The following is a 144179-nucleotide window of genomic DNA, read 5'->3' on the forward strand; positions in this document are numbered from 1 at the left end:
CAATGAACATTAGACCGGTGGAAATCTGTCCTTTGGTCTGATGAGTCCAAATATGAGATTGATTCTAACCAAAAAGGTGGAGGGATGATCTCCTCATATGTGGTTCCCACCGTGAAGCATGGAGGAGGAAGTGTTGGGGTGCTTTGCTGGTGACACTGTCAGTGATTTATGTAGAATTCAAGGCACACTTCTTTTAACCTTTATTTAACCTGGTAGGCCTGTTGAGAACAAGTTCTCATTTACAACTGCGACCTGGCCAAGATAAAGCAAAGCAGTGCGACAAAAAACAACAATATATGCCATTTAGCAGACGCTTTTATCCAAAGTGACTTACAGTCATGTGTGCATACATTCTACGTATGGGTGGTCCCGGGGATCGAACCCACTACCCTGGCGTTACAAGCGCCATGCTCTACCAACTGAGCTACAGTTGGTAGAGGGTACACATGGCATAAACAAAAGTACAGTCAATAACACAATATAAACATCTATATACAGTGTGTGCAAATAGAGAAAGGGAATAAACAGGCCATAGTAGCAAAGTAATTACAATTTAGCAAATTAACACTGGAGTGATAGATGTGCAGATGATGATGTGCAAGTAGAAATACTGCTGTGCAAAAGAGCAAAAAAAGTAAATAAAAACAATATGGGGATGAGGTAGTTAGTTGGATGGGCTATTTCCTGATGGGCTTTGTACAGGTGCAGCGATCTTTGGCAGCAGAGAACTGTAAGGAAAGTCGGCCAAAGGAGGTGTTGGCTTTGGGGATGACCAGTGAGATATACCTGCTGGAGCGCGTGCTATGGGTGGGTGTTGTTATGGTGACCAGTGAGCTGAGACAACGCAGAGCTTTACCTAGCAAAGACTTATAGATGACCTGGAGCTAGTGGGTTTTGCGACGAATATGTAGCGAGGGCCAGCCGACAAGAGCATACAGGTTGCAGTGGTGGGTAATATATGGGGCTTTGGTGACAAAACAGATGGCACTGTGATAGCCAGTTTTCTGAGTAGAGTGTTGGAGGATATTTTGTAAATTACATCGCCAAAGTCGAGGACCAGTAGGATAGTCAGTTTTACGAGGGTATGTTTGGCAGCGTGAGTGAAGGGGGCTTTGATTAGAAAATAGGAAGCTGATTGGAGATTTAATTTTGGATTGGAGATGCTTAATATGAGTCTGGAAAGAGAGTTTACTGACTAGCCAGACACCTAGGTATTTGTAGTTGTCCACATATTCTAAGTCAGAACCATCCAGAGTAGTGATGCTAGTCGGGTGGGCGGGTGTGGGCAGCGATCGGTTGAAGAGCATGCATTTAGTTTTACTAGCGTTTAAGAGCAGTTGGAGGCCACGGAAGGAGAGTTGTATGGCATTGAAGCTCGTTTGGAGGTCAGTTAACACAATGTCCAAAGAAGGGCCAGATGTATACAGAAAGGTGTCATCTGCGTAGAGATGGATCAAGGAATTGTCCGCAGCAAGAGTGACATCATTGATATATACAGAGAGAAGAGTCGGCCTGAGAATGTAACCCTGTGGTACCCCCATAGAGACCAGGGGTCTGGACAACATGCCCTCCGATTTGACACACTGAACTCTATCTGAGAAGTAGTTGGTGAATCAGGCGGGGCATTAATTTGAGAAACCAAGGCTGTTGAGTCTGCCGATAAGAATGTGTTGATTGACAGAGTCGAAAATCTTGGCCAGGTCGATGAAGATGTCTGCACAGTACTGTCTTTTATCAATGACAGTTATGATATCGTTTAGTACCTTGAGCGTGACTCTGGTGCACCCATGACCAGCTCAGAAACCGCGGAGAAGGTACGGTGGGATTCAAAATGGTCAGTGATCTGTTTGTTAACTTGGCTTTCGAAGACTTTGGAAAGGCAGGGCAGGATGGATATAGGTCTGTAACAGTTTAGGTCTAGAGTGTCAACCTTTTTGAAGAGGGGGTTGACTCTGGCAACTTTCCAATCCTTGGGGATCTCAGATGATACGAAAGAGAGGTTGAACAGGCTAGTAATACATTTACATATACATTTAAGTCATTTAGTAGGGGTTGTACAATTTCGGCAGATCATTTTAGAAAGAGAGGGTCCAGATTGTCTAGCCCGGCTGATTTGTAAGGGTCCAGATTTTGCAGCTCTTTCAGAACATCAGCTATCTGGATTTGGGTGAAGGAGAAATGGGGAGGCTTGGGCAAGTTGCTGCAGGGGGTGCAGAGCTGTTTGCCGGGGTTGGGGTAGACAGGAGGAAAGCATGGCCAGCCGTAGAGAATTGCTTGTTGAAATTCTCGATTATCGTGGATTTATCGGTGGTGGCAGTGGGGGCTATACGAGGTTGTATCTGTGTGTGTACACGGGGATTACAGCACATGACAGCATGTGTGAGGGTACGGTCATATTTTCTGTTTGATTATCGTGGATTTATCGGTGGTGACAGCTGCAGTGGGCAGCTGGGAGGAGGAGTTCTTATTCTCCATGGACTTTACAGTGTCCCAGAACATTTTGGAGTTAGAGCTTCAGGATGCAAATTTCTGTTTGAAAAAGCTAGCCTTTGATTTCTTAACTGACTGTGTGTATTGGTTCCTGACTTCCCTGAAAAGTTGCATATCGCCGGGACTATTCCTAGTGCAGGCTAGTGCAGTACACTATAGGATATATAGGTGCTGGTCGAGGGCAGTCAGATCTGGAGTGAACCAAGGGCTATATCTGTTCTTAGTTCTACCTTTTTTGAAAGCTCCATGCTTATTTAAGATGGTGAGGAAAGCACTTTTGAAGAACAACCAGGCATCCTCTACTGATGGGTTGAGGTCAATATTCTTCCAGGGTCCCCGGGCCAGGTCAATTAGAAAGGCCTGCTCGCTGAAGTGTTTTAGGGAGCGTTTGACAGTGACAGCGGACAAATAATGGATGCAGGCAATGAGGCAGTAATCACTGAGATGCTGATTGAAAACAGCAGAGGTGCATTTGGAGGGCAAGTTGGTCAGGATTATATATATTAGAGTGCCCATGTTTAAGTATTTAGGGTTGTAACCTGGTGGGTTCCTTGATAATTTGTGTGATATTGAGGGCATCTAGCTTGAGAGAATGCCAAGAGTGTTCAAAGTATAAAAAATATCTATAAAATATATACGCTGTTTTGTAAAATACATGATTCCATATGTGTTATTTCATAGTTTTGATGTCTTCACTATTATTCTACAATGTAGTAAATGTTAAAAAATAAAGAAAAACCCTTCAATGAGTAGGTGTGTCCAAACTTTTGACTGGTACTGTAAGTCCAACAGCAATTTCTGATAATCAAAGCAACTTCATCACATGTTTTTGACTGACTGGTCAAATTGCACTCTGTGTAGGGTGCCTAGCTCCTCATAATTGTCACGGATTGTGTCAGGGGTTCAAATCTCTTAAGTTTTTTCCCCATTTTAAATGTATAATTGCATTTATTATTTTAGTGTGTAGAAGGGATGTAGCCTACAGCAAACAGGTTGAAAGTGAGGATTAAGAATTCATTTAACAAGGAGCTCTCTCTTTATTCAGCCTTGGAGACAAACACACTGCTATGGCCTCATAATCATGTTGCATAGGCTATATTACATGGAGGTGTACACCTAAATGTAAGCCTACAATGTTTCACATGCGTTTTTATGGTCATATATATACTATGTCACATATGCGTTATGGTTAATTGATTGGAGAACACGCATTACGAAGACTAATAGAATAGGATTACAGGTTGCACTCTCGTTATCGTCCTACCGATGGCAGTATTGCAGTTATTGTTAAGAAGTTTATCGCAGTCCAGACTCAAACCTACACTTAGCCTTCCAGGTACCACATCGACAGTCTTAACGGAGGAAGACACTTGGCTGTATCAGTATCAGATGATGAATTACTTATATTTAACAAAGTCTTCTAACTCTCTGATTAGCCCTTTTAGTAGGCTCCTTCCCACAGCCACCTCCACTGATTTCTTCACTGACCATGCTCTCTCTCTCTCTCTCTCTCTCTCTCTCTGTCTCTTTCTCTCTCTGTCTCTCTCTCCCTCTCACGCTCTCTGATCCCATGCAGTGTATGCCTAGGGAACAGTGCCCCCTGGTGGTTGACAGGGCCCTGACCTCCCTCTATCGTCCATCAGAACAGCTGCCAGTGACCAGACCAGGTCAGCATCATCTCCAGCTGGACCACTGGACCGGGTCAGGTCAGCCTCTACAGCTGGAACAGCAGGACCAGACCTGGTCAGCACAAACACTCAACACAAATATTAGTCTCTAAGCTTAGAGAGAACAACCCATATATACGCTCAAACAGAAACTCTGACCGTCCCCTCACACATACTGTCATGTGGTGTAATCCCTGTGTACACACGGATACGACCTCGTATAGCCCCCACGGTCTACACATAAACACAGGCCGACACAAAGCCCCCCAACACAAGCTGTAGAACACGCTCGGCATAGAGACAGGAATGTAACTAGCCCTTACAGTGAGGTCTGCTGTGGAGAAACAGGAAAAGTACTTGAGAAAAAGGCAACCATTCTCCCAGACCTCAATGTTTTTCTGACATCGTATTTAGTGCCTCCTCGGAGGCTCCTTGCTTATCTGCTGTACTGTGTTCTTTATAGCACCTCATCTGGGTTTCTCATGAAACCTGTTAAAGAGCACTTACTATACAATCATACACAGCAGCACTAACTAAGCAAACAGAACTTACACTGAGTTTGGATGAATCTCCACAGATCTATAAAACTAACAGGTCTATATGTATTCATTAGCACTGTAATGATGTATCAGATGCACTGACTGTATGTAGTATGTAGAAGTAAAAAGCACAGAGGGTTATACAATACAGTATGTGTGGTGTTTTGGGGTTTGTATATGTAGAACACGCAGAGCATCATGGGGGTTTGTATATGTTGTCGATGATCAGGTTCCAGATAAATGGCTGGACTGAATTCCTATCACCTGTCTCATCATTATTGAATTGTTATAAAGATGTGGTTATGAAACCCACGAGAAATAACAAAAGACTGGCGATGAGTAAGTCTGAACCTTCGGGAAATATTCTGTCTGGAAGAAGTCGGATTTCGAAGTTTAAAACTGTTATTTTCAATGGTAGCCTACAGTCTGGGAGTGGTCACCAACCTATTCTGAGTCAAGATCACTTTCTGAGTCCAGAAGCAAACCGAGATCTACAGTACCGCTCAGATCTACAGCACAGGAACGCCCCCCCCCCCCCTTGCAGGAACGACCCCCCTCGAGCACCCCATTGGTCCCTGCATGAACACCCCCCCTCCCCAAAGCACAACATTTTCCTCTTGTGTGACACTTTTGAATGTGGGTCAAAATAAATCTTCATGCTTGTGTGACACTTATGAATATGTGTCAAAAGGAAAATAACAGTATTCTCTGACTATTTCTGCCCCTGCCTACCAGAGTCCTCCTTGCTAGCTAGTGGGAGCAACACAGGTCAAGTTGATCTTGGACATGCCAGCTCCTCAGAATGTCAGCCAACTACGTTCTTTCCTGGGATTACTCAATTACAATGAAAGCTTCATTCCGAGCTCCGCAACGAAGCTGAAGCCGCTGCATCAGGTGCTTTAACAGGACAAAACATGAAAATGGACATAACAATGCAAAGAAGCATTCATGAAAACCAAGGAAACACTAAGTGAAAAAGTGATCTGTCATTGCCCATCCAACTAGCTTGTGATGCTAGTCCCTATGGTGTGGTCAAGCCGGAGTCACCCCAAGCTGACATCTTCTACTTCAGAACAAGTGGTAAACGCAACAGGCACTTCATCACAAGTGCGGAGAAACACCAGAAACGACCTGGTGTTATCTGAAGTGATGGAAATTAAAATAAAATCAAAATGAAATGAAATCAAAGTTTATTGGTACTGTACACAGTTTATCAGATGTTATAGCGGGTACAACGAAATGCTTATGTTACAGTAATCCGAATGCATCTATTATCTTTATACATCGGTTGAATTTACACAACATATACTAAGAATGACATGTAGTAAAAGCAGTTGATATATAAGAGTAAGCTATTTCAAGAATCCAATATATAAATAAATATGAGGTGTGTATTAACATTGTAACTAAAATGCAATGTCCAGTAGTAGAAATATTAGAATGAGCTATGTCGAGAATACAGTATTTAAATACACAATACAAAGTCCATGGCAAAATGGATAGAATTACAGGAAATTAGCTTCTGGACCAGAGTCCGGAATATAAATATATACACTGCTCAAAAAAATAAAGGGAACACTAAAATAACACATCCTAGATCTCAATGAATGAAATATTCTTATTAAATACTTTTTTCTTTACATAGTTGAATGTGCTGACAACAAAATCACACAAAGTATCAATGGAAATCAAATGTATCAACCCATGGAGGTCTGGATTTGGAGTCACACTCAAAATTAAAGTGGAAAACCACACTACAGGCTGATCCAACTTTGACGTAATGTCCTTAAAACAAGTCAAAATGAGGCTCAGTAGTGTGTGTGGCCTCCACGTGCCTGTATGACCTCCCTACAATGCCTGGGCATGCTCCTGATGAGGTGGCGGATGGTCTCCTGAGGGATCTCCTCCCAGACCTGCACTAAAGCATCCACCAACTCCTGGACAGTCTGTGGTGCAATATGGCGTTGGTGGATGGAGTGAGACATGATGTCCCAGATGTGCTCAATTGGATTCAGGTCTGGGGAACGGGCGGGCCAGTCCATAGCATCAATGCCTTCCTCTTGCAGGAACTGCTGACACACTCCAGCCACATGAGGTCTAGCATTGTCTTGCATTAGGAGGAACCCAGGGCCAACCGCACCAGCATAAGGTCTCACAAGGGGTCTGAGGACCTCATCTCGGTACCTAATGGCAGTCAGGCTACCTCTGGCGAGCACATGGAGGGCTGTGCAGCCCCCCAAAGAAATGCCACCCCACACCATGACTGACCCACCGCCAAACCGGTCATGCTGGAGGATGTTGCAGGCAGCAGAACGTTCTCCACGGCGTCTCCAGGCTCTGTCACGTCTGTCACGTGCTCAGTGTGAACCTGCTTTCATCTGTGAAGAGCACAGGGCGCCAGTGGCGAATTTGCCAATCTTGGTGTTCTCTGGCAAATGCCAAACGTCCCGCACGGTGTTGGGCTGTAAGCACAACCCGCACCTGTGGACGTCAGACCCTCATACCACCCTCATGGAGTCTGTTTCTGACCATTTGAGCAGACACATGCACATTTGTGGCCTGCTGGAGGTCACAGGTTTACAGGGCTCGGGCAGTGCTCCTCCTGCTCCTCCTTGCACAAAGGCGGGGTTAGCGGTCCTGCTGCTGGGTTGTTGCCCTCCTACGGCCTCCTCCACATCTCCTGATGTACTGGCCTGTCTCCTGGTAGCGCCTCCATGCTCTGGACAGACACAGCAAACCTTCTTGCCACAGCTCGCATTGATGTGCCATCCTGGATGAGCTACACTACCTGAGCCACTTGTGTGGGTTGTAGACTCCGTCTCATGCTACCACTAGAGTGAAAGCACCGCCAGCATTCAAAAGTGACCAAAACATCAGCCAGGAAGCATAGGAACTGAGAAGTGGTCTGTGGTCACAACTTGCAGTACCACTCCTTTATTGGGGGTGTCTTGCTAATTGCCTATAATTTCCACCTGTTGTCTATACCATTTGCATAACAGCATGTGACATTTATTGTCAATCAGTGTTGCTTCCTAAGTGGACAGTTTAATTTCACAGAAGTGTGATTGACATGGAGTTACATTGTGCTGTTTAAGTGTTCCCTTTATTTTTTTGAGCAGTGTATGTGAATGGTGTGCATAGACAGTATTCGACAGCATGTGAATAGAAAGGGTGTGTATAAGAGTACTTATATAGGATGAGCCATAACTAGAATACGCTATATACATATAAAGTGGGTAAAACAGTATGTAAACATTCTTAAAGTGGCCAGTGTTCAATTACTCTATGTACGTACATAGGGCAGCAGTCTCTAAGGTGCAGGGTAAAGTACCAGGTGGTAGCCAGCTAGTGACAGTGGCCGTGTCCAAATACGCATACTAGCGTACTACATACTTAAACTGCATACTATGTATTCATCATTGCATACTATTTAGCGCGTTTAGTAAAAGGTATGCAGTATGCCACGGCCGCAACACAGTAGTGTCTCCTGACTGGCTGAGTAGGTGGGGTGGAGCCGAGTGAGGATACATTTTTCAAAATTCAACAGACATGCATCCCATTAAACATCCTGATAATAGCTCATTTACAATTTGATTCATTTCTCTAAACTCTAAATAGAATAGGAATGGAGTTATGGACCTACTCAGGCTGGTTATAGGCAGACTATCACCTTCAACCCATACCATAGCACATCTAGCCTATTAAAAAAGGACTGAAGACAGAAACAGATCATTTGGTTCCATTTCAACATATTTATTATGTTGAAACCAAAGTGCTGTAACATACATCAATTTAATGAAATGGCCTAGTACACGCACCAAAACTTTTCAAATGTTCAAATCGAAAGGCTATTGCACAGAAAAACGTGGACAGTCAGGTGCATCGCAAATTTAGAACCGCTGGAGAGCAACATAATAAACTGAAGCACTGATCATTGCTAAGCCTGATTAACATCACATCAATAACACAGCCACATCCAGAGTCTCTGGTGCTGACACGTTCAGAAATCAAAAGATGGTTTAGTATTTAGTTTAAAAGCTCTGACAAAGGACGAGAGAACAAGAAACACTTTTCAATGAGAAAACAGAAATTCACTATGGGTAAAAAAAAAGACTGCTGTTTTCAAACATGTAGCCTATGATGCAATATCCTACCACCGCAGAAGCTTCGCTATTCGGCATCCTCCCAATTAAGTAGAATAGTTTTGTTGTTTGGCTACTTGAAGACAACAGCCCACCTCTTCCAATGCATTGTGGTAAAGTGTGCATTGAATTCTACTAGATTAAGAGTCGAAATGAGTATGACATTTTGGCATTTAAACCATACTTGATTTTCCATAATTCACATATTATAAAACTTTGTATTTTTGGATACTTAGATTGCGTCATGGGCGATTTAGTTTTCCCAGCTATTCAATGATTTCGGTAGTCATCCCCATATTTAATTGATCCGCTGTTGTCAAAGCCGAAATGAGTATGACATCCGGGCATTGAAAGTGTCAAACATTTTCGAAAGGTCTCATACTATTAAACAAAAAAATATTTGCATTATCAAGCGGCCTACTATTTAGGACTCAAGTATGGGTATTCGGACATGGCGAGTGTCTAAGGTTCAGGGCAGGGTACTGGGTGGAGGCCTGCTAGTGGTGGCTGTTTAACAGTCTGATGGCCTGGAGATAGAAGCTGTTTATCAGTCTCTCAGTCCCAGCTTTGATGCACCTGTACTCTCTGCCTTCTATATGGTAGCGGGGTGAACAGGTCATGGCTAGAGTGGTTAAGGTCCTTGATGATCTTCATTGTCATCAAAGGTAAAGCTACTGGAGATGCTCCAGAACTGAATATGTACCTTTTCAGGACAACTAAGCCGTCAGCACAGTCCGGTTCCCTGCTGTGTAGGAGGAGAGTTATCATTGCGCCTAGCTGAGGAAAATTCTGTGTTCCACAGGTCATGTGCAATGGTTTGCATGAAGGAAATCACACAAATCTACTTCTGGTGGCCTGGACTGGATGGAAGCATTGAGGAGAAAGCAAAAACATGTTCCTCATGTCAGAAGGTCCGCAATGTACCTCAACTTGCACTTCTTCATCCATGGGATTGGCCGGATGAGGCGTAGCAGGTCCATTCAAAGACACAATGTTTCTTGTGGTCGTGGATGCTCATATTAAGTGGCCTAGGTGGCAATCATGAGATCTACAAGTGCTTAGAAAATCGTCAAGAGAAGTGTTTAGTTGGTTCGCATCGCCACTCCAACTCATTAGCGACAACGGACCATAGCTAGTGTCCCAAGAAATGGCCATGTTCATAAAGGTGAATGGTTTACAGCATATCAGGTCTGCACCGTATCTGCCAACGGGCGAGGGGGAGGTTCATACAGACCATTAAATAGCTTCCTGTTATCCTACAGGAATATACCTCACGCAACCACCAAGGCTTCACCTGCAACGTGAACGATGACGAGAGAGCTACGCACAAGCTTCGACCAACTCAAACCTCCGATCGCAAAGGAGACAGTGCAACATCAACAGTAGAGTCAAGTCAAACGTTGTGAACTAAGAGAAAAGGACAGAACTTTCAATCCTGGAGAAACCGTCTTAGTTAGGAACTACTAGTATAGAACAAGAAGGCCCGCACACTGTTAAAGCTCCCAATTCACTGCTTTTTTGACAACGTTTCGACCCAAAATGGATCTTCGTCAGGTCGGATCGAAACATTGTCAATAACTTATGAAACCCACGAGAAATAACACTATGCATCATGAGGAAAAAGCTACACAGTGTACTTATGCAAAGTTCTCTGAGAATCTATGAGAAAAATACTGGACTGTTAATTTGAAGCACCCAGATTCTACTGGCTGTTTGAAGAAAAGTTAGTATCCCACCTGGCACATTTTTTGGGGTTCTTTGGAAGTAAATTTTTTTGTTTCACATTGGTTGAGGTAACAAAGCCATATGTTTCCTGACAGGTAAAACGTAAAGTTTTTTAAATGATATGAGAACAGAAATGAACATTTTGCCTGTTCTGGGAATGTTTATTTTTAAGTTGCAGGGAGGTTCTGAGAGCTTTTTTCTCTGGATGTTTGAACGTTTTCCTGGGAGGATTTATTAATGCTCTGAGAACGGAAATGATAGGTTATTTGGAGGTTTGTGAATAACGTCCTTAACACATTCACTGAATGTTTCAATAGTACTTTTGACATTGCTTGCTTATTTTGGGTTAACTTTCTTGAACTCCAAGCACAGATAGAGCACATGTAAATTAATTTTCTTAGGCTTTCCTTTCAGCACCATGGAGTGAATCCTTACCACTGCTACACCTGGCTCTCAGCGGAGCTTCGTCTGGCAGCGAAACTGTTCGTTCAGCCTCATTTACTGACTTTTTAAAACCATAGCTGATATGGCTGCCTTGCTTAAACAAATGTGGCTTGTACTGATTCCTTGTGGATTTGTGTAAGTCGATAAGAACTGCATTGTCCTTCTATAAAACGAACGCCAACATGAGTTTTGATTTCTGAACCATACACAAACATGTTTACATTTATGTTCAGTACGTTCATAATGTTTGTTCTTATATCATTAAGTATAAGCAAGTGCAAGCAAATGAGCTGTAACAAGGTATTCCTTCAGCACTTTCAAAATGGACATCAACAGAAATTCAGATAGATGTTAGTTCAGATAAATTCAGCAAGATGTTGAGGAGGGGTGGAAATAGTACTGTAAAATCCTACCCAAGTAGAAGTACTGCTACTTTAATGAAATTGTAATCAAGTAGAAGTAAAACTACTGGTGTAAAAAACGACTAAAGTAAAAGTAAAAAGTAGCACATTTAAAAAGTACTCAGAGTAAAAGTTACTAAGTTACTTCTAAAATAATCAGCTATTTCAATTTTGATGGTTATTTTTATTCTCCTTTTACAAGAATGGAAGTTCAAGCTTCACAAACAAATTAATATAATTTATCTATATACTACTGTATATGTAATATTGTTTTATGTAATGCTTGACAGGCTAAATGTTCCATAAAACACCAGACAATAACCAACAAGATAAGATTCAGCACAGCTGTTTTTAATATTATATCCTCAACTTCATATATACAAATGTTCAAAGAAATGTTCAAAAGGCATATTTTTTGTGAAACTACCTATCGAACACTTTACTCAGTAGGAGCTGATTTTCTAAGTTAATTGGGTCTATCCTGGCTCGCTTTGCAGTGAAGAGCAGTCCAGCACAGCTAAAAAGACGCTCACAGGCAGCAGATGCAGGCAGGCCTGTGTTGAGTTTGAGGGACAACTTCTTTATGTACGGAAACAAATGAAGTAAATCCATTTTGTCCGATGGACTAGCAAGATACCCATCCAGCTCCCCTGTACCTTCTGACCGTTTGGTTGTCAGTGATGAGAAGAAGTCCTCTTCATCAGATGAATTCTGCCTTAGATGCTCAGTCTCGTCCTGTGTGATCGTGTCAAGATGATTCTTCAGGTAGGCCAAACCTGTACATTGGAAACAACACAACATGCACATATTCAGTGTTTCAGCAAACTCTGTTGTATGTGGCTGGCAACACAATCATAGTATTGGCATTGCAACAGCTCTAACACAGACTTCCACACTTGTTATTCTCAGATATTGAGATACATTTGAGTTGTTCAAATACATTCAGATAACAAATTCTCTAATGAGGTGAGTCCATGTCTGGCTGTACCCAAACATAGTTATATGCAAAGGTGATTGTCCAACACCTGTAATGCAACTTAAAAAAGAAAAAAAAAGAAAAACATAACAACAAAAAAACAATTAAAGAAAAGACTTAAAGACCAAAATATATCATCATATGGACAATGAGGTTAAAAACTACTGGAGTAAAGAAATCATACCGGCTGTGATGACATCAGCTTTGTCAGTCCAAGACGTCTTGAACTTTGGCAGAAGGATTGCAGCAGCAATTAGCTGTGGCTCCTCCATCATTTCTCCAAAGCGCATTTGGAGACCGTTCTAAAACGGCTCTGATTAGTGGTAGGTACATTTGGCAGGATGCTTCCATCCTTTGAAGTTTTGTTTTTAGTAAGAAGATCACTGGCAGCAGCCACCCCATATGTGTGTTGGTCTCAGACTGTAGAATGAACCAAAGGCTTCATCACTTTGCAGTACTCATTCAAGAAGGACATTTCTGCTGGGCTCAGCCTGAAAGACAAGGTAAGGTAAATTTAATACCTCTTAGAATTCTAACATTTCATGGACAATAAATAGTACTGTAATAGGAAAGCATTACATTGATTCAAAGAATTGCTACTCACATTTTCACTTTTAATTCACACACATTTCTTATGGCATCCTCCCCCTTCTCTTGTATGATACGTGTGATCCTCTCCACAGCCAGGTATGTTGAGTTCCAACGTGTTTGATTTGGACGGATCAACTGCAGTTTGCACTCATTCTCTACAACTTCAGCAGCTAAGGTTGACCGCCCCGTTTTATCCCACATGGCTTTTGGCAAAAGACCACCTGGACAACCTTTTGTAGCTATCACTCAATCTGTTGTTGCAATGCGGTTCAGCAGGTGACAAGCACACCGTTGATGCTGATGGAGTTGATATTCTAGGCCACTGTCATTTTCCCGGATGGAATAGGTGTCTTGGTATTCAACCTGCTCTGCTGGCTCTTCAGCATCTAAGTCTCGGTCTGCTGACTCGACTGCCTGGCTCTGCTCACCAAAAACATTGAATGCTTTGATGAAGTTTGATCCACTGTCTGTTGTGGTTCTTACCACTTTCCCCGATCCTGTATGCACAATGGATGTCATCGAGGGCACCTGCAATCACATCAAATGTGTGGGAACCTCTCAATCTCTTGCAAGCAAGCGCAGCAGAACGTCTCACCAGAGTTTCTTCATCTATCCAGTGGCATGTGACCCTGATGTTACTCCTTTGAGGAGCTGTCCAACAATCAGTGGTGGTGGCAACATAATTTACCCTGCCAAGGTGTGCCATAACTGTCTTCTTCATGTGATTGGCAGCTTCATGTATACTTGAACGAACAGTAGGTCTGGAGATGACTTTGCATTGAGGATGCAGGGTGGTTACCAACTCTTTAAAAGCTGGTTGTTCGACCACAGAGAATGGCTGTTGGCCCTCACAGATCCAATTAATGACAAGCTTGTCGACGGTTACCTGTGAGACGCACCTGGTTCCTCACACTGCCATCATTTCAGACAAGTTGAAGAGGCGTTTTGATAGTTCCTTGGTTTGTTTGTTTGTGGTTGCAGAGGTGGGCATATTGTAGTTTGTCAACTTTAATGTGGACAAAATTATTGCGTCAATCTGGGCAAAATGTACATAGCCTGACCAGTTTGGTTTTATACAAAGTAACTTAAACTAGCACTTTAAAAAAATATACCTTTATTTCAACAAGGAACACAGACTGAGACCAAGGTCTCTTTTACAGCTGGGCCCTGCGTATACATCTTTACACATACAGTTTAGGTACAATTATTATGAAGTTACACAAGACAAACAAAACGATCACAGATAACACAACAAAATACAGCAGCAGATTGTTACATTTACACACAGGTTACTCCCCTAACAGCACAACAACTTGCATTACCCCAAACAGTTACAAGCAATACAAAATTACAAATCCTCCAATAAATATTTAAAATGGGCGACAGGGGGACAAGAGTCTCAAGTTTAAGTTAGTCTGCAGGCTATTCCATAGGCAAGGAGTGCAACAGGAAAAGGCAGCCATACCAACTCTGTGGAAATCGCATGGGCCTCAAGTGTAATCCATGTTTGAGACCTGGTTTTAGGAATTATAATTCTAATGTTGATGAGTGATGATAAATAAGAAGTTTATTCAGAAGTGCTTCATAGACAAACACTAGGGCATGTTTTTCTCAGCGAAGTTCAACCCACATATTGATATAAAACACAGTGGTGAGTTCTGTAGCTAGCACCCATAATAAACCTACGTATGCAATGATAAGCAGCATCCAGCGATTTAAGTGTGGATGCAGTAGCATGCATGTAGATAATATCCCCATAATCTAGAACAGACATAAAAGTAGCTTGCACAATTTGTCTTCTATTTGTAGAGGACAAACATGTCCTGTTTCTATAGAGGAAGCCAAGCTTGATTTTTTAACAAAGTTCGTCAACACGCATTTTTAAGGACAGGGATATGGTTGGGTGATAAACTATTTATATGCAGAGACCTGATTAAATCGAGAGCAATCTAAACTCGTAAATGCAAGTGTATTTTCAACCAACGTTTTTAATCTATTAAAAATCATAATGTGCAATCTGTAAGTATTTGGGCAAATGACAACATTTTTGTTTTGGCTCTGTAGTCCAGCACATTGGATTTTAAAATATACAATGACAACGGGGTTAAAGTGCAGACTGTCACCTATAAGAAGGTATTTTTATTCATATCAAATGAACCATTTAGAAATTACAACATGTTTTGAATAATGTCACTGTTCAAGTACACATGGATGTTGGGGAATATTGTTCCTTCTTTTCCCCAGTTACAAGAACTATAGTTTTACCAAACATAGTTTTGGTTATTATTCGAAACTCAGTTATCCAACCAGATATAGCCAGGTAATAAGCAAGCAAAAAAAAGATAATGCACATGTAACAGTACTCTTCTGGCGTTGTGTACAATCAGTCATCGACACGGAACTCCAATATGTAGCACCAGTCATGTAGCTTTATTCTGATAGGAAACGGCACAAAATTGTACGTCATGCAATGCACGTCTCACCATCAACTCTGCCCTCACGCACGCTGGTTTGGTGCTTGGTCACTGGGCTAGTTACCAAAATAATACAATTACAATATAATATCTTTAACAATGTACCTGTTAGGAAAGGCACAAAATTGCACGTCATGCAATGCACGTCTCACCATCAACTCTGCACTCACGCACTGTACAAAATATATGAAACCCCCTCGCCCCCCCCCAGACACAGTAAGCTGCTAGCTAGTACTGGCGGGAATTCTTTACAACAAAATGCACAACAAATATTTTCCAAAACCCGCTGCATCTTGTGTGTGAACATTTACAAACAATTTGATATAAATTGTACATTCAAATCATCACTTGAGAGTATAAAAATCACTTTTGATGGACAGTGCTTTGCAACCAACAACTTACTGCTGGTTTGGTGCTTGTTCACTGGGACGATTCTAACTGGAACATCCCCCCTCGTAAGCAAGCGGCGCAAACCAGCCAATACGATGCCATGTTGAGTAGGTGAAGGCAAGACAAACTCAAACCAAAAACCCATTGGCTCAACAATAAAGTGGCAAGGGGAATCACCAATATAACCCTGTTACACACATACCGAAAAATCCCATGTCTCAAAATTATTTATTTATTTTATCTTCACAAGTTCCTTAATTTGACTTTTAGCTATCCCCAACAACTTACATTATGGGGATGGCTAACAATGCGGTAGTAGCCCGCACTACAGTTTATAGTTCGTTGGTCAGGGTTAGCTTCTAACTGGCTAGCAACCGGATGCGCTCGCTAATGTTGGCATTGAATGCAACTGGCAGGTAGCAACACTTTGTTAGCTACATTACATAGCCTACACAACAAACGCCATTCATGGCACTAAAATATATTTATAACTTTACTTTTCATACCATTACATGTTTCCTCAAGTATGACACAGGAGTTTTTGTAGGCAGCCACCTCCACCATCTTTGCTAAGCAGAGCTTACATTTCATAATTACACTGTCACCTCTTCTCTGTTTGAAGCTGAAGTTTTATTTGAGATGCGGCCAGGGATTTCCTTCCTCATGGTCTTCAGAAGACCTGGCCACTGGCTCTGTCTCTGTGTGTGTCTGTATTGTCTTATTTTTCAAGTTGATTAGGAAACCTTTTTTTCATAGCATTTAGCTGCCTTTTTTTCACTGCTAGAAAATCCTGCTTACCAATCATCATTTGGTTTGCATACACAGCTGTGATTGGGCCGTTTTAGCGCGATGCGTGAAATTGAATTGAATTGGTCCATCTGGTCACGTTACTTGTCACTGACAAACAAGTGAACAGTTCTAGCTGCTACAAAAGGCGCAAACTTTATGTGCTTGCCATGATGATTGTGTATCCTTTTTCTAGATTGTACTCTGTCACGGATGGTTTTGAAAATGTACTTAAGTACTTTACTTCATTCAAAATGTACTTAAGTAAAAGTACAGCCTTTGAAAAATACTCAAAAAAGTACAGGTACACAGAAAAGCTACTCAATTACAGGAACATGAGTAGTTGTAATTCGCTACTTCCACCCCTGACTGAGGCCTTAACTTTACTCTTCATTAAGTCACCACACACACACACACACAGAGAGAGAGAGAGAGAGAGAGAGAGAGAGAGAGAGAGAGAGAGAGAGAGAGAGAGAGAGAGATGCCGTTAGCCTACCATTTGACATATCTTATTAGGCCTACATAGTCTAAAAAGGAAGGAAAACACAATCACCAGGATCCTCTTTTATAGACAATATAAAGATGCACAGACAACTCATTGCACAAACAAAACAACCCTCACAATATCAATTGGAATTACATGCGTCTATTACTGAGGTTTTTGTTGAAAACAAATATTTGAATGGCTGTCACTGGCAAACATGGTTACAGACCCTACAAAATGATATAGTATCCCCTCCTCGTGAATGAGAAGCACATGAGCTAATTTATGCAGTAGCATACAAAACATTTTTGCATTCACTGTTGTTGTGCTGTGCTCACTTGAACAGGAAGGTGGCGCGGTTGTCCTTCTTGTCTGCAAAATTTGTCACCAAAGGTGCTTTCAAAACAGCTGAAAAGTCTGAAAAAAAGGTTGAATCAGTCAGTGATCTTCAGGTCGGAGCTCTTGAAAGAGGCCCAAGTTCCTGGCTTGGGAGTCTGAGTTGGATGACTGTTCAAAACCTATTTTCCCAGTTGTCTTGAACTCACTGAAGTCTGAGATTTCCCAGTACAAGTTTCCAGTTGTTTTGAACACTGCAGAAGTCATGCTGGATTGGCAGCATGGCCAATCTATTCAACCTTTTCTGGCCCATGATGTTGCAAGTGAATGTTTTATCCTTTTACGCTTGGTAAATATACCATTTCAGTCAGATGTTTTATATCCTTAAACCCAGACTTGGACCACATATCCTCTCCACCGAATAGCAAGCAGGGGAAGCAAAATAGTGATTGCTTTTGCAACGCTTGCAGTTAGCCATTGATTCCTTTCAAACCACTCATTGTTGAATTTGCAATTTCGAAATTTTTGTGTAATGTTTATGTCATATGACAAGGATTGAAAAGGATTTGTCAGTATATTGTCGACATGATTCATAATGATGGCTCCTTGTCCAGCTTGCTAGCTAAGATTTTGAAAGTAAGATGATCAGTCCAAATCAAAGTGCCCATTGGGCACTTCTAATGTAAATCTATGGCAGCACCCAAGGGGGCTGGAACTGCCTAGCTCTCCCTGTAGATTCTGCGGTGACGTAGTGTCCCCATGAGTGACAGATCACTGAGCAAATCACAACGCAACTAGAGAAGATTACCAACGCCTACGCTCTGTATATTACGCTGGCTGCCCCGCCACCACAGAAAACACTGAGCTAGGCTGGAACACCTGCATTTCGGAGCTGCCTTACTCAAGAAAGAGACCATGTATGTATGCGGCTTTATTAACTCAATCTTTTTTTCTTACACTGTTTGAAAACTGATATGTGAAGAGAATTAGAATGTTACTAAAGTTTTCTTCTGGTTTTTAGTGAAAGTTGTCTGAACGTCCTCTGAACAATTTGAGAACATGACTTTAATATAACCATGAGGAAACCTGTAGGAAACATATACATACTAAAATTCCCACAGAAGAACATTCCCACTGGGCACACTCTAGTTGAATCAACATTGTTTCCAGGTCATTTCAATTAAAATATGTTGAACCAATGTGGAATAGACATTGAATTGACGTTTGTGCCCGGTGGGTTCTTTCTTAATTAACATTCCTAATGTCAAACAGGTTGGAGAATGTTCCTAGAAAGTTACCCAATTTGAAATGAAATGTAACCATGTTTGAACTTCAAGTAAATGTTCTGTTAAAGTAATGAAATTCAAAGAAAATAACGTTTTTTGGTCAAGTTCCTTAAATGTGTTCCAAGGCCAAGTAACAACTATCCAGAAAGATGTGGGAAGGTTGTATGCAAAATAACCATAGGACAACCACAGTCTCACCAAGCTCTAAGAAACATATGGTTCTCCGAACATGTGCTAGCTGGGATGTTACTATCATTAAGATATCTTAGATCCCAGGGAGATCAGTTTTTATTAGATTTGCCCTGTCATAGTCAGGGGAAATGTCAAACAAAAACATTGGATGTTCCAGATTTTTCAGGCAGAGGTTTTTCAGTCCTTCCCAAAGAGAGGCTGTACAGGAAAAGCCCCATAAAGCCCTCTCTGAGAGACATCCAGCATCAACATTAGTCTAGACAAGCATGCCAAAGAAGAGTTGGAAGAATATATGAATGGGTAGAAATGAACACACTTAGGCCTACTCAAACACAGACTGAAAAAGGTTCATGGAAAGTATAATTTAATCGCTGTCAGGACTACACTAAACGGAAGCATAGTAAATACATGAAAATGCTATTAAAATTACCTTTACCCTACAAACTGTATGAAGTTACATGCTGTGTTGTCTGTACATCACATCTTCCTATGACACAATCAAAGAGTTACTGTGTAAAAAAAATGCACTTCAAGATTCCAATGACTTCCAGGTGTCAGAAAGATGAGAAAACAACCAAATGTCATGAATGCAAAGACCTCCCTCTTCTGGCCAGAGTAGTAAAATGCACCCCCACACTAAACCCAAAATGCATGTTGGAGTGTAATTCCCACTAACAAACACAAGAGGGGAGTCAAATTATGTAATTATATATTATTACTTTGTTATGGGAATCAAATTCTGTTTGTTTTTTTCACCTTTATTTAACCAGGTAGACCAGTTGAGAACAAGTTCTCATTTACAACTGTGACCTGGCCAAGATAAAGCAAAGCAGTGCGACAAAAACAACAACAGAGTTACACATAAACAAACATACAGTCACGTAAAAATGTATGTACAGTGGGTGAAAATGTAGAAGAGTAGAGAGGTAAGGCAATAAATAGGCCATAGGGGCTAAATAATTACAATTTAACATTAACACTGGAGTGATAGATGTGCAGGTGATGATGTGCAAGTAGAGATACTGTGGTGCAAAAAAAAGCAACAGGATAAGTGACAATATGGGGATGAGGTAGATGGGTGTGCTATTCACAGATTGGCTATGTACAGGTACAGTGATCGGTAAGTTGCTCTGACAGCTGATGCTTAAAGTTAGAGAGGGAGATATAAGACTCCAGCTTCAGTGATTTTTGCAATTAGTTCCAGTCATTGGCAGCAGGGAACTGGAAGGAAAGGCGGCCAAAGGAAGTGTTGGCTTTGGGGATGACCAGTGAAATATACCTGCTGGAGCGAGTGCTACAGATGGGTGTTGCTATGGTGACCAGTGAGCTGAAATAAGGCGGGGCTTTACCTAGCAAAGGCTTATAGATGACCTGGAGCCAGTGGTTTTGGCAACGAATATGTAGCGAGGGCCAGTCGACGAGAGTATACAGGTCGCAGTGGTGGGTAATATATGGGGCTTTGGTGACAAAAACGGATGGCACTGTGATAGACTACATCCAGTTTGCTGAGTAGAGTTCTACCGAAGTCAAGGATCAGTAGGATCGTCAGTTTTACAAGGGTATGTTTGGCAGCATGAGTGAAGGAGGCTTTGTTACGAAATAGGAAGCCGATTCTAGATTTAATTTTGGATTGGAGATTTTTATTGTGAGTCTGGAAGGAGAGATTACAGACTAACCGGACACCTAGGTATTTGTCGTTGTCCACATATTCTAAGTCAGAGCCGTCCAGAGTAGTGATGCTAGTCAGGCGGGCGGGTGCGGGCAGCGATCGGTGGAAGAGCTTGGCTTTCGAAGACCTTAGAAAGGCAGGGTAGGATAGATATAGGTCTGTAGCAGTTTGGGTCTAGAGTGTCTCCCCCTTTGAAGAGGGGGATGACCACGGCAGCTTTCCAATCTATGGGAATCTCAGATGATACGAAAGAGAGGTTGAACAGGCTAGTAATAGGCGTTGCAACAATTTCGGCAGATCATTTTAGAAAGAGAGGGTTCAGATTGTCTAGCCCAGCGTATTTGTAGGGGTCCAGATTTTGCAGCTCTTTCTGAACATCAGCTATCTTGTTTTGGGTGAAGGAGAAATGGGGAGGCTTGGGCGAGTTGCTGTGGGGGGGTGAAGGGCTGTTGATCGGGGTAGGGGTAGCCAGGTGGAAAGCATGGCCAGCCGTAGAAAAATGCTTATTGAAATTCTCAATTACAGTGGATTTATCGGTGTTGACAGTGTTATTCTCAGTGCAGTAGGCAGCTTGGAAGAGGAGCTCTTATTTTCCATTGACTTTACAGTCTCCCAACATTTTGGAGTTTGTGCTACAGGATGCAAATTTCTCCTTGAAAAAGCTAGCCTTAGCTTTCCTAACTGACTGTGTGTATTTGTTCCTAACTTCTCTGAAAAGTTGCATATCATTGGGGCTATTTGATACTAACGCAGAACGCCACAGGATGTTTTTTGTGCTGGTCAAGGGCAGTCAGGTCTGGAGAGAACCAAGGGCTATATCTGTTCCTGGTTCAAATTTTTTTGAATGGGGCATGCTTATTTAAGATGGTGAGGTAGGCACTTTTAAAGAACAACCAGGCATCCTCTACTGATGGATTGAGGTCAATATCCTTCCAGGATACCCGGGCCAGATCGATTAGAAAGGCCTTCTCGCTGAAGTGTTTTAGAAAGCGTTTAACAGTGATGAGGGGTGGTCATTTGACAGCAGACCCATTACGGATGCAGGCAATGAGGCAGTGATCGCTGAGATCTTGGTTGAAAACAGCAGAGGTGTATTTGGAGGGCAAGTTGGTTAGGATGATATATATAAGGGTGCCCGTTCTTACGGATTTGGGGTTGTACCTGGTGGGTTCATTGATCATTTGTGTGAGATTGAGGGCATCTAGCTTAGACTGTAGGATGGCCGGGGTGTTAAGCACGTCACAGTTTAGGTAACCTAGCAGCATGAGCTCTGAAGATAGATGGGGGGCAATCAATTCACATATGGTGTCCAGGGCACAGCTGGGGGCAGAAGATGGTCTATAGCAGGCGGCAACGGTGAAAGACTTGTCTTTAGAGAGTTGGATTTTTCAAAGTATAAGTTCAAATTGTTTGGGTACAGACCTGGATAGTAGGACAAAACTCTGCAGGCTATCTCTGCAGTAGATTGCAACACCGCCCCCTTTGACAGTTCTATATTGTCAGAACATGTTATAGTTAGGGATGGACATTTCAGGGTTTTTGGTGGTCTTCCTAAACCAGGATTCTGACACGGTGGGAGTTGGGTCCAATTTCATAGTTTTTGTTGATGTGTTAAATACAGTCTGTGAACAAACTTAAAATGTATAAATTGATGATTTGGATTACAGGATGGCAAGGTCATATTTTTCCATGTTATGTTTCAGTTAAAATGTGGTTCAGATTCAATTAGATTGTGAGCCAAACTTTTTTAATGGTTAGCTCAGAATATGAACATTCCAAAAGTTGTTTATATATTATAAAGATTAGTCCTTTCAGGAGCAAAATGAGAAAACCTTATTTCTCTCTATACTCAGGGAGAGAAGAATCATATCTAAACCAATTTAGGATGGGGTGAAATGCTACTTCTTTCCCTCATTGTAAATATATATTTTATCCAGGATCGTTTACATTGCCATATAAATTGTGGTAAATGTGTTTTTTTTTCAATCATATTTTCTCTCTGCCCCATGGCAAAATGAGTAGAACTGCAGAAAACTTGCTTTAACCTTTTCACATGTGAGTTCCAAATATCTGTAATGGTCGCACCCTAGCATGAGTTGTTTTATGCCCGTGATGTCAGAATGCACGCGCTGTTCCAAAATGTAATTGTTATGCAACAGGATGGTTAACACGCTCTGCCTGCTAATTATCTATAGGCTATGCTTCGACTTGTCAATTTAAAATTATTTTCGAACAAGTTTATTTTCAAACAGTTTGAGTTTGAGTTCCGCATCTTCATTAATTCACTTATAATTAGCCGAAACTGTATGTTTGAGGGTTTACTGAGCCGGACAATCTCCTCTCTTCGAGGAGAGCCCAAGCACTTCATCAATGTTTCCGCAAATCAAGTATGCAGACATTTGCACAGTCTTGCACGAATTGGCACATTTTCTGGCTGGCGCTCGCATTGCCTTCCTTGTTATTTTCCTCACAAATAATGACTTTGGACATGAGTGCCTTCCTATCAAAGTAAGTGCCTTATTTTCTGTATATCATGTTGTCGTTTCTACTGTAGCATACTGTATGCATTTATGGAACATAATGTATTTACAGTTTTATTCACATGATTTCAAGTACTGGTGACAAATAATGCATTCCGATTATTGCAACCAAATCTCGCGTTGGGCCCCCAAAAGGCTGAGAGCCGGCTCTACTCCCAGTACATCAATAATAAATACATGGTCTCTCTCATATCTCATATTCACTGTATGCAGCTACTATGCAATATTATTGAAATGTTTATTAGTTGTCATGATAATGATCATCAATGATCTAAGACAGTCCTTTGGCATTAGCGTAATGTTGTGCAGCGTGTGTGTGTACGTGTTTGTGTGTGTGTGTATCCATAGCTGGAGCTTTGAATTACCCAATTAATTATTCAGTGAGAGCTCCAGCATCAAGTGTCTGCTGTATGTCGATGTAAGACAAAAACTTGCCCAAGTAACAATGTTGCATCCACCATGTACAATGTAATTAAAACATTTAAAAAACATATTTAACCTTTATTTAACCAGGTAAGCTACTTGAGAACAAGTTCTCATTTACAAATGCGACCTGGCCAAGATAAAGCAAAGCAGTGTGACAGAAAGAACAACACAGAGTTACACATGGAATAAACAAGTGTAAAGTCAATAACACAATAGAAAAAAAGTCTATATACAGTGTGTGCAAATGGCATGAGGAGGTAATGCAATAAATAGGCCATAGTAGCAAAATAATTACATTTTAGCAGATTAACACTGGAGTGATAGATGTGCAGATGATGGTGTGTAAGTAGTGTAGTTACTGGTTTGAAATCCATCTCTATTTGTAGGTTGAATATAAATGACAAAGGCCAAAGACTCTTTCCATTATCTTTCAGTGTTCTCCCTGCAGCACCTGCTCTTCCAGACCACACAGAGCATCTGGAGCGCAGGGAAACATGTCATCATCATTGACCTCCGACCCCCAGCTGGAGTGCTGCTCTGGAAAAACTGGGGATGGCCCTGCTGATAACAAACAAACACACACACGCGCACACAAACACACACTAATCAAATTTCATTGGCTATAATCTTGTAATGTAGAGGCTAATACAATAGTTTTGATAGATAGAATCAGAAAACATGGGTTGTGTGCGACAGTCTTTGTGTATCTGTGTTGTCTCTGTTTCTTGTATTAACAGTTTTACAGACACCCCCATGTGTGTCTGCTGCTTACAGGCCAGACCAATAGGTAGTATGTTTTTACCTACAGTGAATATCAACTGTATGGAAAATCGACGGCTAGTGGTGTGTGTGTGTGTTTGTGTTTGTGCAAACTCTGGCCTTACTGTCATGTGTGCTCCCTGTCCGGCCTCTAGATCACCAGGCTGCTCATTATGGCGCACACCTGTCACCATTGTTACGTGCACCTGCGCGTCATCAGACTCACCTGGACTCCATCACTTCCCTGATAACCTTCAAAATGTATCAACCCCGACAAAAATGTCACATTTCCTGTTGCTGCATGATTATTTTCCTGCTGTAGCAAACTGATTTAAATTAAGATCCTACGTCTGTACGTCAGCCAGTTGTGGGTGTCGTAGTGGTAGCCATGCTTGTGTTGGTCTCAAAATTCCCTCAGATTCTGATAGGTCGCATAATTGCTACGTTTACACAGGCACCTCAATTCTGATCTTTTACCCAAGTTGGTGAAAGTGCTGATCTGATTGGTCAAAAGACCAATTAGTGTAAAATAAAAGATTGTAATTGGGCTGCCTGTGTAAATGCAGTGTGTGTGTGTGTGTGTGTGTGTGTCTGTGCATGAGCGAGACCATTGTTAATACATGTGCAATGGAAAGCAGAAGGCTAGAGCGAGGTTGTTATCTGTCCATGTGGATGTTTGCTATTAAAACAGACCACTAGCTCCTGTGCAGCGGGGGGACATTCACTCTGTCATTAAGATAATGCTGTGTCTCACACACAGGAAGCTACTGAGTGCAGAGTAGTGATGGAGAAAATACTGCATGGCACCAACCTAGGAAATCATTGTGGTTAGAGATATTGATGGGAATATCAAGAATAGATTTATTGCAAATAGATATTCCTAGACAAACTTCCAGTAAAATGAGATATTGGTCTGGCATAATGAGGGTGATCACAATGATGCAGGAGAGGAAGAAGAGATTGAGCTGCAGATTTGTTCTCTCACAAAGAGGTTATTTTACCTCCTCTGATACCGAAGACCCCAGCCCTGGACCCTTAATAAGTGTAAACCCTGACAGATGTGACCGCCTGCCTAGCCCCACTCCTTCAGCCCGGGAGATGCCATAGATCCAATCAGTGCCACCATCCCACTGCAATGGGCCGTCAAATGCTAATGTGTTCCACGCTGATACCGACCTGCTGGTCTGCCAAGCTCTCTGAATAATTCCAATTACACAGAGATGCATCATATATTGTGTCTGGAAGACCATGGAGGTCTGGTGTGAAGGAGTGTGGCGTGTCTGTTTCAGACAGGATGCCTGCCCTGGCCTTGGAGAAGACACACATCAGGGTGTGTGTGTGTGTGTGTGTGTGTGTGTGTGTGTGTGTGTGTGTGTGTGTGTGTGTGTGTGTGTGTGTGTGTGTGTGTGTGTGTGTGTGTGTGTGTGTGTGTGTGTGTGTGTGTGTGTGTGTGTGTGTGTGTGTGTGTGTGTGTGTGTGTGTGTGTGTGTGTGTGTGTGTGTGTGATGACTGTTTGCAGATGCTTTATCAGCCAGTGGCAGAGAGACGCTATTCAGTGGTGGAAGACACAACAAAGAGCCAATTTAAGAAACAAAGGCTGCCACGACAGGCAGGCCATGCTGGTTACAAATCAGAACAAAACCCTCCGATAACCAAGCACAAACCCTGAGGAGATGTTTAACAAACCTTCAGAAAGGCTCCCAGAAACTACCAGATGACCTTACAACAGTCAGGTAACATAACATACTGCCCCTGAGCAACACACAGGAACACATAACCACATCACATTTGGGGCCATAATGATGAAATTGAGAAAGTCATATTTGGTACGGTGTGTACTGGGTGGGTTTTGGTGTACACCGACAAAAGGAAATGACCTGTTGCCATGACCACAGCAGATGAGCCGTGTCACAGTGTGAACACACACTCACTCAGATGAGGCCTAATTTGAGCTGGCTTTACACACACACCATGAAATCGGAGATAGGTCTGGATCAACGTAACACTGTGATGGCCATTATAACCAGCCATGTAACCATGTTAAAAGCCTACCTGTTTGGTTTCGTAACTCGCGTGTTCGCACGTGTGTGTTTGTGTGGATAGAAAGGGTTGATGGTGTATATGAGTATACCAACTGCTTTTTACTTTTCGATCTGTTTTGCTTTCATATATATATATAAAATTTGTTTTACAACCTCCCTAGTGCGAAACTGAATGTGTGTCAATGTGAGTTTGTGTGTCAGCCAGCCTAGGTTAGTTATTTGTGCCTATCTGTGTTGGAATGTGTAGGTCAGGAGTTGAGATTTAGGTGTCATATTCTGCATCTGCCAGCCCAGGGACAGGGCAGCTGGAGGCCTGAGCCTCAGAGAGAGAACACCCCTAACCACAAAGAGAAGAGAACACCCCCAACCAGCCACCCTAGCAGCAGCACCCTTCGCCCTCCAGGCTCCAGTCATGGTCCCCTCGCCCAGCTATGTATAAGCAGCGTGTGGAGGGGGGCTAGCACTAGCAGCTGGCAGCCTGCCTGCTCTTTCACAGCTCCCCCATCCCTTACCCCAAACTGGCTAATCACAGCCAATGATTGCTCAGCACCAGCCGTGGCCACCACACCTGCACCCATTCCTCTGGTGGGACTGTCCCATCTGGGACACATGGAGAGGGAGGGGGGAGTAAAGAGGGTGTCTGCTTACTAGCCAAACAGCTGAAAACGCAACAAGGATAGAAAAGAGCAACCTCCATGGCCTAATCAGATAAATAAGAACAATCACTGGAGATAAATTATTTCATTGCTTCGGAAACATCATACAGATGTAGGATCTTAATTTGATCACCCTATTGCAGGAGAACATTCCTGCAATGCAGGAAATGTAAACTTGAATTGTATTTGAGGTTTAAAAAGTTTTGTAATTTCCACTTTCAAATTTAAGACTTGATTCTCCCATCAAAAAATGTCCATTAATTATAATCCACATAATAATTCACATTTCCTGTTGCTGCAGGATTATTTTCCAGCTGTAGCAAATGACTCAAATTAAGATCCTACATCAATATGTCAGCCAGTTGTGGTCAGAGACCAATGTGTTGTAGAGGCAGCCATGCTTGGGTTGGTCTCAAGATTCCCCCAGATTCTGATAGGTCGCCTGTGGCTGCATTTACAAAGTCCAATTCCAATATTTTACCCAATTATTGGCAAACGAACTGATCTGATTGATCAAAAGAGGGGTCTCAAAGGGGCATAGGGGGTTTAAAGTATGTGTGTGCGTGCGTGCGTGCATGTGTGTGTCTGTGTCAAATCATTTCTGGGTAACAATGAAGTACCTTACTGTGATTGTTTTCAATTAAAATGGCAAAACAAAGCAAGCAAGAATTTTGATAGAACTGTCTGGGGAAACTGAAAATGAGTTATTATTGGCAGAGAGGTTTGGACCTTTCTTTCTTATTGGTATGTATTAACTAATTTATCACCTGGTGATGTCATCAGGCAGGCCACAAATCCATCCTACCAAAATAGGTTGAAATTTCAGGCGGTCTTTTCATACAGCTTTCACAGTATTATTCCAACATCATAGTGTGGAAATATATATAAAACAGGAAAAACACATTTTTGACTGCACTAGGCCTTTAAGCACTGCATCAATTGAATCGACGTGATTTGGAAAGGCACACACCTGTCTATATAAGGTCCCACAGTTGACAGTGCATGTCAGAGCAAAAACCAAGCCATGAGGTTGAAGGAATTTCCCATAGCGCTCCGAGACAGGATTGTGTCAAGCCACAGATCTTGGGAGGGGTACCATAAAATGTCTGCAGCATTGAAGGTCCCCAAGAACACAGTGGCCTCCATCATTGTTAAATGGAAGAAGTTTGGAATGACCAAGACTCTTCTTAGACCTGGCCGCTCGGCCAAACGGAACAATGGGCCTTGGTCAGGGCCTTGGTCAGGGAGGTGAGAGTTCCTCTGTGGAGATGGGAGAACCTTCCAAAATGACAACCATCTCTGCAGCACTCCACCAATCAGGCCTTTATGGTAGAGTGGCCAGACGGAAGCCACTCCTCAGTAAAAGGCACATGACAGCCCGCTTAGAGTTAGACCAAAAGACACCTGAAGAACTATCAGACTATGAGAAACAATATTCTCTCATCTGATGAAACCAAGATTTAACTCTTGCCAAGCCTCAAGTCTGGAGGAAACCTGGCACCATCCCTACGGTGAAGCATGGATGTGGCATCATCATATTGTGGGGATGTTTTTCAGCGGCAGGGACTAGGAGACTAGTCAGGATCAAGGGAAAGATGAACAGAGCAAAGTACAGAGAGATCCTTGATGAAAACTTGCTCCAGTGCACTCAGGAGCTCAGACTGGGGTGAAGGTTCACCTTCCAACAGGACAACAACCCTAAGCAAACAGAAAAGACAACACAGGAGTGGCTTTGGGACAAGTCTCTGAATGTACTTGAGTGTCCCAGCCAGAGCACAGACTTGAACCCGACTTGAACCCGATCTCTGGAGAGACATTTGCAAAAATGTGGAGTCCTGAATTATTGGATCCCTTGAGAAAGATGAGCAAAGAAAACTGGATCAAATAAATAATACAAATACTGAGCTATTATTGTATGCTAATACATTTTTAAAGATTATATTATTTTATACTAAAACAATTGCTCAGAGATTTTGTTGTTGTTTAACAAGTACAGTTGAAGTAGGAAGTTTAAATACACTTAGGTTGGAGTCATTAGAATTCGTTTTTCAACCACTCCACAAATTTCTTGTCAACAAACTATGGTAGTGGCATGTCGGTTCGGACAGCTACTTTGTGCATGACACAAGTCATTTTTCAACAATTGTTTACAGACAGATTATTTAACTTATAATTCACTGTATCACAATTCCAAAAGGTCAGAAGTTTACATACACTAAGTTGACTGTGCCTTTAAACAGCTTGGAAAATTCAAGAAATTATGTCATGGCTCCTGATTTTGAGACAATTGGATGTGTATCAAGGCCTACCTTCAAACTCAGTGCCTCTTTGCTTGACATCATGGGAAAAAGAAATCAGCCAAGACCTCATGAAAAAAATTGTAGACCTACACAAGTCTGGTTAATCCTTTGGAGCAATTTCCAAATGCCTGAAGGTACCATGTTCATCTGTACAAACAATAGTACACAAGTATAAAAACACCATGGGACCATGCAGCCGTCATACCGCTCAGGAAGAAGAAGTGTTGTGTCTCCTAGAGATGAACGTATTTTGGTGCAAAAAGTGCAAATCAATCCCAGAACAACAGCAAAGGACCTTGCAAAGATGCTGGAGGAAACAGGTACAAAAGCATCTATATCAACAGTAAAACGAGTCCTATAACGACATAACTTGAAAGGCCGCTCAGCAAGGAAGAAGCCACTGCTCCAAAACCTCCATATAAAAGCCAGACTGGGGTTTGCAACTGTACATGGGGACAAAGATCATACTTTTTGGAAAAATGTCCTCTGGTCTGATGGAACCAAAATATAACTGTTTTGGCCATAATGACCATTGTTATGTTTGGAGGAAAAAGGGGGAGGCTTGTAAGCTGAAGAACACCATCCCAACCGTGAAGCACGGGGGTGGCAGCATCATGTTGTGTGGGTACTTTGCTGCAGGAGGGACTGGTACACTTCACAAAATAGATGGCGTCATGAGGGAGGAACATTATGTGGATATACTGAAGCAACATCTCAAGACATCAGTCAGAAAGTTAAAGCAAGGTCGCAAATGGGTCTTCCAAATGGACAATGACCCCAAGCAAAGTTGTGGCAAAATGGCTTAAGGACAACAATGTCAAGGTATTGGAGAGGCCATCACGAAGCCCTGACCTCAATCATATAGAAAATTTGTGGGCAGGACTGAAAAAGCGTGTGCGAGCAAGGAGGCCTACAAACCTGACACAGTTACACCAGCTCTGTCAGGAGGAATGGGCCAAAATTCACCCAACTTATTGTGGGAAGCTTGTGGAAGGCTACCTGAATCGTTTGACCCAAGTTAAACAATTTAAAGGCAATGCTACCAAATAGTAATTGAGTGTATGTAAATGTAACCAATGTGAATTGGCTAGCTAATTAGCGGTGGTGCGCGCTAATAGCGTTTCAATCGGTGACGTCACTCGCTCTGAGGACCTTGAAGTAGTTGTTCCCCTTGCAATGCAAGGGCTGTGGCTTTTGTGGAGCGATGGGTTATGATGCTTCGTGGGAGGCAGTTGTTGATGTGTGCAGAGGGTCCCTGGTTCAAGCCCAGGTAGGGGCGAGGAGAGTGACGGAAGCTATAATGTTATATAAACTTCTGACCCACTGGGAATGTGATGAAAGAAATAAAAGCTGAAATAAATCATTCTCTCTACTATTATTCTGACATTTCAAATTCTTAAAATAAAGTGGTGATCCTAACTGACCTAAGACAGGGAATCTTTACTAGGATTAAATGTCAGGAATTGTGAAAAACTGAGTTTATATGTATTTGGCTAAGGTGTATGTAAACTTCCGACTTCAACTGGAATTATTTTAAAAATTCTAAAAGGATAAGGGTCCAAATGATTGGCTCCCCTGTTTTCAATACTCCATCACATTCCCTGTGTGAGGATAACAACACAGCCTTTTTATAAAATGTTTTACGAGATTGGAAAACACATTGGGAGGAATCTGAGACCATTCCTCCATACAGAACCAGATCCTTGATATCCTTTGTCTGTGCTTAAGGACTGTCAAACCAACCGCTGGTGCTCAAATGGTCACAAGTCAGAGGTCTTTGGCCACGCTCACCAGCGGTGGGTTTGGCCTTAGAAAGAAAAATGCATATGCAGAAGATACCTCTGTAAAATATGGTGGTGGATCTTTGATTGTTTTGGGGCTGTTTTGCTTCCACCGGTCCTGGGGCCCTTGTTAAGTTCAACAACATCATGAACTTCATCAAGTAGCAGGATGTTTTTTTTAACCTGGTTGCTTCTGCTAGGAGGCTGAAACTTGGCCGCAAGTGAATATTCCAGAAAGACAATAACCCCAAGCACACAACACAATCCACAAATAAATGGTTAATTGACCACAACATCAACATTTTGCAATGGCCAACTCAGTCTCCGAACTGGAACCCCACTGAAAAGCTGTGGTTTGAATTGAAGCGCAGATGAAGGATATCAAGGTTCTAGATCTGTGACTACTCCCACTTGTTTTCATATGTATACTTCCACGTACAAATGTGTGCTCTTTGTAAATATAGTGTTTTGTACTAGTCTAATGACAAGTCGTTTGTACCAAAATGTATCTTGACTTGTTACAGGATTACGTTTTCATCTGTTCATCAAGACCTTGAATAGTATAATCAGGTGTGGTAGATCTGGGCTTAAACAAAAAAAACTGAATAACCCTGTAGCTCATCAAGATAAATTGTAGCCATCCCTGTCATGCAGGTGAAAGAGGACCCAAAAGCGACTTGGCGAAAACAGAGTCTTTAATCCAGTAAAGTAAATACAAACAAAAAACACAACTTTCACTCGAAATGACGAGGACAAACTGGAGACTCGATCTTGAACAGCAGGTGAACAGCAGGTTGCCTCGGGAAGGCACTTGAACCAGACAGACTCAGACACCTGCTCACCACGCAGCATCTGAGGAAAACACGACACGACAGGGCGATACACAAACACAGCACGGTGAATTCTAGACAAGGAACCGACAGGACAGGAACGGAACACAAAGGAAGAAATAGGGACTCTAATCAGGGGAAAGGATCGGGAACAGGTGTGGGAAGACTAAATGATTGATTAGGGGAATAGGAACAGCTGGGAGCAGGAACGGAACGATAGAGAGAAGAGAGAGCGAGAGAGTGAGAGAGGGAGGGGGAGAGAGAGGGATAGAAAGAGGGAAAGAACCTAATAAGACCAGCAGAGGGAAACGAATAGAATGGGAAGCACAGGGACAAGACAAGATAATAAATGACAAAACATGACAGTACCCCCCCACTCACCGAGCGCCTCCTGGCGCACTCGAGGAGGAATCCTGGCGGCAACGGAGGAAATCATCAATGAGTGAACGGTCCAGCACGTCCCGAGACGGAACCCAACTCCTCTCCTCAGGACCGTAACCCTCCCAATCCACTAAGTATTGGTGACCCCGTCCCCGAGAACGCATGTCCATGATCTTATGTACCTTGTAAATAGGTGCGCTCTCGACAAGGACGGGAGGGGGAGGGAAGACGAACGGGGTGCGAAGAAAGGGCTTGACACAGGAGACATGGAAGACAGGATGGACGCGACGAAGATGTCGCGGAAGAAGCAGTCGCACAGCGACAGGATTGACGACCTGGGAGACACGGAACGGACCAATGAACCGCGGAGTCAACTTACGAGAAGCTGTCGTAAGAGGAAGGTTGCGAGTGGAAAGCCACACTCTCTGGCCGCAACAATACCTTGGACTCTTAATCCTGCGTTTATTGGCGGCTCTCACAGTCTGTGCCCTGTAACGGCAAAGTGCAGACCTCACCCTCCTCCAGGTGCGCTCACAACGTTGGACAAACGCTTGAGCGGAGGGAACGCTGGACTCGGCAAGCTGGGATGAGAACAGAGGAGGCTGGTAACCCAGACTACTCTGAAACGGAGATAACCCGGTAGCAGACGAAGGAAGCGAATTGTGAGCGTATTCTGCCCAGGGGAGCTGTTCTGCCCAAGACGCAGGGTTTCTGAAAGAAAGGCTGCGTAGTATGCGACCAATCGTCTGATTGGCCCTCTCTGCTTGACCGTTAGACTGGGGATGAAACCCGGAAGAGAGACTGACGGACGCACCAATCAAACGACAGAACTCCCTCCAAAACTGTGACGTGAATTGCGGGCCTCTGTCTGAAACGGCGTCTAACGGGAGGCCATGAATTCTGAATACATTCTCGATAATGATTTGTGCCGTCTCCTTAGCGGAAGGAAGTTTAGCGAGGGGAATGAAATGTGCCGCCTTAGAGAACCTATCGACAACCGTAAGAATCACAGTCTTCCCCGCAGACCAAGGCAGACCGGTAATGAAGTCTAGGGCGATGTGAGACCATGGTCGAGAAGGAATGGGGAGCGGTCTGAGACGACCGGCAGGAGGAGAGTTACCCGACTTAGTCTGCGCGCAGTCCGAACAAGCAGCCACGAAACGGCGCGTGTCACGCTCCTGAGTCGGCCACCAAAAGCGCTGGCGAATAGACGCAAGAGTGCCTCGAACACCGGGATGACCAGCTAACTTGGCAGAGTGAGCCCACTGAAGAACAGCCAGACGAGTGGAAACAGGAACGAAAAGGAGGTTACTAGGACAAGCGCGCGGCGACGCAGTGTGCGTGAGTGCTTGCTTAACCTGTCTTTCAATTCCCCAGACTGTTAACCCGACAACACGCCCATAAGGAAGAATCCCCTCGGGATCAGTAGAAGCCACAGAAGAACTAAACAGACGGGATAAGGCATCAGGCTTGGTGTTCTTGCTACCCGGACGGTAAGAAATCACAAACTCGAAACGAGCGAAAAACAACGCCCAACGAGCTTGACGGGCATTAAGTCGTTTGGCAGAACGGATGTACTCAAGGTTCTTATGGTCTGTCCAAACGACAAAGGAACGGTCGCCCCCTCCAACCACTGTCGCCATTCGCCTAGGGCTAAGCGGATGGCGAGCAGTTCACGGTTACCCACATCATAGTTGCGCTCAGATGGCGACAGGCGATGAGAAAAATAAGCGCAAGGATGAACCTTATCGTCAGACTGGAAGCGCTGGGATAGAATGGCTCCCACGCCTACCTCTGAAGCGTCAACCTCGACAATGAATTGTCTAGTGACGTCAGGAGTAACGAGGATAGGAGCGGACGTAAAACGTTCTTTTAGAAGATCAAAAGCTCCCTGGGCGGAACCGGACCACTTAAAACACGTCTTGACAGAAGTAAGAGCTGTGAGGGGGCAGCAACTTGACCGAAATTACGAATGAAACGCCGATAGAAATTAGCGAAACCTAAAAAGCGCTGCAACTCGACACGTGACCTTGGAACGGGCCAATCACTGACAGCTTGGACCTTAGCGGAATCCATCTGAATGCCTTCAGCGGAAATAACGGAACCGAGAAAAGTAACGGAGGAGACATGAAAAGAGCACTTCTCAGACTTTACGTAGAGACAATTCTCTAAAAGGCGCTGTAGAACACGTCGAACGTGCTGAACATGAATCTCGAGTGACGGAGAAAAAATCAGGATATCGTCAAGATAGACAAAAACAAAGATGTTCAGCATGTCTCTCAGAACATCATTAACTAATGCCTGAAAAACAGCTGGCGCATTGGCGAGACCAAACGGCAGAACCCGGTACTCAAAATGCCCTAACGGAGTGTTAAACGCCGTTTTCCACTCGTCCCCCTCTCTGATGCGCACGAGATGGTAAGCGTTACGAAGGTCCAACTTAGTAAAGCACCTGGCTCCCTGCAGAATCTCGAAGGCTGATGACATAAGGGGAAGCGGATAACGATTCTTAACCGTTATGTCATTCAGCCCTCGATAATCCACGCAGGGGCGCAGAGTACCGTCCTTCTTCTTAACAAAAAGAACCCCGCCCCGGCCGGAGAGGAAGAAGGCACTATGGTACCGGCGTCAAGAGACACAGACAAATAATCCTCGAGAGCCTTACGTTCGGGAGCCGACAGAGAGTATAGTCTACCCCGAGGAGGAGTGGTCCCCGGAAGGAGATCAATACTACAATCATACGACCGGTGAGGAGGAAGGGAGTTGGCTCGGGACCGACTGAAGACCGTGCGCAGATCATGATATTCCTCCGGCACTCCTGTCAAATCGCCAGGTTCCTCCTGAGAAGTAGGGACAGAAGAAACGGGAGGGATGGCAGACATTAAACACTTCACATGACAAGAAACGTTCCAGGATAGGATAGAATTACTAGACCAATTAATAGAAGGATTATGACATACTAGCCAGGGATGACCCAAAACAACAGGTGTAAACGGTGAACGAAAAATCAAAAAAGAAATAGTCTCACTGTGGTTACCAGATACTGTGAGGGTTAAAGGTAGTGTCTCAAATCTGATACTGGGAAGATGACTACCATCTAAGGCGAACATGGGCGTAGGCTTCTCTAACTCTCTGAAAGGAATGTCATGTTTCCGAACCCATGCTTCGTCCATGAAACAACCCTCAGCCCCAGAGTCTATCAAGGCACTACATGTAGCACCCGAACCGGTCCAGCGTAGATGGACCGACAAAGTAGTACAGGATTTTGATGGAGAGACTTGAGTAGTTGCGCTCACCTGTAGCCCTCCGCTTACAGATGAGCTCTGGCTTTTACTGGACATGAATTAACAAAATGTCCAGCAACTCCGCAATAGAGGCACAGGCGGTTGGAGATCCTCCGTTCCCTCTCCTTAGTCGAGATGCGAATCCCTCCCAGCTGCATGGGCTCAGACTCTGAGCCAGAGGAGGGAGATGGTTGCGATGCGGAGCAGGGAAACACCGTTGATGCGAGCTCTCTTCCACGAGCCCGGTGACGAAGATCTACCCGTCGTTCTATGCGGATGGCGAGAGCAATCAAAGAGTCCACATCTGAAGGAACCTCCCGGGAGAGAATCTCATCCTTAACCACTGCGTGGAGTCCCTCCAGAAAACGAGCGAGCAGCGCCGGCTCGTTCCACTCACTAGAGGCAGCAAGAGTGCGAAACTCAATAGAATAATCCGTTATGGACCGTTCACCTTGGCATAAGGAAGCCAGGGCCCTAGAAGCCTCCCTACCAAAAACTGAACGGTCAAAAACCCGAATCATCTCCTCTTTAAAGTTCTGGAACTTGTTAGAGCAATCAGCCCTTGCCTCCCAGATAGCTGTGCCCCATTCTCGAGCCCGGCCAGTAAGGAGTGAAATGACGTAAGCAACCCGAGCTCTCTCTCTAGAGTATGTGTTGGGTTGAGAGAGAACACAATCTCACACTGCGTGAGAAAGGAGCGGCACTCAGTGGGCTGCCCGGAGTAGCAAGGTGGGTTATTAACCCTAGGTTCTGGAGGCTCGGCAGGCCAGGAAGTAACAGGTGGCACGAGACGTAGACTCTGGAACTGTCCAGAGAGGTCGGAAACCTGAGCGGCCAGGTTCTCCACGGCATGGCGAGCAGCAGACAATTCCTGCTCGTGTCTGCCGAGCATGGCTCCTTGGATCTCGACGGCAGTGTAACGAGCGTCTGAAGTCGCTGGGTCCATTCCTTGGTCGGTTCCTTCTGTCATGCAGGTGAAAGAGGACCCAAAAGCGACTTGGCGAAAACAGAGTCTTTAATCCAGTAAAGTAAATACAAACAAAAAACACAACTTTCACTCGAAATGACGAGGACAAACTGGAGACTCGATCTTGAACAGCAGGTGAACAGCAGGTTGCCTCGGGAAGGCACTTGAACCAGACAGACTCAGACACCTGCTCACCACGCAGCATCTGAGGAAAACACGACACGACAGGGCGATACACAAACACAGCACGGTGAATTCTAGACAAGGAACCGACAGGACAGGAACGGAACACAAAGGAAGAAATAGGGACTCTAATCAGGGGAAAGGATCGGGAACAGGTGTGGGAAGACTAAATGATTGATTAGGGGAATAGGAACAGCTGGGAGCAGGAACGGAACGATAGAGAGAAGAGAGAGCGAGAGAGTGAGAGAGGGAGGGGGAGAGAGAGGGATAGAAAGAGGGAAAGAACCTAATAAGACCAGCAGAGGGAAACGAATAGAATGGGAAGCACAGGGACAAGACAAGATAATAAATGACAAAACATGACAATCCCTGAATTGTATGTAGAAAGTTTACTATGTCTGATTAATGTAAGTTTGGTTGTAAATTATATATTTTGTTTACAGGTAACTTAATTTTGCTTACAGGTAATGTAGTACTTTCTTCAGTAAACCTTCAAATAAATGTTCTTCTTTCAATAGTTAATGGGTATATGTTGAATTTGTATATATTCCTGGAGCTTGCTCGATTGTCTTGTTAAAAGAGATAAGGGATTTTTTTCCCCAGTTTACTCCATATTAGGGTTTCGGGTTTTTCACTTACCTCTGGAAAATCAGCCGTTAATATTAAATAAAAATTAAGAACTACATTATTTATGTTTCCATTTGTCATTATTGTGTACTTTTACTGTACTTTTATTGCTGTGTTATGCTGTATAATAATGTTGAATAATCACCTGCTGGTGTAAAAGAAAACATGTACATTAACAGCAAAAACTATGTTTTAAGTGAGAAGAAGGCATTGGTCTGAACCCGAAAAAGAGAAGAAATTCACCCATGCTCTACCAAGGCATTCCAGCACACAGCTTTGAGCTACTGCTATGAATTTCCTTACTTTTTCAGCTTCAGAACAATGCCTACCTCTCAATTAAAACATATATTTTCAACTTACAGGCACACACAAACACCGACTACATCTCATCTGCCCAGACCCAAATGCTCACCCCCCCTGCATTGTTGTTTGCCACATGGCCTTAAATTGTACAAAATAGTTTTTCTGTTTTTCTCCTCCTTTCGTTTACTATGTTATGTCTACCCCTGAGTCCAGGTTGGATGACACTGCATAGTTGGCTGCAATAGTTCATCATATTCATTGGCCTGAGAGGAAGGGGTGAGATGAGGTGCTGAAGGTGCAGCAGGGTGGTACAAAAATTGGGACTATCATTGGTCATGATTAAGGCCTGAGCCCGGTTGCATAAAACATCTAAAGTGCATTTTCCCCTTGTGTTTTTCCTTAACTTTAAGTCAGTTACACAAAACATTTTACAGCAAATGTTCCCCTTAAATGAATTTCAAAAGTTAAGGGTCAATTTGTTTCTCCTGTCTTGAATGTAGAAGTTCTATTTTGCAATCTCCCAAAATAAATGTGAATAAATATTTTTATCTTATTTCATTTACACCTGGATCTTGCAGCTAGCTAGCTGCTATCCGAGTGACTATTGGCTTACGTTGGTCCTGGAGCAAACATCAATTATTCCGGAGCTAGCCAGCTGAAGAGTTCCATCAGCCACTCCTGGGCTACAATCACCTATCCGGACCCATTTTACTGCCAATACGGAGCCCCACCGGGCCTTCACGACTGGACTACCGACGTTATTTGCCCGAGGCTTGTCACCAAAAAGCACTCACAAACTTCTACAGATGCACAATCGAGAGCATCCTGTCGGGCTGTATCACCGACTGGTACGGCAACTGCTCCGCCCACAACCGTAAGGCTCCGCCCACAACCGTAAGGCTCTCCAGAGGGTAGTGAGGTCTGCACAATGCATCACCGGGGGCAAACATACAAAAACATACTATGGCGTTCTGCATTAGCATCGAACAGCCCCAGTGATATGCAACTTTTCAGGGAAGTTAGAAACCAATATACACAGGCAGTTAGAAAAGCCAAGGCTAGCTTTCTCAATCTAAAATGTGCTTTCCGCAACCATCCATGGAGAATAAGAACACCTCCTCCCAGCTGCCCACTGCACTGAGGATAGGAAATTCTGTCACCACTGATAAATCCACTATAATTGATCATTTCAATAAGCATTTGTCTACGGCTGGCCATGCTTTCCACCTGGCTACCCCTACCCCGGTCAACTGCACTGTACCCCCCACAGTAAGTCGCCCAAGCCTTCCCCATTTCTCCTTCTCCCAAATCCAGTCAGCTGATGTTCTGAAAGAGCTGCAAAATCCGGATGCCTACAAATCAGCCGGGCTAGACAATCTAGACCCTTTCTTTCTAAAATGATCTGCAGAAATTGTTGCAACCCCTATTACTATCCCATTCAAGCTCTCTTTCGTGTCGTCTGAGATTCCCAAAGATTGGAAAGCAGCTGCGGTCATCCCCCTCTTCAAAGGGGGGGGAACACTCTTGACCCAAACTGCTACAGACCTATATCTATCCTACCCTTTGGATGCAACTCAGCATTCTTTGTCCTCCAAACACGACGAGTTGAGTTTTTACCAAAAAGTCATCTGACTATATGACATTCTCCAAATCTTCTTCTGGATCATCCAAATGCTCTCTAGCAAACTTCAGACGGGCCTGGACATGTACTGGCTTAAGCAGGGGGACATGTCTGGCACTGCAGGATTTGAGTCCCTGGCGGCGTAGTGTGTTACTGATGGTAGGCTTTGTTACTTTGGTCCCAGCTCTCTGCAGGTCATTCACTAGGTCCCCCCGTGTGGCTCTGTTTTGCTCACCGTTCTTGTGATGATTTTGACCCCACGGGGTGAGATCTTGCGTGGAGCCCCAGATCGAGGGAGATTATCAGTGGTCTTGTATGTCTTCCATTTCCTATTAATTGCTCCCACAGTTGATTTCTTCAAACCAAGCTGCTTACCTATTGCAGATTCAGTCTTCCCAGCCTGGTGTAGGTCTACAATTTTGTTTCTGGTGTCCTTTGACAGCTCTTTGGTCTTGGCCATAGTGGAGTTTGGAGTGTGACTGAGGTTGTGGACTGGTGTCTTTTATACTGATAACAAGTTCAAACAGGTGCCATTAATACAGGTAACGAGTGGAGGACAGAAGAACCTCTTAAAGAAGAAGTTACAGGTCTGTGAGAGCCAGAAATCTTGCTTGTTTGTAGGCGACCAAATACTTATTTTCCACCATAATTTGCAAATAAATTCATTACAAATCCTACAATGTGATTTTCTGGATTTTTTTCTCATTTTGTCTGTCATAGTTGAAGTGTACCTATGATGAAAATTACAGGCCTCTCTCATTTTTTAAGTGGGAGAACTTGCACAATTGGTGGCTGATACTTTTTTGCCCCACTGTACATCAATGATGTCGCTCTTGCTGCTGGTGAGTCTCTGATCCACCTCTATGCAGACAACACCATTCTGTTTATTTCTGGCCCTTCTTTGGACACTGTGTTAACAACCCTCCAGACGAGCTTCAATGCCATACAACTCTCCTTCCTTGGCCTCCAACTGCTCTTAAATGCTAGTAAAACTAATGCATGCTCTTCCACCGATCGCTGCCTGCACCTGCCTTCCCGTCCAGCATCACTACTCTGGACGGTTCTGACTTAGAATATGTGGACAACTACAAATACCTAGGTGTCTGGTTAGACTGTAAACTCTCCTTCCAGACTCACATCAAACATCTCCAATCCAAAGTTAAATCTAGAATTGGCTTCCTATTTCGCAACAAAGCATCCTTCACCCATGCTGCCAAACATACCCTCGTAAAACTGACCATCCTACCGATCGTCGACTTCGGCGATGTCATTTACATAATAGCCTCCAATACCCTACTCAATAAATTGGATGCAGTCTATCACAGTGCCATCCGTTTTGTCACCAAAGCCACATATATTACCCACTACTGCAACCTGTATGCTCGTCGGCTGGCCCTCGCTACATATTCGTCGCCAAACCCACTGGCTCCAGGTCATCTATAAGTCTTTGCTAGGTAAAGCTCTGCCTTGTCTCAGCTCACTGGTCACCATAACAACACCCACCTGCAGCACGCGCTCCGGCAGGTATATCTCTCTGGTCACCCCCAAAACCAATTCTTCATTTGTCTGCCTCTTCTTCCAGTTCTCTGCTGCCAATGACTGGAACGAACTACAAAAATCTCTGAAACTGGAAACACTTATCTCCCTCAGTAGCTTTAAGCACCAGCTGTCAGAGCAGCTCACAGATTACTGCACCTGTAGATAGCCCATCTATAATTTAGCTCAAACAACTACCGCTTCCCCTACTGTATTTATTTATTTATTTTGCTCCTTTGCACCCCATAATTTTTTATTTCTACTTTGCACATTCTTCCACTGCAAATCTACCATTCCAGTGTTTTACTTGCTATATTGTATTTACTTTGCCACCATGGCCTTTTTTTGTTTGTTGCCTTTACCTCCCCTATCTCACCTAATTTGCTCACATTGTATATAGACTTGTTTATACTGTATTAATGACGGTATGTTTGTTTTACTCCATGTGTAACTCTGTGTTGTTGTATGTGTTGATCTGCTTTGCTTTATCTTGGCCAGGTCGCAATTGTAAATGAGAACTTGTTCTCAACTTGCCTACCTGGTTAAATAAAAGTAAAATAAAATAAATGAAACATCTTTGATGAGGTTTCATTCAGTGAATCAGGTTGTCTCCATGGGAACTTGTAAAAACCTTAAATTATGCCCTTACCTAAGGAAATGTTTGAGGGGCTATAGGCAACACCCATAAACAACTACCTTAGGTAAGGGGAAATGATTCCTTAGGTAACCCATTGAAGGTGCAACATGCAGAAATCACTCTGCCCTTTCCTGGTTGCTAAAATACTAATGGTTCGCCAAATTTCAGTTTATGTGACAAAACCATCTAAAACGCTGTGAAATATATGTTCAATAACCAAAAACTATTATATTTTCAGCTGGTGTACAAAACCAAAAGTAAAAGCAAAAACAAAACTTAAGATCAGGAAGCATAGAAATAGCGCACATAGAACATATCTACTGCTTCTTAGAGGTGCTTTCAATGAGAATGACAAATCTGTAACTCACATTCCTGTGTGAATTTGTTTGGGTCGCCCAAAAAGTTACATATTGAAGGGACACTTGAAATGTTTTTTGCAACTTGGCCCTGTTCTATGACAGCTGCTCTGGACACAAAACAGCTAATTACCTGTTTAAGGCCTATATATTCAATCTCTTTAGGCAAGAATGCATGCTTTTAGTCCATGTGTGACACAACATCAGTAGGAATAAAGCATATGATGGAGGAGATGGGGTATCTGATGGATATCTGACACATAGGACTGGATGTTCCCATTCCCGCCCAAACCTGCAGTGGACAAACTCATAAGTGTAATTTAAAGCGTAATGATCAGGACATCATGACGAAGAAGGCTACTGGACCTTGTGAAAAATGAAAGATTTATGCGGTGTTTGCAGCTCGGCCCCGGTAGAAGAGATCAGCAGCATTCACTAAAAAGGGCGGAGCAAGGGATAGAACAGAACTTGATGCGGTCGTGACGTAGACTTCATCGAGACCTTTAATCCTCTTCCGCAGCAGTACAGCCGGTATCGAGAGGAGGGGGTATACGGTCGGTCAGGACTGGATTTCGGAGGCTACAAAATAAGTCTAACTTTAACATGAATAAATAGGGGCTTAGATTCATCGTGTTTAAAATAAGAAACAAATATTCATTGTAGAAAACGCCGACCAAACAGAGACAAACCCCTCATCTCTCGTATACTATTTATCTGTCGACGCATCTATTCTGCACATTCTCCTATGTTGTTCTATGCGGAGGAATGGACAACTGCGTTCATCCATATTTGTAGATAAATAAATGGGTGATTACGTTTTGGTTTATTACAGACCACTGGACACCGCTCTACTCCTCGACGGACGCTCTCTAATATCTGCTCCTCCTCTTCTCCGGTTTCCATCCGCCAGTTGCGCCCCGGCTCGCCCTTGGTCTCGCACAGTAGCGTCGCCGCCGTGTCCCCACTGTTCCTGTCAGTTGCTGCGCATCGGCAAAACATGCAGGATGAGCCTGTGGGGGTGACAACCGAACAACGAACCCCGCCAACAGAGGAAAAGTAGTACAGAAAAAACAACACAGTCAATAAAGCCGGGATACAGCAACCAATTGAAACCAACAACCAGCTGGGAGCCCTCACTTCCAACTACAACCACCTGAACCAGAATCCAGATTTTGGTCAAGATCATTTTTGCCCTACACAGTCTATATTTGACCTTCAGCACGACTGGAAAATATCAGCTAGCTGAGTTTGGATGCACTGAGTCGCACCTACCCCAAGGAAAATTCAGTCACCTGCCGCTGAGGCAGCCTTTCACCGCTCAAGTCTCCACCAAACCCGCGTGCAGCACAGACTCCAGCCCCGGACGAATCAGCGGCTCGCCAGTGGGGGAGGTTGAAGCCGATGTGGAGACTGTCGCGTCGCCATCGCCCACTTCCGTAAATCCAAACAAGGTTCAGATACAAATGGACTCCCTCATCACCCACCATATAAATAACGGCAATGGCAGTGGCACCGGCAATATGTTGGCCGGAAGTCTCGGGGGCGGTTTTCCAAACCTCCAGAACCAAGAGATGCAGAACCCGAGTGGTGGCTCAGCTTCACCTCCACCCAATGGATTCGGAACCCCGTGGTCGGTTCAGACCAGCTCCCCACCACCCGTCTCCAACTCGGCCAACCCTATCCACCACGCAAACGCGATTAATCAGATGGCTCATACCGAGCCAGACAACAGCTTTTATCCCGGTATCCCCTCCTCCATCAACCCAGCCTTCTTCCAGAGTTTTTCTCCGGTGTCGGCTAATCCGTGCCCCGGCATTAACGTGCAGGGCTTCACCAGTCCGTTCTCGCACCAGATCAACGCCCCTCAGCAGACGCAGCAGAGCCGCCGGTCCCCAGTCAGCCCCCAGATGCACCCCCAGCACCATCATCAGCACCAGCAAGGCGTCTTCCTGCAGCAGAGGAACAACTACAACCACCACCACCAGGTGAGCTATCTCCAGTCCTCTCTACGCATCTGTTGACACGGAATCCATAACCAGGATCCCCGTAGAATAGAGGATTGATCCTTTAAAATGACAGATATATAGAAACTGTTAGAGTGGGTTGGAGATATTAATATAATCGTTTTTTGTAAAGCTAATGTAAATTAGTGCACATCAATGTCACTCCTAGATTGTATTAGGCTCAGGCCATGGTTATGAATATGTTATTACATGTTAGTTAGCCTACTATACAGAAGTGCATAAAAGCAGCTATGATGATGAAAACAAATGTGTCCCTGTGCTCCCAGAACATGTAAGAGCTGCCAATGTAAGGCAGGGATTACATTATTCAATAAACCCCATACTGTGTGAGTGTGTGTGTGTGTTTGCATGCGTGTGACTAATAGATCTGAGGTTCAAATGTAAATGTATTCATCACATACTTGGTAAACAACAGGTGTAGACTAACAGTGAAATGCTTACTTACGGGCCCTTCCCAACAATGCAGAGAAAGAAAATAGAGAAATAATAGACAGGTAAAACACATAATAATAAATACACAATGAGCAGCGATAACTTTGCTCTATACACGGGGTACCAATACTGAGTCGGTGTGCAGGGGTACGAGGTAATTGAGGTAGATATGTACATACAACTAGGAATAAAGTCACAGATAATAAACAGTAGCGTGTGTGATGAGACAAAAGAAAGTTAGTGCAGAAAGGGTCAATGCAGATAGTTAAATAGTCCAGGTAGCTGTTTGGTTAACTATTTAACTAACTATTTAGCTGTCTTATGGCTTGGGGGTAGAAGCTGTTCAGGGTTCTGTTGGTGCCAGACTTGGTGCATCGGTACTGTTTGCCGTGCTGTAGCAGAGAGAACAGTTTATGACTTGTGTGGCTGGAGTAAGTGACCATTTTTAGGGCCTTCCTTTCACACCGCCTGGTATACAGGTCCTGGATGGCCACAGTGAGGTACTGGGCCGTACGCACTACCCCCTGCGCCTTGCGGTCAGATGCTAAGCAGTTGCCATACCAAGTGGTGATGCCGCCAGTCAGGATGCTCTCAATGGTGCAGCTGTAGAACTGTAGAACTTTTCGAGGACCGTTAAATCTTTTCAGCCTCCTGAGGGGAAGAGGCGTTGTCGTGCCCTCTTCACGACTGTGTTGGTGTGTGTGGACCATGAAAGATCCTTAGTGATGTGAATCCCCGAAGAACGTGAAGTTCTCGACCCGCTCCACTACAGCCCCGTCGATGTGAATGGGGGCGTGGTCAGCCCTCCGTTTCCTGTAGTCAACGATCAGCTCCATTGTCTTTCTGACGTTGAGGGAGAGGTTCATGTACTTACTATGACTGGGATATGTGGTTATCCCACCAAGCTATCTTAAGATGAATGCACTAACTTTAAGTAGTTCTGGATAAGAGCGTCCACTAAATTACTCAAATGTAAATGGCAATGTGTGAGTGTGTGGTGAGAGAGAGTGAGTGAGAGCGCGAGAGAGAGAGAGAGAGAGGGAGAGAGAGCGGGAGAGAGAGAGCGGGAGAGAGAGAGAGAAATGGATGTTGGTGGTGTCAGTGTGCACAGGATACTTTGTATTCGTCTTAAAGCCCTAAATCTTCTTAACCTTCCAACCCCTCCGCAGAACCAGGTCTTTGTAGGCTGTTGCAGAGGGAAACACAGGATCAAAAGAAACACACAAAATACCAACAATGAATACAATTTCACATTCAGCCTCTATCCACTCCTCCCCGTCCTCTCTCTCTCTATCTCTCTCTCTCTAGCCCATGGTGAAGCAATCTCCCTGGGGGGGCAGTCACCAGGGGAGTGGTTGGAGCTCTGGTGGTATGTCCTGGGGTCGGGACCACCGTCGTGGTGGAGGCATGGGCATCCCGGGCTCTGTCAGCCAGGTCTCCCCCATGAAAAAACCCTTCTCCAGTAACGTCATCGCACCGCCCAAGTTCCCCCGTTCCGCCGGCCCCATGGGCCCCAAGGCCTGGATTGAGGAGAACATGTTCCGAACAGACAGTAACAGTAACACGCTTATGCCTCTCCAGGTACGTGCTTTGACTGTGGTGTCTGTGTTTTTCTCAGTAAGCATAGACTGAGTGCTGCTTTAAACCTACAAAACATTAGGAACACCTGCTCTTTCTATGACATAGACTGACCAGGTGAATCCAGGTGAAAGCTATGATCCCGTATTGATGTCACCTGTTAAATCCACTTCAATCAGTGTAGATGAAGGGGAGAAGTCAGGTTAAATAAGAATTTTTAAGCCTTGAGACAATTGAGACATGAATTGTGTATGTGTGCCATTCAGAGGGTGAATGGGCAAGACAAAAGATTTAAGTGCCTTTGAACGGGGTATGGTAGTAGGTGCCAAGCACACCAGTGTCAAGAACTGCAACGCTGCTGGGTTTTTCACGCTCAACAGTTTCCCGTGTGTATCAAAAATGGTCCACCACCCAAAGGACATCCAGCCAACTTGACACAACTGTGGGAAGCATTGGAGTCAATATGGATCAGCATCCCTATGGAAGGCTTTCGACACCTTGTGGAGTCCATGCCCTGACAAATTGAAGCTGTTCTGAGGGCAAAATGGGGTGCAACTCAATATTAGGAAGGTGTCTGTGTGTGTTAGGAAGGGGTCTATGTGTGTGTGTGTGTGTGTGTGTGTGTGTGTGTGTGTGTGTGTGTGTGTGTGTGTGTGTGTGTGTGTGTGTGTGTGTGTGTGTGTGTGTGTGTGTGTGTGTGTGTGTGTGTGTGTGTGTGTGTGTGTGTGTGTGTGTGTGTGTGTGTGTACTGTATACTGGTGGGTGTAGTGCAAAAGGATTTTAATGCAGTGAGTGAAATAGGGCCGGACTCATAGGATTACGGAATTATTTCCTGAATTAGATATTGAAGCCAGAGCGTGAGTGAGAGAGTGGGTGTTTGAGAGAGAGTGGTCGATTAAGGGGTAGAGAGAGATAGCAGGGATGACAGAAGAACAGTTTAAATGATGGGAATTGGACAGTTTAATATTCGCAGCCCTGTTTTCAAAGTGCAGAGTGTTTCAGAGTGTAGGATTGTGGGAAAGAAGGAGCAGGAAGGCGACAAACATCAAACGCAGAAAGTCAGACAGAGAAAGCAAAGCAGGGGGGAGAGAGGAAGAGAGAGCCGGGAGGGAGCAGAGGGGGGAGAGAGGAAGACAGAGAGCCGGGAGGGAGCAGAGGGGGAGAGATGAAGACAGAGAGCCGGGAGGGAGCAGAGGGGGGAGAGGAAGACAGAGAGCCGGGAGGGAGCAGAGGGGGAGAGAGGAAGACAGAGAGCCGGGAGGGAGCAGAGGGGGAGAGAGGAAGACAGAGAGCCGGGAGGGAGCAGAGGGGGAGAGAGGAAGACAGAGAGCCGGGAGGGAGCAGAGGGGGAGAGAGGAAGACAGAGAGCCGGGAGGGAGCAGAGGGGGAGAGAGGAAGACAGAGAGCCGGGAGGGAGCATAGGGGGGAGAGAGGAAGGGGGAAAGTGTAAAGGGGCTCTTTAGAAAACACACAGCTGAGAATCAATGTCACTCCCAGATGATGAGCAGAATTACCATTTCAAACAGACGGGAGCAGTGTTATTCATTTCTGCCATAGTGGGAGGTGTCAGGGAGTAGGGCTGCTTTAAAGCTACTTTAACACCACGTTTAGCAGGTTTCACCTGAGTCTATTTCAGGATGGGAGTTGTTATAGCTCTATGTACACATACTTCAACACCCATAACTGATGTCATCTAATTATGCACAGCACAGTTCTGACCTTTTAAGTACAAAGGGGGAAGCTGGAGGCAGAAGGCCTTAAGAAAGGATCTTTGGGTGGGCCACCGTCGCCATACTGTATTTTCCCAGGTGGAGACTGGAAAAACACGCTAGTTATTCCCCTGATCTATTTTTCAAAGTAATCCCCTCATCACTTTCTCCCTTCTGTCATGGCTCTGCTCTTCCTCTTCCAGGAAGCAGGCGAGGCTCCATGAATTGTTCATTCCCATAAACAGTGTCCGACTAGCAATTCCTCAGATTCCATACACACGTCTCCTCTCTTTTCCTTCCTTCCTCTGTGTTATGTTTGGATAGGGCTTTTTGCATTTGTGCTTCATCATGATGTGAACGTCATTGACAGAGATATGTAGAGGGGAGAGAGAGAGAGGGGTGTATGCTGGCACTGGGAGAGAAAGAGAGGTGACCTACTGCCTATTCCGTGGAGTGTACATTCCTACACGCTTCGATCATTCCATAATAATGCCTTTGTAAATCCTTCATAAGATATGTCATACCATATAAAGGATGTTGTACTACACAGACCTGTACTACATTCTTATTCGCTGACAGTGTGGCAACACTCCTTTCATTTTCTACAGTTGCTACAGCATCACATAAACTAGAATGTCCACCCGATGACAGGCTAAATGATGTTTCTCGGCCATGCTGTTTTTTCCTCTGTGTAAAGCCCAGCTATAAACAGGCCTGGAGGGAACCTGGCCGGTCTGCCTGTAATAATCTGGTATTATCCAACCAATGGCCTTTTCTCTCTGCCCTTCCTCTGACTGTCAGGGGCCCTGGCTTATGCCTCAGAGTCAGGCAGTAAACGTTAGCCTCACATTAACCTAAAAATCACACACAGATTGACCACTGGACCACTTTTAGATGAGTGTTTTCAATCCTGTCTGTGGAGAAGTAGTGTGTGTTTGACAGTTTTTTCCCCCAGTTGTTTAAGCCTTCATATCTCTGTCCTTCCCTCTCTCCCCTCAGGATCGATCTAGAATGTACGACAGTCTAAACATGCACTCACTGGAAAGCTCTCTGATTGACATCATGCGGGCGGAGCAGGATCCAATGAAGGGTGAGACACTACTTATTTACTCCCTCCCCACCGTCGCTAATTCTCATACTTACTGTACTTACTCACTGTATAATGGGGAAGGGCATTGTGATTGTGGAGAATGGTGATTAGGGGGAATGCATTTGAGGCGCAGCATACTCTTTCCCAAGGAACTGATAGGCTTCCTGCTCCCTCCTCGAGGCATGTTGTTTTCCCCAGCGCGAGCAGCTTATGTTCTCCCTGGTAAGAGTAAGTATTACTGCCACCACCGGCTGTGCCTTTAAATGAACTTACAGCCCTGATCCTGCTGCTACTGCTACTGCTTAACCTGAGGCACACTGACAGATAGGAGTCAGGCAGCCTGGCAGCACTCTCTGTCCTGATAGGATAGGGTAGGACACTCCTCAAAGGGACAAGGAGTAGGGTGACTGAGCTTTCCCAGGAGTAGGGTGACAGGGCTGGCCCAGGAGTAGGGTGACTGAGCTTGCCCAGGAGTAGGGTGACTGAGCTTGTAGGGTGACAGGGCTGGCCCAGGAGTAGGGTGACTGAGCTTGCCCAGGAGTAGGGTGACTGAGCTTGCCCAGGAGTAGGATGACAGGGCTGACCCAGAAGTAGGGTGACAGGGCTGGCCCAGGAGTAGGGCGACTGGGCTGGCCCAGGAGTAGGGTGAATGGGCTGGCCCAGGAGTAGAGTGACAGGGCTGGCCCAGGAGTAGAGTGACAGGGCTGGCCCAGGAGTAGAGTGACAGGGCTGGCCCAGGAGTAGAGTGACAGGGCTGGCCCAGGAGTAGAGTGACAGGGCTGGCCCAGGAGTAGAGTGACAGGGCTGGCCCAGGAGTAGAGTGACAGGGCTGGCCCAGGAGTAGAGTGACAGGGCTGGCCCAGGAGTAGAGTGACAGGGCTGGCCCAGGAGTAGAGTGACAGGGCTGGCCCAGGAGTAGAGTGACAGGGCTGGCCTAGGTGCTGGATCTTGAGGAGAGATCCGGTTAAACTGCAGTCAGTGTAAAATTACTCCTGGCTAGCTACACAGATGGTTAAGCCTACTGGCTTCAACATACTGGCAGAGACTGGGAGACAATTTTAAATTTACAGTACACAGCACAATCCCTTACATTGAATTTGGCCCAGTATACTACCCATGAAAGACTATTATTCTTGTTAATTATTTACTAGTCTAGATAGCAATGTTATTCTCACAGCCAGTGTCCTGTACTCCACCTGTCCAGGACTCTTGAGTTGAATTTCTTGTTTAGCCTGCAGGAGCAGATAGAGCAGACATTTTAGTCATTTAGCAGATAGTCTTATCCAGAGCCACTTACAGGAACAATTAGTGTTAAGTGCCTTGCTCAAGGGCACACCAGCAGACTTGTCACCTAGTTGGCTCATGGATTCGAACCAGCGACCTTCTGGTTACTGACCCATCGCTCTGCCGACATAGGCCAGTATTCACAGCACAGAGAACCAGAGGGAAACAGACTAAATTTAGACATGATCGCACATTCACACACCGCATGTGACAGCCAGAGGAGTGCGGAGAGGAGGGTGAGGGGAGGGGACAGTAGGGGAGGGTGGTCTTTGCCATTTATAGCCCTGACTGCTAGGCACAGGGCTAAGCTAACAGAGCAGATGCAGAAGGCAAGCACAAACCTAACAGGGCTTTAGAAATGAGCTTAGCTAATTGGGCATGGGAGATCTACCATGCTAACATGACAGTGGAAAAGGGTTGCTTCTTTTTCAACTGGAGATCAGATAATTTGCCGGTATGCATTCTTTCTCTGTTCACACGTCTGAGGTTCTTTCCATTAAATAACTGACTTTTGCTTCTGATACTTCATTAGGGTTAACCCAAATTGATTCAGGGTTTTACTTTGTGATAAAACATTTAGATAACCAGAACGTTTTGGCGATGTTTACATTGGCGATGTTTACATAATAGCAAGTAATTCAGGTTTTGCATTGCATTCTAGGTAACATTCTCTGTAGCTTAACATGCTAAGCAAGTTCTATATATATATATATATTTTCCAGCTCAAGCTGTCTCCATGGATCAACAGGGTATTGTTCTGTGTTCTGTTTCTGACACTACAGCTCAGTAGGCTATAGCCATGTGACAAGGGTGCTGCTGCTCCATATACATGGCCGTGCCCGTGATGGCCTCGCCCCGGCCTCTCCATCTGCTGAGAGTCTCATCCCTGTGTGTGTGTGTGTGTGTGTGTGTGTGTGTGTGTGTGTGTGTGTGTGTGTGTGTGTGTGTGTGTGTGTGTGTGTGTGTGTGTGTGTGTGTGTGTGTGTGTGTGTGTGTGTGTGTGTGTGTGTGTGTGTGTGTGTGTGTGTGTGTGTGTGTGTGTGTGTGTGTGTGTGTGTGTGTGTCTCTCTCTAATGACAGGCCGTGTGGGATGCCCTCACCCCGGAGCCGACGGCCTGCTCATGCTCAATGGTAATTATCTCTCCTGGCCAACGCCAGCTTGTGTCTCTTTTTCCATCTCCTTTTCAGTGTAAATGTTTCCATATCATGATTATCACATTGGAGACGCTTAACCAGGCTAGTTCGAGAAGCAGGCTAGACAGTATGTGTAGAATGGACATTTCTGACACTTTTCTGAACATCATTTATTTTCTGAACTTCTGGATTGCTTTGTTTAATGGGTAGTGTTGGTTCTCCTATGCTGTGCTGTGGGTGTCAGTTAGACTGACAGTAGACAGTAGTAACAGTGTAGTAAACATGTCTCCTGTTATATATGTATATAGAATCTATAGGACAAAGTCAGCCATCATGTCAACTCCTAAAAACCTCATGAGGGATATCCATTGTTGCTGTAATCCTACAGTGGCTTAAGATAATGAAGTACTGTATGTCCAAGAGGAATGTTTAATAGTGTCCTTCGCACGATGAAGTGAAATGCCTAGTTGTCCAAGTCTAAGACAAATTTGCCCAATCTCGTTTTTTGCACATTCTGCTCTCAGAGAACAGTTCGCTTTGAAAGTGTAGTAACTGCAGTCGAGTGTGGTATTTTGGACTCAGTAATTGCAGAATGCAGTTATACTGCACTGAAACCGCAGTTGTACTGCAAAATTACTGCAGTAAAAAAAACAGTATTATTTTAGACACAGTATTTGCAGCACACTGTAGTTATACTGCAGTGTACTGCAGTTATACTGCACTCTGACTGCAATATGTTTTCGTAAGGGCTGGACAGGTTAGGTTATATGATGAGATGGATACGAGCATTTTGTATTTGTTAATTGGCAGCTAAGCACTGATCATCATGCAACTTAATTTGATACAAATGAAGACCCTCAATATTTATTGGAAAGGAGCATCAAGCTCATCACTGTGCACTTTCACCACCCTGTAGCCTAAACTGTGCATGCATTTCCAAGTTGCAGTGGGAGGACCACCAGCATAGCATCGCATGACAGCAAATGTACCTCCACATGCTAGTTATTCTATCAAACAATTGCGCAAGTAATCATTTCCACCACAATCTGTTGCGTAATTCATTTTAACGACACAAAAAGATCCCACGATGTCGAACGAACAAATGATCTGTCAACGTTTATGAAACGGACACTTCCATGACACTTGTTTTGATACACAATGACATTACTGCCGTAAAAACTGTGGAGGGAAACGTAATGACAATCTTGTGACCATAATAAGGTTTTCTGATACTACAACCATGCAGTCAGATGAGGAGGAGATGACAGGGGTTAGGGGTAAATAATGGTACTAGGTACGAGAGGGCCATAGTTTGATTGCTCTGTAGTGTCAGTAGTACCAGCCAGGTCTGTGGGTGATTTACTTTGCGAGGAATGTCTGCAAGACATAAAACCACTGTTTACTTTGTTTTACGTACAGCAAGGAGCTATGGGAGACGTCGAGGTAAAGCCGCCTTCCTGTGACGTGCAGTCTGTGTCATGTCATGTGTGTTGCGTGTACATACACTACACAGCATGGTTTAATTCTACTGAACTGCAGCTACCAAAACAGTGTCTGGATTACAAACGATTCAGTGTTTCTAGCGTCAGCATGACTCATCACCAACCGTGAAAAGGCTCAGTTGAGTCAAAATTATCTTTTTTTCCTGTGTTTTTTGTATCATATTGTAAAACAGCTGATGAAACTAGCACTGTAAAAGTGTGTCTTTTTTTATCGGTGTCATTTCCTGATAGTTACTAGTTGGTTACTAAATAGGTTAATAGACCAATAACAGAGCTCCAAACCTCTCTGCCAATAACAGCTAGTTTTAAGTTTCCCCTCCCCACTCAGACCACTCCCAGACAGTCTCAGCAAAATTCCTCCTTGAAGAATAGTTTTGTATATATCTGTGTAATGTATAATGTATATATTTTTCCATTTTAATGGAAAACTATGACAGTAAGGTATATTAATTGTTACCCAGAAATGATTTGATATTGTTTCCAAGCGAATGCATTGGGCCTTTAACTGATGTGGGAGACAAAAAAAAAAGGATTTAGTATGAATAATACGTGGTGTCCCAAACAGTTGCTTCTTGTATCAGCATTTGCTTTTTGTTTTTGATTGTACTATGTTACAGGTCACTCACTGTGCTGCACCATATGTGTTTACATCCAGACATAGCACATTGCTATAGGTTCCAGACTCAGTAAACCATAGGTTTTCCTCAGTCCATTACTCTAACCCCTGCTACTGCTTTCTTACCAGATCTCTATCCTGTCCCTCTCTGTCTGCTGTCTGTCAGTCAGTCACAGAGCTCTGGCTGGACAATTCATGGTTGCGTGTCTTGGTCTTACAGCACATCTATACTAGATTGCACATAATCCTCTTTCACTTCATGTTTATACTTTACATTGTAGCTACAAAGCACAAAGCCTGATGACAGTTGTGGCACATGTTGTTATAGACCCTGTGCATTTATCATGTGATTCATTATAAAACGAGAAGTATATCAGAGCAGGCTGGTGGGAGGAGCTATAGGAGGAAGGGCTCATTGTAATGGCTGGAATGGAATTAATGGAACAGAGTCAAAAATGTGGTGTCCATAGGTTTGATACTTTTCCATTTATTCCATTCCAGCCATAAAAATGAGCCTGTCCTCCTATAGCTCTTCCCACCAGCCACCTCTGAGATATATAACATTAAGCAATTGGGCTCCACGAGTGTTCAATCTAATAACTGTCATTGGGTGTTATAACAGAGATGGTACAGAACCATTGGTTTCTTCTGTTGTTTACAAACCCCCAAATATTGAATGTGCACAGCAGAAGTATGGGTGCCTTGTGATGTGACTGTATGTATGTTTGTGTGTATCTATGTGGATGTCATTGTCTATGCGGTCTGACCTCTGACCTCTTCTTCTCAAGGCCGCTCGTCCCTGTTCCCAATTGAAGACAGCCTCCTTGATGACGGGCACGGTAACCAGGGAGTCCCAGGGCTTGACACCAACTGTTACCCCCACCCAAACGGGGAGTGCATTGAGCGTTTCTCCCGCAAAGTGTTTGTGGGCGGCCTTCCCCCTGACATAGATGAAGGTGAGAGGAGGAAGAGCATAACGCAATCGTGTTAGTTCAGTAACTCACGTTGGTTCCTTCTTCTTTCCCCCTGCTCCCTGCTCCCTCCTCCTTCTATCTTTCTCTCGTCAGATGAGATCACCAACAGTTTCCGTCGCTTTGGCCACCTGGTGGTGGACTGGCCACACAAGGCTGAGAGCAAATCCTACTTCCCCCCGAAAGGTAAAGCTCTGCTCAGAATTCCTTTAACTGAAACTGACATAAAGGTACAGTATGTCATAAAGGTACAGTATGTTATAAAGGTACAGCATGTCATAAAGGTACAGTATGTCATAAAGGTACAGTATGTCATAAAGGTACAGTATGTCATAAAGGTACAGCATGTCATAAAGGTACAGTATGTTATAAAGGTACAGCATGTCATAAAGGTACAGCATGTCATAAAGGTACAGTATGTCATAAAGGTACAGTATGTCATAAAGGTACAGTATGTCATAAAGGTACAGCATGTCATAAAGGTACAGTATGTTATAAAGGTACAGCATGTCATAAAGGTACAGCATGTCATAAAGGTACAGTATGTCATAAAGGTACAGTATGTCATAAAGGTACAGCATGTCATAAAGGTACAGTATGTTATAAAGATACAGCATGTCATAAAGGTACAGTATGTCATAAAGGTACAGTATGTCATAAAGGTACAGCATGTCATAAAGGTACAGTATGTCATAAAGGTACAGTATGTCATAAAGGTACAGCATGTCATAAAGGTACAGTATGTCATAAAGGTACAGTATGTTATAAAGGTACAGCATGTCATAAAGGTACAGCATGTCATAAAGGTACAGTATGTTATAAAGGTACAGTATGTTATAAAGGTACAGCATGTCATAAAGGTACAGAATGTCATAAAGGTACAGTATGTCATAAAGGTACAGTATGTTATAAAGGTACAGTATGTTATAAAGGTACAGCATGTCATAAAGGTACAGTATGTCATAAAGGTATGTTTTAGCACCATATACTGTATATATATGGCCTGTAGCTATCAATGCAGTCCCTGTGACTGCTGGAAGAGACAGCACAGCTAAGTTAACCCACATTCTCTTTCCATTATGACTACCTACATAGTCTATGTATATAGTACTTGGTCAAATGGGAATAATTCAGTGTATTTGTAGCAGTATTTCCCCCCACTATTGGATATGCTTTCCAGGTGCTATCCCCTGAGAGTGTGTTGTGTGTGTTGCCTAGGTTACGCCTTCCTGCTGTTCCAGGAGGAGAGCTCAGTGCAGGCTCTGATCGAGGCCTGCATGGAGGAGGACGGCAAGCTCTACCTCTGTGTCTCCAGCCCCACCATCAAAGACAAGCCTGTGAGTCCAACACAAACCCAGCTCTCTGTTGGGCCATTCCCACCAGCAAGGACATCTGTGAGACTAGCAACACCTACACTGTGTAATTCTATCTGGCGATGATTAAATGTATGGGATATGTGTGTACGGGTGTGTGTCTCTAGGTCCAGATTCGTCCATGGAACTTGAGTGACAGTGACTTTGTGATGGACGGCTCTCAGGCTCTGGATCCTCGAAAGACCATCTTCGTAGGAGGCGTTCCACGCCCTCTCAGAGCAGGTAAACACACACACACAATCTCCCTCTATCACAGAGCTCTCCAACGCTCCTGTAGTTTTTCACCCCAACCCAAGTCTAACCTGGTTCAGTTTATCAACCAGATAATTATTAAGGTGTGCTAGATTAGGGTTGGAGTGAAAACCTACAGGACAGTAGCTCTCCAAGTAGAGGGTTGGGCAGCTCTGCTCTAGTTGATCTACTCAGTATGTAATTGGATCGGTATGTTGGTGATGGTAAATAGATAAACAGATGTTGTGTTTGAAGTAATATGGACCGTCTGAAATGCTGGCAATGTTTCCCCCGTGTAATCACATCTCGTATAATTCATCTGACAACCCCCTCCTCCACTCTTTCGCTCTTGCCCCTCCCCCATCTCACCTTCTCATGTGTCACCTCCCCATCTCCTCCCCCCGTTCTCTCTCGTTTCTTCTGCTCTTTCTCTCATCTCTCTCCAGTGGAGTTGGCCATGATTATGGACCGTCTCTATGGGGGGGTCTGCTACGCTGGCATCGACACCGATCCAGAGCTCAAGTACCCAAAAGGGGCGGGGCGCGTGGCCTTCTCCAATCAGCAGAGTTACATCGCTGCTATCAGCGCCAGATTCGTCCAGCTGCAACATGGAGACATTGACAAGCGGGTATAGCCCTCCTCCCTTTCTCCCTCTTTCCCTGCCATCCTTCCCTCCCTCCCACCTACCGCTCCCTCTCATTAACCACACAATCCTGTCAGAGACGTTCTCCTCATGATTTTCTAGGGATGAAGAGAGAGAGAGAGAGTAAGAGAGGGAGCGTGTGAGAGGATCAGCCCTCCTGAGGATTTGTGGTTCAAAGGAAAAGAGTGTGTGTGTTCCCTCAGCATCAAACGCAGATAGTTAGACGGTGGTTGCTATGGAGAAGAGAATGCTTGTTAGTGCTGATTGAATTAGTTCCATTTCTCAGCGCTGACTCCGTTGTCTTTAAATCTCACTGAGCCTCAACCCTGTCCTTATTTGTATAGTAGCATGTTCATCTCTCACTATGTATACCAGCATTTTATCTGTGCTTTCTCAGTGTATTTACATGCTGTATGCTTCATGTATTTACATCCACACCTATTATTTTATAGGTATATTATTTGGATTTTCGACAGGCAGAACAAAAGCTTAATTTAGGCATACTGGTCGAAATTAATTAAGGTTAGGTTTAGGAACAAATGTCAGGTTTAGGTTAAATGTAGGTTGTTTCGCTGAGGTTAAGGAAAGGCATAAAAGTTGGGTTAGCATAATGCCGTCCGCCGCCATACTGCAGATTGTCTGCCGGTCAAATATACACTTATCCTATTGCCTTTCTCAGTATACACTGAGCTTGCAAAACATTAGGAGCACCTGCTCTTTCCCATGACATAGACTGACCAGGTGAATCCAGGTGAAAGATATGATCTCACCTCTTCAATCAGTGTAGACAGGTTAAAAAATGATTTTGAAGTCTTGAGACAATTTTTGATGGATGTGTGTGTGTGTGTGTGTGCCATTCAGAGGGTGAATGGGCAAGACAAAATATTTAAGTGCATTTGAACAGGGTATGGATGGTGGTAGGTGCCAGGCGCACGGGATTGAGTTTGTCAAGAACTGCAACGCTGCTGGGTTTTTCACGCTCAACAGTTTCCTGTGTGTGTCAAGAATGGTCCACCACCCAAAGGACATCCAGCCAACTTGACAGAACTGTGGGAAGCATTGGAGTCAACATGGGCCAGCATCCCGGTGGAACGCTTTTGACACCTTGTGGAGTCCATGCCCCGACAAATTGAGGCTGTTCTGAGGGCAAAATGGGGTGCAACTCAATATTGGGAAGGTGTTTCCTAATGTTTTATACACTCAGTGTATGTATCTGTGCTGTGTCTGAGTATTCCACTTCTCATCCCCTCTATGCCCCTGTACCCCTGCAGGTGGAGGTGAAGCCCTATGTCCTGGATGACCAGCTTTGTGATGAGTGCCAGGGGGCGCGTTGTGGGGGGAAGTTTGCCCCTTTCTTCTGCGCCAACGTGACCTGCCTGCAGTACTACTGTGAGTTCTGCTGGGCTAACATCCACTCCCGCGCCGGCCGAGAGTTCCACAAGCCGCTGGTCAAAGAGGGGGCTGACCGCCCAAGGCAAATTCACTTCCGCTGGAACTGAAGAGAAACGCGATCACATGTCACTATGGAGACATGGTCAGAAGCAACAGTCAATGAAGAGAGACATCGCCAGGCAGGAAAAAGTGTCATCGCCCTGCTTCTTACCGTAAGCTATCAGTGTAGAGTGCATAACAGTATACAATATATCTATCTTTTGTAGCAGCCAAACATTACAAGCCTCAGTTTTCACCAATCCCCCCCCCCCTTTCACATCTCAGGCTCTAACAACTTTTTTTGTGGTACCTTCATGTTTTTTAAGAGGATATTTAAAAAGAGATAGATGTTTTGTAGTTTTTCAAATTATTTTTATATGTGAGATTTAACTTAGATATGAGAATGTCTTTGCATGGGGGTAGCTTGTCTGTCTGTCTGTCTGTCTGCCTGCTGCTAGCCACCCCCTAGTGGGTGTAGCGTGCCCTTGTTTCTGGGAAAACCTTGATTCTATAATCTGGACGCCTGCCCCAGGTCATTTACCAAAGGTAGCAAAATGATAGGAAGCGTAACAGGGATACACTTCTGCCACAAAACAAACTTTAATTGTTCATTGTTGCTATGTTCTCTTTTTCCTTATTGGGGAAGAGGTACAAAAATTATAGGGTTATCTTTGCTCTCATTTTGACCTGAAAAAATACAACTATAAATATGAATCTGGTTTGTATTAACTCTACTTAACATTTTGAATCACAAGCTATATTAGAAGCTTTGCTGCTATACATAATATATGAATAGATGTATAGGTGTTATATATTAACAGCATCTGTAAACCGTAATCTTGAAAATTAAATGCAGTCTGCACTCAAACACTCATGGCCCCCATTGCCATGGAAGAATAGAATGTGAAAATTAAAATGCATGTTTGTGCATGAAGGACAGACTTAACCAACACATGCAGGATAGACTTAACCAACACATACAGGATAGACTTAACCAACACATACAGGATAGACTTAACCAACACATGCAGGATAGACTTAACCAACACATGCAGGATAGACTTAACCAACACATAAAGGATAGACTTAACCAACACATACAGGAAACAGATATCATATATAAACAGATATCATATAACAGATATCATATAACAGATATCATATAACAGATATCATATAACAGATATCATACTACAGATATCATACAACAGATATCATACAACAGATATCATATAACAGATATCATATAACAGATATCATATAACAGATATCATACATAAACAGATATCATATAACAGATATCATATAACAGATATCATACATAAACAGATCTCATATAACAGATATCATATAACAGATATCATACATTAACAGATATCATATAACAGATATCATATAACAGATATCATACATAAACAGATATCATATAACAGATATCATATAACAGATATCATATAACAAATATCATACATTAACAGATATCATATAACAGATATCATATAACAGATATCATACATAAACAGATCTCATATAACAGATATCATATAACAGATATCATACATAAACAGATATCATATAACAGATATCATATAACAGATATCATATAACAGATATCATACATAAACAGATATCATATAACAGATATCATACAACAGATATCATACATAAAATGATATCATATAACAGATATCATATTAACAGATATCATAAAATGATATCAGATATCAGATATCATACATAAAATGATATCATATAACAGATATCATATAACAGATATCATACATTAACAGATATCATATAACAGATATTATACATAAACAGATATCATATAACAGATATCATATAACAGATATCATATAGCAGATATCATACATAAACAGATCTCATATAACAGATATCATACAACAGATATCATATAACAGATATCATATAACAGATATCATATAACAGATATCATACATTAACAGATATCATATAACAGATATCATACATTAACAGATATCATATAACAGATATCATATAACAGATATCATACATAAACAGATCTCATATAGCAGATATCATACATAAACAGATCTCATATAACAGATATCATATAACAGATATCATACATAAACAGATATCATATAACAGATATCATACATAAACAGATATCATATAACAGATATCATATAGCAGATATCATACATAAACAGATCTCATATAACAGATATCATATAACAGATATCATATAGCAGATATCATACATAAACAGATCTCATATAACAGATATCATATAACAGATATCATACATAAACAGATATCATATAACAGATATCATACATAAACAGATATCATATAACAGATATCATATAGCAGATATCATACATAAACAGATCTCATATAACAGATATCATATAACAGATATCATACATAAACAGATATCATATAACAGATATCATACATAAACAGATATCATATAACAGATATCATACATAAACAGATATCATATAACAGATATCATATAACAGATATCATACATAAACAGATATCATATAACAGATATCATATAACAGATATCATATAACAGATATCATATAACAGATATCATATAACAGATATCATACATTAACAGATATCATATAACAGATATCATACATAAACAGATCTCATATAACAGATATCATATAACAGATATCATACATAAACAGATATCATATAACAGATATCATATAACAGATATCATATAGCAGATATCATACATAAACAGATATCATACAACAGATATCATATAACAGAAACCACTAAATCCTACTGTGAGTAGCATGTACAAAAACAATAGAAGCCTAGGTGTTCAAAATACCATGGCGATCAAGACAAATACATTAAAACTACTTACCTAAAACATCTTGCATGCATTGATGTTGATACGTTGTTTGATCCGACATACTTATACAAAAAAAAATGCTATATTGGTTCTAGACTAGTGGATGCCACCATTTTGTGACGTGGTGGTTTGTGAGGAGTGAAGAAGCTGTTGAGAAGCTGAGTGGTGTTTAGTCAGTGGCTAGTGTCGTCTCTGTGCTGTCTGTGTGGGTCTTGTTAGTGTGTGGACAGAGGTTTTAGTTCAGTAACAATGTAGATATACGAGAATGAGAACATCACAATATTTTGCCTTCACCCCTCCTTTCCTCCCCACCTTTTTATAGTTACTGTGGTTACTCTAATGTAGCAAAGCACTTAAAAGACCAAAAACACACACAGTAGCCTGGCTGGATCAGCCAACTGCAGGCATACGACTGGGAGATGTGTGTTTGTGCAGTGTAGTGTGCCATGTGTTACACTAGTTGGCTAATCCATACCGCTGTTCAAATGTTGTCATGGAGAAGGATTCGTAAGGAAGATTCTGTCCAATATTTGTTCCTGGGTCGTGTTATCAGGCGATGAATTTTGCAGTTGGATGAAACTGTTCTATAAGAAATCTGTCTCTCATATGTACAGTAATTACTAGTTATGAGACTCCAGACCTATAGAAAGTGGCCAAGTTCTATGTCCTGCTAGTGAAAGATGACAAAGACACACCCCTTCACTGATAATAATAAAACATTTGGGTCTGCAGAATACATATTAACTGTGTTCTTCGTTTTCTCTAACTGTGACCCTGTGAGGACATCGCTCTTAAATACTTTTTCAGGGGACAATCCCTCTCTCTGTGAGTAATGACCTGCTGGTGAATTAGCATATCAGCTGTATGGTACTGTACACGTCTGTATCTCTACAGGGTAATATCCCTGTTATTCCTGTGTCATAGTGTTTCATGCCCTGGTGTGGAGTCCTTGGTATCCCGTAGGTCAGGTGTCAAGTGTTGCTGTTACTACCCTATGGGGATACGATTTTATGTTACTTTATTCACATACTGTATTATTAGAACATTCATTTGTTTAACGTCTTGAACTTGTGACCCCCTCCCTGTCCTAAGCATCTCTAATCACTTTTGATAATATATTATGCACTTCCCTTTCTATATTTCCCTCTCTTTTCCCTTGGATGATTTGATTCTTGACTCATTTTTCAGTTAGATAGCTGATAGAATGCGGACGTGGTTTGGGTAACAACCTATTTTGCTCCATTTCATTACTCATGAAAAATTCTGTTCTAACAAACTTCTACCTATTTATAATTCTAACAGATGATTTATTGAATACAACTTTTTTCATAATTGTGTGCGGAGGCGGTGGTCTTAGGTTTTTCTATGTGAAGGAAGTAGTTATCTAATACGTTCTAATATATTCAAACTGAGTCCCGTTGTTACAGAGAATGTGTTTCTGCCCGGCTCTCTGTAAGTTAATAGGGTGCTGAGCTACGATGACTGGCTCTACAAAATGGTAGCCAAAAAATGATGAGCAACACCTTCAAAGCAAATGAGGGATCCTTTAGCCACCAGCCACCCTACTTGTACTCGAGAGTTCTCGTACGGCGTTCGTGGTGTGGTTGGTGTTCTGCTCAGAACAGAACAGAGCTCGCTTTTACATTGTCACCATTGCCCTGTAACACTTGACTCCTTGTGCTGTTTGTTGAGTAATTTGAGTAATATGTTGAACACTGTTAATTTGTACAGTGCCTTCGGAAAGTATTCAGACCCCTTGACTTTTTTCATGTCTTATTATGTTACAGCATTATTCTAAAATTGATTAAATTAATACAAATTCTCAGCAATCTACAAAAAATACCCCATAATGACAAAGCAAAAACAGGTTTTTAGACATTGTATTTGCATAAGTATTCTATGACATTCGAAATTGAGCTCAGGTGCATCCTGTCTCCATTGATCATTCTTGAGATGTTTCTACAACATGATTGTTGGAGTCCACCTGCGGTAAATTCAATTGATTTTACATGATTTGGAAAGGCCCACACAATGCATGTCAGAGCAAAAACCAAGCCAAGAGGTCGAAGGAATTTCCGTAGAGCTACGAGACAGGATTGTGTCGAGGCACAGCTCTGGGGAAGGGTACCAAAACATTTCTGCAGCATTGAAGGTCCCCAATTACACAGTGGCCTCCATCATTCTTAAATGGAAGAAGTTTAGAACCACCAAGACTCTTCATAGAGCTGGCCGCCTGGCCAAACTGAGCAATTGGGGGAGGGAGGTGACCAAGAATCCAATGGTCACTCTGACAGATCTCTAGAGTTCCTCTGTGGAGATTGGAGAACCTTCAAGAAGGACAACCATCTCTGCAGCACTCCACCAATCAGGCCTTTATGGTAGAGTGGCCAGACGGAAGCCACTCCTCAGTAAAAGGCACATGACAGTCCACTTGGAGTTTGCCAAAAACCTGCTTCAGAGTGCTCAAGACCTCAGACGGGGGCGAAGGTTCACCTTCCAATAGGACAACGACCCTAAGCACACAGCCAAGACAAAGCAGGAGTGGCTTTGGGACAAGTCTCTGAATGGCCTTGAGTGGCCCAGCCAGAGCCCAGACTTGAACCCGACCGAACATCTCTGGAGAGACCTGTAAATAGCTATGCAGCAACGCTCCCCATCCAACCTGACAGAGCTTGAGAAGATCTGCAGAGAAGAATGGGAGCAACTCCCCAAATACAGGTGTGCCAAGCTTGTATTGTCATACCCAAGAAGATCCAATGCTGTAATCGCTGCCAAAAGTGCTTCAACATGTTCTGAGTAAAGGTACTTAATACATGTGCAAATATTTTGTCATTATTGGGCATTGTGTGTAGATTGATGAGGGGGGGAAACAATTTAATAAATGTTAGAGTAAGGTTGTAACATAACAAAATGTGGAAAAAGCCAAGGGGTCTGAATACTTTCCGAAGGCACTGAATGTGTGTGTCTTTGTATTTTTAAGAATCATATTTATTTCACTTTTTAGTAGACAAATAACTATTTGATTTTGATTGTATTTCTTTATTTCAATAGGTTTGTTATGATTATTATGATACATATTTTAGTTGTCCTAATATTCTAATTATGTTATTAAGCCGGGCTCTGTTGAAGGAAAAAAATAAACAAACTATTTAAAAAATCATGTCATTATGTATATATTGATGTATTACTATATAACTGTTTTAACATGTCTAAATGGTTGATATAGAAGTTCAGCTTTACACCTTTTAATTGAAGGAAAGAAACATTGAGGGTTTTATTATATTCACGGAAGACACTTGAGATTCTCCCCCTGTTGCATCGAGGCCCGCGGTGCCTCTCCTCATAGATGCTCTGAAACTTGAATATAACACATTTTGAAAGGCTGACTAACCTCGATTCTGTGTTGTGACGTGCAATACTGTTTCTAATGTTTGTATAAAAAGTAAGAATTACAGTGTAAACCTTTTTAATGCAGATTTATTTTTTTCATTGCATATTTAGCATATTTCTGATCCACAGTGTCATTTTTTACTGTCAGAAAAGAAAGCCCTTTTCATTGCAACTATTTTTAAATCCAGATATCTTTGTACTGATGTAAATGATTGTAATTATTTTCAATCGTGTTTTGCTAACAAAAAGAGATACTTTTTCATGCATATTTCTATTTCATTTCATTTTCATTTTATACATTTCATTTAATAGTAGAATACTTTGAAACATTTTTCATATTGTATGTCATTGATATTATTTTGTATTTTTATGTGGCAATATATACCATTTTAAGAGGCTAATTGCATAGATATTATTTTAATTTGAATAATTTTTTAAGCTAAATCCTTGTAATATTGTTGAAGTAACTCATTTCTAAATTTGAGTTGGTGTATGGATTCACAAAAGTGGTTTGAGGTGTACCGATTGTAATTATTACTCAATGGTTCTTTGATATGCAAAATAGATATAATGTTGATTAAAATGTTTGTTTGTTTTGTATTTAAATGGTGTGTTGATTAAAATCTGTTTTCTTTCATTTCCTGAATAAATAAAGACCCATTCTGTTCAGACACAACATGCTTGCCGTTTTTCTCTGTGTTTGTCTCTATGGCTCTGCCTAATGTTTAGGACAGTTGTTTTTCTTTGCCCGGAGTTCCCCTGATGTACCTCCTCATGCATGTAAGCCTATGGTCTCATGAGTCTTCTCGAGTACCCCCATGGGTCCTTCTATCCGTGGTTGGGAACCACTGGTTTAGGATGCCATCACTATTGCTTAGCTATTCTTGACTAAGCACACAGTATATAGGGAGAAATTACCATCTGCTTTCTAGCCTAACTGCATAAGGAGTATTTTAGTTGTATGTCTGAATAGGAGTGTAGTGAGTGATATGAAACATACAGGTAACTGTCAAAATAAGTTAACACGAAGTACATTGAAAGCAGCTGCTTCCACACAGGTGTGGTTCCTGAGTTAATTAACCAATTAACATTCCATCATTCTTAGGGTCATGTATACAAATGTCCAGTTGCCCATTGTTTAATGGCAAGAAGAAGAGATCTCAGTGACTTTGAAAGAGGGGTCTCTAAGGAGCATAGGGGGTTTAAAGAGGGTGTGTATTTGTGTGTGTGTGTGTCACCAGATCTCAACCCATTGAACACTTACGGGAGATTCTGCACCTGACAGCATTTTCTACCAACAAAACACAAAATGATGTAATTTCTCAAGGAAGAATGGTGTCGCATCCCTCCTATAGAGTTCCAGACTCTTGTAGAATCTATGCCAAGGTGCATTGAAGCTGTCCTGGCTCAACACCCTATTAAGACACTTTATGTTGGTGTTTCCTTTATTTTAGCAGTTACCTGTATGTAATCTAGTCTTCTTGAAAAGTGCTTAAATGTTGCGTTATAGATTGACCCAGCCAGAGGCTGGGCTCCACTGGGACTAGTAAATAATATAAGGCCAGGATCATTGTGCAGTCCATATGATATACTGCTTAGCACATCAAGCATCCTGAGAGAGTGTGGGAGCGAGGGAAGATAGTTTCAGAGTAAATGGGTTTTGAGATCAGTTTTGACAGATGGCCAGGTTTGACCATGACCAGGGTAAACGTGACGGTCATTTGCCCACTCAGAACACCTAGCTGTGTTTCCACTGAGAAATGGTGTGTCAGTAGCCAAACACCAGCCAGGATCCCATCCTACAGCACTCCTTTACCAAAGGCCCTATTTCCCCTCCTCTCTGTCCTTCTTTTACTGTATATATAGCTCCATCTAGAGGCTAAATGTGGCTATTGCTACAACTTCTCAGAGTAGCTAATACTGTACTTTACCTGAATGATCATGGAGTTACAATAATCACACTCCAGAATGATGTATGGTGTGAAGAGTTGACTCTTTATGGTTTACTTTATGGAGGAAAAGTGTGTGTGTTCAGGCCTGCACTCTGAACTTGAGTCGGTGATAGTTGTTTTGCTTTGTGGAAAGTTTGTATGGAGACAGAGGGAGTGGATGAGGGAGAAAGAGGGAGTGGTGGGAATGAATCGGAGAGGGAAAGGTTTACAAGACTCTGAAAGGGAGCAGAGAGACAGAGGGAGTCCTACACAGATGTTTGAGTACACAGGCGGAAGGTAAGAGAGCGACAGAGAGATTGAGTGAGACAACTATGTTATCCAAGGACATTCTCCTCATTTCTCATCACCAAGGAGACAGGACTGTGACCAGGAAGGAGACCTGAGGATTGACACAAATATCATAATTTGAATTCGTTGAAGTGATCAACATGAGGAGCAGATCTCAAGCCTGTGGTAAGAGAATTCAACTGGCAAATCAAACATCTGCATGTTCCTTCATTCCATAAGTTATGTCAGTGCTATGATCACTAAGATGAGAAGCCTAGTACCTCTGCACATTGATCTGGTAATGGCAGCCTAAATGTCCATTTGACCAGCTTGAAGGAAATTTAAAGCTGTGAAAACTACCCAACATATTTCTGATAAGATTTCCGTTCAGCTTGGATGCATATTTTATCTGGTTGTGGTACTCAGCTTTTAGAACTAGCTGGCTACCACCCGGTGACGCAACACTGCAATTTAGAGGCTGCTGCCATATGTACATAGACATGGAATCTCAGGTCATTTTAATTACGAAACACTAGTCACTTCAATAATGTTTAAATACTGTTTTACTCATTTCACATGTACAGTGCCTTGCGAAAGTATTCGGCCCCCTTGAACTTTGCGACCTTTTGCCACATTTCAGGCTTCAATCATAAAGATATAAAACTGTCTTTTTTGTGAAGAATCAACAACAAGTGGGACACAATCATGAAGTGGAACGACATTTATTGGATATTTTAAACTTTTTTGACAAATCAAAAACTGAAAAATTGGGCGTGCAAAATTATTCAGCCCCTTTACTTTCAGTGCAGCAAACTCTCTCCAGAAGTTCAGTGAGGATCTCTGAATGATCCAATGTTGACCTAAATGACTAATGATGATAAATACAATCCACCTGTGTGTAATCAAGTCTCAGTATAAATGCACCTGCACTGTGATAGTCTCAGAGGTCCGTTAAAAGGGCAGAGAGCATCATGAAGAACAAGGAACACACCAGGCAGGTCCGAGATACTGTTGTGAAGAAGTTTAAAGCCGGATTTGGATACAAAAAGATTTCCCAAGCTTTAAACATCCCAAGGAGCACTGTGCAAGCGATACTATTGAAATGGAAGGAGTATCAGACCACTGCAAATCTACCAAGACCTGGCCGTCCCTCTAAATTTTCAGCTCATACAAGGAGAAGACTGATCAGAGATGCAGCCAAGAGGCCCATGATCACTCTGGATGAACTACAGAGATCTACAGCTGAGGTGGGAGACTCTGTCCATAGGACAACAATCAGTCGTACATTGCACAAATCTGGCCTTTATGGAAGAGTAGCAAGAAGAAAGCCATTTCTTAAAGATATCCATAAAAAGTGTCGTTTAAAGTTTGCCACAAGCCACCTGGGAGACACACAAAACATGTGGAAGAAGGTGCTCTGGTCAGATGAAACCAAAATTGAACTTTTTGGCAACAATGCAAAACGTTATGTTTGGCGTAAAAGCAACACAGCTCATCACCCTGAACACACCATCCCCACTGTCAAACATGGTGGTGGCAGCATCATGGTTTGGGCCTGCTTTTCTTCAGCAGGGACAGGGAAGATGGTTAAAATTGATGGGAAGATGGATGGAGCCAAATACAGGACCATTCTGGAATAAAACCTGATGGAGTCTGCAAAAGACCTGAGACTGGGACGGAGATTTGTCTTCCAACAAGACAATGATCCAAAACATAAAGCAAAATCTACAATGGAATGGTTCAAAAATAAACATATCCAGGTGTTAGAATGGCCAAGTCAAAGTCCAGACCTGAATCCAATCGAGAATCTGTGGAAAGAACTGAAAACTGCTGTTCACAAATGCTCTCCATCCAACCTCACTGAGCTCGAGCTGTTTTGCAAGGAGGAATGGGGAAAAATTTCAGTCTCTCGATGTGCAAAACTGATAGACATACCCCAAGCGACTTACAGCTGTAATCGCAGCCCAATTTTTCAGTTTTTAATTTGTTTAAAAAGTTTGAAATATCCAATAAATGTGGTTCCACTTCATGATTGTGTCCCACTTGTTGTTGATTCTTCACAAAAAATACAGTTTTATATCTTTATGTTTGAAGCCTGAAATGTGGCAAAAGGTCGCAAAGTTCAAGGGGGCCGAATACTTTCGCAAGGCACTGTATATTCTGTATTCTACTGTATTTTAGTCAATGCCAGTCCAACATTGCTTGTCCTAATATTGATATTTTTCTTAGTTCCATTCTTTTACTTTTAGATTTGTGTGTATTGTTTTGAATTGTTAGATACTACTGCACTGTTGGAGCTCGGAACACACGCGTTTCGGCTACACCCGCAATAACATCTGCTAAATATGTGTATGTGACCAATACGATTAGATTAGATTTGATAAAGATGACACCTTTAGAGATTGTCCCTAACCGTGCACTAAAAGAAAGAAATCAAATTTCTCCCCTCCTGTTCCCAAGTCAAAATGTACACATGATGTTTTTACTCTTAAGAAATCCTTAATTGTGCGTTGAGTTCATATTGAATTATGCTATGTGAGAAGTTATAGACCTACAGTCAGTGTCCAGATTCCAGGCTTGTATTCCATTTAACCCATCTGAACCAGTAGCCTGCATTTTCCTTGGCTGGCCATTTTGAAGTCCCAATCGTGTGTGTCAAATGTGTATAGCGCCTTACAATCATCACACATAACATCGCCGGCACTGCTATCGTCCTCTTTTACCACTTCACCAAATCTTTCCCAAACATTAGGCTACTGTTTTGGACCTCCGTTCTATTTATTTTCAACTCTCCTTTTCGCAGCTTCTCTCTTATTGAATTCAACTCCGACGTTGTCTTTTTTTTTTGCCTCGTTGAGTCTACTTTAACATTTTTCTGCCGAAGTTCCCAAAAGCATTTAGCAATTGCGTGTGTAGCCTATTTGGCGAGTGTAGCCTACACATCCTTGACACTTGCGTGACACGTCGAGTCCTACTGTAGGCTACTGTAGACCTAGTCAATCAATGTTATCTGCTACACTTGCATGACTGCTGGATCCACACACGTAAACACCATACAAAGTGCCTGGAATAATTGGTATAAATCTTCTTCTTTTTTACACTTAAAAACATATTTACTCACGTTCATAGTAAACCTCCATATTTACTCACCTTCATAGTAAACCTCCATACTTACTCACCTTCATAGTAAACCTCCATATTTACTCACCTTCATAGTAAACATATTTACTCTTCATAGTATTTACTCACCTTCATAGTAAACCTCCATATTTACTCACCTTCATAGTAAACCTCCATACTTACTCACCTTCATAGTAAACCTCCATATTTACTCACCTTCATAGTAAACCTCCATACTTACTCACCTTCATAGTAAACCTCCATATTTACTCACCTTCATAGTAAACCTCCATACTTACTCACCTTCATAGTAAACCTCCATATTTACTCACCTTCATTCATTTGCACTTGTGTGTATAAGGTAGTTGTTGTCAAATTGTTAGATCACTTGTTAGATATTACTGCACGGTCGGAACTAGAAGCAGAAGCATTTCGCTACACTCGCATTAACATCTGCTAACCCATGTGTATGTGACCAATAACATTTGATTTGATTGAAAATGTAATAGGCTAGAAACATTTATAATAGTAGTAGTTCACATCAGTACAATAGAGGTAGGTCTACCTGTATGAAAAACGAATATATAAACAGCAAAAATCTGTGTGTAAACCATGCATGGGATCATTTCCACGCAAAGTATGAGATTTATCAATATGAACGTTTGCTTGAGAGGGTACATAAATGTACGCACAGCCATGACCATGCGTACGCACATTGCCCAGTGCTGGAATAAGGGAACTGTTTGTCAAGGGTAGAATAGAGAATGGGGAAAATAATGTATATTGTATGTTGACAAATGTGTGAATGTGAGAGTTCAATTTTTCGATTTCCATTGTCAATTCGTGCAACATGACAGGCTATATCATATAATTAGACCACATCAGTGCATTTGTTACAATAATAATCCATATAAAGTACAGTCATTTGTTAAATGAGAGGTACGTGTGAAAGTGAAACCATTGTTGAAACACTATAAAAGACTGAGATAATGGGAAATTGAATCAGCGATGTCTGTCTTCCTCTGTTGGAAGATTTGAGACATGATGCATTTCCAGCCTGGACTCATAGACTAGACGTAACATATTAAATGTAAGTCCTGGACATTCAAATTAGTATGATATGTTATGTTTGGTATGGTTACATAAGACTGATGGTTACCCAAATATTGCGAGTTTGAATCTCATTACAGACAGCTTTAGCATTTTAGCTAATTAGCAACTTTTTAACTACTTACTACTTTTTAGCTACTGTGCAACTACTTAGCATGTTAGCTAAACCTTCCCCTAACGCAAACCTTAACCCTTTTAGCTAAACCTTCCCTAGCCAAGGCCGTGTACGAGCACTGAGGTTGAGAACAATTGGTATTTATCATTGGTGATCTCCTACCGTGTGCATATGACACTCGAAGGATTGTTTGATAAATCACACTTTTTCTATGCATATGAATCAAATCAAATCAAATGTATTTATATAGCCCTTCATACATCAGCTGATATCTCAAAGTGCTGTACAGAAACCCAGCCATAAAACCTCAAACAGCAAGCAATGCAGGTGTAGAAGCAAGGTGGCTAGGATAAACTCCATAGAAAGGCCAAAACCTAGAAAGAAACCTAGAGAGGAACCAGGCTATGTGGGGTGGCCAGTCCTCTTCTGGCTGTGCCGGGTGGAGATTATAACACAACATGGCCAAGATGTTCAAATGTTCATAAATGACCAGCATGGTCCAATAATAATAAGGCAGAACGGTTGAAACTGGAGCAGCAGCACGACCAGTTGGACTGGGGACAGCAAGGAGTCATCATGTCAGTTAGTCCTGAGACATGGTCCTAGGGCTCAGGTCCTCCAAGAGAGAGAAAGCAAGAGAGAATTAGAGAGAGCACACTTAAATTCACACAGGACACCGAATAGGACAGGAGAAGTACTCCAGATATAACAAACTGACCCTAGCCTCCCGACACATAAACTACTGCAGCATAAATACTGTAGGCTGAGACAGGAGGGGTCAGGAGACACTGTGGCCCCATCCGAGGACACCCCCGGACAGGGCCAAACAGGAAGGATATAACCCCACCCACATTGCCAAAGCACAGCCACTGCTGTGCAGTGGGGGGGCGCCTACCCAGACTGGAACGTTCTATATTTAGTTTGTACAAAGTATTTTAGAATATTTTCTCTGTAATATTGATAAATGAGGCCCCACGACCCCCAGGATGACCCTCAGGACGCACATCACTGTGTGTGTGTGTGTGTGTGTGTGTGTGTGTGTGTGTGTGTGTGTGTGCGTGCGTGCGTGCGTGCGTGCGTGCGTGCGTGCGTGTGCATGCGCGTATGTGCTTGTGTTCAACTGTAAAGCATTTTCATGTGTGAGAATAAAGTATGACTGTTTTACACAGATGATTTATATTATGTTCTATGGGTTATGATTCCGATGATCATGAAGTTCGAAGTCTTCCATCTTCATGACAGAGTGTTCATTATAGAGATCCTATTCAATTACTAGAGCAGCTATGTCATTAACCCTCAAAGTTCCAGAATGGTATGGAAAAGGCAGCCATTGTGGTCAGGGAGAAATCCATACCAGTCTAATTGGAATGAATGGCAGTAGAGACATAGGTGATGCATTTCCTGCATTTACTTATCCAGGAAAGTAAAGGCATGTCATATATCAGAAATTGTGTAATATAGCCTAACTATTGTCATCCTAAAATATTATCATACAATTATAAATAGGGTGTAGACAGGTTTTATACCAATTGTCTGTATAACAGCCTCTAAAATGATCAAGGCTCAGGCTAAGACCCAGATGCAGACACAGGAGGCAGATAGTACGAGTCTCAGAGTTTATTGTAGTTCAGTGTTTTTTATAGTTCAAGGGGCAGGTAAAAGGTAAGTCAAGGCAGGCAAAGGGTCGTAATCCACATCAGAGTCAGGCAGGTACAGGTTGGCGGGAAGGATCAGGGTCAGGACAGGCAGAAAGGTCGGAACTGGAACCAGGAAAAACAAAAACTAGAGCACAGGAAACACGGGAACACGCTGGTAGAACTTGACGGGACAAGATGACCTGGCAACAGACAAACAGAAAACGCAGGCATAAATACACAGGGGATAATTAGAGGAGATGGGAGACACAAGGTGGGGGGTGGAGACAAGCACAAATACAGGTGAAACAGATCAAGGTGTGACAAAAAAATATATGCAAACAGATAATAAATGTCTCAATGTTTGTTTTCTTGGAAAACTGTGTTAAAATATGATACAATATCAGTACGTTTTGAATTTACAACTTGTCTGTCCTATCATGAACTGATTTCAGCATGTGTCTGGCTGTGTTGACTGCATTATTTATATGGAATGCTGGCATATTGGCAGTTAATTTGATAAGATATTGGATCATCCCACTTAAACTGGCTGCAGGTTTGGAGAGTAGCCTAACTAATTAGGCTTACATGTACAGTGCATTCGCAAAATATTCAGACCCCTTGACTTTTTCCACATTTCGTTACTTTACAGCCTCATTCTAAAAATGATTTAAAAAAAAAATTCCCCTCATCAATCTATACACAATACCCCATAATGACAAAAGCAAAAAAAGGTTTTTATATTTTTTTGGAGAATATATTTAAAAGTGTATTAAAAACGGAAATATGACATTTACATAAGTATTCAGACCCTTTATTCAGTACTTTGATGAAGCACCTTTGGCAGAGATTACAGCCTTGTGTCTTCCTGGGTATGATGTAACAAGCTTGGCACACCTGTATTTGGGGAGTTTCTCCCATTCTTCTCTGCAGATCCTATCAAGCTCTGTCAGGTTGGCTGGGGAGCGCCGCTGCACAGCTATTTTCAGGGATGTTCGATCGGGTTCAAGTCCGGGCTCTGGCTGGGCCACTCAAGGACATTCAGAGACTTGTCCGAAGCCACTCCTGCGTTGTCTTGGCTGTGTGCTTAGGGTCATTGTCCTGTTGGAAGGTGAACCTTCGCCCCAGTCTGAGACCTGGAGCAGGTTTTCATCAAGGATCTCTCTGTACTTTGCTCCGTTCATATCTCTCTCAATCTTTTCAAGTCTCCCAGTCCCTGCCGCTGAAAAACATCCCCACAGCATGATGCTGCCACCATTATGCTTCACCGTAGGGATGGTGCCGGGTTTCCTTCAGACGTGACACTTGACATTCAGGCCAAAGAGTTCACTCTTGGTCTCATCAGATCAGAGAATCTTGTTTTTTCATAGTCAGAGTCCTTTTTGTGCCTTTTGGCAAATTCCAAACGGGCTGTTATGTGCCTTTTACTGACAGGTGTGTGCCTTTCCAAATCATGTCCAATCAATTGAATTTTCCACAGGTGGACTTCAATCAAGTTGTAGAAACCTCTCAAGGATGATCACTGGAAATAGGATGCACCTGCGCTTTATTTCTAAGACTCTTAGCAAAGGGTCTGAATATTTATGTAAATAAGGTATTTCTGTTTTTGCTTTGTCATTATGGGGTGTTGTGTGTAGATTAATGAGGAAAAACGTTTATTTAATCCATTTTAGAATAAGGCTGTAATGTAACAAAATGTGTAAAAGGGGAAGGGGTCTGAATACTTTCTGAATGCACAGTTACATTACTAGCAAACATATTGTAATCAGATTAGGCTACAAAACTAAATGATTACTTCTTGGATTATTTCTAAATTCAGAAAGGATGTTTGCAAGAGAAAAAAATACATGATGACACCTTTCTGTTTACTCAATGACATTAAATTAGGCTACCCTGGGGCGGCAGGGTGGCCTAGTGGTTAGAGCGTTGGACTAGTAACCGGGAGGCTGCCCTGGGGCGGCAGGGTGGCCTAGTGGTTAGAGCGTTGGACTAGTAACCGGGAGGCTGCCCTGGGGCGGCAGGGTGGCCTAGTGGTTAGAGCGTTGGACTAGTAACCGGGAGGCTGCCCTGGGGCGGCAGGGTGGCCTAGTGGTTAGAGCGTTGGACTAGTAACCGGGAGGCTGCCCTGGGGCGGCAGGGTGGCCTAGTGGTTAGAGCGTTGGACTAGTAACCGGGAGGCTGCCCTGGGGCGGCAGGGTGGCCTAGTGGTTAGAGCGTTGGACTAGTAACCGGGAGGCTGCCCTGGGGCGGCAGGGTGGCCTAGTGGTTAGAGCGTTGGACTAGTAACCGGGAGGCTGCCCTGGGGCGGCAGGGTAGCCTAGTGGTTAGAGCGTTGGACTAGTAACCGGGAGGCTGCCCTGGGGCGGCAGGGTAGCCTAGTGGTTAGAGCGTTGGACTAGTAACCGGGAGGCTGCCCTGGGGCGGCAGGGTAGCCTAGTGGTTAGAGCGTTGGACTAGTAACCGGGAGGCTGCCCTGGGGCGGCAGGGTAGCCTAGTGGTTAGAGCGTTGGACTAGTAACCGGGAGGCTGCCCTGGGGCGGCAGGGTAGCCTAGTGGTTAGAGCGTTGGACTAGTAACCGGGAGGCTGCCCTGGGGCGGCAGGGTAGCCTAGTGGTTAGAGCGTTGGCCTAGTAACCGGGAGGCTGCCCTGGGGCGGCAGGGTAGCCTAGTGGTTAGAGCGTTGGACTAGTAACCGGGAGGTTGCCCTGGGGCGGCAGGGTGGCCTAGTGGTTAGAGCGTTGGACTAGTAACCGGGAGGCTGCCCTGGGGCGGCAGGGTAGCCTAGTGGTTAGAGCGTTGGACTAGTAACCGGGAGGCTACCCTGGGGCGGCAGGGTAGTCTAGTGGTTAGAGCGTTGGACTAGTAACCGGGAGGTTGCCCTGGGGCGGCAGGGTGGCCTAGTGGTTAGAGCGTTGGACTAGTAACCGGGAGGCTGCCCTGGGGCGGCAGGGTAGCCTAGTGGTTAGAGCGTTGGACTAGTAACCGGGAGGCTACCCTGGGGCGGCAGGGTAGCCTAGTGGTTAGAGCGTTGGACTAGTAACCGGGAGGCTACCCTGGGGCGGCAGGGTAGCCTAGTGGTTAGAGCGTTGGACTAGTAACCGGGAGGCTACCCTGGGGCGGCAGGGTAGCCTAGTGGTTAGAGCGTTGGACTAGTAACCGGGAGGCTGCCCTGGGGCGGCAGGGTAGCCTAGTGGTTAGAGCGTTGGACTAGTAACCGGGAGGCTGCCCTGGGGCGGCAGGGTAGCCTAGTGGTTAGAGCGTTGGACTAGTAACCGGGAGGCTACCCTGGGGCGGCAGGGTAGCCTAGTGGTTAGAGCGTTGGACTAGTAACCGGGAGGCTACCCTGGGGCGGCAGGGTAGCCTAGTGGTTAGAGCGTTGGACTAGTAACCGGGAGGCTACCCTGGGGCGGCAGGGTAGCCTAGTGGTTAGAGCGTTGGACTAGTAACCGGGAGGCTACCCTGGGGCGGCAGGGTAGCCTAGTGGTTAGAGCGTTGGACTAGTAACCGGGAGGCTGCCCTGGGGCGGCAGGGTAGCCTAGTGGTTAGAGCGTTGGCCTAGTAACCGGGAGGCTGCCCTGGGGCGGCAGGGTAGCCTAGTGGTTAGAGCGTTGGCCTAGTAACCGGGAGGCTGCCCTGGGGCGGCAGGGTAGCCTAGTGGTTAGAGCGTTGGACTAGTAACCGGGAGGCTGCCCTGGGGCGGCAGGGTGGCCTAGTGGTTAGAGCGTTGGACTAGTAACCGGGAGGCTGCCCTGGGGCGGCAGGGTGGCCTAGTGGTTAGAGCGTTGGACTAGTAACCGGGAGGCTGCCCTGGGGCGGCAGGGTGGCCTAGTGGTTAGAGCGTTGGACTAGTAACCGGGAGGCTGCCCTGGGGCGGCAGGGTGGCCTAGTGGTTAGAGCGTTGGACTAGTAACCGGGAGGCTGCCCTGGGGCGGCAGGGTGGCCTAGTGGTTAGAGCGTTGGACTAGTAACCGGGAGGCTGCCCTGGGGCGGCAGGGTGGCCTAGTGGTTAGAGCGTTGGACTAGTAACCGGGAGGCTGCCCTGGGGCGGCAGGGTGGCCTAGTGGTTAGAGCGTTGGACTAGTAACCGGGAGGCTGCCCTGGGGCGGCAGGGTAGCCTAGTGGTTAGAGCGTTGGACTAGTAACCGGGAGGCTGCCCTGGGGCGGCAGGGTAGCCTAGTGGTTAGAGCGTTGGACTAGTAACCGGGAGGCTGCCCTGGGGCGGCAGGGTAGCCTAGTGGTTAGAGCGTTGGACTAGTAACCGGGAGGCTGCCCTGGGGCGGCAGGGTAGCCTAGTGGTTAGAGCGTTGGACTAGTAACCGGGAGGCTGCCCTGGGGCGGCAGGGTAGCCTAGTGGTTAGAGCGTTGGACTAGTAACCGGGAGGCTGCCCTGGGGCGGCAGGGTAGCCTAGTGGTTAGAGCGTTGGCCTAGTAACCGGGAGGCTGCCCTGGGGCGGCAGGGTAGCCTAGTGGTTAGAGCGTTGGACTAGTAACCGGGAGGTTGCCCTGGGGCGGCAGGGTGGCCTAGTGGTTAGAGCGTTGGACTAGTAACCGGGAGGCTGCCCTGGGGCGGCAGGGTAGCCTAGTGGTTAGAGCGTTGGACTAGTAACCGGGAGGCTACCCTGGGGCGGCAGGGTAGCCTAGTGGTTAGAGCGTTGGACTAGTAACCGGGAGGTTGCCCTGGGGCGGCAGGGTGGCCTAGTGGTTAGAGCGTTGGACTAGTAACCGGGAGGCTGCCCTGGGGCGGCAGGGTAGCCTAGTGGTTAGAGCGTTGGACTAGTAACCGGGAGGCTACCCTGGGGCGGCAGGGTAGCCTAGTGGTTAGAGCGTTGGACTAGTAACCGGGAGGCTACCCTGGGGCGGCAGGGTAGCCTAGTGGTTAGAGCGTTGGACTAGTAACCGGGAGGCTACCCTGGGGCGGCAGGGTAGCCTAGTGGTTAGAGCGTTGGACTAGTAACCGGGAGGCTGCCCTGGGGCGGCAGGGTAGCCTAGTGGTTAGAGCGTTGGACTAGTAACCGGGAGGCTACCCTGGGGCGGCAGGGTAGCCTAGTGGTTAGAGCGTTGGACTAGTAACCGGGAGGCTACCCTGGGGCGGCAGGGTAGCCTAGTGGTTAGAGCGTTGGACTAGTAACCGGGAGGCTACCCTGGGGCGGCAGGGTAGCCTAGTGGTTAGAGCGTTGGACTAGTAACCGGGAGGCTACCCTGGGGCGGCAGGGTAGCCTAGTGGTTAGAGCGTTGGACTAGTAACCGGGAGGCTACCCTGGGGCGGCAGGGTAGCCTAGTGGTTAGAGCGTTGGACTAGTAACCGGGAGGCTACCCTGGGGCGGCAGGGTAGCCTAGTGGTTAGAGCGTTGGACTAGTAACCGGGAGGCTACCCTGGGGCGGCAGGGTAGCCTAGTGGTTAGAGCGTTGGACTAGTAACCGGGAGGCTGCCCTGGGGCGGCAGGGTAGCCTAGTGGTTAGAGCGTTGGACTAGTAACCGGGAGGCTGCCCTGGGGCGGCAGGGTAGCCTAGTGGTTAGAGCGTTGGACTAGTAACCGGGAGGTTGCAAGTTAAAATCCCCGAGCCGACAAGGTTGTTCTGCCCCTGAACAGGCAGTTAACCCACTGTTCCTAGGCCGTCATTGAAAAAAAGAATTTGTTCTTAACTGACTTGCCTAATTAAATAAAGGTAAAAAAAAAAATCATCATTGAAAAAAGGTGCATTTGACCTGAGTGAATCTAACCACAAGTAAGAGACCACTAATGACACACCAAATGCATTTTATGGATCTTTTTTGCCTCCTTCTAATGCCTCTTAAGGGGAAAGTAATCCGAAAGTAATTGAAAGTAATTTGATTACGTTATCCAAAACTTACTGATGACAATATTGGACAGGTAACTAGTAACTTTAAGGGATTACAATTAGAAAGGAACCTACCCAACCCTGACTGGCTGGCTAGCTAGCTAACAAACATACTGTGCAGATTATGTTTTACACAATAACTTATCACAGCACTAGCTGACCACTGGTTTACCAACTCCGTTTCCAAAATGGTTGATCTATTGTACCATCATAAGAAAGTTCATGTCCATTCTCATATTCTAAGTCCTAATTATATGGTGTTCATCCTGTGTCTCTAATATCTGACAACAAACTTAGATGACATCTTCTTTACTAGAAGCCATGGAAACCCAATGTGTAATGGGAAGTAAACCATATTTACGACCAAAACACACATTAGCATCCACATATCCCCCCCAAAAAACGCACTATTGTCAGAGACATGGACGTGGAGCAGATGTACAAACACAGACAGAGACACAGACCCAATATGCTCACGCCCAGATGCCCACACATACACAAACAGCAGACGCAAACACAAAACAACAACAGCAGAATTACAGGCGTGAGCATTATCCAGATCTCCAAAACATCTGTACCTGTCTGAATCTACGGTTCAGGTTTCTGTTACATTACTGATATATTAACTATATTATAAGTGCTGAAGCTGGAGTAAACTCAAAATACGTTTTCCCACAGCTGCTTACAATTACCGCAATACATGTTTTTTTGGGCATATTATTCACAGTATTATTATCATGGAATATAATTCATGTTATTAAGCAGATCTAACAACCCTAGTCAATTATGCTTGTCTTTGGTGTGTAACTAAGTCAAACTTCATCTGTATGACTTAGGCCTTATGACTTATGACATTTGACCAAATAGTATCCAGATACAGTGTGGGTGCCAGAGGGAAAGAGGCATCCATGATGTGCTCTCTTATGTCCCTTCCATACAGCCCAGTGCACCCCAGCCTTTACAGAACTAAGTTCCATCTCTTTCTCTATCTTTCTAAATCATCACTGATCTCATTGCTGCATAGCGCAATCATCCACCTCTTGTAATAACAGTATTGCTATTGCACACTGTCAGTGTTTAGTGGATCCAAGAGCAGATAACACGCCTGTGTTTCTGTGTGTGTCTAGAAGGTTATTTCCCAGATTGGGTTGCTCTGCCAAAGTTGTTTTGGCTGTTGTCATAACTGAAGTATTGGCTTGGCACCAAGCAAGGCTTCTCTCACTGCATCCGCTAAAACATGACCTGTGACTGGCAGGGCTGAAAACAGAGAAGAGAAAGAGAGAGAAAGAGCCCAAAAGTCAGCGCTGTTCATTAGGACCCACATCTGGCCCTGTGGCTGTAGTTCAGCAGAAGTGTTGAGGTGTGTAAATCCTGATGAATCTTTCAGTGTTTGTCGCTCTGTTTAAGGCATGTGTTGTTTTACAGGGGAATCTGCTGTGTTTTATAGTGCTGTGACTAATGCCTATCTCGTCCAATGTCTAGTCCCTACAATTGTATCTGAGTCTGCTCTGGCTAGCTGACACTAGAACTAGCTCCTCTCCCGCCAGGAGACTGTCTTCATATCTGTTCCTATCTAATAACTGCAAAATAAATTGGGCTGTTTCTCAATTTAGAACTTAGAAGAAAGTTCTCAGATTTGTTAGATTTATATGCACACTACCATTATCAGAGCATGTACATTCTCTCTCTCTCTCTCCCTCTCTCTCCCTCTCTCCCTCTACAGAGGTGAGGATGTGGCTGTTTGTGTCCGTGGCTTTTCTTTGCCAGTGTGTGATTGGTCAGCAGCTGGAGGCCAAGGTGAAAGGAGCTCCGCCTCGTCTGATCTGCAGTGTTCTGGGATTACCAGGGAGACCAGGTAAACCTGGCCCAAACGGGCCTCCAGGGGAAAATGGGAATATGGGAATCCCAGGAAGAGACGGAAGAGATGGCAGGAAGGGTGAGAAAGGAGAGAAGGGTGAAGCAGGTACAGTACTGACCTTGTTTAACTCCATAACACATATCCACACAGTTCACATATTGACTCATACTGTATATTTACGTATTGTCTTCATTAGCTCTATCAACATGTAATACAATACATGGCCAGATTTGGCAGTATCACCACAACATTGATTGGAGTCCACCTGTGATGAATTCAATTGATTGGACATGATTTGGAAAGGCACACACCTGCCTACATGAAGTCCCACAGTTGACAATGCATGTCAGAGCAAAAACCAAGCCATGGGGTTGAATGAATTGTCTGTAGAGCTCCGAGACAGGATTGTGTCGAGGCACAGATCGGGGGAAGGGTACCAAAACATTTCTGCAGCATTGAAGGGCCCCAAGAACACAGTGGCCTCCATCATTCTTAAATGGAAGAAGTTTGGAACTACCAAGACTCTTCCTAGAACTGGCCGCCTGGCCAAACTGAGCAATTGGGGGAGAGAGGTGACCAAGAATCCAAACTGAGCATTCGGAGGAGAAGGGCCTTGGTCAGGCAGGTGACCAAGAACCCAATGGTCACTCTGATAGAGCTCCTCTGTGGAGATGGGAGAACCTTCTAGAAGGACAACCATCTCTGCATCACTCCACCAATCAGGCCTTTATGGTAGAGTGGCCAGACGGAAGCCACTCCTCAGTAAAAGGATCATGACAGCCCGCTTGGAGTTTGCCAAATGGCATCTAGAGACTCTCAGAACATGATAAACATGTTCTCTGGTCTGATGATACCAAGATTGAACTCTTTGGCCTGAATGCCAAGCGTTACGTCTGGAGGAAACCATCCCTACCGTGAAGCATGGTGGTGGCATGTTGGGATGTTTTTCAGCGGCAGGGACTGGGAGACTAGTACAGAGCAGAGCAAAGTACAGAGAGATCCTTGATGAAAACCTGCTCCAGAGCGCCCAGGACCTCAGAATGGGGCCAAGGTTCACTTTCCAGCAGGAAAACGACCCTAAGTACACAGCCAAGACAATGCAGGTGTGGCTTTGGGACAAGTCTCTGAATGTCCTTGAGTGGCCCAACCAGAGCCCGGACTTGAACCCGATCGAACATATCTGGAGAGACCTGAAAACAGCTGTGCAGCAACGCTCCCCAACTAAACTGACAGAGCTTGAGAGGATATGCAGAGAAGAATGTGAGAAACTCTAAAAATACAGGTGTGCCGATACTCAAGACTGTAATCGCTGCCAAAGGTGCTTCTACAAAATACTGAGTAAAGGGTCTGAATACAAATGTGATATTTAAGTTTTTTATTTTTTATACATTTGCAAAAATGCATGTTTTTTTCATTATGGGGTATTGTGTGTATATTGATGAGGGGGAAAAAGTATTTAATGCACTTTAGAATAAGGCTGTAAATTAACAAAATGTGAAAAAATGGAAGGGGTCTGAATACTTTCCGAATGCACTGTGTGTCTTACACAGCCATATTTGACCAGGCAGACCATGAGCCAGACAGATAAAGTTATGTGTGGTTTAAATCCAAATTTGTGTGTGAGGTGTGGTTTAAATCCAAGATTTCTATGTGTCTGAGCTTCCCAGGCAGTTTCCCTTATTTGGGGTGTGTTTATATTTTCCCCACTGTTTAGAAGCCTGGTTCTCCTGCTTTGGAGTGATTCCGTCTAAGACTTTATATAGGGTTAGCGCTGCCATAGAAGCTGAAACAACCATTCTCCTATTTGTTTCAAATCAAATTTTGGACTGCTACAGTGGTAAAAATGAAAATAAAAGCTTTTACTAAATTAAACGAACACCCCCACCTTCTGTGTCATTCTTTAAACCAGTTACAGTTGGTTCAGGTTATTTCAATCGCATTCATCTCTCTGTTTTCTCTCTGTCTGTCTTGAGTTTTCTAGCAAACTGCAACATTATCAACTCACAGGTAGAACCTGACGTTCTGAGAACCATATGTATCCTAGAACTTGGTGAGAGCGTGGTTGTCCTATGGTTATTTTTTATACAACCTTACCACAAAATGGTGCAGTATAGTTGCTGAGCTCTTCCGAGGATGTTAAGAAACAACGTTCCTCTGTGGGAATTTCAGTACTTCAGCATAACGTTTCCTACAGGTTTCCTCATAGTTCTATCTAAAGTCATATTCTCAAATTGTTCAGAGAACGTTAAGAAAAGTATTCACAAAAAGCAAAGGAACACTTTAGTAACGTTCCCGAGAACTTTATAAGAATGTTATTTAAAACCATATACATTCCATTCTCAGCATGAACAAAACTCTCTCTATCCTCTGTCTTCTTATGTGTGTTCAGGTGTGTTGGCCGCACCCACTAATTGGCCACACCTGATCTTAATGAGTCCTTGTTTCCTTTGAAATGGGGTCTTTTTTAATAGACTAAAATGAATAGCTATGTATGAGCTAAAAACCATGGCATGCTAGCTCCATCTCAGTGGACTTTGATAGGTGAACAGAAGATCATAAGTTTGAATCTCACTGACTCTGTGCCACAATAAAAAAGAAATGTGTTTGATTGATTAATGCCTAAGCAAATCAAATTGTATGTTTCCTATCTGTGCTTAGAGTTCATAAAAGTTAACCCAAACTAAGCTAGCAGTGTTAGCGAAACATGCTCTCAGAACATTACCGTATTCCAAAAACTTTCAGGGAACCATAGTAAAATGTTCTCAGAACCTCCCTGCAACCTAAAAATGAACATTCCCAGAACAGGAAAAATGTTCACTTCAGTTCTTAGAACATTTACAAAACGTTTAATTTGACCAGTCAGGAAACGTATGGCTCCGTTCCCAGAACCAATGGGAAACCAAAAGCATACGTTCCTACAATTTCAAAGGAAACAAAAGTGCTAGCTGGGCTGGGTCTAGCCCCCTAGCGAACTTGCAACATTGTTTCAACCTGGCCCTCACAGTTTCCCACGCCAATGAGCTCAGGACAGACAATTTCTTTATACAAAATGGCTCATTTGTCAGCAAGAAGCATCAGTTAATTCAGGCTGCAAGAGTTTATGCCTAATGACAATTGCCGAATGTCAGTACACTTTTTGCTGATAGCTGAATTTGCTGATCGCTACTGTACTTTATTGAGTAAAAGTTGACTTGCTATGCCTGCGATACGTGGTTGTCCCACCTAGCTATCTTAAGATTAATACATTAACAGTAAGTCGCTCTGGATAAGAGCAGTGGTGGAAAAAGTACTCAATTGTTATACTTGTGTAAAAGTAAAGATAACTTAATAGAAAATGACTAAAGTGAAAGTCACCCAGTAAAATACTACTTGAGTAAAAGTCTAAAAGTATTTGGTTTTAAATATACAGTTGAAGTCAGATGTTTACATACACTTAGGTTGTAGTCATTAAACTAGTTTTTAAACCACTCCACAAATTTCTTGTTAACAAACTATAGATTTGGCAAATCTACTTTGTGCATGACACAAGTAATTTTCAAACAATTGTTATCAGACAGATTATTTCACTTATAATTCACTGTATTCACTGTTTTCCAGTGGGTTAGAAGTTTACATACACAAAGTTGACTGTGTCTTTAAATAGCTTGGAAAATTCAAGAAAATTATGTCATGGCTTTAGTAGCTTCTGATTTACATAATTTGAGTCAATCGGAGGAGTACCTGTGGATGTATTTCAAGGCCAACCTTCAAACGCAGTACCTCTTGGCTTGACATCATGGGAAAATCAACAGAAATCAGCCAAGACCTCAGAAAAAGAATTGTAGACCTCCACAAGTCTGGTTCATCCTGGGGAGCAATTTCTAAACGCCTGAAGTGGTCCCACGTGGTACACGTTCATCTGCACAAACAATAGTGTAAACACCATGGGACCACACAGCCGTCATAACGCTCAGAAAGGAGAAGTGTTCTGTCTCCTAGAGATGAACGTACTTTGGTGTGAAAAGTGCAAATCAATCCCAGAACAACAGCAAAGGATCTTTTTCTTTTTTGAACCTTTATTTAATAGATGGCGTCATGAGGGAAGGAAAATGATGTGGATATATTGAAGCATCATCTCAAGACATAAGTCAGGAAGTTAAAGTTTGGTCGCAAATGGGTCTTCCAAATGGACAATGACCCCAAGCATACTTCCAAAGTTGTGGCAAAATGGCTTAAGGACGACAAAGTCAAGGTATTGGAGTGGCCATCACAAAGTTCTGACCTCGATTCTATAGAAAATTTGTGGGCAGAACTGAAAAAGTGTGTGCGTGCAAGGAGTCCTACAAAACTGATTCAGTTACACAAGCTCTGCCAGGAGGAATGGACCAAAATTCACCCAACTTATTGTGGGAAGCTTGTGGAAGGCTACCTGAAATGTTTGACCCAATTTAAACAATTTAAAGGCAATGCTACCTAATACTAATTGAGTGTATGTAAACATTTGACCCACTGGAAATGTGATGAAAGAAATAAAAGCTGAAATAAATCATTCTCTCCACTATTATTCTGACATTTCACATTCTTAAAATAAAGTGGTGATCCTAACTGACCTAAGACAGGGAATTTTTACTAGGATTAAACGTCAGGTATTGTGAAAAACTGATTTGAAATGTATTTGGTTAAGGTGTATGTAAATTTCCGACTTTATCTGTACGTATGTATCAAAAGTAAATGGAATTGATAAAAATGTACCTATGCATCAAAAGTAAAAGTATCAATTGTTTCAAATTTCTTATATTAAGCAAACCAGATGGCACAATGTTCTTGTTTTTGTTATTGACTGATAGCCAGGGGCACACTCCAACATTCAGACATAATTTCCAAATGAAACATTGGTGTTTAGTGAGTCCACCAGGTCAGAGGCAGTAGGGATGACCAGGGATGTTCTCTTGATAAGAGTGTGAATTGGACCATTTTCCTTTCAAAATGTAATGAGCACTTTTGGGTGTCCTGGAAAATGTATGGAGTAAAAAGTACATTCTTTTCTTTAGGAATGTAGTGAAGTAAAAGTAAAAGTTGTCAAATGTATAGATACCCAAAAAACTACTTAAGTAGTACTTTAAAGTATTTTTACTTAAGTACTTTACACCACTGGATAAGAGCATCAGCTGAATTACTCAACTTTAAAATGTAACAGATATTTCTTTCCCTTCATCAAATGGCGGGTGCACAGTGCACTGTTTGGACGCGCAGGTATCCTACTTTTTGAAGTGAATTGACAATCAGATGAAAACATCATGACTGGTTGTGTTTATGTCATATTAAAAGGTAAAACACGTTTACCCCGAAAATAAATGTCTTTACTATTAGGCCCATAAAAAATAAAACAGGAAGTACCTTGAAAGAAAATAGAGACCCCAGAATGTCACGGTATAATTAGCATTCTGGCTTTAAGATAAATCCTGCATTAGTATCAGATGCAAAACATACTATATCATTGAGCCCTAAATGTCAGGCTCAAAGTACCTGCGTTCTGCATGATATTCTTTTACAGATTTACAGATTAAAAGGAACCCGAGGCACGCAAATCCACACAGACGCATTCTCAGACACACACATCAGAATAGCACTCATTTTTGCAGACATTCAGTACATGCACACACATGCATCCTGTCCATTCTTTCCTAGCTCCAAGAAAATGTAGTGTGTGATGGTTTGGTTTGATACAGTCACAGATCTCAGCACACTGTACACCAGTCAGTGCAGCACTGTCTGTAGATTGTGGCTGGATTCCAAGGGTGACATAATAACCGAGGATGGATGTGAGGCCACTGAGCCTATTCACTAATAGTATTATTGAACATGCACAGGGAATCATCTTACTCATATTACAAATAGTTCATCAATGCTGGTCTAAAGTGACACCCAGAACTGTTCTAGAATGTGTCAAAGGCAATACACAGCTAGAATCACAGTCAGTCTGATCGCCAACTGTATCTCTCTGTTTCAGGGGTAAAGGGGAAACTCGGCCCAACGGGTAAACGTGGCGAGAGGGGTGTCCGGGGTCCAGGGGGGAAGAGAGGTCCTGATGGAGAATGCGGGGACGGGGGCCGACCAGGGCCACCAGGACCCCTTGGGAAGAAAGGGGACAAGGGCCAGCGAGGACCACTGGGTATGGCAGGCATCTGCAGGTGTGGCAGCCTGGTGCCTAAAGCAGCCTTCTCTGTGGGAATCACCAGCAGTTACCCTGCTGAGAAGGAACCTATCAAGTTCAACAAGGTCCTCTTCAATGAGGGGGGCCACTACAACCCAGAAACGGGTAAGTTCATCTGCGCCTACCCGGGCATCTACTACTTCTCCTATGACATCACACTGGCCAACAAGCATCTGGCCATCGGGCTGGTGCAGAACGGGCAGTACCGCATCAAGACATTTGATGCCAACACAGGGAACCATGACGTGGCCTCTGGGTCACTTGTGATGTTCCTGAACCCAGAAGATGAGGTGTGGCTGGAGATCTTCTTCAAGGACCAGAATGGCCTGTTTGCAGAAGCAGGGTGGTCTGACAGCCTGTTCTCTGGATTCCTGCTCTATGCAGACACAAACTACCTGGACTCACTAGCAGAGGACTACGCATAGTGACTTATAACACTCAATAAAGGACTGAGAGGGCTGAGTTTGTAGCCTCCCCATGACATATTTACAGTATCTATATTTCAGCATGTATTATTTATATACTATATATCTATGTGGGTGTACATGTATGCAAGCATGTGTGTATGAGCTTATGTATTTTGGCGTGAGAAACATACATTTCTTTACATGTTTGTTTACAATGTTTGTTTGGAGAAAAATGTCTAAGTATATCAAAGTGATATGTTTCATTAATAAAAGTAATGATATGCACTCAGTCAGTAATGAATCTACCCTGTACTCTCTTTTCAAAGTATTGAATAGTATTAGAGTTGAAAAATATTTGTGTTGAAGGCACAAGTACTATACAGCCAGTGCGGAGATATGATATACAGTTGAAGTCGGAAGTTTGCATACACCTTAGCCAAATACATATAAACTCAGGTTTTTACAATTCCTGACATTTAATCCTAGTAAAGATTCCCTGTCTTAGGTCAGTTAGGATCACCACTTTATTTTAAGAATGTGAAATGTCAGAATAATAGCAGAGAGAATTATTTATTTCAGCTTTTATTTCTTTCATCACATTCCCAGTGGATCAGAAGCTTACATAAACTCAATTAGTACTTGGTAGTGTTGCCTTTAAATTGTTTAATTTGGGTCAAACGTTTCAGGGAGCCTTCCATAAGTTGCCCACAATAAGTTGGGTGATTTTGGCCCATTCCTCCTGACAGGGCTGGTGTAACTGGGGTTACAGGTTTTTATTTATTTATTATTTAAAAAAATATTCGACCTTTATTTAACCAGGTAGGCCAGTTGAGAACAAGTTCTCATTTACAACTGGGACCTGGCCAAGATAAAGCAAAGCAGTGTGACACAAACAACAACACAGAGTTACACATGGAATAAACAAATGTACAGTCACAATAGAAAAATATATATATACAGTGTCTGCAAATGAGGTAAGATTAGGGAGGTAAGGCAATAAATAGGCCGTAGTAGCGAAGTAATTACAATTTAGCAATTCAACACTGCAGTGATAGATGTGCAGAAGATGAAAGTGCAAGTAGAGATACTGGGGTGAAAAGGAGAAGAAGAAAAATAACAATACGGGGATGTGGTAGTTGGACGGGCTATTTTTTCAGATGGGCTATGTACAGGTGCAATGATCTGTGAGCTGCTCTGACAGCTGAGGCTTAAAGTTTGTGAGGGAGATAAGTCTCCAGCTTCAGTGATTCTTGCAATTCGTTCCAGTAATTGGCAGTAGAGAACTGGAAGGAAAGGCAGCCAAAGGAGGAATTGGCTTTGGGGGTGACCAGAACGAGTCTCCTTCCTGAGCGTTATGACGGCTGCGTGCTCCCATGGTGTTTATACTTGCGTACTATTGTTTGTACAAATGAACGTGGTACCTTCAGGCGTTTGAAAATTGCTCCCAAGGTCTTGGCTGATTTATTTTGATTTTCCCATGATGTCAAGCAAAGAGGCACTGCGTTTGAAGGTAGGCCTTGAAATACATCCACAGGTACACCCCCAATTGACACAAATTATGTTAATTAGCCTATCAGAAGCTTCTAAAGCCATGACATCATTTTCTGGAATTTTCCAAACTGTTTAAAGGCACAGTCAACGCTGTGTATGTAAACTTCTGATCCTCTGGAGTTGTGATACAGTGAATTATAAGGGAAATAATCTGTCTGTAAACAATTGTTGGAAAATGACTTGTGTCATGCACAAAGTAGATGTCTTAATTGACATGCCAAAACTATAGTTTGTTAATAAGAAATTTATGGAGTGGTTGAAAAATGAGGTTTAATGACTCCAACCTAAGTGTATGTAAACTTCACACTTCAACTGTAAATGCTTAATACCAAGAGTGTAACGTAACACATTTTAGAATATATGATATAAATGCTCAATACCGAGAGTGTAATGTAACACATGTTAAAGTTATCATTGGAAACTGACTGTAATAAACCAGTTTGTCCCTATCAGCACAATCATTACCCCCTTTACTCTCTCTATAATATCCCAGCAAAACACTAGAGATATGGCAGATAGTCGGACTCTGCAGCCAAGTAATCAAGTCATCTAATTCTACTACCCATAGATTATCATTGTGTTCTGGTCCAGGTAATTGAGAGCAGTATGTGTTGAAATCTTCCCCATGTGTTTTTTGGCATGACTTCAAGAATTTTTGAAGAATTTATGTTCCTGCTATCTTGTTTACCATCAGATAATATTACTTCTCTCATCACATAAAAAGTATGCAGGTGATTATGGAGGAGCTGTTAGCTCATAAAAAATGGAAATAAATCTGTACAGACATGAGGGGTGTGTGGGAGGGGGAACCAGGACAATTCAGTTGAACTCACTCAGTTTAGCTCAACACTTGATTATCTATTATTATTATTGTTGATTTTTTATCAAGAGAAGCCAAAATGGCTTCCCTTGCATTCAATGCTACGGTTGGCAACAATGTCATACAACAGACAGCATCAGACAGATGGCGACACATACTGAGTCAGAGGGATGCTGTTTCGCTCGCTCAGATACATTTGTGGCGAAATGGTACCTCTTGTGAACTAAAAGAAAATGGTTAAACAAAGAGAGATGAAAGATAAATTATTAGCTTTTTTACCCCTTGGTAATTATTTTGTTATTCTCTGGGTAGAAAAATCTAGCTAGCTAGCTCAGCCATTCATTGGCTAGGCATTCAGAAGCTGGGCAGAAGGCATTTGCCATTCAACTGTATTAGAGCAGAACTTTGGAGTGTTGTGGAAGCAACCAGTCACATTTTGACTTGCAATGGGTGGGACCATTTGAAAAAGAAAGTGACGTGTCATGGCTTTCTACTGAATGCGCAAGAGAAAATAATCAGTGGCGCAAGCAGTAGTTTTCCCACGCTAAAGCTAGTAATGCTAGCTAGCTTTTGTTGTTGTAGTGTGACAGTGGCGACAGTGGCTGCTGCAGCTGTTATGAACTTCAAGGTGGATGTTGTTGGTCATTTTTTTGTAATGTCTACTGTTTTGCTGATGATCTGGTGCTTCTATCCCCAACCAAGGAGGGCCTGTAGCAGCACCTAGATCTTCTGCACAGATTCTGTCAGACCTGGGCCCTGACAGTAAATCTCAGTCAGACAAAAATAAATACAAATACAAATTCCATCTACACAGCATTGCCCAAGAGCACACAAAACACTATTTGAGTCAGAACCCATTGCCCTAAATATTCAGAGAATCTCTCCCGTCACTAAAAAAGTCACCCCACAAACAAGCTGAGTATCTGGATGTGTGTACAAAACACTGCAGGAGATATTTAGGGGTCATTTTAGTGTCCTTTGCTGACAACCCCAGCAAAGGACTTCAGTCGTATTGGTCTGAACAGGTTGCAGAGGGAGGATCCAGAGCTGTTGCGGGCCTGCCATGAGAGTGGTGTTCAGTACAGGGACCTTGATCTGCCCAGAAAACTCACTTTGTGAGTGGACCCAGGGGAGGTGTGCTGCAGGTATGGAGAGAAGAACCATGCTTTCACGGTGGCCAGCTACTTTAGTGAAGAGAATGTGACTAAGAAGGTGACCAGTGCTGTGGAGAGGGTGACGACGTCTGACTACCACTCTAGTTCATCCTCAGATGAGGATAGTAGTCTCAGCGAAACCTGTCTTCCCCCTACCTTCCCCCAAATTTGCCACACATAGCAGATAATCTACCCAGCTGCTTCTTTGTGGAGTCCTCCAGTGCCCAAGCAGGAGAAGATGGGGCCTGGTAAAGGACATAACGGCCTTCCATGTCCTCCTCACTATGGCTTCAGACACCAAGGCAGAACGACCCAGCCCTTCAGACACAACGGCTGGGCTCTGCCTGGCCAGAGAGGGGGGCATGGATACTGGGGTGGCACTCCAGGCCAGGCTTACTGTTAGGGGCGGCAGGGTAGTGGTTAGAGCATTGGAATAGTAACCGAAAGGTTGCACGTTCAAATCCCGGAGCTGATAAGGTCGTTCTGCCACTGAACAGGCAGTTAACCCACTGTTCCTGGGCTGTCATTGAAAATAGTAATTTGTTCTTAACTGACTTGCCTAGTTAAATAAAGGTTAAGAAAAAATGTTTAAATAAAAAGGGACCACTGTAGCAAGTGTTGACCTTAGTATTAACTTGTTCCAGGTGCACAGGTTTCCTGAGCTGTTGATGGTAACCACTAGAGCAAGCAATAGTTCATGGGCGGTAGTTGCCTAGCTGTTAAGAGCGTTGGGCCAGTAACCGAAAGGTTTTAGCTGACTAGTTGAAAAATCTATCAATGTGCAAGGCACTTAACCCTAATGGCTCTGGATACGAGCGTCTGCTAAATGACTCAAATGTAAATACAAGTAATGCATAGTATAAATAAAAATGACACTTAGGCCCTAATGCACACAGCAAAAACAGAAACATTAAGTAAGACCCCAAAGGCTGTGTTTACACAGGCAGCCCAATTTGGATGTTTTTTCCACTAATTGGTATTTTGACCAATCACATCAGATCTTTTTCAGAGCTGATCAGATAGGTCAAAAGACCAATTAGTGGGGAAAAAAAGGTAATACTGCATCATTGAATGGCTCCATGCATTTATCCAAACAGGTCTGGACAGGGTTGATCTTTACGCATGGATGTTTACATATGTTGTTTTTATGTAATTGTAATATTGTATTGTAAATAACCTTTAGTATAAGTCTAAACAATACCAAAGTTTTGAAAAATTAACATGCTGAAAGAACGATCGTGGTTTAGTTTCCTCCAAATCTTTGATCAGCAATAATTCACTAACGGAACCTCTAATATGATAACCGATAGCAAGACACGTGGTCAAATTAGGGAAATGCATGGATAAAAATGACAATCGATAAAAAAAGTGCAAAGGATCACGCATGTTAAGCAAATACTATGTCTTAACAAGTGTCTAGAAGTAGCCTAAAGAGTCCTTCTTACTGCACATAATTATTGGACAGTGGCCTCGCTCATGCTTACAGAAGCTATGCGCCTTTACGTATCAGTTTGGACATCTTCTGCACTTTATTGATAGCTGGGAAATGCTTGAAGATTCACAAAATACATTATGATAAAATGTCATAATAAATGTGAAAAAGATTGCATTATAATACCACTGTATTGTCATATCTGATACACCAACTGAAATAGACTATTCACCATCCGCCCACTGTTCATTCTGGCTAGATCTAAAGGTACAGGGGGAACATTAGGCCAGTGGAGGCTCCTTAGGGGAGAAAGAGAAGGACCCTCCTCCTCAGTGAATTTCAGAAAATGTTTAATAGTGAAGCATTTAAAATGTTATCCTTTTTATATAAAACTATACTAAATATATTCACATCACCAAATAATTGTTTATAACACACTGTTTTGCAATGAAGGTCTACAGTAGCCTCAACAGCACTCTGTAGGGTAGCACCATGGTGTAGCCGGAGGATAGCTAGTTTCCGTCCTCCTCTGGTTACATCGACTTCAATACAAAACCTAGGAGTCTCGTGGTTCTCACCCCATTCCATAGACTTACACAGTAATTATGACAACTTCCGGAGGACATCCTCCAACCTACCAGAGCTCTTACAGCATGAACTGACATGTTGTCCCCCCAATCAAAGGATCAGAGAATGACTCTAGTAATGAAAGCATGAGCTACAGCTAGCTAGCACTGCAGTGCCTAAAATGTGTTGAGTAGTTGACTTAAAGAGAAAGACAATAGTTGAACAGTTTTGAACAAATTAATTTCTTCAAAAATGAGAGGCAAAGAGAGAAAGAAAGAGATAGCTACATGTTGTATTTAAAAAATGTTTTTACTTCCACTTAGTTAGCGAATGCTTCACAGTGGGAACCACACATGAGATAATCTGTTCACGTTCTCTGAGTTTCACAAAGACATGGCGGTTGGAACCAAAAATCAAAAAATTGGACTCTTCAGACCAAAGGACAGATTTCCACTGGTCTAATGTCCATTTCTCATGTTTATTGGCCCAAGCAAGTCTCTTATTATTATTAGTGTCCTTTAGTAGTGGTTTCTTTGCAGCAATTCGACCACGCAGTCTCTTGTGAACAGTTGATTTTGAGATGTGTCTGTTACTTTAACTCTGTGAAGCATTTATTTGGGCTGCAATCTGAGGTGCAGTTAATTGCCGATTTCTGATGCTGGTAACTCTAATGAACTTATCTTCTGCAGCAGAGGTAACTCTGGGTCTTCATTTCCTGTGGCGGTCCTCATGAGAGCCAGTTCCATTATAGCGCTTGATGGTTTTTGCGACTGCACTTTCCGCATTGACTAACATTCATGTCTTAAAGTAATGATGGAACTGTTGTTTCTCTTTGCTTATTTGAGCTGTTCTTGCCAGTCATATGGACTTGGTATTTTACCAAATAGGGCTATCTACTGCATACCACGCCTACTTTGTCACAACACAACTGATTGGCTCAAATGCATTAAGAACTAAACAAATTGCACAAATTACATTTTAACAGGGCACACCTGATAATTGAAAGCTGGTTGAGAGAATGCCAAGAGCGTGCAAACCTGTCATCAAGATAAAGGGTGGCTACTTTGAAGAATCTCAAATATAAAACATATTTTGATTTGTTTAACACTTTTTTTGTTACTACATGATTCCATATGTGTTACTTCATGTAGAAAATAGTAAAAGTAAAGAAAAACATTTGAATGAGTAGGTGTCAAACTTTTGACTGATATTGTATATATTTTTTGTATCTGTATTTGTCTGAAGAAATGTGTAGAGCACAACCACATTTTAGGCTATTTTGTCTTGTATTTTGTTTATCATTACATATGAGTGTGTTAGCTCTGGTCTATACCTGATAGTTTGCGGGTTGTTTATCATTCCTAAGAAATAATACAGTTGTATCTGTACCAAATCTGAAGCTCAGCCTCAACTGTGTTAATGTACTGTATAATTTTTTAAAATAATTAAGCAATAAAGCATGGGGGGGTGTGGCCAATATACCACAGCTAATGGCTGTTCTTATGCATAATGCAGAGTGCCTGGATACAGCCCTTAACCGTGGTATACAGTGCATTCGGAAAGTATTCAGAACCCATGACTTTTTCCACATTTTGTTACGTTACAGCCTTATTTTAAAACGGATTGTAAATAATTCTCATGAATCTACTCACAATACCCCATAGTGACAAAGCAAAAACATTTTGCAAATGTATTACTTTTAAAAAATGTACAACTTATTTACATAATTATTCAGACCCTTTGATATGAGACTCGAAATTGAGCTCATGTGCATGCTGTTTCCATCGATCGTCCTTGAGATGTTTCTACATCTTAATTGGAGTCCACCTACAGTGGAGCATGGTGGTAGCAGTATTATGCTGTGGGGATGTTTTTCAGGGGCAGGAACTAAGAGAATAGTTAGGATCGAGGGAAAGATGAACAGAGCAAAGTACAGAGATTCTTGATGGAAAACTTGCTCCATAGCACTCAGGATCTCAGACTGGGGTGAAGGTTCACCTTCAACAGGACAACGACCTTAAGCACACAGCATAGACAGCGCAGGAGTGGCTTCGGGACAAGTCTCTGAATGTCCTTGAGTGGCCCCATCTAGAGCCCGGACTTGAAACCGATCAAACATCTCTGGAGAGACCTGAAAATAGCTGTGCAGCGACGCTCCCTATCCCACCTGCCAGAGCTTGAGAGGACCCAAGAAGACTCAAGACAGTAATCGCTGCCAAAGGTGCTTCAACAAAGTACTGAGTAAAGGGTCTGAATACTTATGTAAATGTTTTTTTTTTTGTAATAAATTTGCACAAAAAAAAGTTTTTGCTTTTTCATTATGGGGTAGTGTTTGTAGACTGAGGTTTGGGGAAACATTTTAATCCATTTTAGAAAAAGGCAGCAACATAACAAAATGTGGAAAAAGTCAATGGGTCTGAATACTTTCCCACTGTATGTATACAGGTCATATACCACAAACCCGAGGTGCCTTATTGCTATTATAAACTGGTTACCAATGTAATTTGAGGTGTTAAAAAAAGACCATGGCTTTTAGCCAATCAGCATTCAGGGCTCAAACCACCCAGTTTATAATTAACTTTATAAACTGGGTTGTTCTAGCCCTGAATGCTGATTGGCTGATAGCTGTGGTATATCAGACCGTATACAACAGGTATTTTTACTGCTCCAATTACGTCGGTAACCAGTTTATAATAGCAATAAGGCACCTCGGGGGTCTGTTGGATATGGCTAATATACTACGGCTAAGAGCTGAATATAGGCACGCCGCGTTGCATCGTGATAAACAGCCCTTAGCCGTGGCATATTGGCAATTTACCACACCTCCCTGCCTTATTGCTTAATTATATGAAATACTACCATTGTTTGAATCCTCGAACACATACAGAAACACTTTTTTAAACCCAAGTCAATTTTATTGTTCTGCTTTTGAAATTGTACATAACCAATACGACTTCTCATGCAGATTGTTCGAACAGGCCATGTCTCCTGACAATGGATGTGCTATGTATAGCAATCACAGTGAGTTTCACAGAGTAGGACTACTTTTCAAATTGGCTCCATTTGGTCATTCTATATCTCAGATTGTTTTGTAACCCTCTGCCCTGGGAGTGCTTATGTGAATGTGGGTGAATTTCACAGTCCTTACCATTGATTCAGTGAAGATCAGTGACTAAGGGAAAATACTTAAGTACATATTAAATCAGAACAATCAAATGTTTCCAGCCACAAAGGAAAAAGATAAGGAGCATTGTGAATGACATTTTAAAGGTTGATAGGGATATTGCATAAGGGTATTACCTGCAGCCAGAAACCACAATAACTCTTTATTCCTGAAATGCCTATACTCATCTGACACAATTCTACCAGTGAACTGACCACCAGGGTGACCTATATATTTTTTAATAGCCCACTATCTTTTAAAAACTTACAATCAACAAAATAAAACCTAGACAATCAGGCTCCCATTGATTATGTTATGTTAGAGCATAAGAACACAATTAGCCATGTCAAAATGCTTAGAATTGCAGGAAATTATCGTAACTGCAAAATGTTGTTTCAGCTCCATCCCAAAATGTATAGAATTGCAAGATATTACCTTTAAACCTTCCTGCCAAAATAATGTTTCACTCATTCTTTGGCCAGTGTATGTTTTTACACCGCTCAATGGTGGGTCGCGCCTCAAAACACCTGGGTCTCAAAGAAACACAAAAAAAAGGTGTTGGAACCCCTGATCTAACTTACATGGGTTGCCACTTGCCAGCATAAGAACCAGTCTTCACCATGAGCGGAGCGGGCACACTACATGAAGGAACTCTTCAACAGCTTTACCATACATTTGTTTTATTAATAAGACGACCACAACCAATTTACCACTAAACTTTGTTGAATGTGTGTGGTCTCTGGTAGTGAAATGTGCAGCACCCTCAGATTCTTAACCGCCACTGACAAACCCCATTACGCTGCAACAGCATCTTCCACCGCGTGAATCACCACTCTTTACAACAAAAATGAATATTTTAAAATGTCAGCTGTGTGTAATAAATCATTTAGTGGGTGCTTATTTTCCTATGAAGGGACCTCACATCACAACAGTGAATAAGCTGATGTTTGACTACTCTATTGTCAATAAACCAAGTAAGACTACAGTAATCGCAAATTGGTGATCTAAAACAAGCTAGTAGGAGCAGAGGAGGTGGAACTAGTCAGAAACGACAGGATACCGGCTGTACAGAAACAAGTACTAGGTGCTCACGTATACCAAGTGTAAAACAAATCACCTTCTCAAAACCACAAAAACTAGGAACCAGAATATACATTTGCAGATACTTCATCCAACACCCATATATTTTATTTTCTAAATGAGTGTTTCCAAGAAATACAGATATTCCTGACATTGCCAGTTCTCTACTTTTTACTTAACATTTCATGTAGAAACTATCTGAAGTGACAAAATACAACAAACGGCATGTTCCCAGGTGAGGATTAAAGTGCAGATGGGGGGGGGTCATAGAAAGTAAGGTTAGGTCAAAGGTCACTCTCCAGAGCGGCAGCAGGCCCTGAAGCCACACTGCAGGTTCTGGCAGCCGCTGGCCGTATCAGCATGGGGACCTGCAGAGGGAGGCCACAGTCAGAACAGTCAATCACTCACTCATAGTACTGCTGTGCCCATTCGTTTTACCTTGCCGGTGCACCAGCTGGGCAGAGTTTGCACTTCAGGGACAATGGAATGGTCTCAAATTCCAGTGGCCTGGTCAAGTTAAAACCAATGCACCTATTAACAGAAAATGTAACTCCTCCCAAGTAGGGCTACTGCCCACTCTCCCGACTGGTTTAGAAACGATCTCAAAAGGTACTGTTTACACAATGGAGTTAAACATTAAGTTATGACACTCAACAGTAAATGTATTTCGTCGACTAGCTAGCTAAAGAAGGCCCACTTACCTTGCACCTCACAAGATCAGCAGGACTGTTACATAAGGAACTTACACTGGGAAATGTGCTGGACAGCCAGGTGAGGTTAGGTATGATTGTTATAACAGAGGGTTATCGAATCACATTCATTATTATTCTTGCTGGATAAGCCCCATAGAGAGATTCTTTAATACTGTGACCAAATTCACATAGAAATTAGTTATATACACTACCGTTCTAAAGTTTGGGGTCACTTAGAAATGTCCGTTTTGGAAAGAAAAATCACATTTTTTGTCCACTAAAATCCAATTGTATTTCTGATCAGTGTAGACATGGTTAATGTTTTAATGGCACGGTGTGTTAGCTGATCTAAGTATCATTTTAAAAAGGATAATTGATCATTAGAAAAGGGTTTTGTAATTATATTAGCACAGCTGAAAACTGAAGTAGCAATAAAACTGGCCTTCTTTAGACTAGTTGAGTATAAGCATTTATGGGTTTGATAACAGGCTCAAAATGGCCAGAAACCTAATAACTTTCTTCTGAAACTTGTCAGTCTATTCTTGTTCTGAGAAATGAATGCTATTCCATGTGAGATATTGCCAAGAAACTGTAGATCTCGTACAACTCTGTGCTACTCCCTTCACAGAACAGCGCAAACTGGCTTTAACCAGAATAGAAAGAGTAGGAGGGCCCGGTGCACAACTGAGCAAGAGGACGAGTACATTAGTGTGTCTAGTTTGAGATGTCCTCAACTGGCAGCTTCATTAAATAGTACCCGCAAAACACTAGTCTCAACATCAACAGTGAAGAGGCAACTCCAGGATGCTGGCCTTCTAGGCAGAGTTTCACTGTCCAGTGTATTATTTTGCCCATCTTAATCTTTTTTTTACTTGTCCAGTCTGAGATATGGCTTTTTATCAACTCCGCCTAGAAGGCCAGCCTCCCGGAGTCACCCCGGATTTTTGCCCATTCTTCAAGGAAAAACTGCTCCAGCTCCTTCAAGTTGGATGGGTTCTGTTGGTGTACAGCAATCTTTAAGTCATATCACAGATTCTCAATTGGAATGAGGTCTGGGCTTTGACTAGGCCCACCACTCAATTTTTGCTTTAGCAGTATGATTAGGGTCATTGTCCTGCTGGATTGTGAACCTCCGTCCCAGTCTCAAATCTCTGAAAGACAAACAGGTTTCCCTCAAGAGTTTCCCTGTATTTAGCTGCATCCATCATTCCTTCAATTCTGACCAGTTTCCCAGTCCCTGCCGATGAAAAACATACCCACAGCATAGCATGATACTGCCACCACCATGGTGTTCTCTGGGTAATGAGGGGTGTTGGGTTTGCGCCAGACAGAGTTTCCCACAAGCCTTTTGGCGAACACCAAACATGTTCGCTTATTTTTTTCTTTAAGCAATGGCTTTTTTCTGGCCACTCTTTCGTAAAGCCCAGCTCTGTGGAATGTATGGCTTAAAATGGTCCTATGGACAGATACTCCAAACTCCACTGTGGAACTTTGCAGCTCCTTCAGGGTTATCTTCGATTAATGCCCTCCTTGCCTGGTCTGTGAGTTTTGGTGGGCAGCCCTCTCTTGGCAAGTTTGTTGTAGTGCCATATCCATTTTTTAATAATGGATTTAAATGGTGCTCCGTGGGATGTTCAAAGTTTGATGTTTCTTTTAATCTAACCCTGATCTGTACTTCTCCACAACTTTGTCCCTGACCTGTTTGGAGAGCTCCTTTGTCTTCATAGTTCTGCTTACTTGGTGGTGCCCCCTGCTTAGTGGTGTTGCAGACTCTGGGCCTTTCAGAACAGGTGTATACATACTGGTACACCAGCTTCAAAACAGCTGAAAATACAATATCTTCTGTTATTGAAAATATATTTCACAGTGGTTTAGATGGTAAAATGATTCTCTACACTATACATTGTTTGTTTTGTCACAAACTGAAATTAGACAAACTATTAGAATCTGAGCAACCAGGAAATGGCAGAGTGATTTCTGCATATTGCACCTTTAATACAATCCACAGCCAAAATTAAATGACCTGACATTACATGGTACAAAGAGGCGCAGGATAACAGATGCAGCAAGCCAACTGCATCACCATCATGTAGCATCATCTGGCATCAAACCATCTAACGGCTTGTTTCCCAAACAGTGGGTCGTAGCAGGGGTCCAGGTGGGTTGTGGAATTACATTTTTTGCGCATAGCATTTTTATAGATTTGTTTAAATACAATTTCTTTCGGAAAAACATTTTCAGCGTAATTTCCAATAATCTTTCAGAACTTACAATCAATTTCTTAAAATGTTGGATCGTTGTCCCTATACCGGGACAGTTGTTGCTAATGTGGATAGAATGACATAACAGCAAACTTTCCAGGAGATAGACATGTCTTATATGGGCAGAAAGCTTAAATTCCTGTTAATCTAACTGAACTGTCTAATATTCAGTAATCTTGCTCTGATTTGTCATCCTGAGGTGTTAAATTCTCCTACATTCATTTCACATTTCGACAAACTTCAAAGTGTTTCCTTTCAAATGGTATCAGGAATATGCATATCCTTGCTTCAGGTCCTGAGCTACAGTCAGTAAGATGTCATTTTAGACAGATATTGAAGAAAAGAAGAAAAAAAAAAGGGTTACTCTACATAATCGTCAATAAGAAGACCACAGTGGAAGTACGTTGTTAAACGTTGTTGTGTCATTCCCAATCATTTTAAATGCATTGTGTCCACATGTGGTTGTTTTGTTTTTGTATTGTAAAATTAATTCAATTAAAAAAATGTATCAACTTGTGCATCACTCATATCCTTGTATTAATATGTTGCCTGATAAGAGGGTGTTCACCCACAGTTTTCCCTAACGTTGTGCATTTTGTGTGTGTGCGTTACCGTTGATGTTGTCGCAGTAGTAGAAGTGTTCATCATTGAGGGCAGGACAGGCTGACACCAGCTCCTGTAGCCCAACCTCAGTGATGAGGAGACATCCCGACAGGTTCAGATGCTCCAGGAAAGGAAGACCTCCACGCTGAGACAGCGCCCTGAAACACATACACACACTTAGAGTATATAATACACAATCATTTGTACCTACTCACAGTCAATATCAATAACACAAAAAAATATTTACACAATTTATCCACAGGTATAATACATGCATGTTTGTCGTTTCTTTGAAGAACAGCATCCCAAGCAGTTTTACCTCAAACCCAGGTCTGTAACCCGATAGCATCCAGAGAGGCTGAGGAATCTCAGCGAGCGTCGAGCGTCTGACTGATCAGTTCTGTTGTAAAGCTCCAGGCACCGCTGGCCCCCAGAGGAGCATTTAGTCCAAAACTCTGCCCCTGCACTGCCCCTGGTGGTGTAAGACAAACACTGCAGCCCCCCACAAGCCCTCAGGGCCATCTCACCAGTGCAGCAGGTTGAATGGCCACAGCAGGCCTCCCCAAGCCCATACTGCTGCTGCCAGTAGGAGGTGCTATAGCTTGTCCTGAGGCCCCGCCTCCTACTCCTCCTGCAGCAACACGAACCTCCTGGCTTCGTCGCCACAAAGCCTCGCCCCTCAGGGGTAGACACTCCCCCGCGGCGGTTCCACTCTGCTGCATCCTCGATGTCGGCCAGCTCCGAAGGGTCCAGGACCCAGACCCTGGAGGGGCTGCTGCACCGTGTCCCCGTACGCTGCTTGAAGATCAGGGACTGCCTGCTGCCCCCCATCAAATGGAGGATCCGCTCGTCCAGCAGACTAATGGCAGGCGGGCTCTTCAGAAGCTTGGCTTGCCGGTCAGATCGTTTCTGAGAAATGGACAGCTTCTTCAGGGTGTGGTCAGTGATCTTCTCACAGCCGGATAGGTCCAGGTGCTCAAGAGATGGACATGCCCCCAGAGATGACCAACTGACAGAAAATAAGTGAAAAGAAATCAAAACAATCAGGGGAGAAGAGAGACAAGTTCAATAGTTAATCATACCCTGTGCTCTTCAGCATAATTGGTCTGGCTATGAATGGCATACCTGTCAAAGGCGGAGTCTGTGACATCAGTCTGAGTGAGGTCCAGGTGGGTGAGATTAGGACAGAGACTAAGGATCTGACGCACCTGTGGCAGCAGGACACACATACAGCTCCAGTTAAAGTTTGGACACACCTACTTATTCAAGAGTTTGTTTATTTTTTACTATTTTCTACATTTTAGAATAGTGAAGACATCAAAACTATGAAATGACATATGGAATCATGTAGTATACAAAAGCAGTTATACAAATCAAAACATATGTTATATTTGAGATTCTTCAAAGTAACCACCCTTTGCCTTGGCAGCTTTGCACACTCTTGCATTCTCTCAACCAGTTTCATGAGGTAGTCACCTGGAATGCTTTTACAACTGTCTTGAAGGAGTACCCACATATGCAAAGAACTTGTTGGCTGCTTTTCCTTCACTCTGCGGTCCAACTCATCCCAATTGGGTTGAGGTCAGAAGATTGTGGAGGCCAGGTCAAATGATAAATAAAGGTTCCATTTTTTATTTTTTTAACTAGGTAGGTCAGATAAGAATAAATGAATATTTACAATGACAGCTTACCGGGGAACAGTGGGTTAACTGCCTTGTTCAGGGGCAGAACGACAGATTTCTTACCTTGTCAGTTCAGGGATTCGATCCAGCAACCTTTTGGTTAATGGCCCAACGTTCTAACCACTAGGCTACCTGCCTCCCCACCATGAATCTGATGAAGCACTCAATCACTCCCCTTCTTGGTCAAATAGCCCTTATACAGCCTGGAAGTGTGTTTAAGGTAATTGTCCTGTTGAAAAACAAATGATGCTCCCACTAAACACAAACCAGACGGGATGGCATATCGCTGCAGAATACTGTGGTAGCCATGCTGGTTAAGTGTGCATTGAATTCTAAATAAATCACAGACAGTGTCAACAGCAAAGCAACCTCATACCACCTCCTCCATGCTTCATGGTGGGAACCACACATACGGAGATCATCCGTTCACCTACTCTGCATCTCACAAAGACAACGGTTGGAACCAAAAATCTCACATTTGGACTCATCAGACCAAAGGACAGATTTCCACCGGTCTAATGTCCATTGCTCGTGGTTCTTGGCCCAAGCAAGCCTCTTCTTATTATTGGTGTCCTTTAGTAGTGGTTTCTTTGTAGTAATTTGACACAGTTCTCTCTGAACAGTTGATGTTGAGATGTGTCTGTTACTTTAACTCTCAGAAACATTTATTTGGGCTGCAATCTGAGGTGCAGTGAATTGCTGATTTTTGAGTTGGTATCTGTAATGAATGTATTCTCTGCAGCAGAGGTAACTCTGAGTCTTCCTTTTCTGTGGTGGTCCTCATGAGAGCCAGTTTCATAATGCTTGATGGTTTTTGCTACTGCACTTGAAGGATTGACTGACCATGTCTTAAAGTAATGGACTGTCATTTCTCTTTGCTTATTTAAGCTGTTCTTGCCATTATATGAACCCGATCTTTTACCAAATAGGGCTATCTTCTGCATACCACGCCTACCTTGTCACAACAACTGATTTGGTCAAATGCATTATGAAAGAAATTCCACAAATTAACTTAAGGCAGACTTATTAATTGAAATGCATTCCAGGTGACTACCTCATGAAGCTGGTTGAGAGAATGCCAAGAATCAAGGCAAATTGCAAATATAAAACATTTGTATAACACTTTTTTGGTTACTACGTGATTCCATGTGTGTTATTTCATAGTTTTGATGTCTTCACTATTATTCTACAATGTAGAAAAGTCAAAAAATAAAGAAAAATCTGAATGAGTAGGTGTCAAAATGTTTGACTGGTACTGTATACATATACAGATCATTAACCTACACTCTGCCATGTAGAGGCTAGTCGGTCTGAAACATCCTTCATTCACACGCCAGCTTCTCTCATTACTTAGAGAATAGGAAGCTTTGTATTAGTAGCACTGCTTCATTGGTGTTTTAGGCATATGATCATGAATATTCATACCATCTTGCTGGAGACCGTAGAGCTGTAGGCCAGAACGATGGACCTGACAGAGGAACCCACAGCTGGCAGAAGGTTCTGGATCATTTCATTCAGTAGCTTCTTCTCCCTCTGAGCTGAGCTTATAGCCAATGAGTCTTCACAAGTCTCATCTAAACAAGGGAGAAAATGGGTACACCAGAGATGAGGTAATAGGACAAGACATCCAGAAAATCACCCTAACAGTTCATCCAAATCTGTAAACACTGTCACTTCAATCAAGCTATGCATTTTCCCTGGATCAATCCTTTAGATGTACTCCTGACAAACACATTAGACTGACTGACGGGTTGACACCGTTAGGAGTAGAGGTCGACCGATTATGATTTTTCAACGTCGATACAGATTATTGGACGACCAAAAAAAGCTGATACCGATTAATCACATTTAAAAAAATATATTTGTAATAATGACAATTAAAACAATACTGAATGAACACTTAGTTTAACTTATTATAATACATCAATAAAATCAATTTGGCCTCAAATAAATCATGAAACATGTTCAATTTGGTTTAAATAATGCAAAAACAAAGTGTTGGAGAAGAAAGTAAAAGTGCAATATGTGCCATGTAAACAAGCTAACTTTTAAGTTCCTTGCTCAGAACATGAGAACATATGAAAGCTGGTGGTTCCTTTAAACATGAGTCTTCAATATTCCCAGGTAAGAAGTTTTAGGTTGAAGTTATTATAGGACTATTTCTCTATACCATTTGTATTTCACATACCTTTGACTATTGGATGTTCTTATAGGCACTATAGTATTGCCAGTGTAATAGCTTCCGCCCCTCTCCTCGCCCCAACCTGGGCTCGAACCAGGAACACATCGACAACAGCCACCCTAGAAGCATCGTTACCCATCGCTCCACAAAAGCCAAGGCCCTTGCAGAGAAAGGGGAACAACTACTTCAAGGTCTCAGAGTGAGTGATGTCACCGATTGAAACGCTATGCCTACCATCGCTCAGTCAGACTGCTCTGTCAAATATCAAATCATAGACTTAATTATAACATAACACAGAAATACGAGCCTCAGGTCATTAATATGGTCCAGAAACTATCATTTCGAAAACAAAACATTAATTATTTCAGTGAAATATGGAACCGTTCCATATTTTATCTAACGGGTGGCATCCCTAAGTCTAAATATTGCTGTTACATTGTACAACCTTCAATGTTATGTCATAATTATGAACAATTCTGGCAAATTGTGGTCTTTGTTAGGAATAAATGGATTTCACACAATTCGCAACGAGACAGGTGGCCCAAACTGCTGCATATATCCTGACTGCTTGCACGGAAAGCAAGTGAAGCGACACAATTTCCATAGTTATAAGAAATTAATGTTAGCAAGCAATATTAACTAAATATGCAAGTTTAAAAGTATATACTTGTGTATCGATTTTAAAGGCATTGATGTTTATGGTTAGGTACACATTGGTGCAACGACAGTGCTTTTTTAGCAAATGCGCTTGTTAAATCATCACCCGTTTGGCAAAGTAGGCTGTGATACGATGAGAAACTAACAGGCACCACATCGATTATATGCAACGCAGGACACGCTAGCTAAACTAGTAATATCATCAACCATGTGTAGTTAACTACTGATTATGTTAAGATTGATCGGTTTTTTTTTATAAGATAAGTTTAATGCCAACTAGCAACTTACCTTGGCTTCTTGCTGCCCTCACGTAACAGCTAGTCAGCATGCCATGCAGGCTCCTCGAGGAGTGCAATGTAAGGCAGGTGGTTAGAGCATTGTAACAGGAAGGTTGCAAAAACGAATCCCCGAGCTGACAAGGTAAAAATCGTTCTGCCCCTGAACAAGGCAGTTAACCCACCGTTCCTAGGCCATCATTGAAAATAAGAATGTGTTCTTAACTGACGTGTCTAGTTAAATGAAGGTGTAAAAAAGTATTATATATAATGTCATTAATTATGTATTTTTTTAATTCTTATTTATTTGTGTTAAAATATGTATATATTATTTTTTTAAATATTTTTTAAATAAAATCGGCCACTCTGTGTCCAAAAATACCGATGTTATGAAATCGGCCCTAATTAATCGGCCATTACGATTATTCGGTCGACCTCTAGTTACGAGGCTGAAAGAGCTCACCAGACTCATCCACATCTGCATCCTCATCCCACTCCTGGTAGGCCTTGCCCTCATCCTGCGGACTCTTCACCCACTCCTCATCCGGTTCCTGATTCAGATCAGCTGGGGGGCCACGATAGTGATCCCCTGGGAAACAGACAGATGGCACTGTCTTATTTCTTATCAGTGTCTTATTTCTTTAAGGGGAAAAACAAGTGTCAAAATATTTTATTGCCAGCTTTTACAGTGTTACCTGCTTCACCATCAGTGAGGAAAAAATATAAAAGGTCAACACTGATATCTCCGTACCTCTGGCCCAGCGTACAGGGTAGAGGTGCCTCCACAGAGAGCCGGTCTTGGCCAGGTCGGACCAGGCTGAGGACACCTGGCCACAGTGACACAGGTCCTCAGGACCCAGGTAGCGGAACAGATGCAGCAGGATCTCTGTAGGTAGCTGGGAGATGTGGGTGGAGCACAGCTCTTTCTCTAGTTCTGAGGATTGATAACCATAGTCAGTGTAGTGTACAACACATGCTGACCTCAAGTGCTAATGAAAGGTTACTTAAGTAATGCTTCTCTACAGTTCGGGGTAAAAAGACCTAAGAATAATTGCTAGACCACAGCAACAGAAGTGTGATTCAGCCGTCTGTAGAAATGTTTTTGGTAAGCATTAAAGCCACACCTCGACAAACATTTGATTCTGGGAAATTTGCCCAACTAATTTCCCAATGTACTGACCACATCCTCCAATATAGCGAAGTTATGACTACGTTCAAGTTGAGAAGTGTGTTGCTGAAGGAGATATTAGGTAAAGGGATTGCATGGAGATAGATGTCATATGGAGGAGGCTGTGTATGCTGGGGAGAATACAGGTGAATCATAGCCGTCACCAAGATGTAGGTGTGCACTCTAGAGAAGGCAATAAAGGAGTCTGTGACTCACCGTCAGTCTTCTCGTGGTCAGCATACTTGAAGGCCTTGTGCAGCTCCTCTGCCTGGCTCCACAGACTGAGCCCCTTCAGCACTTCTGCTGCACAGTCCCATCGCTGCTGGCTACAGTGCTGTGCCATCACCTGCTTCTTGAGTTCTTTCAGCTCCTCATAGGTGAAGTACTGCATCAGCATGGGCTGGAACACCTGGAATAGACCCCATTACATAACACATAAAGCCATCAATTATTATGAGCTAGACAGTTTGGGCATGTCTGTTTGTAGGTTTCTGTTTTGTACGTTACTATCTGAACAACTAATACACCGCTTGTGCTCGCCGACCCAAAGGAGTCAAGACAGAGCTGGGCACATACTCTTGTTTCTCACAAATGCACACATTAATTCAGGTTACAGACCATGTAACTAGGCCTAGGACCACTAAAAGTGAGTGCAACAATATCCGTAGGCTAGTTATGCGTTTTGTGACAGTACCCATTCATGGACAGAACACCATATAACAAACATGTATTAATAATTGGTAACACTTTATTTGGATAGTCCATCTAGTAACCTTAACCTTTATCTTAAACTTAGCCCTTATTCTAACCCTAAACCTTAGCAAGCAGTTGCATATCAACAGATCATTTGTTGATAGTATGACCATATGTAGAGGATCAACAAATGGACTATCCAAATAAAGAGTGTGACCTAAATCATTTACACAGTGAGTCCTACATCCGAATACCTCAACTTAATTATTACAAATTCCATGATTTAATCATACCTCTTCCTCCTCCTTCATGTGGGGTAAGAAGTCCTGTGTGAATGCCTCCAGTCGCTCTTTCAGTTGCCGGGCATAGTTCAGCTGCTCATACTCACTCTGCAATTATATCGTAATCATGACATCATACACGACTGACTGTCATTCACTCCATTTAAATAAATGCCATCAATCCTCAGCTTCGGGCAGATCCAACCACACAATCGTAACAGTCAAACACTAAAGAGTGAACAGACCAATAAAATACCATCCGTAACTTTTTTCATCCAATATTCCATTGATGAATCTGCAGAGACTTAATCAAAAATGAGTATAATTGCATTTACAAACAATTAAACAAAGTCTTGTTTATCTGAGCTGAAATTAAAACATTTCCTGTCCTGGTTGAAGACCAAGTACAGATTACCAAATTCTGCTCTTACAAAGGAAATTCCACCGTTTAGTAAGAGCAGATTATGATTGGGACAGACTCAGAACAGATGTTAAAATGTACACCATTGCGCCATTCAGGACAGGCCATTTCTTGTTTGTACATGGCTACAACATTTGTCTCCAAAAGCTCCGGAAACAGGTCACAGGAACAATTCTGCCTGGAACCAAAATAGGCCAGCAGTCTCGCTCTCGCAAAACAGCTTGTGGGGTCTATAAACGGAGTGTCTCTGTAATGTTGACAGGCCCAGTAAAACGACTAACCAAAATCTAAAACTGGCATTTTGCAGGTCAGGAAAGTCCATATAGGTGTTTCTAACATAATGCCAAGAATTGAACAGATTCCCTTTTAAGGAATTGAGGTATAATTATTATTGTTCAATAATGTGTTGTGTTTAAAAACACCGGTTTCACTAAAAAGGGTAACAGGAAACCTAGCTGAGGAACGCTCAACTCCGTTGTCTTATATCGAGGAGATGAGTGGATAACTGTTCACAGGATTTGCCAGCAACATATTTGAGCCACCATCAGTCGATTCTTGTAAAAATGTAAATTCTGAAAACACTTACCTGTACCTATGTTTGTCCAGTACAACTGCAGTCCTTCCGCGGGGTGCTGAAATTCATACTTTTAATTCAACTTTAGCGACTACAACCACCTACTATTTCCTTGTTGCTCGTACTATGTAAGCTGAGATGCAATTGGGTCTGTGCTATCCAGAATCCTTGGGACGTCCCTACCCCATTTAAGTTTTAAATGGTTAAGGTTAGGGATTAAAGTTAGAGTTTAGGGTTGGGACATCCCAAGGATCCCGGATAGTAAGGACCAAATTGCATCTCAGCTTACGTTGTGCAAGCAACGAGGAAAAGGTCGGTGGTTGTATTCGCTAAACGGAAGGACTGTAGCTGTACAGTACAAACAAAGGTACAGGTAAGTGTTTTCAGAATTGACATTTTTATAAGACTCGACTGATGGTGACTCAATAATGTTGCTAGTAAATCCCTCAACCAGTTATCAAAATTACACTCTGCCTCGATATAAGAGAACAGTGTTGAGCGTTTCTCAGTTACAGGAAACCAAGACCTTCCTTATCTAACAAGGTGTTGTTGTTAAAATGACATGTCTGAAGGATGAATCACTACAGGGATAGGCTGTCATTTCAGTGCAGACATGACTCAGTGATACACAACACAAAGCCCAAGGAGCAAGAGGGATCATTTGTGAGTCTTGTCATAAATGTTGTGTTGGTGGCAGTACTTTTGTTGATATCATTAGTGGAGTCACCTTAACGCTTTTCAGTCCTTTCTCAAACAGGGACAACATCTCTGAGAGCTTGTTATCGGAGTGCACATTATACACAGTGCAGCTGCGCTGTTGCAACAGGCCGATGATATACTCGTTTTCAATCTGTTCGTGCATCTTGAACTCCTTGAAGGTGGCACACAGTGACTGAAGAAATGAGCGGAAGTCATTGTTGTTGGAGAAGTTGGTCTGTGACAGCTGTGGTATAAAGGAAATAAAGAACATGTCAAAGTTTCTCAGATAGTAATAGCAGACCTGCACACAACCATAGCAACAGAACTGTGGACATGCCTGTATGAGTGGAACTAAGCGTCATTATTAACGTAACCTTAGTTATGCTCCCTCTAATTCTTCCATTTCTCTCAGCGGACCTGAGCACTAGGACCATGTCTCCTGGCTGTCCCCAGTCCGCATGGTCATACTCTGATCCAGTTTCTGCTGTTCTGCCTGCGGCAATGGAACCCTAACATGTTCACTGGATGTGCGAACTTGTACCAGAATTGCTGCTCTCTCCCTCTCCAACGCATTTGCTGTCTCGACCTCGAAATGCTTGGCTATGAAAAGCCAACTGACATTTACTCATTTACTCCTGATTTGCTGACATGTTGCACCTTCTATAACCACTGATTATTATCTGACGTCTTAAAGAACGATCTGGATCTGTACACTTATAACCTCCACCCAGCACAGCCAGAAGAGGACTGGTCACCCCTTAGATCCTGGTTCCTCTAGTTTTCTTCCTAGGTTCCTGCCTTTCTAGGGAGTTTTTCCCAAGCCAGCGTGCTTCTACATTTGCATTGCTTGCTTGCCTACTCTTTGGGAGTTTAGGCTGAATTTCTGTATAAGCACTTTGTGAGATCTGATGGTGTAAAGGGCTTTATAAATACATTTGATGGATTAATGCCCGCAGAACCGTTCATTCCGCTGTTCATTGCATGGACGGACACAACGTAACTTGCGAGCTAAGTCATGCATGAATTGTATTGTGTTTTGCTCATGCCATGTTATGACGTTAGGTAACGGGAAAACAGTAAACTAGCTAGCCACACTAATGATTTAGCTAGCTAACTAAGATATCGTGTTGCATAACAACAGGTTTAGCAAACTTCAGACTCGTCTTCGGCAGCCACGTAACTAGCTAGAACTAAAGTATTTGTTACCTACTAAATAGTCAAGTTAGCTACACTAGTTATCCTGTCATTACCTAGCTAGGTCAGCTTGCTAAGAAACTGGTTGAGACCTTTCCCAACTAGCCAGCGACTGACATACTGTAGCTAACTACTATGCCAAAAACACACCCATTTCTCTGACCAGCTAACGTTGGCTAGCTAAACCACTGCGTTAGCAGCAGACGATAGCTAGCTTTTTGAGCAAATTCTCAATTCATATTCCTCCATACACACCTTCTCGCAGTAAAGTCCTACCAACTGTTTCATTCGCCAATGTGGACCAGTAAAAACATCCACCTCGTCGGGAAAAGGTGCCATCTTTACTCCATAAAAACTAGTCAGCACTGACGTTGCACGCTAGCTAACTGGTTATTTTAGCATTGGTGAAGTCAGAATGGGCATGCGCACTCCACTGTCATGTGACATATTCGGTGGAATTAGGAATTAGAATACTACACTGAACAAAAATCTAAACGCAACATGTAAAGGTGTTTGTTCCATGTTTCATGAACTGAAATAAAATATCCCAGAAATGTTCCATACGCACATAAATCTTATCTCAAATGTTGTGCACATTTGTCAGTGAGCATTTCTCCTTTGCCAAAATAATCCATCCACTTGACATGTGTAGTATTTCAAGAAATGTATTACACAGCATGATCATTGCACAGGTGCACAATGTGCTGTAGACAGGAAAAGGCCACTCTACAATGTGCAGTTTTCACACAACACAATGACACAGATGTCTCAAGTTTTGAGAGGGCATGCAATTGGCATGCTGACTGCAGGAATGTTAACCAGAGCTGTTGCAAGATAACAGAATGTTCATTTCTCTACCATAAGCCGCCTCCAACGTTGTTTTAGAGAATTTCACAGTACATCTAACAGGCCTCACAACCACAGACCATGTGTAACCACGCCAGACCAAGACTTCCACATCTGGCTTCTTCACCTGCGGGATAATCTGAGACAAGTCACCCTGGCAGCAGATGAAACTGAATTTGCACAACCAAAGAAGTTCTGTACCCACTGTCAGAAACCATCTAAGGAAAGCTCATCTGCATGCTCATCGCTCTTACCAGGGTCTTGACCTGACTGCAGTTCAGCGTCATAACCAACTTCAGTGGGCAAATGCTCACCTTCAATGGCATGTTGGAGAAATGTGCTCTTCATTGATGAATCCCGATTTCAACTGTACCAGACAGATGGCAGACATCGTGTATGGCATCTTGTGGGCGAGTGGTTTGCTGATGTCAACGTTGGAAACAGAGTGCCCCATGGTGGCGATGGGGTTATGGTATGTGCAGGCACAAGCTATTGACAACAAACATAATTGCATTTTATCGATTGCAATTTGAATGCACAGAGCTACTGTGACGAGATCCTGAGGCCCATTGTCATGCCATTCATCCGCCACCATCACCTCATCTTTCATGATAGTCCATGATAATGCACAGCCCCGTGTCGTAAGGATCTGTACACAATTCCTGGAAGCTGAAAATGTCCCAGTTCTTCCATGGTCTGCATACTCACCCGACATGTCATCAATTGAGCATGTTTGGGATGCTCTGGATCGACGTGTACGACAGCGTGTTTCGAGTTCCCGCCATATCCAGCAACTTTGCACAGCCATTGAAGATGAATGGGACCACATTCCACAGGCCACAATCAACAGCCTGATCAACTCTATGCAAAGGAGATGTGTCACGCTGCATGAGGCAAATGGTGGTCACACCAGATACTGACTGGTTTTCTGATCCACACCCCTACCTTTTTTTAAAGTATCTGTGATCAGCAGATGCATATCTGTATTCTCAGTCATGTGAAATCCATAGATTAGGACATAATACATTTATTTCAATTGACTGATTTCCATATATGAACTCCAACTCACTAAAATCTTTGAAAATGTTGCATGTTGCATTTATATTATTGTTCCGTGTAGCTAATAATTTAATACGATCTCTATGGCGTTTTTGAAAACTCTTGTGTTACTTTGATATAAATATTTTTCTGTTGTAGATAATTCCTCAGATCTTATGGATTTTAGAAATGAACTACACCGCATCTGACATTGGCATTTATTTCAATAATCTTAGTTTCTAAGTTTGTGCTTTTTATTGGCAAAGAGTGTGCTGGACTGACTTACATTTGGTGCGGCAGGTAGCCTAGTGGTTAGAGTGTTGGGCCAGTAACCGAAAGCTTGCTAGATTGAATCCCTCAGCTGACAAGGTAAAAATCTCTTGTTCTGCCCCAGAACAAGGCAGTTAACCTGCTGTTCCTAGGCCTTCACTGTAAAAAATAAATTGTTCTTAACTGACTTGCCTAGTTAAATTAAGGTTAAAATAAAACATGTCGTTTCTAATGTTGGCCAGTAGGTGACGCTCCTCCCCAACTATTTGTGCAGGTGAGGTGATGGGCATTTTCATTTTACTGTATCATCATGTACTACTAGTCTAGTTTGGTGAGGCATCTTAAGTTATTAATTCTCAGCAACTCTGTATCACATTGGAAGGTATAGTATATCTGTTTTATAATAAATAAATACAAAATAAATAAGTAAGAAGATTTATAACCAATGTTGTATAGCCTGAGGCCTAAATTCTCAAATATAAGCTTTTCTTTTTGAGCATTAAAGAACATTGACACAGATATTACCATTCATTTATTTTTATTCATTATTGTATGCAATTGGTATACTTCCTTCTTACTCATACAGCATATCATTTGTATAATTTGTTGTAAATGATTGCCGTTAGAAGTGGGTGCCGTTTATAATCCCAAACAGACAAAACCCCGTACTTCTTTTCAATTGTAAAAAGAGGATTTCAAAAAGCATCATATTTTTATAATAATCATTTATTTCATGCGGCACAATTTCATCCCGGACTGTACTTTGATCCAGAAAACAGGATAGAGTGGTTGAGTGAATGTAGTTTGTACTCTATAGAGGAGGGTCATTGTGTCAGTAATGTTATAGAACGTTAGCGATCCAGCCTTGTGATCCAAGTAGAGCCCTAATTTCTTAGAAGGCCAAAAAGGTAGTTGTTTAGTCTGTTTAGTATTCTCCCAAACACAGCGACCAAACACATACAAACTCCAGGTCTGTTCATAAAAGTTTAAAATCCAATCAAAATGATCATGAGTAGGACACTTCTTTCTGTTTATCCCCTTATATGCAACACCCATAACAACCTGTACTCCACTCCATTCAACTTCCCAGTAACAGCGGCCTGACAGAGCCTCTCTACACAGTACTACAGCATTGTTTACAAATCTCTCTGGGTGGTCAGGATAAGGCAGTGCCACATCCTTCCATACAGCCTCTTTGTTGTCTTTGGAGAGAAGGAGGTTTTTATGTGCGGTGTTTAGGTCCAATGTGAGCTGACTGGCATCTGATGGTAAGAAATCAGATATGATGAACCCATACAACAAGTATTGATCTGTCTGCCTGTCTGTCTGTTGTTTGTCTTCCATACTTACATTTCAAAAACTCCTGCCTTGTTGTTGGTACTTTACTCTCCACAAACTTTTCTTTTACTTGGGGTAGAGCTAGAGGGATACAGAAATAATGAACTAAAGACAGTCAATTATGTTGCATTTAGTCTCAAGATAAACTGTGATTGTGCTGATGTCATTTTAGTGCAAATGTGTGGTGACAATTGGCTCACGTGGACTGGGATTTGATGCCTGCAGAATATGAACATCTTGTACTGTGGAAACAGATATATAGTCCTAGTGAGTATAACAATGTAATTTAGCCATTCTATAGAAATTCAGGTATGTATACAGAAGTCTGTTCATTTGTTGTTTTTTAATTAGGTTTACTCAATTATACTGAAGGAAAGCTATTGATTTGTCAGTGGAGATGGTTTGAGTGTAACAAGGGATTTGACAAGTTTGGTTTGTTTGTTGCAAACCTTTTTTAGAGATTTTTACAAAGGTCCCTTTGCAGATGTCCTCCAATCGCTGTTTCAGTTCAGCCACAGATTTCTTCACTCCTTCAAAAGACACTTGTTGGCTGACATTGATGCTGCATGAGTCTCCACATCCAGGGAGGGCTAGGATTGATTGACAGCTCTGTAAACACAGACAGGCAATCTTAATATACAAGTTGGATCCTGACAAATTCAAAGTGAAACAAAGTACCAGAGGAATTGTGTGTGAATTTGGCAAAAAATATATATTTTAATGAAGAGTCATTTTATCCAGGAGTCTTGATAGTGCCAATATTACCTGGAGGAAAATAATAGAATCTTTTATTTTTGACAACTGCCCAAGCTCAGCATCTCTCCTCCTCAACTCTGCAATCTCCTTTTGCAACTGGTCAACCTGCTCTTCAGCCTGGCCCACAGCAGCATTCTCCTGTGATCTGATCAGTCTTTTCACATCAGAGTGCCACTTCTCAACAGAGCGGATCATTTCATCAAAGACCTTGTCACTGTCTTCCACAGCTACCTGTGCTGAGTACTGTAGGGAGTCACACACAAAAAGAGAGTGGGAGAGAGAGCAGCAGTCTTCTCATACAGACCTCTCATACAGCTCTGAACACTGAACTTATCAGATGATTGGTTGGAGAAGAGCTTCAGTTGTCAGAAGTTGAGGTTCTCTCATCAATACTCACTGTGAGAGACTCCATGGCCTGCTTCAACCGCAATAGCTCCTTCTCTTTCCTCTTGATTACTTGCTTGGATTTCTTGTGTTCCTCCTTCAGTTCTTTCTGTAGATCCAAAACTCTTATGAGTGAAAATTATATGGGATTTCATTGGAATGGTGCTGTAAACCTTGGGAGGTTCGGGTGGTGTTTTGTTTACTCTCTAGCTACTGTTTAATTGCTATGTGGACTTCAGACTAGGTCTTATCTCTTTTACCAGTGTAGATACTGAAGCGTAAGGCTACAGTTTCAAGTGTTTAATTCAGCACTTTTTTATTTGATTTTAAGTCATACAAAACATGTAGAAGCAGTCTCAGAGAGCTTACCTGTTTTTCCGTGCTTTCAGCTACAGCTGAAACGGTTTCATGGCCTTTGTGTACACCCATCAAACACTCATAGCAGAGACAACGTTGATCGGTACGACAGTAAACCTCCAGCAGTTTGTCATGCTGGGAGCAGATCTTCTCCTGTAGCTGTATGGAGGCTTCCTCAAGCCTGTGTCGTTTTCCTGGGTTTAGCTTGTCATGAAGCTTGAGGTGTGTTTCACAGTACGAGGCCAGGCACAGAAGACAAGACTTGATGGCTTTCTGCTTTCTCCCAGCACAGACATCACACACAATATCCCCTGGTTCAGCATAACTAGGAACAGAAGGGTCAGCTTGGAGTTCTTCAGTCTTCTTCAGTCTTTCCACTACCTCTGCAAACATGGTATTTTTGTTCAGAGCAGGCCTTGTGGTGAATATCTGTCTACACTGAGGACAGCTGTAGACACCTGTCTGGTCATTTAGACTCCAGTAGTCCTTTATACAGCCCATGCAGTAACTGTGTCCACAAGGAATGGTCACAGGCTCCTTCAGTAGATCCAGACAAATTGAACAAGTGAATTGTTCTTCACCAAATAATGAACAAGACTCAGCCATTTTAGAGATTGTGGCCGAGACGAATGTTTATCTTGTGTGTCAGGACTGGTTCCGGTATAGTGCAACAATCTGAATTCCTATTCGTTCTGAAAAACGACATTTCCTGTTTTGCCTGCACAGCTGGGGGGTGTGGTACACACTCCAGTACAGTAGGTGGCAGCCAGTGGTGTAAAGCACTTATTAAGTAAAAATACTTTAAAGTACGAGTAAGTCGTTTTTTGGTGTATCTGTACCCTACTATTTATATTTTTGACAACTTTTACTCCACCACATTCCTAAAGAAAATGTGTACTTTTACTCCTATACATTTTCCCTGACACCTAAAAGAACTAGTTGCATTTTGAATCCTCAGGCAGGACAGAAATATGGTTAAATTCAGGCACCTATTAATATAACACGTTGTCATCGCTACTGCCTCTGATCTGGCAGACTCACTAAAGTCTGAGTGTTGGAGCAAGCCCCTGTCTTTACAGAAAAAAAAATTCATACCATCTGGTTTGCTTAATAGGAATTTTACTCAAGTATTACAATCGAGTACTTTTGTTTGCGGACTAATACCATAAAAGAAGAAGCGATTTTTATCAAGTTCTCCATCTGGGGCTTGAATGTGTACTAGTCGGCTATGCTCAACGATAAGTTAATAGTTTTTCTCTTAGCTCTATAATTCAACAAAATAAATATACTGCTGTCTGACTGCTCACAGCTACCAAGAATGCTCTTCTGAATTGGTTTTTTAATAATAGGGTCAACTTCCAAGTGTATGTACAGTGTATGTAAAATTCAGACTTCAACTGTATTTGACCTAAACCCTCCCTGAATGTTTAAAAAAAAACAAGTGACCCTCCCCTATACACCAAATAATAATTCAAACATTTTGTGGATAGCAGACAACATGCCAACTGTTTACCCTCACTTCCAGGACAGACCAGAAACTTAGATATGCAGTTTTTGAAACTGTTCTTTGTCCTGTAAACATTACATGGCAACGTGGGAATTTGAATAGTGCACAGGGCTGCGGGCCGGAAGGTTGTGGGTTCCCAGACCATGGTGGACAAGAATAGGGGTGGAAAGATATTCTATATAGTAAAAGCATTGCATGAATCTATCATCGAATTTGCCTTTTATAAAGAGAGATATGTCAATGTGTTCTCCTTAATCATATTTCTCCAATGCCAAATCCATGTCTTGTTTGCAACGAAACTGTCCCTGTTTGAGAATAACGAAATCTGAGACGTCATTAGGTATCTGACAATGGTACATTTAAAAGTGAAGCCCACCTGTCCACTTCAGACAGATAATGCCTACCGACGCAGAAAAATGTAAGCTTTAATTGCTGGCTACTCTTCTTCCATGGCTTAACCCAACGAGAGAAGGTCAAGTGTTTCCCTAAAAACTTCTGTGTTTAAACATCTTCTATTGTACAGAAAGTGAATAGCTTAATCAATTGATAGTGGCAGAATTAGATTACTTCTCAAGCCGTCAGCCTCTGAATGCCAAAGAAACGAAACAACGATATCCCCATATGCATCGGAGTTGTGTCGTTCCCAGATATTTTACAGCTTGTTTCTAGCGTAAACGACCAAAGCGCTGTTATAGATCACTTTATATAATCAGATCAGTTTTATTTTCTTCAAAATCTTATAACAATGGGTAGGCCTGTGCTTTTCGACATTTTCTTTAATAAAAGGTAGGCCTATGGGATACCCCCTCAATTAGAGTTTTGGTTTTAACGAAACAGCCCTTCACTGATACGGAGTAGGCTATTTAAAGATGCATGGTGCATGGTGGGTGGAGGATTTAATGACAAATCCATGGATATAAAGTGCCTTCGGAAAGTATTCAGACCCCTTAACTTTTTCCACATTTTGTTACATTACAGCCTTATTCTAAAAGTGATTAAATACAAATAAATCCTCATAAATCTACACACAATACCGCGTAATGACAAATCGAAATCAGTTTGTTAGAAAATTTTGCAAATGTATTAAAAGTAAGAAAGCAAAAATACCTTATTTACATAAGTATTCAGACCCTTTGCTATGAGACTCGAAGTTGAGCTCAGGTGCATCCTGTTTCCATTGATCATCCTTGAGATGTTTGTACAACTTGATTGGAGTTCACATGTGGTAAATTCAATTGATTGGACATGATTTGGAAAGGCACACACTTGTCTATATAAGGTCCCACAGTTGAGAGTGATTGTCAGAGCAAAAACCAAGCCACAAGGTTGAAGGAATTGCCCGTAGAGCTCTGAGACAGGATTGTGTCGAGGCACAGATCTGGGGAAGTCTACAAAAATATTTATGCAACACTGAAGGTCCCCTAAGAACACAGTGGCCTTCATTCATTCTTAAATGGAAGAAGTTCGGAACCACCAAGACTCTTCCTGGAGCTGGCCGCCCGTCCAAACTGAGCAATCGGGGGAGAAGGGCCTTGGTCATGGAGGTGACCAAGAACCCCATGGTGACTCTGAAAGAGCTCTAGAGTTCCTCTGTGGAGATGGGAGAACCACTCTTCAGTAAAAGGAACATGACAGCCTGCTTGGAATTTGCCAAAAGGCACCTAAAGACTCTCCGAACATGAGAAACAAGATTCTCTGGTCTGATGAAACCAAGATTGAACTCTTTGGCCTGAATGCCAAGCATCACGTCTGGAGAAAACCTGGCATCATCACTACAGTGAAGCATGGTGGTGGCAGCATCATGCTGTGGGGATATTTTTCAATGGCAGGGACTGGGAGACTAGTCAGGATCGAGGGAAAGATGAACAGAACAAAGTACAAAGAGATCCTTGATGAAAACCTGCTCCAGAGCACTCAGGACCTCAGACTGGGGTGAAGGTTCACCTTCCAACAACAACCTTTAGCACACAGCTAAGACAACACAGGAGTGGCTTTGTGACAAGTCTCTCAATGGCCTTGAGTGGCCCAGCCAAAGCCCGGACTTGAACCCGACGCAAACATCTTTAAAGAGACCTGAAAATAGCTGTGCAGCAACGCTCCCCATCCAATCTGACGGAGCTTGAGAGGATCTGCAGAGAAGAATGGGAGAAACTCCCCAAATACAAGTGTGCCAAGCTTGTAGTGTCATACCTAAGAAGACTCTGCAAAAGGTGCTTCAACAAAGTACTAAGTGGAGGGTTTGAGTACTTATGTAAATGTGATATTTCCAGTTTTATTTTCTATACATTTGCAAACATTTCTAAAAACCTGTGTTTTTGCTTGGTCTTAATGGGGTCTTGTGTGTAGATTAATGGGGGGGGGGTTATTTAATCCATTTTAGAATAAGGCTCCAACGTATATACAGTACCAGTCAAAAGTTTGGACACACTTACTCATTCCAGGGTTTTTCTTATTTAAAAAAAATCGTACTCTACATTGTACAATAATTTATGAAGACATCAAAACTTTGAAATAACACACAGGGAATAATTTAGTCATCAATTTAGTAGTCAATAGAGTTTATATCTGAGATTCTTCAAAGTAGCCACCCTTTGCCTTGGCATTCTCTCAACCAGCTTCATGAGGTAGTCACCTGGAATTATTATATGCTGAGCATTTGTTGGCTGCTTGTCCTTCACTCTGCGATCCAACTCATCCCATCTCCTTTTTTTTGATGGTGAATAAAATATATTTTGGTTTGTTTCACTTTTTTGGTCACTACATGATTCCATATGTGTTATTTCATCAACGTTTTGATATTTTCACTATTATTCTACAATGTAGAACCAAACAATCGACAAGTCGACTAATTGGGGTCAGCCCTACTGAATTCAAAATGTTTTTACAAACAGGTTGTTACACATAGTTGCGCATTGATTGAAAATGGAATACAGTAACATCTCAATACTTTTTAGATGCACCTTTGGCAGCAATTACTGCTGTGAGTCTTTCTGGGTAATAAGTGTCTTAAGATCTTTCCACACCTCGCTTGTGCAACATTTGCCCATTTATTTATTTTTAAAGTTCTTCAATGTCTGTCAAATTGGTTGTTGATCATTGCTAGACAACCATTTTCAGGTCTTGCCGTAGATTTTCAAGTAGATTTAAGTCAAAACTGTAACTCGGCCACTCAGGAACATTCCCTGTCTTCTTGATAAGCAACTCCAGCTAACGTTAGTGAGCTAGCTAGAATTCGTGGCATATCATACATTTAGAAAAAACGTAACTTATCATATGTTTAGAAAATGTTGTACATTTTGTACATTTTGCAAATTAACATATGTTTTCCGTTTTGGAAATTTGTAACATTTTAATAAGAATTGTAACTCGTAACATATTTACTTCCAGAATAATATGAAATGCTCTGAGACCAGGTTGACTACTATGCTTGAAAATATGGAGAGTGGTACTCAGTAATGTGTTGTATTGGATTTGCCCCAAACATAACACCTTATATTCAGGACCAAAACAATGATTGCTTTGCCAAATGTTTTTGCAGTATTACTTTAGTGCCTTGTTGCATTGTTTTGGAATATGTTTTATTCTGTACAGGCTTCCTTCTTTTCACTATGTCAATTAGGTTAGTATTGTAGAGTAACTACAAGGTTGTTAATCCATCCTCACTTCTCTCCATTAAACTCTTTAACTGTTTTAAATTGACCATTGGCCTCATGGTTAAATTCCTGAGAAGTTTCCTCTCCGTCAACTGAGTTTTTAAATCATCTGATTTGATTATTTTATATATTTTACGTGTGATAAGGCCACACAGAGGGGCAGAGAATTAGCCACCTGTGATAATCTGAAGAACCTAAAAAGGCAGCTAGATGTCGTCATATAAATTAACTTGAAAGCTACCAAAATTCTAGTAAACTTCTGAAGTTTCCAGTAATATACCCTCCCTTTGCAACCCTAGGCACACATAAGTCTTAGCCTAAACTGAATTACAATTATTTGTGTTTGTCTTTGAACAGCCCCAACATGAGGAGTCATCTGTTTCAGAGACATGGATGACTATGAAAAGGTGAGGAAGATAGGGGAAGGCTCCTTCGGGAAAGCAATCCTCGTCAAATCCAGGGACGATGGAAAACAGTATGTCATCAAGGACATCGGCATCTCCCGGGTAAGAGAGAACATACATGACATGTCACACTTGACATGTTTTGGAAGTCTTATTTCACCCAGAATATGCTATATTTCTCTAGCTATCTCTTTGCCTTTTCCCTCCCCCTCTCTCACTTTCGATGGCAGATGTCCAGTAAAGAGAGACAGGAGTCCCGGAAAGAGGTGGCTGTTCTGGCCAACATGAGCCACCCCAACATCATCCAGTACAAAGAGTCCTTTGAAGGTAAACAACAACCTGCGCACTACTCAGTCCAGGGTCCCCAGTTCAGAGGTCAACAATCAGCTGTGATGGCCAGAATACGTCTGGGCCTATATCTATTTCCTTGAGACTTTAGGGTTGTGAAATAAATCATGTCATTTAGCATACACTTTTATCCTAAGCAACTTAGTCCTGCGCGCATACATTTTACGTATTGGTGGTCCCAGGAAGCAAACCCACTACCCTGGTGTTACAAGCAGCATGCTACCAACTGAGCTACAGGGCCCGTCACCTGTGGTGTGAGTGCTGATGAACCAATGTGATGAATCTCAGTGGGTGTGTGAGACTCAGAAGCCTCCAGGGGAAGTAGAGAATCCATCTGGCTCATTAATTACAGTAGACGGAGGATGGATGACCTCACACTGTCCTCTTTCTCCTGATTCAATCCTGCAGAGTCTGTTTAACATCTGTCTGGCCAAGGAGATTGAATAACGGTGCTTGTGTGTCCTGTAGCACAGTGTAATACATAGACAGGGGTTAAAACCAATCTGTGTGTGTGTCTTTGTGTTTTCTAGAGTGTGGATGTCTGTACATCGTGATGGATTACTGTGAGGGAGGAAACCTATTCAAGATGATCAACTCTCAGAAAGGAGTGCAGTTCTCTGAGGAGCAGATTAAGCAGGTGAAACTCACCTGAGAGCCATGGTTCAGATGAATGAAGCTCAAAAAATACTTACGTTTGCGTAGCTACAGACTGATTTTTGTCATGGAGGGAGGGCAGGAGTATGAACATGCTCTTTGTTTGACTCTTGTCTTGATAGATCCAGGATTGGTTCGTGCAGATATTGCATCGCCCTGAAGCATGTACATGGCCGTAAGATCCTCCACAGAGACATCAAATCGCAGGTAAACAGGAAGTGCGAAGAGACCCAACTTTCCCCTGAATATTGAGCATGTAGTAGTATACGTTATCCATCGTATTAATATGGTTTTGAACTTTTCGAACATATTTCTGACCGAAGATGGTACCATAATGCTAGGAGACTTTGGGATTGCCCGGGTGCTGAATAGGTGAGCAAGACCACGTACTAAAGAAGCTAGCCTGCGTTTCAGTGACAAAGGGGGCAACTTCTTTGCAAAGGTAATCTCCATTTCAGTAACTCCACAATCCTCTTTCTCAGTGCTGTGGAGCTGGCCAGGACATGTATCGGGACGCCATACTACCTGTCACCTGAGATTTGTGAAAACTAAACGTACAACAACAAAAGGTAACCATGTCTGCCTGGCTGAGGGGTCATTGCCTCACATTGGGCCGTGAACTTACTTTGAGGATTTGGTCTTTGTGTGAAGGTCAGTTTGTAAACACTCATTTTAAGAGGTGTAGAGTTGAATCACCATGATTGTACAAATTCTGAGTAAATATGTCACACACACAGGATAATGCAAGGTCATTGAGGTGCATTGAGGCAGCCGCCACCACGATGATGAAATAGTGTCATGTATAGCCTTTATTGAGACGACTTACTGGCTGGTGCATGTCCAGAGAAGGAAGCCTGTAATGATTTGAACCTATTTAAATATGCTTCATGTACTGTAGTCTAATCAATGGTCATGTGTGTCTCCCAGACCCTGATGCGGTGAAGAGAGAGCTACGGAGGCGAGAGCAAGCCCATGTTAAGCAGGTCCGTGGTTGGTCACAAACTATTCTAGAACACACTGTTCTGTCTCTAACTGGCAGTAAAGCTTTGCTGGATTTTATGGGAATAGTTCTTAGTCATGATGTACAATGTTATTTCAGTACTAAGTCAATTAAACTGTTTCCAGGCAATGGTGTCATGCGGTAGCTGATCGGGTCCATCAGGTTCAGGAGTTTCTGCAGTGTAAAAGAGACGCCATGCTGAACAAGGTGCGCGCTGAGGAACAGTTGGGACATGGTCGTTCCCCCCGATGTTCACGGTTAATATCCATAGTGTCGATCTGGAATCAAGGTTGAATTGAATTCTTACTGGTGTTTTGGACTAAATTCAAGCACATTTTATACATCTGACATGTGGTTGAATTGAACAGTGAACAGGGTGCCCGGCAAAACCTGGCAGCCCTCTATGGTCAGTCCGGCTACAGGAGAGTCAAACCCAACAAAGAGGAGGAGGTAGGAGCCCAGCTCTCAGCTCTGGATGTCCAGGCTGCCTCACTCCATCCGATCCCTCACACATAACGATATGCCTGGGTTTGGCTTCCCAGTCTTCTGTTGTGTCTGCATGGTGCTACCCTCAGACACATCCCCTTAACGCTGCGGTCAAAAAGTGACCCAGCAGCACCTCCCAGTGTCTCACCTCCTGTACTGCACGTTTCTGTGTGGACAGGTGTGTGTAACGTTCTGTCAATGCACAAGTCTGTGTCAGAGCTGCCTTTCATTCATTTGGTGCATCAGTAACAGCTTTTTTTGAACCCTTTCCACACAATTTTGTGCACGTTATATTTTGTCATGGGTTTTTGTTTTGTTTTTGACTGAAAGAAACTCGTCTCAAATAACACCAGTGTGTCATTTGTAGGTGTTTACGTGTAACTGAATGTACTGAAGTGAATGTATTGTCTTTTTTTTTGTCGTGTCAAATGTGTTGATGGCTAATTCAGTCAATGTTCTCCTTGTGGAAATGGTTATGATGTTAGTGAATTATTTTGTGTTTTTAAAACCTCAGTTGGTGTGTGTGTATGTTGTATTAGGTGAAAATGTGTGTGTGTGTGTGTGTCTGTGATATGTGTTACCTGCGTGATCTGCGCTGTAGTCTCCATGAGCACCGTGTAACTTCTCAGTTACCTCTGTGTGTGTGTGTGTGTGTGTGTGTGTAACGTCTGTGTGTCTGTTCCCAGGAGTACCTATCCCGGCTGAGGCAGTTCAGGCTACAGAACTTCAACGAGCGCCAGCAGATCAAAGCATGCCTCATAGGAGAGAAGGTATCCCTCCTCCACCAGAGATCAGATTATGACGCTGTATTTGTTGGATCATTTGTGTGAGAGGTTTATGACATCCTCTCTGGGTCGTTCTGGTGTCCCTTCCAGTACGACAGTGGCGGCTCAGACAGCCAGGTGTCCTGTGATGAGGCGGAGCCTAGGAGAAAGAAGATTGAAGCCTTGAAGCCTTGAAGGTGAGTGCCGCTCCATCGGTCAGTCTCCTCAAGTCACAGCTAGTAACCAACCACAAGTGTTGACCAACATGTGACTGAGGAATTTGTTTGTTCTACCAGGCCCAAGCACAGGCCCGTGGAGCAGCTAGAGAATAAGCGAAAATAGGCGTATGAGAGAGAAAAGAGAGCCTGGGAGGATCATGTGGGTCCCCATCTCTTTTCTCACACTTAGCTACTCCTAAGCTACCCCATATGTAGGACCAATTTTGTGTGTTTTTGTCAGCTTGCAGCTCGAGGCGTGAAGGTTGCCATGGTAGCAGGAGGTGTAGCAATAGCAGCAGCGGTAGCTCCTCCTCTAGAGCCTCCCCTTCAGCCTGGCCCCTCCCTCCCTGTACAGGACCCAGCAGCTAAAGCCCAGACTGCATCCACAACCTCCACCCCTGCCATCTACATTTTAAAAAATGCATTCATCATTAAGTTTTTTTTCTTCTCCCATTTGTCTCCCTGCCAGCACCTTGCTTTCCGTTGAAAGAGGACTCGTCTAAAACAGTTTGGTCGTTTGGTTTTAATGGTGATTTCAGAGTGAGAAGGAGATTCCCTGTAGACTGAATGAGAACCTGAAGGCCCAGAGCCCTGAGGAGGAGGTGTCAGCCACAGCCCCAGAAGGACAGTGCCCCGCCCCCCAGCAGAGCCAGCCTATCACAGAGGAGAGACCGTCCTCAGGAAGAAGTGGGAGGCTGGAGCTCCATCGATTCTCTCTGTAGCCCAGCAGACACCAGAATTAGACCTGTATCAGAACGACTTGTGAGTTTACACCATCATGCCTTTCCTCCAACCTGACTCTTAAATATACCCTCATCCCCTACAGAAAAGTCTAACACCTATTGGAGTTGGTAGATTAATGACAGCAGTGGATCCTTACTCTGTGCACTGTATTCTCAACTCTTTGACGCTATCCCTTGAAGCTCCATCTCTCTTCCTCTCCCCTTTCCCCAGGCTCGGTCTCCAGAAGAGAGATTGTCCTCTGGTGGGGACAAGAAGAAATGGGAGGCTGGACCTCCACCCATTCTCTCCGTAGCTCAGCAGACCATAGAGGACCGCTGGTGAATAAACTACATGCATGCATCCCAGGACAATATCTCCTACATCCACACTATATCTTACATGTATCCTAATGGCGAGGTCATTCGGATGGACGATGTCCCAGAAAAGCGTTTCTCAGCTGCTGGGGAACGTCGGCATCTGTGAAGAGAAACTCACCGGTGAGTCCTTCATTTACCCACCGACATACACACTCACTATCACCAACCACATCCAGTACAGGCTCGACGCCTAAGTATTAACGACTCGGCTAATGATTCTGATTGGTTCCCAAGACAACCATAATAAGCGAATGGCTGAGATGGGTGGAACTAAGCAAGTGATGCGCCCAGAGCCAAACCCACCTGCTGTGGCACCTGTTATTCAGAACACAGAGGCCAAAGGTCAGGAAGTGAGGGCTACCTTAGTAGAAGTGACAGATCAGGAGAAGAGGCAGACTATGTTAGATTTTATTTTATTTTTATCTTTTAGTCCCCATTTGGACTAATCTTCCAAGAGTCCTTAAACATTCAAATACAATTTATAAAACAAACACACTTTCACATATAACACACTATTACAAACATACATAATATACTAACTTAATGACCCAATAAATACTCAATCTAAAACAATATTGATTCTTCATCTACTATAGTCCCACAACATTTCTATATACTATATTTAAATTGTTTTAAAATAATGTTTACATTTATATATTGAAAGGTTTCTAGTTTGCTCAGTTAATTTATTCCATTTCTTTATTGCTCTAAATCTAAATGTTATTTAGCCTATTTCTCTGTTCTGTCTGGATAACGCATAGATGGTGGACAATCTATTCCTAGTATTTACGGAATGTCTGTCTCTTACCAACTGAATACCGTTGTGAACTTGGCCGTTTTAAATGATGTATATTATAAAATAAGCATGTTTTTTTCAATTATCTTGTTGTTTGATGACCAACCAAGAACACTGCACATGACTGCAACAGAAGAACCATATCTCCACCTTAAAACAATCCTTACTGCTTTATTCTGTGCATTCTGCAGCCTCCTAACTTCACTTGATGATGCATTTCCCCAGACCACCGAACAGTAGTTCACCTGACACTCAATTAATGCTTGTGTTATTTGCTGAATCATTTTTCCTGGTAAATATTTAGCTATCCTTCTGATTATGCATGCTGTTTTAATATTTTCTTTTACATAGATTAGTTGTTTGAGACGACCATGATAAGCAGTTGTCTAGCTGCACTCCCAGTAGTTTGGTTTCTGCCACTTCTTCAATTTGTACTTCTCCCATACTTAATTGTATCCCATGGTGTTTTGGCCTTTTCCTAGTTGAACAGACCAACAAAATGTTGGTTGTCTTGGTGTTTAAAACAAGTTTGTTTTGGCAAACCCACTTCCTGATATTGTCCAAAACTCCTTGTAAAGCCTGCTATAGCTGTTGAACCGATTGTCTTGCTGCATAAATTGTAGTATCATCTGCAAATATAGTAGCTTGAGTTTCAACCAAGGCATAGGGAAGGTCGTTGGTGTATATTAAGTAAAGAAGTGGCCCAAGGCAGCTGCCCTGCGGTATTCCACAGTTTAACACATTAGGGGAAAAAAATGAACCATTGATATAGGTGGACTGTTTCCTGTCAGTTAGATATGACTGTACCCAATTCAATAATACCTCCTTAAAACCATAATGCATTAATTTTGTCAAAATGATTTCATGATCTAATAAATCAAATGCTGCACTGAAATCTAAAAATAGTACACCTACAAATTTTCCATTATCAATAGCATTGAGTTGGTCAGTCATGTCAACCAATGCAGTGGTAGTGGAATGGTTTTTGCGATAAGCATGCTGATTGGCTGTAATCAGATCATTCTTTTCCATGTACTCCCACATTTGTCTACTCACAATACCCTCCGATATCTTACTGAGTGTAGGGAGTAGACTAATTGGTCGACTATTGGCAGGAGTAATGGGTTCTTTGCTGTCTTTCGGAATAGGACACAGTTTCGCACGCTTCCATACATTTGCAAATATCCCCTTTTCCAGTGATCAATTAAATATGTATCTCAGTGGAACTGCAATCTGGGGAGCAGCACAGCGAAGCAAAGAAATTGTCCATAAGACCTTAACCTGTAGATTTACCATCAGGTAATGACTTCAATAGGTTTAACACCTCCACTGACACCGTTTGTAGACTAAAAGAGCAGATTTTATTGCTCATAATATGATCATCAATAAATTGGACAATAGCTTGTTTGGAAGAATGTATGTCTACATTGTTGCTCAGTAATTTAATTTTCTGTGGTAAAAAATCTGCAAAATGATTGGCAATATCAACTGGTTTTGTTATTATTCTTCCGTCAACCTCCACACTAGATGGGCATGATGAGATAGATGTACCAAGTAAGCCCTTAACTGTGTTCCATACCTTTTCAGAATCATTTTTACAATCAATAAAAGCATTGTTGTAAAATAACTTTTTTTTCTTTCGATTCAATTTAACTGCATAATTACGTAATGTTCTATATTTCTGTTCATCAATTTCTCATTTTGACTTGGCTGCTAAGACTTTTGCCATATTTCTTTGAGAAAAAGCCTCACCCCAATTCATCATCAATCATCATCTGGAGATGGACGAGCACCAACTGTACTCTTTATTATAGGGGCATGATGGTCCATTACCTCAGTGAGCAAATCAATAAAACATTGTGCAGCGTGATTTAAATCATCCTCTAGATAAATCAGCTCCCAGGGTACAGCAGCCAAATGAGAAGAGATGCTGAAGACGCCACCCAAACCTATAGAGAGAGAGAGAGAGAGAGAGAGAGAGGGTGAGTGGGTTATGTACTGTACAAGTTATCAGTTACTGACACTCTTTATCCACAGACATACAGGCAGTGGAATAGATCAGCCCATCTAAATCACTCAGGCAGATGTTCTCTTGTTCTTTCCAGATCCAGCAGACTTGGAGTGAGTGGTCCTGGAGGAGGGCAAAACGCAGGCTGCAAATCCCCCAGCTGGCGTAGAGCAGGCATGGGAGGAACAGGCCCTGCTGCTGAGGAGAGGGTTTACTGCCTCCACTGGAGCGACATGACATACATCTAATCCAAGTATATGCCTATTCCTAGTGACCTAATGTGAATTTCATTGACATTATTAATATTGGATTAAAAACCTCTAGACTAAAATGTGACTTGAACTGCAATGGAGTTTAGCCATTCTCTTGGATTATTTTAGGACATGTTCATGAAACGCAATTATTAATTAATTATGTCTTGCAAAACCAGTGTTATGAATACAGAATTCCTAATGGATACTTGCGTTGTATTTTGTGTGTGACTTCCCTATCAGGCCACCAGGGGGCAGAGTAACACCAGCAGAAACCAAGGGGTTTGGGGAGAGGGCAGGGAAATAACCCAAATCGTCAGGTAAACTGAGAGAGACACTGCTTTTACTAGACTGCCTTTTCGGTGAAGCAGTGAAGCTCAGCTGCCTTTTCCTCTTTCTTTCTCTTTCCCTCACTCCGTCTAGCTATAGTGCCAGTGTGTGAGAAACCGTGCTCCTCGCCAGCCCACCGTCGTACTGCAACTCTGGTTCTTATGTCAGCCCAGTCGTCCATGGAGGACTCGTCCTCCTCTCTGGCCTCACGCTCTCGCTCAGTCTCTCCGCTCCGCTCACCACAACGCCCTCTTCATCGGCCTCTCCGCGGGCCGGTTCGAAGTCAACAACCCCAAGGTGAATAACAACACCTCTCCTCATAGAGACTGGGGATAATAACTAAAGAGAATGGATGGATGTGGAATTATAAAGGAAATATTATGAATAACGAAGTAATACCATTCTCATATTCGCACTAATATTGTAACCCTGTCCCTGAACATCCTTCTATAATAGTACACAATCACAACACAAGTAATAAGCATATTTCCTCCATAAAATGAATGGTTAATTTCTATCAGCCAGTATAATATATCAATCACAATTTACATTTGAAGTCATTTAGCCAACTCTCTTATCCAGAACGACTTACAGGAGCAATTAGGGCTAAGTGCCTTGCTTAAGGGCACAACGGCTGATTTTTCACTTAGTCGGCTTAGGGATTTGAACCAGCAACCTCTCGGTTACTGGCCCAATGCTCTTAACCACTAGGCTACTTGCCACTCCTGTAAGTAATTAGCCTTGAACGAGCCTTGACTTGTGCGAGCCAGAACGGCTCGTAGGATCAGTCTCCTGTTTCGGTAGCGTGAGGCAGCATGATGTACAAGTACACCCTCTGGACAGGACGCTGGTCTATCGCAGGTGTTACAAGATTGTGTTTAGAGGTAGGTGAAGGAGTCGAGCGCAGGAGAGCAGAGATGTCCGAGACGCGTTTTTTTTAAATAGGCAAGTCCACAAACATATAGGTCAGGTACAATACCAAAAATGAACGACCTCGACCAAACGGGAAACCAGTTACTCACTGAAGGAGGAAAAAACAACGCTCCTAAACGTATACACACTTGGTATAATACGTAAAAACAAATAAGGCACAACCTTAACGAGCCACATCCCACGAATAATCCCGCACAAACCGAGGCAGGCAACAGGGGTAATTATACACACAGAAAAGAAAGCAAATGAAACCAGGTGTGAAAGAACCAAAGCCAAAACCAACGGAAAAGGAAAAAAGGATCAGTGATGGCTAGTAGGCCGGCGACGCCGACCGCCGAGAACCGCCCGAGCTGGGAGAGGAACTACCTTCGCTGGAAGTCATGACAGCAGGGCCTTTTCCATTCGTATGAGATCTATTATTCTGTCCTCTACAGTGATGTGATGCACAGCTGTGGTAGATGTTCATAAAATGTACTCGGACCTTTCTGCCTGTGCCTGATGAAATGCGGGAGGTTCTGTGGTATTTTTAGGCTCTGATTCAGTCTTTAATAATAAAGGGCTCTGGAATGGAGCCAGCCCCATTCATCACGTGTTCTGGAAGAGAGCCTGATGAGAGAGAGAGGACATTTATCATCCTGCATCTTTCATAACCTCCACCGGGGAGAGAGGGAGAGAGGCCCATGGTGAGACAGGCGAAGTTCCCTGTTATTTTTGTAGGGACTGTGTGTGTCTGTGCAGAGTTCCAACTTTGAACCGTGTGTGTGTGTGTGTGTGTGTGTGTGTGTGTGTGTGTGTGTGTGTGTGTGTGTGTGTGTGTGTGTGTGTGTGTGTGTGTGTGTGTGTGTGTGTGTGTGTGTGTGTGTGTGTGTGTGTGTGTGTGTGTGTGTGTGTGTGTGTGTGTGTGTGTGTGTGTGTGTGTGTGTGTGTGTGTGTGTGTGTGTGTGTGTGTGTGTGCATGCATGCTCAGGTCCAGGTCGGAGCCCTGCATGTGTGTTTTCAGCGATGGCTCTCCCTGGACAGCGTTATTAATGCGATTCTTCCACATCCCTGATGTGTCATCATACCAGAGGCCACTCCACCGGCCTGCCTCACTCACTCACTCTCACTCACTCACTCACTCACTCACTCACTCACTCACTCACTCACTCACTCACTCTTACTCACTTACTCACTCACTTACTCACTCACTCACACATGCGCACACACTCACGTGCACACCCATGTCCTCAAACATGATCGGACCAATCTAATTTTCCACCTAAAATTATGTCCTGGAAAGTTGGCTTTCGTTTACAATGCCTTACTAGTCAAATATCGCATATTGAGCAGCAACTCTCCTGATTTCGGGATGATGATCCAGTAGTTAAAGGCATTTTTCACATATTACAATTCTATTCGGTTTCTTGAGCTTCTGGGCACCTGACCTGGCTGCACTACAATTTATTTAAGGCAACAACAAAAACAATCCTGGTGTAACAAAAATAATCCTGGTGTAAACTTTTGAGTTATGAAAGTCTTGAGCTGGCGCTAAGAATTTGCATGTGTGATAATTAGTTAGTCATGGTGGGTGTATAGGAGTGTGACTCGCTGGCTGTGCGGTGTGTGTGTGTCCTCAGATGCTGTGAGAGCCAACTCCGTGAAGAATGGAAGAAGAGGAGCACCACAGCAGTGAGAGCCAACTCCGTGAAGAATGGAAGAAGAGGAGCACCACAGCAGTGAGAGCCTTTTCCATGAGGAATGGAAGAAGAGGAGCACCACAGCAGTGAGAGCCTTTTCCATGAGGAATGGAAGAAGAGGAGCACCACAGCAGTGAGAGCCTTTTCCATTAGGAATGGAAGAAGAGGAGCACCACAGCAGTGAGAGCCTTTTCCATTAGGAATGGAAGAAGAGGAGCACCACAGCAGTGAGAGCCAGCTCCATGAAGAATGGAAGAAGAGGAGCACCACAGCAGTGAGAGCCTTTTCCATGAGGAATGGAAGAAGAGGAGCACCACAGCAGTGAGAGCCTTTTCCATTAGGAATGGAAGAAGAGGAGCACCACAGCAGTGAGAGCCAACTCCATGAAGAATGGAAGAAGAGGAGCACCACAGCAGTGAGAGCCAACTCCATGAAGAATGGAAGAAGAGGAGCACCACAGCAGTGAGAGCCAACTCCATGAGGAATGGAAGAAGAGGAGCACCACAGCAGTGAGAGCCTTTTCCATGAGGAATGAAAGAAGAGGAGCACCACAGCAGTGAGAGCCAACTCCATGAGGAATGAAGAAGAGGAGCACCACAGCAGTGAGAGCCAACTCCATGACGAATGAAAGAAGAGGAGCACCACAGCAGTGAGAGCCTTTTCCATGAGGAATGGCCATCAGGTACATTTAGTAATCCTTCTTTTTTCCACATGCACAATAGTTACAATGCACGCAGTCAGAACCAGATTGTCAATAGGATTGCGTGTGTGTGAACACCAGACGACAGTGGTGAGGAGGAGGATGTTGAAGCAGGACAGCATCTACAGCCGTCTGGAGGAGCTGCGTTTGAACCTGGAGCAGGAGATAGGCTTTGAGAACTTTATAGAGGCCTACAACACGATCAAGGATGGGACCTGCTTACCCTCTACCCTCATGATGTCATTTATGATCTATCGTCCAGAAATGACGGATGGTAATTGAATGTTCATGTCATTGTACCATTAAAGGCAATTAATGAGGTTGAGGATGAGAACATCAACATGTTACTGAACAACATCCTGGGGACTGAGCACCAGCATCTGTACCCCAACATCCTTCACCTGGTCATGGCTGATGGAGCCTACCAAGAGGGTTAGTATCAGAGACCTTTCTCTCTCTCTGTGTCTCTCTCCACTCTGCATCCCACCTTCACTTACTTGCCCTTTGTTTTGACAGATCTATTTCCCCTCATGTTTAAATCACAGGCATGCATGATGTGTTCTTCTATTAATTGTTGTGTTCAGCCAGTATGCTGACTGCCTCTACAACAGGTTCTCCCACAGCTCTAGACTGTGTGAGAGAGTCAATAAACCCTTTAATCTACTCTGCCCAATCTGCTATTCTCTCCTAACACCCCCACATCTCTACCCAGTCACTTGGACTGTGGCGATGTGAAACACACCCTAAAGACCCCCCCCCCCCCCCACACACACACACACACACATCCAGACTCATGTGCCAAGTCAGCTGTCAGACACTGAGGTGTAGGGGGGGAAGAGTTTAATTTGTGTCTGACAGAACGGAACAGAACTCCCCCCAGGACATGAGAGCAGAGGATTCAGACAAAGCTCTCAATCTCTCTGTACTGTCTCTCTGCTCTCTGTGTTTTGTTCCCTCTTCTTACTCTTTGGATAAAATAAACACTTGTCTTTCTCTCCCTCCTTACCACACTGTCTAGACTGTTCTGTCTAGACTTCCAGTGCTGGCCTGTTTGTCTCGAACAGCCTTGCTGTTCGATCCATTTTTATTTGATCTTGTGTGTGCCTCAAGCCCTTTCATTTAGGCAATGAGAGCAGAGAGGGCAATGTTGATGGGGCTTGGCACAGGCAGGAGGGGGAAGCTGAAGGCTTCTGATTTCCAAGACTTTTACTATGCTGCTTTAAACTTGTCTGTAATGTGAATTAGTCTAACCTGTCGCTGAAGATTCAAGCAACGTGTCTCCATTTATGCTTAAATGGTGATCCTGCTGAATGCTGTTGTATGGCTGTTTTTTATGTGCCCGATTCAAGTGTTTGCCCTCTATCCCCCCTCTGCACTTTAGTGTTCAGGGTCAAAGGTCACTGGCTTGGGTTAATGGAAATGGCAATTTCGTAATATGACTGCGAAAGTGATGTGCTCAGTTTCTCGCCCATCCCGTTAAATGAAGAAAGATGATTTGACCTGTGACTCCTTGTCATGCAGGTGAAAGAGGACCCAAAAGCGACTTAACAGAAACAGAGTTTATTTAAGTCCAAACAGGGAATAACAGAAATCCTCTAGTCTGTAGAGGGAATAACTGGAGAAGCGGCCACAGACTGCAGGTCTAGGCGCAGGCCGTAGTAGACAGAGACACCTGCTGCAGCATCTGATGAAGGCAAAAACATGACAGGGCGATACACAATCACAGCAAAAACACGACAGGACAGGGCGAAACGCAATCACAGCATGGTGAATACTAAACAAGGAACCGACGGGACAGGAACGGAACACAAAGGAATAAATAGGGACTCTAATCAGGGGAAAGGATCGGGAACAGGTGTGGGAAGACTAAATGATGATTAGGGGAATGGAACAGCTGGGAGCAGGAACGGAACGATAGAGAGAAGAGAGAGCGAGAGAGTGAGAGGGGAGGGGGAGAGAGAGGGATAGAAAGAGGGAAAGAACCCAATAAGACCAGCAGAGGGAAACGAACAGAATGGGGAGCACAGGGACAAGACATGATAATTGACAAACATGACAGTACCCCCCACTCACCGAGCGCTCCTGGCGCACTGAGGAATCCTGGCGGCAACGGAGGAAATCATCGATGAGTGAACGGTGCCCCGAGACGGAACCCAACTCCTCTCCTCAGGACCGTAACCCTCCCAATCCACTAAGTATTGGTGACCCCGTCCCCGAGAACGCATGTCCATGATCTTATGTACCTAGGTGCCTCGACAAGGACGGGAGGGGGAGGGAAGACGAACGGGGTGCGAAGAAAGGGCTTAACACAGGAGACATGGAAGACAGGATGGACGCGACGAAGATGTCGCGGAAGAAGCAGTCGCACAGTGACAGGATTGACGACCTGGGAGACACGGAACGGACCAATGAACCGCGGAGTCAACTTGAGAAGCTGTCTAAGAGGAAGGTTGCGAGTGGAAAGCCACACTCTCTGGCCGCAACAATACCTTGGACTCTTAATCCTGCGTTTATTGGCGGCTCTCACAGTCCTCCCCGCAGACAAAGGCAGACCGGTAGTGAAGCCTAAGGCGATGTGAGACCATGGTCGAGAAGGAATGGGGAGCGGTCTGAGACGACCGGCAGGAGGAGAGTTACCCGACTTAGTCTGCGCGCAGTCCGAACAAGCAGCCACGAAACGGGCGCGTGTCACGCTCCTGAGTCGGCCACCAAAAGCGCTGGCTAGACGCAAGAGTGCCTCGAACACCGGGATGACCAGCTAACTTGGCAGAGTGAGCCCACTCGAGTGGAAACAGGAACGAAAAGGAGGTTACTAGGACAAGCGCGCGGCGACGCAGTTGCGTGAGTGCTGCTTAACCTGTCTTTCAATTCCCCAGACTGTTAACCCGACAACACGCCCATAAGGAAGAATCCCTCGGGATCAGTAGAAGCCACAGAAGAACTAAACAGACGGGATAAGGCATCAGGCTTGGTGTTCTTGCTACCCGGACGGTAAGAAATCACAAACTCGAAACGAGCGAAAAACAACGCCCAACGAGCTTGACGGGCATTAAGTCGTTTGGCAGAACGGATGTACTCAAGGTTCTTATGGTCTGTTCGCCATTCTAGGGCTAAGCGGATGGCGAGCAGTTCACGGTTACCCACATCATAGTTGCGCTCAGATGGCGACAGGCGATGAGAAAATAAGGTTTCAGACTGGAAGCGCTGGGATAGAATGGCTCCCACGCCTACCTCTGAAGGTCAACCTCGACAATGAATTGTCTAGTGACGTCAGGAGTAATAACGAGGATAGGAGCGGACGTAAAACGTTCTTTTAGAAGATCAAAAGCTCAAGCGGAACCGACCACTTAAAACACGTCTTGACAGAAGTAAGAGCTGTGAGAGGAGCAGCAACTTGACCGAAATTACGAATGAAACGCCGATAGAAATTGTTTGCAACTCGACACGTGACCTTGGAACGGGCCAATCACTGACAGCTTGGACCTTAGCGGAATCCATCTGAATGCCTTCAGCGGAAATAACGGAACCGAGAAAAGTAACGGAGGAGACATGAAAAGAGCACTCTCAGCCTTTACGTAGAGACAATTCTCTAAAGGCGTAGAACATCGAACGTGCTGAACATGAATCTCGAGTGACGGAGAAAAAATCAGGATATCGTCAAGATAGACAAAAACAAAGATGTTCAGCATGTCTCTCAGAACATCATTAACTAATGCCTGAAAAACAGCTGGCGCATTGGCGAGACCGAACGGCAGAACCCGGTACTCAAAATGCCCTAACGGAGTGTTAAACGCCGTTTCCACTCGTCCCCCTCTCTGATGCGCACGAGATGGTAAGCGTTACGAAGGTCCAACTTAGTAAAGCACCTGGCTCCCTGCAGAATCTCGAAGGCTGATGACATAAGGGGAAGCGGATAACGATTCTTAACCGTTATGTCATTCAGCCCTCGATAATCCACGCAGGGGCGCAGAGTACCGTCCTTCTTCTTAACAAAAAAGAACCCCGCCCCGGCCGGAGAAGAAGAAGGCACTATGGTACCGGCGTCAAGAGACACATCTCGAGAGCCTTACGTTCGGGAGCCGACTATAGTCTACCTCGAGGAGGAGTGGTCCCCGGAAGGAGATCAATACTACAATCATACGACCGGTGAGGAGGAAGGGAGTTGGCTCGGGACCGACTGAAGACCGTGCGCAGATCATGATATTCCTCCGGCACTCCTGTCAAATCGCCAGGTTCCTCCTGAGAAGTAGGGACAGAAGAAACGGGAGGGATGGCAGACATTAAACACTTCACATGACAAGAAACGTTCCAGGATAGGATAGAATTACTAGACCAATTAATAGAAGGATTATGACATACTAGCCAGGGATGACCCAAAACAACAGGTGTAAACGGTGAACGGAAAATCAAAAAAGAAATAGTCTCACTGTGGTTACCAGATACTGTGAGAGTTAAAGGTAGTGTCTCAAATTTGATACTGGGAAGATGACTACCATCTAAGGCAAACATGGGCGTAGGCTTGTCTAACGGTCTGAAAGGAATGTTATGTTTTTCGAACCCATGCTTCGTCCATGAAACAACCCTCAGCCCCAGAGTCAATCAAGGCACTGCATGTAGCACCGAACCGGTCCAGCGTAGATGGACCGACATAGTAGTACAAGATCTAGATGAAGAGACCTGAGTAGTAGCGCTCACCAGTAGCCCTCCGCTTACTGATGGGCTCTGGCCTCTTACTGGACATGAATTAACAAAATGTCCAGCAACTCCGCAATAGAGGCACAGGCGGTTGGTGATCCTCCGTTCCCTCTCCTTAGTCGAGATGCGAATCCCTCCCAGCTGCATGGGCTCAGTCTCAAAGCCAGAGGAGGGAGATGGTTGTGATGCGGAGCATGGAAACACTGCGAGCTCTCTTCCACGAGCCCGGTGACGAAGATCTACCCTCGTTCTATGCGGATGGCGAGAGCAATTCCACATCTGAAGGAACCTCCCGGAGAGAATCTCATCCTTAACCACTGCGTGGAGTCCCTCCAGAAAACAGCCGAGCAGCGCCGGTTCCACTCACTAGAGGCAGCAAGAGTGCGAAACTCAATTGGACCGTTCACCTTGGCATAAGGAAGCCAGGGCCCTAGAAGCCTCCCTACCAAAAACTGAACGGTCAAAAACCCGAATCATCTCCTCTTTAAAGTTCTGGAACTTGTTAGAGCAATCAGCCCTTGCCTCCCAGATAGCTGTGCCCCATTCTCGAGCCCGGCCAGTAAGGAGTGAAATGACGTAAGCAACCCGAGCTCTCTCTAGAGTATGTGTTGGGTTGGAGAGAGAACACAATCTCACACTGCGTGAGAAAGGAGCGGCACTCAGTGGGCTGCCCGGAGTAGCAAGGTGGGTTATTAACCCTAGGTTCTGGAGGCTCGGCATGCCAGGAAGTAACAGGTGGCACGAGACGTAGACTCTGGAACTGTCCAGAGAGGTCGGAAACCTGAGCGGCCAGGTTCTCCACGGCATGGCGAGCAGCAGACAATCTGCCGAGCATGTTCAGTGTAACAAGCGTCTGAAGTCGCTGGGTCCATTCCTTGGTCGGTTCCTTCTGTCATGCAGGTGAAAGAGGACCCAAAAGCGACTTAACAGAAACAGAGTTTATTTAAGTCCAAACAGGGAATAACAGAAATCCTCTAGTCTGTAGAGGGAATAACTGGAGAAGCGGCCACAGACTGCATTCGGGTAGGCGCAGGCCGTAGTAGACAGAGACACCTGCTCACACGCAGCATCTGATGAAGGCAAAAAACACGACAGGACAGGGCGATACACAATCACAGCAAAAACACGACAGGACAGGGCGAAACGCAATCACAGCATGGTGAATACTAAACAAGGAACCGACGGGACAGGAACGGAACACAAAGGAATAAATAGGGACTCTAATCAGGGGAAAGGATCGGGAACAGGTGTGGGAAGACTAAATGATGATTAGGGGAATAGGAACAGCTGGGAGCAGGAACGGAGAGTGAGAGGGGGAGGGGGAGAGAGAGGGATAGAAAGAGGGAAAGAACCCAATAAGACCAGCAGAGGGAAACGAACAGAATGGGGAGCACAGGGACAAGACATGATAATAAATGACAAACATGACACTCCTGGGCTCTGAGTGTACTCAACGACTCTCTCAGGCTACTGCAATCTCATGAATCTTTGGTTTTAACGTGATTCCCATCTCTCTCTCTCTCCCCGTCCCTGTTCCTCTTCGTCTTTTAGATAATGATGAAATTGGGATGTGTGTCCAAGCCGCTGGCAACTTTTGACAATCTACTAGCCATCCGATGTCTTCCGATGGTTGGAGAGGGGTTGGAGCCAGGCCCAGGCACACTTGCATGATTGAATAGGCTAACTAGTACACTTGATGTCTGTTTTTCCTACTTCCACTTCCGACACCTGACACACTCTTGTCTAACTTAATGTTCATATAAAAGGGTCAAGTAATACTTTCTGGTAACCAAAGTTAAATGGAAGGTTTCATCAAATGTATATCTTTATGTCTGTATCTGTTGGAATATATTCATGGACCAGTACTTAAAGGAACATTTTTATGTTTCACATATGTGAAAATTGTGCATTTCTATGTTTTGGAGTAAAAAACGCAGAGAAAAATAAGTTTCCATTCATATCGTCCACCAATTAGTAGGCAATGCCTACTCATAATTGGTTAAAATCACACAATGTCATTGGAAACCCCACCGCACCTTCTCTGCTGTGCAATCCGGCTTCCGAGCCGGCCACGGGTGCACCTCAGCCACGCTCAAGGTACTAAACGATATCATAACCGCCATTGATAAATGACAGTACTGTGCAGCCGTCATCGACCTGGCCAAGGCTTTCGACTCTGTCAATCACCGTATTCTTTTCGGCAGACTTCAATAGCCTTGGTTTTTCTAATGACTGCCTCGCCTGGTTCACCAACTACTTTGCAGACAGAGTTCAGGTTGTCCAGACCTCTGGCAGTCTATATGGGGGTACCACAGGGTTCAATTTTCGGGCCGACTCTTTTCTCTGTATATAGCAATGATGTCGCTCTTGCTGTGGGTGATTCCCTGATCTACCTCTACGCAGACGACACCATTCTGTATACTTCTGGCCCTTCCTTGGACACTGTGCTAACTAACCTCCAAAATGAGCTTCAATGCCATACAGCACTCCTTTCGTGGCCTCCAACTGTTCTTAAACTCTAGTGAAAAACAAATGCATGCTTTTCAACCGTTTGCTGCCCACACCCGCCCGCCCGACTAGCATCACCACCCTGGACGGTTCCGACCTAGAATATGTGGACAACTATAAATGCCTAGGTGTCTGGCTAGACTGTAAACTCTCCTTCCAGACTCATATTAAACATCTCCAATCCAAAATCAAATCTAGAATAGGCTTTCTATTTCATAACAAAGCCTACTTCACTCACGCCGCCAAACTTACCCTAGTAAAACTGACTATCCTACCGATCTTCGAATTTGGGTATGTCATCTACAAAATAGCTTCCAACACTCTACTCAGCAAACTGGATACAGTCTATCACAGTGCCATCCGTTTTGTTACCCAATCACCTTATACCACCCACCACTGCGAACTGTATGCTCTAGTCGGCTGGCCCTCGCTACATATTTGTCGCCAGACCCACTGGCTCCAGGTCATCTATAAGTCTATGCTAGGTAAAGCTCTGCCTTATCTCAGTTCACTGTCCACGATAACAACACCCACCCGTAGCACACGTTCCAGCAGGTATATCTCAATGGTCATCCCCAAAGCCAACACCTCATTTGGCCGCCTTTCCTGCCAGTTCTCTGCTGCCAGTGACTGGAACGAATTGCAAAAATCGCTGAAGTTGGAGACTTATTTCCCTCACCAACTTTAAACATCAACTATCTGAGCAGCTAACCGATCACTGCAGCTGTACATAGTCCATCTCTAAATAGCCCACTCAATCTACCTACCTCATGGGGGGGGGGGCTGTTGGCCAGGGTTGGAGTAGCCAGGAGCAAGGCACGTCCAGCCGTTGAGAAATGCTTATTGAAATGTTTGATTATCATGGATTTATCGGTGGTGACCGTGTTACCGGCAGGAATACGGCGTTGTAGTGGAGAGACAGTCCGATACTGGTAAGCTGGCGAGTATTATCCAGGCTAACAACAGAAAAAAGGGCTGTGCAGAAGGTAAAGTCTGCTAGCAGTGGCTAACAATGACTAATTAGCTTGTAGCTAATTAGCTGGTTAGCTTCTGATGGCTAGGTGGTGTAAAAAGGAAAAATAATAGAGGTTCCGTATCACATTGGGTGAGGCAGGTTACCTGAAGGTATAATTGAATTCAAATGGAAAAGAGATTGAAAATAAAATTGAAATATATACAAAGAAGATGAAAAATACAAAAGTACACAAGAGGACGAACAAAACACGCCTGCATTGCTACGCCACAGGACTCACGAGACTCGTCGAAGGTCCCATGGTACCAGTTGAAAAAATGTATCGAAGCACAGTACCATTCAAAAGTTTGGACACACCTACTCATTGCAGGGTTTTCTTTCTTTTTTACTATTTTCTACATTCTACACAGAATACTAGCGAAGGCAAAGCTGTCATCAAGGCAAAGGGTGGCTATTTGAAGAAGCTCAAATAGAAAATATATTTTGATTTGTTTACAACTTTTTTGATTACTACATGATTTCATATGTGTTATTTCATAGTTTTGATATTGTGGCAAAGAAGGGGTCGAGTGATAAGTGGCAGATATGTGAGAGCAGAACTAATAAACGGGCTCTGCCCGATCACTAAAATGGCCACCCCTGTCAGAACTACAGATCACAAAATGGCCGACCGCCAAAACTACAAGTCCCAGAAGCAAGGGGAACCCTCAGAAGGTGGAGCCGACTCACAGATAAAGGGTCAAGAAAAACCAGGAAGAGGAAGAGAGGGTGCTGGAAGGATCTATGAACAATAGAGAAAGAGACTATAGAGATTGGCTGGATTTACCGTGTATGAGCTGGATTGTTTTGGACTTACCTGTTTGCGTTTGGACCTGGACCTACCGAGAACCCGATTCGTGTACCGAACCCTGCTATCCTTGACCTCGCCTACGGCCTGGGTGGACCAGGACGGAGAAACAAACAAACAGGTACTGTCCTGTTCGAAAGAACTCTCATACTTGGGTGTTTTGGTGACAGTTTACCACTTAGTTTGTGACAAACGCTCCTAACCTTGAAGAGGTTTGCCACACATGGTGGAGGATGGGGGCATGGACTAACATACCACTGGTTAGGTAGAAGAAAAAAGAAAAAAAATGTTCAGTTAGCACTCCAAAGGGGAGTCAGGTTTTTTTCAGGAAAATGAGTATGGAGGGAGCCATACAGGCCCTGTTACAAGCGGCGGCCGCCCAACAAGAGGCAACTAGAGCTCAACAAATAGCTCATCAGGATGCAATGCGAATGTATCAGGACACGTTACAGGTCCAGCACCGCACCAACCAGCTGCTCAGAGAAGAGCAAGAGAGAAACACCCGGGAGTTAAATGAAGGCCTAAAGGGGCTAGCGGACCAAATTGGGGCTCAATTACCAGCTGCAAATACCCAGAGGAGGGCCAATCATTTTCTTCAAAAAATGACAGCGCGGGATGATGTGGAAGCATATCTTACCACCTTCGAAAGGACGGCAGAGAGGGAGAAGTGGCCGAAAGAAGAATGGGCAGGGCTTCTGGCACCATACCTGGCAGGGGACGCTCAAAAAGCATATTTCGACCTGGAGTTGAAAGATGCACAGGATTACGATAAACTAAAGGGAGAGATCCTGACTAGACTGGGAGTGACCGATACCGTGAGGGCACACCGCTTCCACCAGTGGTCCTACCGACCGGGACAACCCCCACGAACACAGATGTTCGACTTGATTCACCTGGCACGGAAATGGTTGCGACCAGAGACCCAGTCATCCGCCGAGATCGTCGAGACCATCGTTCTCAACCAGTTTCAGTGAGGTCTACCCCAAGAAGTGAGACGATGGGTTGGCCAGAACGAGGTACTTTCCGACAACCATCTTGTGGGCCTGGTTGAACGGTATTGTACAGCAGGAACAGCTGAGCAGGCACAGGAGGAAAGATTCCCGTTCCCCAGGCATGGGCGAACCATTGGAGAGGGTAAGGCTGTCCCAACATATAGAGGGGGAAGAGAGCAGTGTAGGGCCATGAGGAAAGAATCCGAATCAGGCCGAGACACTAAGGGAAAAAACGGAAACCGGGACTGGGTGTCGAGGGGGACTCCCCCCCGAACCCCTATTATCTGTTACAATTGTAATCAACCAGGACATATTGCAGCCTACTGCCCTATTAAAGAAGAGCCAATGCAATGTAACCTTGGTGAAAATGAAGATGATATACGGTATGCATGTCCTGTTGTAACCACTGTACTTGAAAGATCAAGAAACAATCATATGTGCAGGGTGAAGGTTGAAGGGAAAGAGGTTGAAGCACTGCTGGATTCCGGCAGTATGCTAACCCTGGTCGTTGCAGGCCTAGTGCCGACTCATAAACTGGATACAAGACAGGATATCAGTGTTACATGCATTCATGGGGATACCCGTCTGTACCCCACGGCCTTAGTGAGCATACAAACAGAGGACGGTCTGCTGGATTATGAGGTCGGCGTGGTCCCAAAGATGCCATATGACGTAATATTGGGTAGAGACTTTCCTAACTTTTTCGAAGTTAGGCCACAAGAATGGCATATTTGAGAAGCCAACAACCCTGACCAAGCAAGAAGAAGCATGGGGCCTTCAACCAAAGCCAAGAAAAGAGGTCTCCCAGGGGACAACATCACAGGTGCTAGTAGGGGAGGAGGAGGATGAAGTGGCAAACCTCGCTGATAACGAACAGCCCGGTACTAGTGGGGCTGGGGTCGATCTGAATCCAGAGGACGACGATCTAGAACCAGCAGACCTGGCAGAGTCCTTGACTAATTTTGGGACGGCTCAAAACCAGGATCCAACCCTGCAACAAGCCAGAGCAGATGTGCAGGTCGTAGATGGTACTCCCATAAATGGTGGGATGATGCCTAATAGTTTTCCCCACTTCATCATGAAAAGGGGTTTGGTGTACAGAGTCTCGAAAATAGGGGTTGATGTGGTGGAACAGTTGTTGGTTCCCACTCGGTACCGGAGGACAGTACTGGATCTAGCTCATGGGCACATTCTGGGTGGACACCTTGGTATCGATAAAACCCGAGACCGGATTGTAAGGAGGTTTTACTGGCCAGGAATTCAAGCTGAAGTGGCTCGGCATTGTGGAGAGTGCCCGGAGTGCCAGTTAACAGCTCCCCGACCTGCTTTTAGAAGCCCGTTAGTGCCACTCCCCATAATCGAAACGCCATTTGAGAGGATAGCGATGGATTTAGTGGGCCCACTGCCCAAATCCGCCAGAGGGCACCAATACATTCTGGTCATTCTAGATTATGCCACTCGCTACCCAGAAGCCATTCCCCTTCGGCCGATGACTTCCAAAAATATTGCAAAGGAATTAGTGCACTTGTTCACCAGGGTAGGGGTTCCAAAGGAGATCCTTGCCAACCAGGGGACCCCCTTTATGTCCCGCCTTATGGCAGACCTTTGTAAACTGTGGCAGGTGAAACAGTTGAGGACATCGGTTTACCATCCTCAGACGGACGGGCTGGTTGAGAGATTCAACCGAACCCTGAAGTCAATGCTCAGGAAGGTAATCGATAAGGATGGGAAAAACTGGGATTGCATGTTGCCGTATCTAATGTTTGCCATTAGAGAGGTTCCTCAAGCCTCGCTGGGGTTTTCTCCCTTTGAGCTGGTATATGGGAGGCATCCCTGGGGAATCTTAGACATCGCCCGGGAAACCTGGGAGCACCAATCCACCCCGTATACTACTGTCATAGAGCACGTCACGGCAATGCAAGACAGGATAGCCACAGTCATGCCCATCGTCAGAGAGCACATGAGACAAACACAAGAACACCAGAGGCACACTTATAACCGGCAGGCTACCCTGAGGGAATTTCAACCGGGAGATAAGGTGTTAGTGCTGATCCCCACAGTAGAGTGTAAACTACTAGCCACATGGAAAGGGCCATATGAAGTACTGGAGAGAATAGGAGAAGTCAATTATCGGATCCGACAGCCAGGTCGACGGCCCCAGGAACAGATGTATCACATAAACCTGTTAAAAGCATGGAGAGAGAGAGAAACACTAATGGTCACATACCCCACACACATTCAGGAGACAGCCGAAGTAAATATTTCACCCACTCTGTCCCCAGCGCAAGTACAGGAAGTAAAGACCCTGATCCAGAAAAACAGAGATGTGTTTTCAGAGGTACCTGGCCGAACTGAGGTTACGGCTCATGATATCGTTTCCCTACCAGGGAGAAAAGTGAGTATGAGGCCATATCGGGTACCCGAGGCTCGACGGGCTGCGATTAGAGCAGCGACTGAGAAAATGTTGACAGCTGGAGTGGTCGAAGAGTCACATAGTGAGTGGTCTAGCCCAATTGTGATGGTCTCCAAGCCCGATGGGTCGTTGCGGTTCTGTAACGACTTTCGGAAGGTAAATTAAATCTCAAAGTTTGATGCCTACCCCATGC

At 43.4% G+C, this 144179-nt stretch overlaps 4 protein-coding genes and 1 pseudogene across 9 annotated transcripts; 3 read left to right on the plus strand and 2 right to left on the minus strand.

Moving 5' to 3' along the window:
• The first annotated feature begins 42357 nt into the window (after nucleotides 1-42357).
• Nucleotides 42358-59044, plus strand: LOC124037834 (cytoplasmic polyadenylation element-binding protein 2-like). Of its 2 annotated transcripts, XM_046352947.1 has the most exons (11): nucleotides 42358-43806; nucleotides 45586-45858; nucleotides 48564-48654; nucleotides 51019-51069; nucleotides 52492-52515; nucleotides 53979-54146; nucleotides 54258-54347; nucleotides 55380-55498; nucleotides 55642-55756; nucleotides 56212-56393; nucleotides 57680-59044. In XM_046352947.1, the coding sequence occupies exons 1-11, from the start codon at nucleotides 43285-43287 to the stop codon at nucleotides 57905-57907; spliced, it is 1863 nt and encodes a 620-aa protein (XP_046208903.1). In that variant the 5' UTR covers nucleotides 42358-43284; the 3' UTR covers nucleotides 57908-59044. The 2 variants fall into 2 exon arrangements, with proteins under 2 accessions (XP_046208903.1, XP_046208904.1); XM_046352948.1 differs by lacking the exon at nucleotides 52492-52515.
• Nucleotides 59045-66288: 7244 nt separating this feature from the next.
• Nucleotides 66289-86889, plus strand: LOC124037097 (complement C1q tumor necrosis factor-related protein 7-like). 2 transcript variants are annotated; one of them, XM_046351742.1, is made up of 3 exons: nucleotides 66289-66500; nucleotides 79858-80097; nucleotides 85982-86889. In XM_046351742.1, the coding sequence occupies exons 1-3, from the start codon at nucleotides 66476-66478 to the stop codon at nucleotides 86608-86610; spliced, it is 894 nt and encodes a 297-aa protein (XP_046207698.1). In that variant the 5' UTR covers nucleotides 66289-66475; the 3' UTR covers nucleotides 86611-86889. The 2 variants fall into 2 exon arrangements, with proteins under 2 accessions (XP_046207698.1, XP_046207699.1); XM_046351743.1 differs by having other exon boundaries at nucleotides 79858-79989.
• A 2280-nt stretch (nucleotides 86890-89169) lies between these two features.
• LOC124038666 lies at nucleotides 89170-90520 on the plus strand (annotated as a pseudogene).
• Nucleotides 90521-95009: 4489 nt separating this feature from the next.
• On the minus strand, nucleotides 95010-110151 carry LOC124037835 (F-box/LRR-repeat protein 5-like). The gene is made up of 11 exons (XM_046352949.1): nucleotides 109997-110151; nucleotides 108576-108791; nucleotides 106866-106961; nucleotides 106096-106288; nucleotides 105463-105645; nucleotides 105175-105300; nucleotides 103023-103171; nucleotides 101041-101123; nucleotides 100235-100924; nucleotides 99925-100073; nucleotides 95010-96727 (listed from the first exon to the last, which is right to left on the minus strand). The coding sequence occupies exons 1-11, from the start codon at nucleotides 110078-110080 to the stop codon at nucleotides 96651-96653; spliced, it is 2046 nt and encodes a 681-aa protein (XP_046208905.1). The 5' UTR covers nucleotides 110081-110151; the 3' UTR covers nucleotides 95010-96650.
• A 2452-nt stretch (nucleotides 110152-112603) lies between these two features.
• On the minus strand, nucleotides 112604-115402 carry LOC124037836 (E3 ubiquitin/ISG15 ligase TRIM25-like). Of its 4 annotated transcripts, XM_046352951.1 has the most exons (7): nucleotides 114743-115400; nucleotides 114387-114482; nucleotides 113999-114232; nucleotides 113683-113842; nucleotides 113434-113475; nucleotides 113246-113314; nucleotides 112604-113157 (listed from the first exon to the last, which is right to left on the minus strand). In XM_046352951.1, the coding sequence occupies exons 1-7, from the start codon at nucleotides 115334-115336 to the stop codon at nucleotides 112622-112624; spliced, it is 1731 nt and encodes a 576-aa protein (XP_046208907.1). In that variant the 5' UTR covers nucleotides 115337-115400; the 3' UTR covers nucleotides 112604-112621. The 4 variants fall into 4 exon arrangements, 3 of the variants coding, with proteins under 3 accessions (XP_046208907.1, XP_046208908.1, XP_046208909.1); XM_046352952.1 differs by having other exon boundaries at nucleotides 113014-113314; nucleotides 114743-115402; XR_006839245.1 differs by having other exon boundaries at nucleotides 113080-113157; nucleotides 113246-113475; nucleotides 114743-115401.
• Between the last annotated feature and the right edge of the window lie 28777 nt (nucleotides 115403-144179).

The sequence above is a fragment of the Oncorhynchus gorbuscha genome, linkage group LG06 (assembly GCF_021184085.1).
Source record: "Oncorhynchus gorbuscha isolate QuinsamMale2020 ecotype Even-year linkage group LG06, OgorEven_v1.0, whole genome shotgun sequence".
In the NCBI taxonomy this organism is placed as follows: Eukaryota; Metazoa; Chordata; class Actinopteri; order Salmoniformes; family Salmonidae; genus Oncorhynchus; species Oncorhynchus gorbuscha.

Bases quoted from the DNA above. Each gene is read 5' to 3' on its own strand.
- LOC124037834 (XM_046352947.1), top strand. From the start codon at position 43,285: ATGGACTCCCTCATCACCCACCATATAAATAACGGCAATGGCAGTGGC. The intron at 43,807-45,585 runs GTGAGCTATCTC...CTCTCTCTCTAG, and splicing joins ACTACAACCACCACCACCAG to CCCATGGTGAAGCAATCTCC. The intron at 54,147-54,257 runs GTGAGAGGAGGA...TTCTCTCGTCAG, and splicing joins TCCCCCTGACATAGATGAAG to ATGAGATCACCAACAGTTTC.
- LOC124037097 (XM_046351742.1), top strand. From the start codon at position 66,476: ATGAGGAGCAGATCTCAAGCCTGTG. The intron at 66,501-79,857 runs GTAAGAGAATTC...CTCCCTCTACAG, and splicing joins GAGCAGATCTCAAGCCTGTG to AGGTGAGGATGTGGCTGTTT. The intron at 80,098-85,981 runs GTACAGTACTGA...TCTCTGTTTCAG, and splicing joins AGGAGAGAAGGGTGAAGCAG to GGGTAAAGGGGAAACTCGGC.
- LOC124037835 (XM_046352949.1), bottom strand. From the start codon at position 110,080: ATGGCACCTTTTCCCGACGAGGTGGATGTTTTTACTGGTCCACATTGG. The intron at 103,172-105,174 runs GTGAGCTCTTTC...TCCCTTGTTTAG, and splicing joins TGCAGATGTGGATGAGTCTG to ATGAGACTTGTGAAGACTCA. The intron at 96,728-99,924 runs GTAACGCACACA...CTCCCTCTGCAG, and splicing joins CTACTGCGACAACATCAACG to GTCCCCATGCTGATACGGCC.
- LOC124037836 (XM_046352951.1), bottom strand. From the start codon at position 115,336: ATGGCTGAGTCTTGTTCATTATTTGGTGAAGAACAATTCACTTGTTCA. The intron at 114,483-114,742 runs GTAAGCTCTCTG...TTGGATCTACAG, and splicing joins CTGAAAGCACGGAAAAACAG to AAAGAACTGAAGGAGGAACA. The intron at 113,315-113,433 runs GTGAGCCAATTG...GTATCCCTCTAG, and splicing joins GGCATCAAATCCCAGTCCAC to CTCTACCCCAAGTAAAAGAA.